General features: G+C 43.0%; 1 protein-coding gene and 1 long non-coding RNA gene across 4 annotated transcripts; one reads left to right on the forward strand and one right to left on the reverse strand.

Annotated features, from left to right (window-relative positions):
* Positions 1-5,341: 5,341 nt before the first annotated feature.
* On the forward strand, positions 5,342-6,867 carry LOC110347233 (uncharacterized). The gene is made up of 2 exons (XR_002391700.2): positions 5,342-5,479; positions 5,821-6,867. It is a non-coding gene; the product is annotated as an uncharacterized LOC110347233 (long non-coding RNA).
* A 39,009-nt stretch (positions 6,868-45,876) lies between these two features.
* On the reverse strand, positions 45,877-119,911 carry Tmem174 (transmembrane protein 174). 3 transcript variants are annotated; one of them, XR_015448061.1, is made up of 5 exons: positions 119,160-119,910; positions 60,981-61,087; positions 59,404-59,470; positions 53,474-54,391; positions 45,877-51,062 (listed from the first exon to the last, which is right to left on the reverse strand). XR_015448061.1 is itself a non-coding variant. In XM_004872871.3 (2 exons), the coding sequence occupies exons 1-2, from the start codon at positions 119,783-119,785 to the stop codon at positions 97,234-97,236; spliced, it is 669 nt and encodes a 222-aa protein (XP_004872928.1). In that variant the 5' UTR covers positions 119,786-119,911; the 3' UTR covers positions 95,713-97,233. The 3 variants fall into 3 exon arrangements, 2 of the variants coding, with proteins under 2 accessions (XP_004872928.1, XP_004872927.1); XM_004872871.3 differs by lacking the exons at positions 45,877-51,062; positions 53,474-54,391; positions 59,404-59,470; positions 60,981-61,087 and adding an exon at positions 95,713-97,276 and having other exon boundaries at positions 119,160-119,911; XM_004872870.3 differs by lacking the exons at positions 45,877-51,062; positions 53,474-54,391; positions 59,404-59,470; positions 60,981-61,087 and adding an exon at positions 118,180-118,971 and having other exon boundaries at positions 119,160-119,905.
* Between the last annotated feature and the right edge of the window lie 1,985 nt (positions 119,912-121,896).

Genomic DNA, 121,896 nt, shown 5'->3' on the forward strand with positions numbered 1-121,896 from the left:
ATCTAGGAAACTTTTTTTTTTTTAAACATGTCTTGGTCTTGTCCCTAGAAATGATGATTTTATTACTCTGGGCATCATATTTTTTAATTCCCCTAACAATCCCCATGTGCAGCCAAGATGGAAAAACATCTATAAAGAGCTCAGCATAGCACCAGGCAAGGAGTCAGCATTCAGGTAATTAGCTTCTCTAGGAGTAGAGTAACAATAAAGCTCCCTTCCCCACTGTAGCCTGGAAGCTTTGTAGGGGTCCTTTTGCCTTTTGGATTTTCAGGAAAGACCTTCCTGCCCCTTACCCTGCTCTTCCTCAGTTCTGCCTGGAGCTCCCACCCTGGGCTTTTCTGAAATACTGGGCTCTGAGAGGTCTGCAGAAAAACGAAAGTTTTCCTTGCTGGCTGGCAACTGCTGCACAAGCATTCTAGTGGAGACCTGGGCCGATACTGGCCAAGTCTTCCAGGGTGGTTACCCTCTCGACGCCTTCCTCCTGTGAGATGGGAGCAAAGGGGTGCTGTGACTCCCCTAGAGATGCCCGGCACTGTGCTATGTGACCTGGACAATGTCTCCTCAAAGTAGGACGGTCACCTCTGCCTTGCCACTTTCCAGCTACTAAGAGGAAATGAGACAAAGCACTCATTCCAAGAGCCTGGACCTGCCCGCAGGAGGCTCCAACTAATAGGAAGGCTTAGTGGCGTCAGACAGTTGTATACAACCACAACTTCCAAACTGCTCCCTCGGGCCAACTCCTGGGACCTTTCCCCTGCCTAGCCCTCCTCAGCTTGGTCCCGATTGGAGTTGAACGCATCGCGGAGAAGCGCCCAGGCCATGCCCGGCGCCGGGTTCCAGAGCCTCCCGGAGAAGCCAGAAGTGCTGCGTCCTGGAGAGGAGCGCGCAGCCAGCATAGACGCCCTCTGGGCAAAGCGCGGTCGGGCGCGAGGAGGAGTGCGGGCTGAGCCCCTCCCCACCAGTCTCTTCAGCCTCTCCCCTCAGTCTGGCAGGCCCTGCGATCCTCAGTCCCCTGCGCCTCCTTGCGCTCCAGAGAGCCAAGTGGAGGCGTCCGGCAGATGCCCCGCCTTGGTGTTTCCTCCGATGTATCTGCGAAAACAACTGCTGCCCAGGACCCTGGGGGTACGCGGTGGAGGAAGCAGCCCAGTGCCCTCTGGACTCTTCCACCGTTGACCCTGACACTTAGGCGCAGTGCTCTGTCCTTGCTCTTGGCCTCAAGGACAACTCCTGGATCTCAGTGCATTTCGGGTGGCTCTGTGGACCTCGGCCATGCTCCACAGCCCCTACTCACTATGACTTGGAATCCGATCCTGGCGGGTCACGGGAACTTCCTGTAAGCCCCAAATTCTCCCAGTCTGCATTTCTTTGGAGGGTATTGTGTCCTGGCCAAGATCTCAAAGTGTAGATTCTGACCCATCTTGTCATTTATGGTCAGGTGATCTGGGGCACACTAAGTTATCGTCTCCCTGTGCCTCAATTGCTCATCTGTAAAACTGGGAAAAGAATTCTCTTACCTACATGAGGTTGTTATGAGGAAGAAATGAATGCAAAACACCACAGTGCTAGAGTATGTAATAAACACTGTGTAAGTACTTGATATTATTCATAAAGTACCTGCTACATTGCTGTAGCACCAAATAAGGTACTGTAGGTAAATTGTATTGTGAAAGATGGTAAGTAATACTTTTTAGTATTATTGTGACTCCTGACGAGTCTGATTTCCCCTCCTATCTGTTTTCTAAATCTTGGCCCTTTTACTCTTATCCCAGGAAAGAACCATATTTGCATGTTGCACTTCAGGCCCTCAGTTGTGATTTCCTCAGCGGTTTTGAAAGCAGCCTGTCAACATTGCCAGGTGAGGGCAGGACTTTTGTTTTCAAAGAGCAGTGAATAAATTATATCCTAGGCTTAGAAAAGCAAAATATAAACATGCTCACAGTAGGACTCTCTGGATGAACTGTTTTATTTCTCTTGTATTTTTTCTTGGTCTTTGATGGTCTGCTGCAGACGAATGCGGTGCTGATATGTCTTAACATTAAGGGTTCAGAGCTGAAGAAGGTCTTTGGCTTAACGCTGCAGGGGACTGGGCAAAGTTAGGAGCGACCATGGTGCCCAACTCTCTCCCAGCATCTCTAGTCTAAGCTCCTGGAGAAACATCTTTTCATTTGAGCATGAATTTGAAGGTCGTTGTTTCTTCAATTATAATTTTCTGCTTGAGCAAAAAGCTGGAGTGGCCACTTCACTGAAGTGCCCTCTCCCCTGTGGCTGGCAAGGTGGCAGTGAACACTATATGTGTAAAATGTGGCTGGGCCAGGCGCCCACATTCCAAACCACAGGCACCCAAGGTGCTTGCTATGAGATATTAAAGGCGATCTGAGGTTATCAAATGCTGGTGATGGCAGTTTCCTAAACACATGCGGTCTGGATTCTATATCAGAACCTAGAACCTTCATCCCAGGGCCTCTAGTGTATCGCCTGAAAGCAGGATCTGAAGATGAGCAGGGACAGCACCATGCCCAGTTTCTGTGCCTGGCTCTGCAGAAGTTCTAGGTGCTCTTGGAAGCTGAAGGAAGAGAGACACATGTTGATACCACCTGGCCAGAGCCAAGTTTCTATATTTTAGGGAAAAAGGCTGTGCCTGCCCTTGGCCTCACCGGAAATGCAAACACAGAAGCAAATTTAAGAGGTGAGGCAGGCAGCTTTCGGGAAAGGGGCCTGAGGCCAGAAAGCTGGAGCCAGGCGGAGAGTGTGCATGCACCTTGGATTATGGAAAGTTGTGCTGAGAGGTTGTTTACAAACTCCTAGTGGGCAGCTGGGCACCCGCTAAGATTTCCTGTTGGATGCCTTTGTTCCTGGAAGAGAAGGGCAAAAGAAAAAGAAAAAAAGAAACAGTCTTTGGCAACTCTCAGCCTCCCTGTGGCACTCCTGATGAATGACAGTTTTTGATATAAATGCATTTCATAAAGGCCAAAGCAACTTTATTTTTGTGTAGAAAGGTTAGCAGACGCACGCGGAGTCATCTTTTTTCACAGAATCCTTTGATTCTGTCTCAGATTTACTGGTTTTTAGCTCAGCTACTCAACTCAGGCCACCTCTCGCCCTGGCCCTTAGCCCAGGCAGAGAGCCCCAGGCTCCCATCCCCACCAGTCAGAAGGCCACGGTAGGATTTATCCTCCCCAGGACCTCGAATTTCATCTTTTTCTTTTCCCCTGCATGTTCAGTTTGTTTTCTCAAGACCTAAGCAATTTTTAATGTACTCTATACTTCCCACTTAATCCTCATCGTTTATTGTATAATTATAGTTTCAAAGTGATTATGTAATTAAAATCATGTTTCTTTGCAGCAGGACTTCAAAAGGGCTGCAGACCCCCGCTCTGGCATTATTTTCTGGTGATGTAATAATTTCCCTGTGATATTTAAAATAAACACATTAGTTCAAGAATTCTAAACATGTCTCAAAGTATATAGTAGGCTTGATTGGCACGAGTCTGGGTTGTAAAGAAATGGTAAAACCTATCACTAGTTTAATATATTTCTATGCTCCCATGCGGGGTAAATTATAGGATAATGGGGCGCAGGCGATCGTAAGCTCTGTTTATATAATCCATTTCTTCACACGAGTTCCCATTGCATTCCCTTCCCTTTGCTGTGTGTGGTGGTTCTCTGATCCCCTGACCTCGGCCATGTGTTTTCACTTTTTCTTCTGATCTCAATTCCATGACCAGCGGGGAATAAAATACAAATTGAATAGTAACCATTCACAGGCCGCTCTTTTCAAACTGTTGTTAAAACCTCTTTGTCTTGTCTAGCGGTTGATAGATAAATGTGTTGTGTTTCGCCTGATTTTTTTCTTCTCTCCCCACCCCTTCGACCAAGGGAAAAAATAACCCTTCTCCAATTATGCTCTTTAAAAATTAAAACCCACACCTCCTTTCAAAGCATCTCCCGAGCCCCACTGTCCCCCGTCGGCCCATTGGTTGGGCTGCCTTAGGAGCGGGGGATTCACCACGTGCAATAAAGGATCGGCTGGGGCCGAGCGCGTCTAGGGAAGGCGCGGTGCCCCCGTGTGAGGTCCGCGCCATTGTCCCGAGGCCTGAAGGTTCATTTAACACCGAACCTGTGTTGCCTCTGATCTCCTAGTGGATCGCCCAGAATCGGCTCCGACGGCCGGGGCCGCCCCTCCTAGAAATCCTAGGGGACAGGGGGCGAGGAGCCCCGGGAGAAGGAAGTTAGAGTGGTCTGGAAAATCAACCCACTCTTTGGCCCCCTTTTTTCTTTTCATGGCTGGACCTGGGCAGGGCAGAGAGGGAGGCTGTTCTCACCGCTTGAATCTGAAACGGGAAAAACAATGGCTCCTAATTTCTGGACCTAGCCTTTCCACTTCTCTCTCCTTTCTACCTCCTAGGACTGTATAGGCAAAAGGAAGCCAGTTGTAGAAACCTCTGTCCACCCACCTGCCTTCCACTTCATCAGAGCTGCTTGGGGAGTCAATTGGCTTTGTTACTCCACAGCCAGAGCCCATGGGCGCGAAGGGAGGGAGGGGCAAGAGCTGCGGGAACCAGGACCCCCCTATTTCTGCCTTTCCAGAGCACAATGTCCCCAAGTCGGGGCTCTCGGTGAGGGAGAGAGGGCTGCCTTCCCGGTGGGGAAGACTCCGCCGCAGGATGGCGGGTCGCGCCCGTCCCTCGGCGCACGCTACAGGCCCCCGGGCACAGGGCTGCAGCTGCCGGGCGCAGGGCTGCACTGCGCGGGGTGCAGGGCTGCGGGGCCCGGGGGCACGCGGAGCGCTGGGGGCTCCCACTTTGGAAAGCGCCGCCAGGCCGCTCTCAGCTCCGGGTAGGGTTTCCCGGGCGGGCCGCGCAGACCCACCCGCATCGGCGAGGTCGCCCGACTGCGCTCTTCGCCGCCGGCCCTCGTACCTGTAAACTGAGCCCCGCTCACATGCTTCACATTAAACCTCCCTGCCCGGTGCCTTTCTCTCTCTCTCTTACTCTTTTTTTTTCTCTCTCTCCGAAAGGGTTCTTATAAACTTCCCTTCGTTTATTTAGCCTGGTTTTCATTGCTCCAGTTTTGCATGGGTTGCCTTTGTTTAGTTTATTAACCCACGGGGTTACTTTAACCAAACATTTGGGCTGAATACTTTGGGGTTGGATTTCAACGTTTTCTAACGAAATTATCGAGTTTTTTGAAGCCGCACAGAGAACGCTGTGTTGAGTTTATTAGTCAATTTAACAGACTATAAGGAGGGAAAGATGCGTTTAGGACAGTTCGGATTTGTACCCACTGGGCGGAAGCAGCGCTCGAACCCTGCGGAGCGCGAGCCCTACCGGTCCCCGCCCCACTGGAACTGCCAGCCCACGAGGGACCCAGGCGAGCCAGACAGGAAGCGGCTGGGAGGCTCGGCTGCACGACCCTGCCAGCCCACTCCGGCTCTCTTCCCCCAGCGGCAGAAGGGCTCCCTGGTCTACCGGGCTGGACGGTACAGGATAAAGGGATTGTGATGGGAGATGCCAGAAAGATTGGAGAGGAATGGGTAGCTTCTGAGGCGCGTGGGGAGCAGGCCTGGCCACTGCATCCCAGGTCAGGATGTGTGGCTGACCCACCTTGAGGCAGTGGGACCATCCTTCAAGCTCAAGGAAGAGCCCCGGGAGCCGTGGTGTTGGCCTCAACTGGGGACTGTGGCCTGCCAGAACCAGGCCACCTCTTAGGCTTTTTCTAAGTAGCAGGAACGTTGACAACAATCAGTACTGGCTCTGGGGAGTGACAGGAACCTTTCTCCACCGCTGCTGCTCCTAACAAGCCTTTCCCTTCCTTTCTCAGGCATGCTCTCCTCTCACCAGATTCTGACGCTGATGCCCAGCTAAGAGTTGACCTAGCTAATATGTCCACGATCCCTAGGCATCTCAAAGGAAACTGAGAACTTGGCGGAAATGAAATAGAAGCCCTAACATAGGAAGAAAACCTTCAGTTTGCTGGGCTCGGGGATAGCGGGTGGGAGGGAGTGAAACATTGAGCATCCTCAACACCTCTCCCAGGCTGGACTTTCACACTAGCAAAAACAAAGTTGACCCTGGGTCCCAACATTGCAGATTTTTGTTATAATAGGCAATATATGCAAGAAGGTCAAAACTCAAAATATCCAAAATGGTAGAACTGGAAAAATCTGTCTCACTCCCCTCCCTACTGGCAATAGCTGCTAGTAGGTGTTTTGTTTTAGTTGTTCTGGAGAAAATGAGCTTTTGTGAAAAGCCTGCTCACTTCTGCCCCCAGCCCCTCTCTGTTTGCCTGTTGACTCCTCTTGACTCCAAGAGGACCACCCAACTCACATCATTGCTTGAGTATGCCCCGCTCCCAGCTTTCCTCTGCCGCTGAGTCACCAGGCTGCAGACTGCTGATGGATCAAGGACCCTCCAGAGCCACCGTGGATGCTGGTGGGCTGACTGGTTAGTGGGTTGGTGGCTTGGCTGTGGCCCTCTGCCTGTCTGACTCACCTCTCCTTGAGATGACCTCAACCCCCACCCCACCCCCTTCCCCATGGTCCTCTGTCTCATGATCATTACCCCTCTGGCTCTCATGCCCCCAGAACTTTCTCAAATCTTTCAATGCCTGGCATACCCTTTTCCCATCTCCCTGGTCAGCCTCCACGATCTTGTCTACACCTACTCAGTGCCCTGTCTCCCGCACCTACCACTTTGGTAGATGTGCTCAAGAGTCCTTTGGCATTTGTCCTATTTCCTCTTCTGGGTTGTAAACTTAATTTCTAGCACATAGAAAGCAAGCAGTGATTTTTGAGTTAATATCCCCCTTACTGTCTTCTTTTCTCACCCTCCCCCCAAAAGAGAAAAGAATAATAAACATAAAAGTACATTTTTCTTTCTTAAATGCGCATTGGTATTAGCTGTTAGATTCTTACTGAGTCTCCCTGAGGTCTGATTAGTGCACAGATTAACCCCTTCAGCACCCCAACACATTTTATGAGAGAGAGCTGGTAGTCCATGGAACCTCGACATCCGTCAGGGAGGAGGAGTGAGCCACCTTGACTGTTGCTCACAGTGGCAGAGCAGTGAATGTTAATTTAGGGCTCCACTTGCAATGGGTTTCAGATGCTTGAAGAAGATGCTCCCACTTTGGGACATATACATATCATCACTGAAGTTGCAGGTCAAGGTGACAACCAGATTTAACTTCATAGACCTCCCCCTTTACACTCTGCTCCTAACACAATTCCCTCCAGCCAGAGTGCTGTATGTAGTCCTTTTAGAACAGCTGCTAGTCTGACTAGTTTGAACACTTGACAACCCTGCTTCACATATAGATTCTATGAAATATGCCTGTCCTTTCTTCCAACCCCACCACTGTAGGGAGTGGGTGGCAAAGGCTGATCCATCATTCGACAAGGATTTGCTACTCATCAACTGCAATGCCAGACATGGAGCAGGTGCTGGGGCAACAGCGGGGGACAGGATAGACAAAGGCCCTGTTCTCATGGAACTTCCAGTCCTGTTCCTGGGACTGCAGTACATGCTCTTGGCGCTAACTACAGTTGGCACTCTGCTGATGGAGAGAAGACTGTGCCTTGGGCTTTCCGAGTCCCTCTGTGCTCCTTATGTCCCTTAGAATGACTTGCTCAAACCTCATGGGTCAGCTCCTGGCTTTCAAACTTGGGAGGTTTTATGAGATCCACCAATCCAGTGCGCATTCAGATAATCTAAATGTGAAATATTCATATGATCAGGTCTGGAAGTTTAATTGTGATTATAAAAGGAAATCCAATCAGTTCTGTGTAATAGCAAAAACAGGCACTCCTCTCTCCCAATGCCCGCCCCCAAGGGAAAAAAAACACCCTGGAAAGAATCTAAAGTAAAAATAAGAAGCAGCTGGCAATAGGCCCATCATGTATGATGATAATTAGACAAAGTTTTCCAAGTATGAGATGATCTTGGAAAGACAGTATTCCAGGGGAGAGGTGCAGGAAAGTGAGGTTAGTAAAGCAGCGATCCTGCCTGCCTCCAGCGGGTTTAAGTGACACACGCTGTCACACAATCCCCGATTCGGTGCCTTTTATTTATTTATTTTTCCATGCATCTTAGGAAACATGTCCTTAGCTAAGAAAGTGAAGAAAAACTGGAGGCTTTGATTTACAAAAAAATTCAAGCCACAAGTAGACTTTGGATCAAGGTTATGTACTGGGCCTGGAATGCCTCATCCTTCTTTGTCTCCAACCTTTCCTGCCCTGAGGAAAGAGTTAAGAGTCTTAAGCTAAAGCAGCTCCTCTGCCATCTGGGGCTCTGACTTGGTTGACCCCTCCCAAATTATTGTAATCCTGAGTCTGGAATGGATATAGAACTGGCCTGAATGGCATGACTACCTTCTGCTTCTGGGTAGCTTGGGATCTCCTAAACAGGTCTGATGGGATTGAGGGTGGGAACAAAGGTACCTCAGCAAGCTGCCCAGATTTCCGCCTCTCTTTCTCCATCCATGTCCACCTCCTCAGAAATCACATTAGACATTTACACCTTAATGTGAATATTAAGGCCATGTGTCGAGTCACCCAGGGTTATTTACATTTTAAGCTTGGGCTTTGATTTAGAATCACCCATTAAAAGAATTTCGAGTATGTGGACCCATGGAAGAGGCTCTTGGTGGGAAAGGATGATGAGGGAGAAATGGGAAATTCTCTGCTAAGCCAGAATGCAGGGCTGGGGATAATCAGGTGGAATTCTCTCCACCTGAGCCTGAGAGGTAGCATGTAGGGGGAATTTGGAGTAGAGGAGGAAGAAAGAGAAACAATAGGGAGAGTACTTTTGTTTCATAAAAGGACCCATCTGCTTCCTGATTCCAAGGAAGGAAGTACAGATAGCCTAAAATGTTGTGGCAGTACCTTTAGTTCTCGGAGACAAAGGCCTCTCCCCTTCATCTGCCCGAAGATTCTACCTTAGGTGTATGGCTTCTGTGGATGTGAAGGGTGCTGGCTTGGGAAGATTTAGGAACCCGGGCAATTGCAAAGTGTGTTCAGTGCACACAATGCACGTTATGTCCCTTGTTGATAGATTTGTGGTACCTACTGATTTGTTTCTAGGGAAAGTCTTTGGCCCATGCTGGTCTCCAACTCCTAGATTCAAGTGGTCCTTCTGCATCAGGTCCCCCCAAGTAGCTGGTATAGAGGCACATGCTCCTGTGTCTGGATAAGGTGGATGTTATTTCTTTTTAATAAAGGAGGAATTTTAAAACATAACCATTTTTTGAATATGAAATTATATATATGTTGTATACAAATATAAACAGATACAAAGAAAACAAACTTCAAATCTTACTCAGGGGTAAATGTTGCTAACATCCATGAGAACTGTTGTCCTGGGATCACTTTCTTTTTTTTTTTAAGAATAATCTGCTGTTTTATTAACTTTGGAGTGACAGTGACCTTGTGTCTTCCAAGGAACAATAGTAAGCTTTTAATAAAGGTGTGTTACAGTTCTTCAGAGAGATCTTTCTGGGATCACTTTCTATACACATAGGCACTTATAGTTGGAGGTCTGCAGCTCAACAGAAATGGAATATAGTTAACATCAATGAGCTTTCCTCTTCCATGTCAGTACACATGGAGCTGCATCATCCCTTCTCTTCCTCTTCTTCCTCCTCTGCCTCCTCCTTTTATTCTTTTGGATGTGAAACACCCAGAAAAGTGCACAAGTTGTATGTGTGCAGCACAGTGAATTTTTATAAAGTGAAAACGACCAGGTGACCTGTAGCAAGCACCTTTCTGACACCCAGGAAGCTTTTCTTGCCTCCTCCCAGCCCCCATCCCTTTCCAAAAAAACACTCTTGAATTCCACCAGCCTGGAATTAGCTGTGTCTGCTTTTGAATTTTATATAAATAGAATCATAGAGAATATACTTTCTTGCTCTTTCCTTCTCCCAACATTCTGCTTATGGAAGTTGAGTCATGCACACTGTTAGATATATTGCTTATCCACCTTGATGGCTATGTGGCATTCTATTCTGTGACTTCTAACTATATTCTATCTAGTCTACTATTGGTGGGCATGTGTGCATCATTTCCAGTTAGGAACTACTATGACTAAGCTGCTATGAACATTGTTGTACGTGTTTTTGGTGACTAGATAAACATATTCCTTATGGGTATAGATACACATACACAGAGGGCTAGATCTGCTAGATCATTTGGTATGTGATCAATTGTAGCATCTTTTTTATTTTTATTTTTTTAAGTTCTTTTATTGGTACATTTTATGTATACAATTCGTTTACATTTATCATTGGGTGTTTGTACCTGAACATGATGTATCTTGGTTCTTATTTTTTCCCCATTACCTGTGCGCCCTTCACCCCTTCCACCCTTCCCTATTTACATAGACATCATTTCCATTTTTTTTTTCTTTTCTCATAGTTTTTCCTTTCCGTCTTTTCCTTTCCCCTTCCCCTCCCTTCACCCCTTCATCTTTGGACCTTTTTTCCTATTTCAAATTATCAATTATTCATTTTAATCATTGTAACCCTTGTTTACACTATCAGTTTCTCATACTAGAGAAACTATTCAGTATTTACACGTGTGTCCTATTTATTTCACTTAAGAGTATGGCCTCGATATGCATCCATTTAGCTACAAATGACTAGTATTTGTTCTTTATGGCTGAGTAGTACTCCATTTTATAAAAAAAACCACATTTTCTTTATCCAGTTTCCAGTTGATGGGCACTTGGGCTGCTTCCAAGCTTTAGCTATTACAAACTGTGCCGCTATGAACATGGGTGCATATATATTGCTGTGTTATGATTCTTTTAATTCTTTTGGGAAGATACCCAGTAGGGGAATAACTGGGTCAAGTGGGACCTCCAGTCCTAGTTCTTTGAGGCATCTTCATACTGACTTACACAGTGGTTGCACCAGTCTGAACTCCCACCAGCAATGGAGAAGGGTTCCTTTCTCCCCACACCCCCACCAGCATTTGTTATTGGTTGATTTTTTGATAGCAGCCATTCTTTGTGGGGTGAGGTGGAATCTCAGTGTTATTTTCATCTGCATCTCTCAAATGACCAGTGATGTTGAACATTTTTTCATATATTTGTTTGCTGCTTTTACTTTTTTGTCTAAGAAATGTCTGTTCATTTCAGATGCCCATTTTTGAATTAGGTCTTTGAGTTTGGGGGGTCTGATTTTTTTCAGTTCTTTATATATTCTAGATAGCAGTCCTTTCTTTGTCTGAGGTACAGCTGCTAAATTTTTTTTCCCATATTGTAGGTTGTCTCTTAGCTCTGTTGGTTTCTTTTGCAGTGCAGAAGCTTTTTAATAAGATGAGATCCCAGTTGTTGATTCTTTATGCTAGTTCTCATGCTACTGAGGTTTTGTTCATGAAGTCCTTTCATACGCCAATGTCTTCAAGAGTTCTACCTAACTTATCTTCCAGCAAGTTTAGTGTTTCTGTCTTAATATTTATATCTTTAATCCACTTCGATCTTAGTTTAGTGCCTGGTGATAGGTATGGGTCTAGTTTCAATCTTTGGCAGGTTGAAATCCAGTTTTTCCAACACCATTTATTAAATAGGTTATCTTTCCTCCAATGAGAGTGGTTGGCTCCTTTGTCAAAGATGAGGTGGCTGAGTATGTCTGGAGTTTTTTCTGCATCCTCTAATCTATTCCACTGATCCTCAGGTCTGTTCCTTTGCCAGTACCATTCTGATTTTATCACAGTAGCTTTGTAGTATAGTTTCATGTTGGGGATTGTGATACCCCCAGCCATGTCTCTGTTGCTTAGAATTTGTAGCGTAGCATCTTTTTTAATGGCCACATGGGGTATCACTTATTCATGAACTACATTTATTTAATTCTTGAATTAAACACCTATTGATGGACATATACTTTGTTTTTCATGTTTTTCTACTAAGAAACAAATAAGAGAACTGAGTGGACAGGAGGCTGAGAGATAACCTGCTGTCTCCCTGCTTACATCAGGATGCAGATATACTCAACCTCAGGTAGCTTAGGTAGCTTTCTACTGTCCTGTTGTTATTCATAAGAGGAAGAATAATTAGTCTTTATCATTCTCTGTGCAGTATTTTTTATGATTCCTAAGAAGAAAACCAAATCAGGAGCCCACCTCCAGAGTTATAAACATTGTTCAGTCTCCAATCCTGTTAGTCTGTCAAGATATGAGGAAAATGTGGCCTTTCTCATTCATGTGCTTTACTCTAAGATGCTGACAGAAGCCCTCCTGGCCCGAATCTTCAATATTACCTGACCCAAATCTTGATGAGGTAGTCACTGAGCCACAAGGCTTCATTTACAATCAGTTATATGCAAGAATCATTAAATTTTTGGGGTTAATTTTTTAAAAATTGCTCATATGTTTACATGGTTTGAGAGGCAAACAATATGGAAAGGTGAGAATTGAGAAGTCTGACTCCCACCCTGGTACCTGTTCTCCACTTCACTTGCCTTGAATGTATAAACACTCTGATTAGCTGCTTCTGTATCCCTCCAGGTTCAAACATAAGTGTATTCTTTATTCCATCCACCTCATTAATGCAAAAGGTAGCATATGACTTCCATTGCTCTGACTTCTGTCTTGACTTTATATCCCAGAGCTCCCTTTCTATCAGTACACAGGGACCAACAAGTATGTTGTTAGTCCTCTTATTGAAGGTCTGGGGCAGCTGGTACCTGGGGGAGAGCTTAAAGATATTTGAGAACACCTTCATGAACGTTTTTTTTTGGTACTGGGGATCAAACTCAGAACCTTGCACTTGCAAGGCAGGTGGCAGAACCACTGAGCTAAATCCCTGGCCCTACCTTCATGAACTTTTAGTTGTTCTCTTCATTCCTGTTTTTCCAGTTTTACACATGTACACAATCTTATAGGAGGCAACCGAAGCTGTACCAACTTTCCTCAAAGAAAAGACAATGAAACACTTCAGCAATTTCTTCTAGGAAAATACTTTTTAGGGGAGCATTTTTCTACACTAGCTTGAGCTCACTATCAAAAATTGGTCATAAGGAGAGCATTCGTTCCTGCCATTTGACCTCCATGGTTATATACCAGCCTCTGTCTTCACAGCCTTCCCTGAGGTGAAGACCCACACTTTCCTCTATCAGCAGATTTTGGCCACCTGTGGTCTCCAACAGTGCCTTCTCTGTAGCTAGCACTGACCCAGGTTCTGAGAATTCAGATACCCTGATAAATAAACAAAGAAACTCAGGTTATGTGGAGTAGATGCAGGAGACCAGGTGTACCTCACACTGAGTGGTAAGGAAGGGCTTTCTGAAGAGGTCACATGGAATCTGAACTAAGGGAAGATCTGAGAGTAGAAAATTCCAGAAAGAAGAGACAAAGGAGATGTGGTTTGGAAACAAACTGAAGGTGACTGTTGTGGCTGGAACATAAGGGGCTTCTATAAACATGGGGTCCATCACCTCCCTCCCAGTAGAACTGGCCCCTTGAGCCCCTCTGACCCCCTGAGTGAGGCAGCCCAAGGAAACTTGGCAGCCCTTATGCCTTCTCTCATCCTTCCATCCCCACATTCAGCTCATCTCTTTGCATCAGCTCATTCCTGTTTCTACTGTCACCACCCAGGAAGCCTTTATTATCTCCAACTCCTGGAAGGTGATACTGAATTTTAAACAGCAGCAAAATCTTCAAAGTGATTGGAGAAAATGATGATTTAACAGTAATTAGGGCCCTAAAGTATGGATTTTTGGGAGGGAAGGTCCTGGGGATCGAACTCAGGACCTTGCACTTGCGAGGCAGGTGGTGGAATCACTGAGCTAAGTCCCTGGCCCTAAGTTTGGATTTTTATATGATGATGCCCTGGTCCTACTCCCTCCCAAATTAAGACAATTTCAAATAATCATGCTTTGTTTACTGATTGATTGCTTTACTTATTTGTTTTCATTGTTACATTATGTGTGCTCTTTATCTTGCTTAGCTTGAACAATTACTTGTCAGGAAGTTGATTACATTTATTGTTAACACAGGTAATACATGCGTAGGATGTGTGAGACAGAAAACAACTCATTTTTCTTTTGTCTCTAGGTCAAAGATAATGTGTCCACATGTATAATAAAAAACGATCCACATTATTTAAAACATTCTTTGGTTTTGATCTGAGCTATTTGCACAAATAAAGACTTTTAAGGATAAATTACAGTAACAACCTTCAGAGCAGCATGCGCTCATGCACACACACACACACACACCTGTGGGTGTGCCTGTGTTATTTGAATACCTAGAGTGTGAACCTACAATCCTCAGCCCTGGTTCCTCTCTTTAGCTCCAGAAGAGTCTCTGCTGATGCTGTGAGCCAGCCCTGCTCTTGGGGCTTGGCACAGCTCTCCATTTTTCTGGGCTGTGGTAGCTGATTGCTCTAAAAGGCAAAAGATTCAATCTGAAGAGAAATCAAGGAGCAATGGCTGGCTGAGGGCTCCAATGGAAGGGACCACAGGAAAGGAATGGGCAGGGCATAGAAAACCCCCCAGTACTCCCAAGTCTAAAATGACAGATTTGCCCTCAAGCCAGGGACCCAGGCTTTCTCTTTCTGGACAGTCCTTTGCTAGCATCTATACTCAGTATCCACTGGAGACTGGTTCCTGGGCCTGCTCGCAGACACCAAAATCCACTAATGCTCAAGTTTCATATTAAAAACCAGCCCTCACACACCTCCCATGTACTTTCAATCATCTCTAGGTTGCTTACGTAATACATAGCACAGTGTAGACCTGTGTTGCTCAGGAAACGGTGACCCAAACCAGAAGTCTGTGCATGTTAGGTACAGATGCAATAATCATGAGCCTAACTACCCAGCACACACCAGCAACAACACAACATTTTGGGAATATTTATGATCTCTGATTGGTAGAGTCCGTGGATGCAGAATCTGCAGACACAGAGAGAAGACCTGGAGCATAGTATGTGAGGTCTAGTCAAGCAAACTTCCCTCATCTTTGACATTGTTTTTCTCATTGTATGAGCAGTATGAGCAGTTCCTTATACCTAGTGGGCACACACAATAGATTTATTGATTACATTCACTTGTTCATTCAGCAAATATTTTTTTTGAGCACTTGCTTTGAGTCAGGCTCAGTTCTGAGAGCTGGAGACATACCAGTAAACAAAACAGATTAACTTTGGAGAGCTAATTCTACAGTGGAACTTATGGGGTTTTGTTTTTAGAGATTGAAAGTAGTCCTACTTTACTAATAGAACAGTAGTAAAGGGATGATCTCAGGAAATTATTTTCCTTCCATTTTCTTGTATTTGTCAAAAAGTTTTATTAAAGCCTTTGAGGCCCACAGGCCGGAACTGTCCCACCCTTACCAGCTTTGAGACCACTTTATTCTCTCTGAACTTTGGTTTTTCTTATCTGAAAAGCAGACATACTATCCCCCCCTAAAGATACTGAGAGTATTAAATAGATAACGTATGTAAAGTACCATGTCTGGTAAACACTAAGTTCTTAATAAATGGTCCCCACTAATATTACTGTGGGTTCTGTAGGTATAATGAAAATGTATAAACTCTGAATTCTGCCATGCTGGGGTTCACTATCTACCCAGGAGGCCAGACTCAAATGCAGGATCTAATCACTGAGCAATACCCCAGAGCATATAATTAAGTGGTTTGAGAAATTGTAGGGTTCTCACTATAAATGCCATAGGAACTCAGAGGAGGAAAAGATGGATTTTGGCTGGTGGAGGATTGGACCTGCGCCTGGCTTTGCAGGGGCAACATAAGGGAGGACTCGGGAAGTAGGCACGGTACACCAGTGGGTGGGGAAAAGAGAGCTGGAGGGATAGGTAGAGGGAAATTACAATGTAGGATTAGCCCTAAAACCCTTCTCAGGTCAATCTAGGCCAAGAGAGGAGAGGACACTCCTTCTCTTCATTCTCTCTGCCCTAAAGAGGGAAAGCTAGTGGGTAGGTAAGTGGGAGGCATTTAATTAGGGCCTGTATGAGGAGATGGAAGACCCCATGGACAACTCCTTGAAGCTCTAGTCAGGGAATAAGTTAGCTGGCTTATGAAAAGCACTTTAAAACTAAGCAGATGTTGGTTTCAGGGTGTAATGTAGCCTACAGAGTGAGCCTAGGAGGATGGCATGTACTGTTTGGTTTGCCAGTTTGGAGCCGAATGTTATAAGATATTTGGCAGGGGCATGGAGAGGACAAACCACAGCTTCTTGTGTGTGCATATTTACCACCTCCGTGCCACTTTTCTTATAGAGCTGGGGGGTTGGTGGGAGGCTCAGTACACTAATTGGCTGCTTCACAGCAGGACTAATATCACCATTTGGCCAGCATGATCTGAGATCTCTGCCTTCTACTTCTCTGCTTTGTGTAAGAGTAAGCATCATAGGCAGCGTTCAGAGACCTGCAGGCAGGCGTGCCCAGTGATTAAAAGGATCCTATCTACTTCACCTTATTTACACGAAGGGGGTCAAAGCATTTCCCAAATAACATCTCAGTAGGCTTCTTTAAAACCTGGGTTGGGGGAAGTTCACCAAATGAAATTAGACAATTCCTGGGGGTTGATATTATCATAAGGGCTGGGAGCCTGAGTGGAGGAACATCAATACTCAATAATGAAATTAAAGTATCAGGACTGGAAAATCATACTTCTATTTTTCAGATTAAAAAACAAAAGCAGAGAGCAATCAGATAATCTGCCTTGCTAAAGCTGACAGAAAGACCAGGCAGAGCAGAGCCCTAAAGTCCTCTAACACAGCAGTCCCCTACCTTTTTGGCATCAGGAATTGTTTTTTTGAAAGACAATTTTTCCACAGACCAGGATAGGAAGAGTGGTTTCAGAATTATTACATTTATTGTACATTTTATTTCTATTATTATTACATTGCAATATATAGTGAAATGATTATACAACTCACCATAATGGAGACTCAAGTAACAAAGATAGTGGGCAGACTTAAAGTCTGCCACCAGATGCAATTTAATTGTCACTTGCTGCTCACTGATGGATTTTGATCTCAATCTGTAAGCAATTGATTTATTATGGTCTCTGCGCAGTCAAACCTCGCTGCTAATAGGAGTCTGCATTTGCAGGCACTCCCTCAGCTAGTATCACTGCCTCAGCTTCACCTCAGATCATCAGGCATTAGGTTGTTGTAAAAAACAAAAAACCTAGATCTTTCACATGCCCAGCTCACAGTAAGGTTCGTGCTCCTGTGGGAATCTAATGCTGCTGCTGATCTGACAAGAGGCAAAGCTCAGGTGGTCATGTGATTGATAGGGAGTGGCTGTAAATACAGATGAAGCCTTTCTCCCTTCCTGCCACTCACACGCTGTGTGATTCAGTTCCTAACAGGCTATGGACCAGTATCAGTCTGTGGCCCTGGGGTTTGGGGACCCTTGCTCTAACACATCCTCTAGGTGACTGCAACTAGGGTGTTCCTTGTGTAGAATGACAAAATCATTTACACTATTGTACATGTAATCTCCAAAATCCTTTAGATCTTGCAAAACTAATACTCTCTACCCATTAAATGATAACTCCTCATTCCTGCCTTCCTCAAGCCTTGGCAACCACCATTTTGCTTTGTTTCTGTAAATTTGACTCTACTAAGTATCTCATGTAAGTGAAATCATGCCTTGTTTTTCCTTTTACATCCACCTTATTTCACTTAGCATACAGTCTTCAAGGTTTATCCAAGTTGCAGCACATGTACGAATTTCATTTTTTAAAGGGATGAACACACACACATCACACACACACATACACATATACCATATTTTATTTATCTACTCATCTGTCAATTGATATGTGTCATTTATTTTTAAGGCAACTATTTTTATGGGCTATACATTCATATGATTTCAAGTTCAAGTAGTATTTAAAATTGCTGAATCTTTCTTCTGCGTCTGTCCCTCAGCCACTGAGCTTCTTTACCCACAAGCCAACAGAATTTATTTCTTGAAGATCCTTCCAGAGTTTTTCACACATATGAAAAACTTAGTAGCATACTACACATACTATTCTTCAACTTTCCTTTTTACTTAACATCTCTTGGAGATATTTGCATACATGGAACTTATGCATATATGTGTATTACAGAATTCTTCAGAAAAACAAAGAGGATATGCGTAGATATGGTACATAGGAAGAGGTTTATTATGAAAGATTGGTTCGTGTGATTATGGAGGCCAACAAGTGCCACCACCTGCCATCTGTGAGCTAGAGGCCCAGGAAGGGCTCTGAAATTTTTAGGGGGTGCTGATGTGATACCACAAGCAGAACACTCCATGCCTCACCTCATAGGACAGGTCAGGCCAGGTGTAGTTACCCTGAAAATATTGTATAAAGTTACATTCAGGCTGGATGCATAAGATGTACATGAGATACAGATTCGTTTGTTTAGATTTGAGTTCTATCCGCCAAGGTATCAAATTACATATATGTAAATATTCCAAAATCTGAGAAAAAAATTCAAAATGCCTCTGATCCCAAGCATTTTAGCTAAAGGATGTTAAACCTCATACTTTATTTTTTTTATTAAAAAATTTTTTTTTTGTTACCGGGGATCAAACTCAGGACCTTACACTTGTGAGGCAGGTGGCAGAACCACTGAGCTAAATACCTGGCCCAAACCTCATACTTTAGAATGTGGCTCTCTCTGGAGATTTGCCCTATAAAGAGGGACTTCCTTTAAAATGAAGCCATTAGAGTGAGCTTTAATCCAAAATGACAACTGCCCTGAGAAAAAGAGGAGTTGAGGACACAGGCACACAGAGGGAAGAGCAAGTGTGGACACAGGGAGAAGACCCACATCTGCAAGCCCAGGTGAGGAGTCTCAGAAGACAACTCGATCTTAGATTCCAGCCTACAGAACTGCGAGAGAATATGTTGCTTAAACAAAGAAACAAAAAAAGAGCTGTACTTCCAGTCCACATCTGGCACTTTCAGTCCAGTTCCAAAGGCCCGAGAATGTCTAAGGGCAAGATAAGAAGTGTATCCCAGCTAAAGCAAAGGAAATTTGTCCTTCATCTATCTTTTTGTTCTATTCAGGCCCTCAGTAGTTTGAATGTGCCTGCCCACACTGGTGAGGACAGATGTTCCTACTCAGTCCATCAGTTCAAATGCAATTTTCTCCCAGAAACACTCTCTGAGACAAATCCAGAAGTAACATTTTACTAGCCACTTGGACATCCCTTGGATATATCAACCAAAATAACATATAAAACTAACTGTCAAATGTGTGCATACACATACCTATGCATCTGCATATATTCTACTCCATAATACATTGGTCGAGGCCCCTATTGATGGAGATTTATGTTGTGTATAATCTTTTGCAAATAATCCTATTAAAAAAGTAATATGCACATGTCATTTTCTACAGGTGAGACAGCTGGGGTTTTGAGTTCATGCTGGAAGTGTGTGTACTGTCACCTGGAAGCAGGTCGAAGCTTTCTACTGTCAGGAAGGCAGATATCGAGGTTCTCAATTAGCCTTCGCTGCTGGGCTTGGCACCATCACGCCTGCACACAAGCGATTTATGCTGAGTTGGAAGGAAAGCAGGCTGAGTTCAGTTATTGCATAACCTGTGCCTCCTGCTGAGAGCCAGTTGGGGAGACACCCATGTGGGCTGCTCAGGTTTGCATATTGATTTGCAAAGTCTCCCACTGATCTGAATGTCATGGCTGGTCTGGTATTCAAAATTTAAATTCCTTGATGCAGGTCAACTATTTTGTGCAGACCAAACCTGATGACAGTCTGCAGAGTGTGAATAAGGAGGAAGGCTGAGCCTAAGATGACATGACAGATCTTCAAACAAAGAAATCAAAACTTGCACATTTGCAGAAATCACCTGTGAGGTCAACAAAGGTATTTTTCCTGCTCAGAAAAAGGGAGTTTGGGAACCTCCCTTAGGAACACCAGAACTTACAAGACCTTTTTTTCATGCCTGAGAAATAGCAAGATTTGTGTGAGGTTTTTTGGTTTTGTTTTGTTTTGTTTTTAAGGTGGATTTAATTCCTGGAAACTGTTAAAAATAATTCAGAGCCAAGTCTAGTGAACCAGGCCAGTAATCAAGTTGGTTGATACCATTTGGGACTTGAAACCAAAAAGCTAAATTATCAAGTAATGTATCTAATTTTCCTCCTATTCCAGCTCTGAAGACCTCCATCAAGAATAATAGAGCTGTTTTAGGCAACTGATGTTTCCCACCACACTAATACTGACTTTGAAGAACCAGCATTTACTTGGCTAAAAAGGTTGTAGATTATTTGTTGTCTTTTCTTTTTTAAATCAACCTTGTTACATAAAGCCATACGCATTCATGTTAAAACTCCTCCCCCTATTAAATAGTATGTGATTTTGTTGGCGCATAAGTGTATTAACTAACACTGTTTTTCCTATATTTATCATAGGCTACTCATTTATTTCAATAGTCCACCACTGCCCCTGTGTTTTCCTTGGCGGCTGTCCAGTTCCTGAATGTACTGCTGAACAAGGAGCAAGTAGTTTATCATAACACGGGCCTGGGATTAGTGTTGAGAAAAGTAGAGGGAGGTCAAATCTGAGCTGCAGGCCAGGGCTGGAATTTGCTCTGGGCTTCTTTTCCCTCCACGCCAGCGTCCTGCCAGAGAGGTCATCGTGTGCAGCTCAGCTCACTCCATTGTGATCAACAGAGCTGCACTGTGCTGGGCACCAGGCTTGGCACTGGAGGAGGCTAAAGAGGAGAACATGATTATCACCCTTTGATAATGGTATGGGAACGAAAAGCAAGTAAGAGGCACAAATAAAGAAAGAGGTACAAATGAAATGCCATGGGTGGGGGTTGTACAGAGGGAAAGATCCAGTGGCAGGTAAAAGTGTGCCAAAGGAGGTGGCATTTGAGAAGCAGCCCACAGAGGGTGGTTCCAGCAGGGTGCCTGGAGCCTGGGTCTACACAGAGGCTACGCTGCCCACTCAGCCTTTGGAGAGCTGAGATATCTGCCAAGTGCCGACAGCCAGGCTGGTTCTGCATATGGGATTACAGCATTAGGTGAGAAGTTAATCACAAACATGAATCAGCCTTGTTTTTCCCTTCTAAGCTTGCCAGGGAGTGGGCCAGGCCCCTCGCTGTATGTACAGGAAGTCATACTGGGGGGAAACATGAAGCCAGCCATTTCTCACCAGGGCCAAGCTGTTACGTGCATCTTGAGATTACAGGGGAATTTATCATGTTACAAAAGAAGAGAATCCCTGTGCATGGCAGGCAGGAAGAACGGTTTCATGGGCCAAGTGCTTCTTCAGTTCCACTCAAGCTGTGACCGTAGGCAGTGTCTCCTTTCAGGGAGCCCCACCCCCACCCCAGCTCTGCAGCTCCTTGAAGACTGACCTGCATCTTGGTCAGAAACCCTTTCTGAGTCAGGAATGATGGGTGATCCCAGTGCTCTGGGAGGTTGAGACAGGTGGATCTCAGGTTTGAGGCCAGCCCTATACAAAATTTTAAAAATACCTGGGGATGAAGTTCAATGCAAAGGTCCTGGGTTCAATCTTCAGTACTGAAAAAAAAAAAAATTAACTCTTTTTGGCAAAGGTTTCTGTTCTCCCTCCTTTCTCTCAGCCAGAAGAGCCAGCTAATACATAAAACCCACTTATCCAAACCGGGAGGGCTGGGGTTGTGCTCTATGGTTCTATCAAAAACCCTTCTCTCTCCAGTCTTCTTCTGGAATGTCCCACACTCTCAATTACCCATATGTTCCCTCACAGTCTCACTATTTCAGTTCTAGAGAGGTCCACCTGTCACCTAATATATGCTTAGTAATTGTCACTTTCAAAGATGGGATGGTGTCTGTCTCTCAGTGCTTTGGGGAACCCCATTGGCCTCTTTTCAAATTGCATCAATAGTACTCCTTTATCTTGATGCTGTCCCAGCCAGGCAGCCTTTTTAAAAATGCTGTGCCTGGCTCAAAGACACACCATCACACACTACACATTTCCCTACTTTCTAACTGCTGGTTGCAAAATCCTAAGTCACAGATCCTTGTAAAGAAAGGCCTCAAGATCTCACCAAAACCTTCATAAATCTCAGTAGGGAGCCAGTACTGCAGTGTTTCATTCCTTCTTTTCCTTCATTTTTCCTTAGAGCACTGAATTACTACTACTTGCAACTAATTAAACAAAACTTCAGTGACTTTGACTTCATAGGTCATCGCACAAGCCTACTAATGTTCAAGAAATTTCATTTAACTCTGGGTTTGAATGTCACATCTATTTATGTAGCAAAGAGAGTCTAGTTCTTTTTTCCTTTTTTTCTGCCCCAAAAAAGTTTCATCTGAGAAACAGGCGCTAGGGAGTGCTAGAACCAACACAGTTTGAAACTGAAAGCAAGTTAGTCTTGCAGCTGGAGTACACACAGAAGTGGGCTTTGGCAGCTTGATCTAGAAAGAATTCCCGAAGAGAGTGCACAATCCTCAGGAGGATAAAAAGAACATGTAGGAAAAGGCATAAAAATAATTCAACCAGGAATTCTGTCCTCCTAACAAATACAGGTGCTCAGGTAAAGGTCCAGACAATGTGTATGATTGGACACTGATGTGTATTGTTTTAATGAGGACACATGTACGCCAGAGGTTATGGGCACACACACACGCACATACACACGCACACACAGAGTCACCTGAGACGTGGATAAACAAGCATGCTGTCTTGGCCCTGTCCTGGTGTCTTTCAAAGCTATTTTTTTTCTTAGACCTCTGTTTTTACTTTCAACATAATTAAATGCATTAGCAGACCAGCTTGGGCAGGACTTTGAGGTACTGTGCGGTTGGTGTTCCTGAATGAACAGGAGGAAAAAAAGAAGTGCTGGGTCCAGCACCAGGCTGGGAGAGCGCTGGAGGGGAGGCGCTGAGGGAGTCAAGCATGTGCACTAATACTTCCTACTTCCACAAATGCCTGTGCCTTGCAGAGCAAGTTTGGCTTCAGGAGCCAAATCCACAGAAATCTTTGGAGCTGGCAGTGATAGCCCTGTGTCATGGTAGCCTCAGCCTAGGGCCCAGGTGGTGGATGGGGAACATTCTGTGACACAATGGCAGATGGGAAAATCCAGCAGTCACCAGAGCGTCTAGGTTTCAGGTCACACTTGAAAACAACCTCTGCTATATTGAAGTCATGCTGGATTCTTCGAAGTCCCAGTGGCTTGGTCAGCGCCAGCCCCCACCCACCTGGAAGCTGCCAGAAGTTCTGCTGAGTGAAGGCTCCAGCATAGTCACCTGGGTTCTCACCCCCACCCACTCTGGGCCCAGCCCTGTGCCCTCACCAGTGCAGGGAGCTGTGCACACTTCCCTCATAGAAACTCTAGTGCAGAAGTTAGTCCTCTGCTTCTGAAGGATGGATTTTTTTAAATGCTGAGGGGCATTTCTCTTCAGAAAATGGAAATAATTTCCATAAACTGTCAGTCATTTTTCCAGATCCTTTTCACCTAGGCAACAAAAAGGTATTCTAGTCTTTAGGCATACAGCCTACATTTAAGAGGCCCTCACTTAAAGTGACAGGACACATAGAGCTTCCAGAATAAAGGATCGGTGGTCTATGGAGCCAACATATCTAGAAGCTCAAGTTGAATGCCGCATCTGGGCAGAAAATGGCACTCTGCACACTTCCCAGCTGGCTCTGTTTGACACCATCTGTGCTGCCCACAAGCAGCTGGACACATGTCAGTAGCAAGACTTGGCTAGTATTCCACACATGAGGAATCAGGCATCTATCTGTCCAGAGACATATTGCCTCTCCACCAGGGAGGTGGCTGCAGAATGGAAAATATCTTGCAGACTTCCCATAGGGTCTCAGGGAAAGTGCAGCCACTAACATGCCTGCAAGCCCCAGAAGGCCCAGCACTTTGTTAGATATTCAGGATGAAAATCGAACAGCATGTAGCTCCCTCCTCATGCAAAATTTAAAATAGCAATCCACTGAACATGATTCCCTAATTGGAAGAAGCTTTTAGTGTGTTTAAATCCTGAAGAAACCAAGCTATTGTAGAGAAAGGCTGAAGATCCAGAAGAGGATAGGAAAGAGATCCATGAAGAGGCAGGAAGCATACTCCAGTGAGCAAATGGAAGAGTGGTCACAATGGTGCTGCTACGGTAGGAGGGGGAAAGCCAAGGCCATGGCCCTTGGGGCTATAGGTTTGGTGTTAATAGCAAAGGAGTCTGATTCTGTCCTGATTCTGTGTGCAAACAAAAGCTATTTTGTCCAAGTGATTAAGTAGTTGGAACTGGACAGGGACAAAGACAACCATGGTGAGAGGTCAAGATTCTGAATGGAGCAAAGCTGTGTGACAACAATCTCTCACATTTGTGTGAGGACATCCTCCCCATTTTTCAAAAGTTTTCCCTTTGGGGTGCTTTAGAGAAGCTGGAAAACATCCTGGGGATGCTACCTCATGGAGGCTCAGAAAATTCTGGGAGCTTCGAACATAAACTGCCCCTCAGCCAGAAGTCTCTGGGGAGGATGGAGGAGCAATGACAGCTGGGGTCCTGGGCGTAATGGCTGCTTATTTAGTAAGGACAGATTGCAGGGGGAGCTGCTGCCTAACACATTCTGTGTTTTCCTTGGAATATCTCTTCTCAAATGATGCCCTTTCTCTCTCTGTGGGAAAGTACAGTAGTGTATGCCCAGTTATTGCAAATGAAAGCTGCTTGTACCTAGTGGTAAGGGCTTTTCTTTTCACAACAGTGTATCTACAGCACCTCACACCACACTGGCACATATACAAAAACTGAATGAAAGAATGAATGACTTCACAAGAAGGTTATCTGTAGAGTAAAGGTGGGAAAATAATTTGGAAATCACTGCAAAATCCACTGTTGCAATTACTACTACCTCTTAATCCCTAGGGATTAAAGGGTTAATTTGCCACTTGAATCAAGGACTTTAAATCCTTAATTCTACCATTCATCCAGTGTTAATGTCTTCTTTATTCCTTTCAGATATATTTTTATATCTCCATTCTTCTCCTGTTTTGCCTTAAAGGGATCAAACTGCATGTGCTGCCTTGTGAGTGGCTTTTTCTATTCTTGGATGTCTTCTCCCAATGTCTATAAATAGCATTTCAAGTCTAATTCTAAGTGACCATGAACAGTTTGAGTAGATGCAAGATTGGTATATAGAGGAGTGTGCAAAACCCTATGCACATCTGCACTTAGAGGGCAGCAGAAGAAGAGGGACCCACATGAGACTAGAAAGTGGGCAGAAAAATGAGGGAAGGGCATGAGAAAAGAGTACCATGGAAGGAAGGGAAAGGGGGAAGGAGGGAGGCAGGGAGGGGAAAGTTTCAAGGAGGAAGTCATACTGGCCCAAATGCTGCAGATGAGTTCTGAGTTCCATGAGCCAAGGACTGAGAGAACCTAACCCACCAAAAGGGAAGTTCCTAACTGTATGCTTTCCCATAACTTCAATGTCTTCATGCTGTAAAATGAGAAGAGAGATTCTTATCTACCAGGTGGAAAAAAGTCTTCCTTGATTTAGAGTGATAATGTGAAGTGTGTGCTTTGAAAGGGCATTGAGTAAGATTGCATTTAGGTGCATTTAAGAGAAATCCAAATACAAAGTTGCACCAAAAGGATTTTATTTTTCTCAGCTGAGAAGAAATTTTGAGTCAAGTCGTCAAGGATTGTTATAACTGATCAAGGATCTTCACCCCTTTAAATTGCTTAATTCTACCATGCTTAGTGTGGAGCTGTACTCCTTCTGGTTGCAAGGTGGTTGTTCTGCTCTGGCCATCGTGTCCACACTCCAACCAAAAAGACAGATAAAGGGAGATGCACAGAATTCCCATATTACCTAACTGTCCATTTTCATCAGAAGCCCCATTTCACAGATTGTTGCAATATCACTGGCCAGAACTGGGTGGCATGGCTGCTCCCATATAGAGGAGTCTGGGGATAGGAGTATTTTCACCTCAGCACATCATTCTTTCTGTTAAAGAAGAAGGGAATGGATATTGGGGAAGCAACCAGCAATATCTTCCACAGGATAAATGAGAAAGCTTAGGCCTGAACATTAACAACATGCAGGCTTCTTAGATTTATTACATTTCTTTGTGAGAGACGAAAATATTAAAGCAATCCATTTGATTCTAATTCTAACAGGAAGTAGAGAATAAATCACACTCAGACCTGGCCCAGTTTTTCTCATAAAGTAAGCCAGTTCAAGGGATCAGCGTCAGCTAAAAGAACCTCTGTGTTCCAGCCCTTTCCACTTTCCTGACAAGTCTCTCGTTTTGTTTTGTTTTTATAATTAAATTCCACCTTGCAAAAATAGTTGGAAAAATCCAAGCTCAGCAAGTAGCTGAGACCTGAGGGGCCTTTTGGACCAGGCCACATGGGCCTTCGAGACTGACTTTCTCCCTCCTGGTGACAGATGTGCCTGAGACCTATTTAATCTCCAGATGGGCACAGAGCTGGTCACCTTCAGCTCCGATCCAACAGAAAGAGATCTTCCATCACCAGGAAAATGCAGCCAGTCAAAGAGGAAGCCAAACAAGGCTTCTAGAACTTTCCTCATCAGGCACTAAACTGGCTACCGAGATTCCATTTTTTCCGAGAATCCTGGCCCTTGTCGGGCTCAGGCTGTGTCCCAGGATGCTGGTCTGGAAACAGTGGGCTGCTGGGGAGGGGGCCTGTGAGGCAAGGGCCAGCCTGTGGCATGGGAGGCCGTGGATTGCCTCCTCTCCAGGCCCCGCCACTTCCACCCCTGCCCCCCCACATTGCTAGAATAACAACTTTGCTAGCTAAATGTGAGCACATGCCAGAAGCAGTTCATCTAAATGAGCAGGCGCTCTCTAGAACAGGCCTGATGAAAGGGAAGCTGAGCAGAGCTCCGACAGCATGCCAAGCCCTGGCTGCCAAAAGGGAAGCTGCATTATTTCCAGGGGACTGTGGGTGCCAGCCGGTGGTCAAAGACCCTGAGTCGCCCTGCAGGATCTTCACTGCAGCTGGCTGGCCCTCTCGCTGAGGAGCAGAGACAGCTCTGGGGAAATTCCAATCGTGATTCACTTAAGCAGGATAAATAGCTCCTGCTCTGAGAGATTCAGCCCTGACCAAAAGGAGCTTGGAATCTCCTTGGCCTTGGAAGTCCATGGGAACTGCAGACATCAAGATTAGGACACAGGAGATGCAGCCACCCATGACCCCCAAAAGCCATGGGGCTGAATAAGTGACTTCACCTCTCTCATATTGGCCTCTTGTCTGTAAAGGGACTGTTGGGCTTTGGAGAGCCCTGAGGGGCAGTCAGCATTCTTCAGAGTTATTTTATTTAAATTTTGTCCAATTTTTTTCAACAATGTATTAGAGAGAGAGAGAGAGAGAGAGAGAGAGAGAGGAGCAAAGTCAACTGTACCAAATTTTAACTCACTGAAGAATGCCACTGTGGTCATTCTAATGCCACATAAACATCCTTTTGTGGGTAAACCTTGGAATAAAGCTGTCCTGCCATCTGTGTAATAGAAAATATTCTGAGGTTGCAAAGAAAGCTATCTTACAGCAGCAATAACAATTTTTTTAAAAAAATCCTATTGCCATATGCAACTCATTACCTGAAGAATTATTCTCAATATTGTGCAAACAACCACTACAGAAATACACTGGACACAGAGGCAGACCTGATTGTTTCATGCTAACGTCTCATTGGAGAGTTATCAAAATAGCCTTATTATACTCATTGGTTAACCTATAATTTAGCTTCATTTTAACTTCAAAATGGATTAATACTAACAAAATGCTTCTTTGTCTAATTGTGTAACATTACCATGTGGTTATATAATTAAAGTGTTTGAAAGGCTTCAGGGCAGAGACTGCAAAGGGGCTTCGGCTCTGAGGTTCTGTTACTGGGCACCTGCTGTGAGTCAGGGAGTCACCAAGACAGGAATTCCTCAGGGGAACCACAGCAGTGGGCCAAGAAGGTTTCATGGGGAGGGGACAGTTAAAGAATCCTTGCAGCCAAGCACAGTGGTGCACACCTGTAATCCTAGAACTCCAAGAGGCTGAAGCAGGAGGATCACAAGTTGGACTCCAGCCTAGGCAACTTAGTAAGAGTCTGCCTCAAAATTTAATAAAAAGAGAGAAGGGATGTGGCTCAGTAAAAAAGCCCTGGGTTCAATCCCAAGTACTGAAAAAAAAGAGACTTCAACAGACCAAATGTCAATATGTTTATCGGTAGAGCCAACCCATGGAAGGAATTGAATCTGCTCTAGATTGCTGGGAAACCAGGAGTCCATGAAGGACCAAAAGCAAAGAGGAGAATATGACATCCGAAGCAGTGAGCATCAGATTGGTTGCTGCAAAAATGTTTTGGGGTACAGAGTGCAGTGGAAGAAAAGAACAGGTACTTCTCTTGGAGAGATGCCTTTCAGATGGTAAAACTTGATGCTCAATCCTGCTGTTAATCTCAGAAAATGTTCTGTTCAGGATGATGGGCAGAGTTGCTGGCTGTTCACTGAGAACCTTGTAACCTGCCATGGGTGTTTGGTTCACTAGAGCTGGAAGAAGCACAGTGTTGCTCATTGCTGCCACGTCATTCACACAACTGTGGCCTGGGCCCATGCTCCTTGTGGTGGGAAACAACCATGCAGACAACCTATTAAAATGCAGATTCCAGGGCCCTTCTTGCGACGATCCTCCCTCAGCACATTTAACGAGAACTGAGAAGATTCATTTCCAGCAGGCTCTCAAGTGGAACTAATTCTGCTGACCCCAAGAAACTCTGAGAGGCACTGACTTAAATATGGATAGGACACATGACACATCTTCGGTGCAGTGTGGGGCCTACAGGAAGAGGGACCCCTTGGTAGGATAAAGGGCATGGGTGTCCCCCTTCATGAAGCAGGTGGGCCAACAAGATGGCTCAGATCTGGACTCACAGAGAGTGCTCAGGAGGGAAGTCCCAGGAGCACAAAGAAATGGGGCCACTGACCTGGCTTCTGCCTGGCTTCCCAACAGTTGTCTACCCCAGAGAACAACGTGAAAAGGAAAAGCTAGTCGGGTTAAGAGCCAGCCCTTCCAAAATGAGCCCAAGAGTTGAAGGAGACACAGAAGGATTCTACAAAGCACTGTCAAGTTTGGGGCTGCCTGGCTGTGCTTATCTTAGAGAGCGATGAGGCACTTTCCTAAAACCTGTGTTGTGGCTTTAATGCCAAGAACAAATCTCACCCAACAGTTAGTTACAAGCAGAGCTAGGTAATTTGTCCACTCTCAGACCATCTACTCTATTTTCCCTACACTTCTCTTATTATTTTCATGACAAACATCCTTCTTTGGCAAAAGAGACACCAGAATGTCCCTTGCTTTATTATTGATTGTAAAGAGTGCCACAGTTTAACAGACTCTCCTAGACAGCTGCTCATGAAGTAGTGGTCCAAGAAGAAGGGCCAAAGACAGATCCTTTGCCAACATAATAGTGAATATAGACATGGTATTTTCAAATTTGCTGTTAAAATCCTGTACTGAACCTTTTGAAAGAAACAAACAGATGTTGTATAGTGCAGGGAGTTGTGTGTTGTGACTTCAATTGGGAAAATCATATGACTCATTCCTATAAACTGATTAAAATATTTTCTTTCTTCCATAATTTAGCCACAAGCATTAATTAAAGCATCAAAGAATATGTATTTGGACCTATAAGTCTTTCTAACAAGCCAAAGCAAAAAGAACAACTACTGAGCACTTGAAATTGTAGAAATGCTTTTTCCAATCACCGTATTAGAGTTGAACATTTTTCTTTAATAAAGTTTAGTAAAGTTAAACTACAAAAATGAAAACAAAAACTAAGACATAAACCAAATTACATTTTTTTTTTTTTACCGGGGATCAAACTTGGGTCCTTGTGCTTGCGAGGCAGGTGGCTGAACCACTGAGCTAAATCTCTGGCCCAAATTACTTTTAAGAATAATCTCTTGGCAAGAATATGTATTTTAACTTGGAAAAACCATCCTAGGCTGTATTTGTGCTGAGTAATCCATATTTACATACAGTAGAGACATTCTTCAACTTAAAAAAAAAAATGCAAGAGCTTATTTGTGAGTTGGTGTTAAAACTAAAAATGCGTTTACTCATGGAAACAAACTGCTATGTGGGGGGAAGGAGAGCCAGGATGGATGCACACAGGGTGTCACAGCCTGTAGACAAGTTGAATTACTGGGGCAAAAGGCCCCAGTAGTGGATCCTGATCATATGAACAGGAGGAAGGAAGACCAGAAAAGGAGGAGACCTCGACCCCCATCCCCACACCCTGCACTTTCCTGTCTAAGTATTGTCAATTGGTTGCTTTATTTGTTCCAGTGAACCATTTTTATTAAGCATCCTGTGTGTCAAATATAATAATGGGTCTAGAGATATGATGTACAAGACAGAAAGAGAACTATTTAACGAAGAGGACAGGCACTTTAATAAAGAATTATAAGTGGAGGCTTATAAGATTATAGAAGCCCCCGACTCCAGTCCAGGGTATGAAGGAACGCTCTCCAAAGAAGTGCCATCTAACTTCAGACCCAAATATGAATAACAGTTTATTAACCAGGAGGAAGGGGCCAGAGGGGCCAAGGAAACTGCATGTACACAGTCCCCAGCACGTGAGGCATCGGGCTACAGGGTAAGAAGAGATGGGATGGGTCCCACTTTGGAACCATTGACTGTCATGTCTCTGAGGTGAAAGTTGTCCTGTAGGCAGCTGGGTGGGGAGTGAACAGCTCAGGAGGGAGAGCTGGGCTGAGAATGCAGATTTGAGAGGCCCTGGAGTGTAAACAATGGGTGTGGACAGAGTCACTCAGGGAGGATAGACCCAAAGAAGTCAAGAAAAAGAGTCAAAAAGCAGAAAGAGGGCCGGGGATTTAGCTCAGTGGTTCTGCTGCCTGCCTCACAAACGCAAGGACCTGAGTTCAATCCCCAGTACCAAAAGAAAAGCAGAAAGGGGCAAGAGCAATCTCCCAGCAGGGGAAAGAGTACAGGAGAGAGAGAGAGGGTTGAGGAGAGTACGGGAGGTTCAAAGGGACAAGCAAGTGGTATAACTCTTCCAGGTAGATGAGGCACATTGGAGTGGGGCATGCATGTAGGGAGGCCACCTTTTGTTTGTTTGCTTAGAGGGCAGAAGCAGGAAAGGAGGCAGTCAAGAGAGAATGAAGATAGGACAGGGATCTGGGGATGAGGGAGAGAGATAAAAGAGAGAGGGGAGAGGAAGGGGAGGTAAAAAAGATAAAGATGTGATATGTATGTGCACCACTTCCCCACAATGAATGTATTTATTATGGATTGCAAACATATAGTAATAAAAAATTCAAGAGAGAGACAGAGAGGGAGAGAAAGAGAGAGAAGATACTGATGACAAAGGGGAAAGGAACTCAAGCTGAATGAGGATGGGTTGAGACCCTACATTCAGGAGAAGGACCAGGCCAAGAAGGCTGTGGATCAGGCAAGATGGCTAAATGCAGGTAGGGAGTTGCAGTTGGCACTGGGAGATGAGCACATCCCTAACAGAGGATAGAGGGAAGAAGGCAGAGTGCTCGAGAGTGAGGGGAGAAGGAAAGATGCAGGCTTCAAGGGAAGCCAGGGCCCTGGGGTCAAAGTGCTTCCTATTGCTTTGATCTTCAAGCTGCACCCTTCCCACTCCATCCACCACTCAGCTCCTTTGCTGGTCAGCAGCATGTCCATTTCCCCATGTGGCTGACTAGCTGTTAAAAGGAAACAATCTGGTTAAGCTGGTTTATGATAAGGTTGATCCACTCATTAGTTTATTACCCCATTTCAGGCACTTGCATTTCTGTGGAGATCTTGTTTACCCTAATAAAACTCTAATTTAAGAGTTTTCAAATAGAAGGGCAGAATGAATAGATGTAGGCAGTGGGCCAGGATAACTGTCCACAGTCCACCCCTGGGCTACCTTTGACCTGCGAAGTGCTCCAGAGGACCAAGGCCAAGAAGGCAGGATGTTCTACAGAGGGGACGCTGCTCGGCCAGCTGCCTGACGTGGTGGATATGAGATGCCCACAGCACATTCCTGCCTGCTCTCCCAGCTGCAGCTATCCCAGTCTAGGAATGGCTCAGAATCTAGAGTTCATGGCTCCCAAAATAACCAATGCAGTCAAAACCCACCCCGCAGATCAGCCTGGCCTCCTCTATAGCATGTGAACTTCCACTGTGCCACATTCACATTGTGCAGTTCGCACAAAGTATAAAGAAAGGCATCTTTTATGGTTAGAATTGACCTTGCACAGGGCATCTGCTGATGGTCCTGATAATCATTTGTAATAGATCAGCACTAAAGAGCACATTATCATCTGTTACTTCAGCCTCAGGCACTGGAACTGTTAAATAGATGTACAGGCTGGAAAAGTCTTTCTGTCTGTCAGCTGTGTGTAAATGTGAGAGTGTGTGAGGATGCTCCTGTACCCTTGGGCCTGAGGGTGCACCCATACGTGGGAACCCTCCCTTCAACCCTGCACCTGATCGGCTGGCCTGTGCTCAGACTCCCAGGTAAAGACCATTGCGTTTGGAACCAGAAACTGATTTTTTAACTATATTATTGATATTGGTTAAGGAACATGGTCATTGTGGAGAGTTTGGAAAACACCAAAAGGCCCCAAGACAAAGTAATCTTAATTTCTGGAGGTAATCACTGAGAGCTCTTTTATCCATTTTGTTTTAGTTGTTTACCTCTGCCTGTCTCCCCCCCCCCCCCGTATCTCTCCCCTCCTTGGGATTATATCTCTGAGTATTCTGCCTTTTTCACTGAACAAATCAGGAAATGTAAAAGTAGTAACAGACCCACTTTATTTCCACATTTTCCCCCTTTATTTCTCCCTGTATCTTCCTTCCTCCTTTGCCAGTATTCCTTTATTTTGGAGCATTTCCATTTTTATCCAAGTCCAATTCAAAACATAAAACAGTTTATGCTTTTCGAGTTTTATTTCCTCCCTACACTTGTTAAAATAGACCAGTAAAAGAAAAGTTTTCCAGATTATGATAGATCCACCTCCAACTATATAACTGTTTCAATTTAGAGTCTTAGGATAATGATCTGCCACCATATGTGGGTTATAACTTGAGGTTTTCATGAAAATGTATCTTGGATGAACTGCACCACAGTGCTGGGAGCAGACTTGCGCCTAGAAGTCACTCGCCTGACATTTGCCTCCTGAGTTGGGGCAGATGTCTGATGAAGGTCAATGAACAATGAATCTGGGATGTGACTTCAGGTGTGGTCCCCTCCCAACAGAGGAGGTGTGCTCTCCATCCCAGCTTCCCTGCAAGGCAAGCAGGGTGCCTTGGGAAGCAAGGATCTCATTTAAGCGTACACTTGTCTGGGGAGCTGAGGTCAGCCACAAAGCACTGGAGAAAAGGGATCTGCCTAAAAAGCAATTTCTTTGGGGTGGGGGTGGGGGGTGAATTTGAACAACTTGGCTTTTGAGACCTTCTGAGACCAGGAGCCTGGAAAGATGAAACACAGAGCAAACTTCAGAATGGTCCGCCCCTCTCCCTCCCTATCACTCCCATTTCACAACACAAACAAAAACAGAAATGCTTTCAACTTAGCTTTCTGAAGCCCAGGCTCTACCCCAGATCTGTCTGTTACTGCTTCTGCTTGGATTATTTTCATCTGGGTTGTGTTGTTCTGATCGAAGGCCAGGCCCTTGTCTTCGTGTATTTGTAAAGTGCCGTGTCTACTTACCAGTCTGTAGACATTACAGACAATACTAGGAATGCACGAGAACTGGCAGCAGACCCCTCACAGCTTTTTCTGCCCTAATGCTCTGCCTGAGACCAAGACTGGACTATTTTTATAAGGCAGTCTTGAAACATTCTAATCCCAAGGAACTAAATAAACTCTCCATTAGCTGTATGTAAGCCAGTGCATTGCATTGGCACAGCGTCTCTGCCATGTGCCTGGTTTGCTGGATGCCAGGCTAACGAGCCGCTGCTGTGTGGTCAGGACAAAAGCAGCCCATCCCTCCCAGGGAGCCAGGCTCACGACAGTTTCAGGACAACCACGATGGGGTTAGACTTCATGCCACCCTCTGTCCTTTTGGTGCCAACCTCCTTGAGACCCAGAAGTTTCTTGGGGTTGATTGTTTTCATCTTGTGACATGGATCTGGCTACTCTCAACTTGCAGAATTTAGGAGCCATGGGAAAGAGAGTCGAGCATTGGAGAGACGCCGACATGTGAATGTCTGGATTCTGCTGAGAGGCACAATGGGCCAGGTAAGGACAGAAAAGGCAGAAATGCCCTTCCTCCCTCCTTCCCTCCACCCCGTCTTTCCTCCACTTCTCCCTCCCTCCCTTCCTTCTTTCTTTCATTCCTTTTCCCTTCCTCCCTTCCTGCTTTTCTTTCTTCCTCCTTTCTTCCCTTCCTTCTCTCTCTCCCTCTTTCTTTCTTCCTTTCTTCCTTCCTTTCTTTCTCTTTTTCTTTCTTTCTCTCTTTCTTTCTCTTTCTTTCTTTCTTTCTTTTTCTTTCTCTTTCTTTATCTCTGTTTTCTTCCTTCCCACCCCACTTCTAACTCTTCCTCCACCTTCTTTTTTCTCCTTGTCTATTTTCCTTCCTTCCTCTCAACTGAACTCTGTAGTAAATGGTCTCCTCCTCATTTGACTATAGACATGACTCCAAAAAGATAGAAATGACTTGAAAATGGCATTTGAGATTCTAATGTTTAATGTTAGAAGGCACTTCCTATTGAGGTGTGCTTGGATAGCAGAATAGACTTGAAGGCAACTGTACCAAATGTCCCCTCCTCTGGAAGATAGCAATGGCACCAGAGCTCGGGGAAAACAGAGCAGAGCAGCCTAAGGGCTCTGAGGTGAGACTGATGCACCCCACAGGAAGTATCCCTTTCTCTCCTTACCTGACTCACACCAAAAGGGGCTGGAACCATCCTGATGTGAGCTGGAAGCTAATGCCACCAGGCTGCTAGACCAGGCCCAGTCACAGCAATGCAAGGCCAGGAAACTTTTAGTTGAAAGCAGAAGTGTACTGAATTTAATGACCTGGGCAGCTGCAGAGGTTGTCACAATAGAACTCTAAAACTAAACCATCCTGCATGGGACACTGTGGTCTTTCTCTTAAAACAACCCTGAAAAATCAAAAGCAGAGCCCAGTCAGAATATAAACTTTTACATCCTAGAGATCAATAACTGAAACATTTAATCAAATGCAACCTCACAAAAAAACAAAAAAATCAGGCTTGGAAACTTACATTTTCATCCCAGATTTGTTTCCAAATGTCCATTGTTGAGGAAAAGTAGTTAAAAATATATGTTTTAAAAAATTGTTACTGTTGTAAGAAAACTTTTTTTAATGAGAACATTGTTCAATGTAGTCACATTTTATTTCTAAAAATAGACAAAATGATTCACAGATGTTGATTTACAAGAAAAATAGTAAAGTATGTAAACTAATACGTATTTGAAGGAAGGATAGAGGCCCTCATTAGAAACCATTCCATAGTAATACTTCCTTCTCCCAGATCTTCCAGGAAACCTCACACTCTAGCTGGACTCATGGCAGAGCATGTGAAAGTCCACACCGCCTTGCTTATGGCAGCCCTGAGAACCAGAGCTCCAGGCCTGTTCTCTGACAGGAGTGGAGCACGCTAAGGCAGAGCCCAGAAATCTGCATGTTCACCTGCACTCCAGGTCATTCTGCCACAGGCTGGCCACACTTACACCACTGAAATCATTTTCCCACTTTCAGAATTCTGCCTGCAGCTGCCAGTTGGGATTTATCAGACCCATCCTATGGTTTGATTAATGCCTGAGAGAGGGCATCCTGTAATACCCAAAATTGTGAGTGCCACAAAAGGAATCATTAGAAATGATGGAGCCCACATTTTGAACTGAGGTTCAAAATTAACTTAAACATTTATGCATAGGTTAGACTCCCATAAATAGAAGATGCAGTTCTGGAAATGCAGCCTTATCTCTCCTATATTGTATTACTGTCAAAATATTCCTCCCCTTTCTGACTCAACCAAACTTAGGGGTCTGCCCCTGGGAGATTGAACTTCCTCCCTCACTGAAGTTGGGCGTGGGCATGTGACTTGTTTGGGCCAATTAAATGAGAGTAGGTAGTGGGAATGCTTCAGTGAACAGGGATTCACATTGGCTCTGCCCTCTGTATGAGAACAGTGTGTCCCAAACAGGAACTGCTCCTGGAATCTGGACCTGAGAGGGAAGGATGAATAGCGGGATGAGGAGGGTGGAACTACAGCTGAATCCACAGCAATCAGGGTTGAAGAATAATCCTGAGCTGCTGTGTGCCCTGAGACTGCAAGGTTGGCTGATATTATAGAGTGGCTTTGCAACCAGCCACTGTCACAGCTTCTCATTAGTATTGGTGAAATATTAAATAGGGTGTGGCCGGGGGAAATGCCTGGGTCCCGGCTTTGTCTGGTATTCTCTTATGTCATCTGAATTCTTTGTGTTCACCACCATTCTGTGCTGCCTTTTAGTGGCATGTTTAATATTAACTGCAGAAAATTATGAATCGTCTTGTAAATACTCAGAGTTCAGAGTTGAAATACTGAAACATCATCAGCTGTATCTCTTATAAGTCGCTTCTTAATAACACAGAACATAGGGCATTCCCTGCACTTACAATATCCTTTACAGAAAGACCTTCCACCCATGACTGATTAGCAGGGTCATAGTCTGCATCCATGATTTTGCAGCTTGCCCAATTTTCTGCTCTAACCCTGCTATAATCTCTCTAAGTTCCTCTGTGATGCTATGGTGATGAGGAAAGGTATTCATTTGCCTAGACTTTGAGGTAGTAGAACAAAAAAATTTCACCTGAGGCCATGCTTTTAGTGCACTAACATGGGCTCCATGATATTTCCTGTATAACATTATCAAAGATCTTCGTGAAGAACAGGGTTTCATTGTTTTAACTATGTCGTGCTCCCCTCCACCCAGCATGCTAAGCCAGTGACCATGCACCACTGTCAGAACACACTTCTGAGTTCAGACAGATGGGAGAGAAAGAGGTGGGCTGTGGCTATCACACTGCTAAATTTCTCTTGGGACACAGGTTGTCTTAGCTCCATGGCCACTAGTAGTGAATGGCTCACTCCTCTGTCAGTCATACTTAGACTTTCTGTGTTATTTTGGACTAACATCCTGGACCTAGTTTAAACACAAAGTACTGAGGGCTGGTCAGAACTTCAGCTACCTTTTGGAGGGAACATTGAGGAATAAAAAGACGGTGACAGTTTCCAAGATATTAAAGGGGGGACAGGGAGGAAACCTGCCTCAAGCAGACAGATTCCAATGAAACTCTGTAGTGGCCCACTTTTATTAGCCAGTGGAAAGTACAGAGAGAGGGGTAGCATGAGTTTCATGGAACAGCAACTATAGGGAATGGATGGATAAGGATTAAATTAATGATGAACCAGATTTTCTCTACACCCAAATGCCTGTATATTGACAACTGTCCTCAGCAGATACTGTCTTGCCTCAGGAGTGCCAAGTTATCAGCATTCTGCCCATAGCCAGGGAGCATCCAACCTTCCACATACTTCCCTGTTCTCAAGGCAAGATAATACTGAACTTGAGACTGTGGGATCTAAGTTAGGTAGCCTAGTCCCCAACAACAAACAAAGGAATTTATTCAAATATAGAGGTCTGCAGCTTGGTCTGTGAAAGTTCTGCTATCAGGAACAAGAGAACAAGTGAGAGTAAGCCCAAGTTCCCCTCTCCAGAATTCTCTATTTCCCTGCTGCTATAGTTTGGATCTGGAGCACGTCCCAAAGGCCAGTGTGGTAAAGGCTTGATCCCAAGTCTCCATTTGAAGTGGTGGAACTTTAAGAGGTAGACCCAAGAGGGAAGTTGTTAGGTGATTGGGGTGTGCCCTTGAACAGGATTATGGGATGCTAGCCCCTTCCTCTTCTTCTCTTGTTGCTCTCTGGTCTCAAGGTGAGTGGTTTTGCTCCACCATGAACTGCTGCCATGATGTGTTGCCTTGCCACATGTTCAAAGTAGTCATGTCACATGCTAACCAGTAATGGATGGGAGTCTCCAGAACTGTGAGCCAAAATAAAGCTTTTCTCTTTATGAGTTGATTGTCTCAGGTATTTGTTATAGTGATGGAAAGTAGACTAACACAGCTGATCCACAGTCCCCATGATGGATGCAACTGTTCACAGCCCTGGGGCCCACATATTATAATTCCACCTTCAAGCACAGGAGGAATCTCTCCATTACTCCCAATCCTCAATATCATCAATTCACCAAATATTTTTCAGCCACTCAAAATGTTCCAAGCACTGTAGTTAGTGGTTGGGATATAAAAGCCAATGAATAAGAGATCTGTAGGGTGAGAGAAGAGGGTCAGAATTATGTTCCATAAACAAAGTGACTAGGAGCCCAACTCTATAGGTCTCATTGATCAAGAGTCTCCAGTAAGGGTCATTGCCAGCTGGGCAGATACCTGAAAAGGTGACACACAACAAAAAGAAAATGCCAAATGGGAATCTTCTTTTTAATTTTACCTTCACAATGGGATGTCTCACATGGCATTTGCATACATGTTTCACCAATGCAGGGGTCCCCAGCCAGTCCTGGTTCTCAGCCTGTTAGGAATCTGGCAACATAGTGGACGATGAGCAGAGGGCACATGAGCAACTCTGTCTTGGTTACTTTTCTCATTGCTGGGACAATATATCTGACACCCAAAGTTAAAAGAGGAAAGGTTTATTTCAGCTCACAGTTTATAGAGGTTTCATTCCATAGTTAGCTGGCTCCAAGGCAGGGTGGCATGGAAAAGGGATATCACAGAAGAGAAACAGTACATGGCAAGTAAGCAGGAGACAGTGAAGCAGCAAGAAAGCAGCAGCAGCAGCAGCAGGCCTGCCTTCTTTCTATCCCTTTATATTCATCCAGACTACTCGCCTTTTGGGTGGTGCCTCTCACACCCAGGGAGGCCTTCCCATTACCTACACCGAGAGGTATGCTATACCAATCAGTGGACTAATTTAGTAATCACACCCCCTTAATCCCAGCATCACACACCCTAGATCCAACCACCTCCCAGAACTCCCACCTAGCAGCATATGAGACTTTGGGGGGAGGGGACATCTAGACATAAATCATAATGAAAGCTTCATCTGTGTTCACAGCAGCTCCTTATCACTCACAATACCAACAGAGCTCTGGCCCTGTCAGGTCAGCAGTGGCATTAGATTCTCACATAAGCATGAACCCTCTAGTGAGCTGCACATGAAAGGAATTCAGGTTGTATGCTTCTTATGAGAATCTAATGGCTGATGATCTAATGTGGAGCTGAGACAGTGATGCTAGTGCTGGGGAATGTGATTCTTGCATACCCCAAGCATATACTAATAAAATAAGAAACTGAACTTCCCCACCCTAGTCCACACAAAAATTGTCTTCCACAAAACCAGTCCCTGGTTCCAAAAAGGTTGATGCCCACAGCACCAGTGCATGATGATCTTAATGTTATTTCTCCATTAGTTCTCTTTACTCAGAGCCAGGTTGGTGGCTTATTTATGCTCTTAACTTCATTTCACATAAAACAGAGGTAAAAACAAAAATGGGCAATATAAGAGGAGTTAGATGAAGTCAGCATTCTTTACAGTTCTTTTAAAACTCATAATTCTCAAAATAAGATGGAATGACCACCAGAACTTATTTCTGGAATGAATTAGCAGTTTTTTCATAGCATTCCTGAAAGCTGTCTCACCCCAAGTTATGTTGTTCTCACAACACATTCTATTCAGGTCTGGTGGGGAAGAGAAGTGGAAATAGATAGTGTCTTAGTCTATTTTCTCCTGTTGCTGCAGAATACTTGAGACTAGGTAACTTATAAAGAAAAAAGTCTAGCCACTTTTCGTAGAGGTCTCATGATGCTTCAACTCATGGTGGAAAAACTCATTCTGGTGAGAAAGTCTTAATCCATTCATAAGGGCTCCAACCACATGGCCCAAATACTTCCCACCAGGCTTCGTCTCCCTACATTGAGGAATTAAGTTCCCAAAACATGAACTTTCAAAGGGCCTGCTTAAACCATGGCATTGCTCAATTATGCCCTGGGCCCCCATTCCAGGTAGAGATGTACAAAGCTATGGAATGGATGACTATTTGGTTAGTCAACTTTCACTTTGGTACAGTGAAGATGATCAGACACAGAGAAAGCCTGGTTCTGAATTGAGTTCCTCCAGCCCTGCTGGGGAGACAGCACAGCCAAAAAGCAAACTAGAACCAGGAGTGAGAATAGAAATTAGGTCTTTACCCGACCCTGTCACAGAAGGGTGAAATTTTACTGAAACATGATGTGCCTTTACCACATAAAGGACAGTTCTATGTAGAGAAAAAAGGAAACAGTGGCAAGTGGTAAATATTAGTCCAATAAAGAGTAAGGTTTGCTAGACTCATGTCCCCAAAGACAAACCCAGCAACCCCCAGAATACATGTGATCCTCAAAAGGTAGCAGTGTCACAGGGCACAGAATGAGTGATTTTGAAGAAAGGAATAGGGAAATTCAGGCAAATAAGGTGAGCTGAGCAAAGACCTGGAGGCCACAATGAACACAGACTCTTTGAGGGACTTCTGTTTATTTCAGATTTCTGTTGTAGGGCAGGGAGAGTGAGCCATGAGGCCAGCAGAGAGGGCAGTGCCAAGCAAGGAACTTGGCTTTATCTCACAGGTTTGGAGAGCCATTGGTGGTGACCTGCTTTGAATTTTGGCTGTTGTGGGGAGGCAGTTCTCCCTGAGTTTCTCACTTTTCTGCATGTCTTGTATGTGAGGTACTAACTGCCCTTCCTGGATTATTTCTTCAAAGATGTTCATGTAGCAAGCATTTTTAGAAAATAGAAGGCAACTCCATGAACCACAGGGCAGGCAGCTTTGCTTGCACCCCATACGAAAGATTCAGGTTCCCTAAGCTTGGGGTTTCTTGACTGAGGCAGAACTTCACTATATACAGGTGTAGCATTCATCTGGGTCACTCTATGTTCCCTCTGTGGGACTCACAGAGTAAGAGGAACTGAACAGAATGTGAAATTTGTGCAACATGGTAGGCCAGTAGTTCTAAACTCTTATCCAGGATGCTGATAGCACCCAGGCTGACTTGTCAGTTTGCAAATGGAGTAAAATCTCAGATCCTTCACAGTTCTTGGGTTAAGAGAGCTGTATGTTGAGCCAATAGTCTGGAGTCTGTTACAGTGATCCAACTAAGAGTTGCTAACTTTCATTTAAAAAGGCTGTGAAAATAAATATAGAGAAAAGACAATAGATTTCAAAGATATTCAGAAAGTTAAGTTGACAGAACTTGTGATGGTTCGGACGGGAGAGATGGTGAAGGAGAGTAAGCATACATGATCCCAAGGTCTAGCTTGGTGTTTGAGTCACTGGCGGGGCCTCTAAGATATTATTAGAGAAAGAATCTGGCTTGGAAATGGAACAAAAAGAGCAGTTTCAGATGCATTGCCCTAGAGGTGCTCCAAAAAGTGATGGCCAGAGGATATCTTAACTCTAAAGGTCTGATGCTCACAGAGTGGGGGCAAAACTGCAACCAACATGGAGGTGGGGGTCAGCAATATAGGTGGTGTGGGAGCCGGCCTCCAATACGGCCCTGAATAACCCTGGCTCCTTGGCACTCACACCCTCGAGTAGTCCCTCTTACTGAATTGAAGTTGGTTTGTATGATAATAGAATATGGTAGAAGTGATGGTGTATGACTACCAAGGTTAGGTCAAAAAAAGCATTGAGATTTCTACCTTGGTATCTCTCTTGGATGACTTGCTCTGGGGGAGCCACATAGTGAAGACACTCCAGATCAGTGATGGCAAACCTTTTAGAGCTTTGAATGATAACAAACAGCCGGCCATGGCACGAGTGCCATAGGTTTACCACCACTGCTCCAGATTTTATGGGGAGTTCTAGGTGCACGAGCTGTAGTAGGAGCAGATCATCTGACCCCAGGTAGATCTTCAAATGGTTGGATCCCTGGATGATACCTTTCTCCTCATCTCTATCTAAATGTGTTAGTGCAACCCTACACTGTATCACCCTCCATCTTAGAGCACTCCCCTCCCTGTGTTTGCAGCAAAATGATGGTTCCTCAACTTTGCATGTTAGTTTTCTAGAGGGTGCTATAACAGATTGCCACAAACTGGGTGGCTTAGAATAATAGAAATGTATCCTCTTACTGTTTAAGAGGCTAGAAGTCTGCAATTAAGGTGTCAGCAGGACCATGCTCTCTCTGAAGGAGCTAGAGAATGATCTGTTGGTCCTTTCCTTTCTTTTCCCTCCTGTGTTTGCCAACAATCCTGGTGTTCCTTGGCTTCCAGCTGCACAACTCCAACATCCTCCCCCACTGGCACGTGGAATTCCTCCCTCCTTGTCTGCCTCTTCTCCTCATCAAAGAACAGCAGCATACTGGACTAGGAGCCCACCCCTCTCCAGTATGACTTCATCCTAATTTAATGACATCTGCAGTGACCCTATTTCCAAATAAGGTCACATTCTGAGTTTCTAAAGGTGAGGACTCCCTTAGAGTAGGGTTTTTTGGAGGGTGAGGGGTTACTGAGATTTGAACCCAGGTTCTTCACACTAAGCTATGCCCCTAGCCCTTTTCATTTTTTGAGGCAAGTTCTCACTAAGTTGCTCAGGCTGGGCTCAAGCATGCCATCTTCCTGACTCAGCCTCCCAGCGTACTGGGATTATAGGCACACACCACCATGCTTGGCTTCCTATAGGTGTAATTGACACTGTTGGCTACCCTCTCCTCAGAGTCCTCCCCTCCCTGGACTTTGAGGGCACCACTCTTTCAATTCTCCCATTGACTAACCATTCCTCAGTCTCCTGACCCGGTTCCTCTTCTTTCATTCATCTCCACTGTGGGGTTCCACGGAGTTCAGAATTTGGCCACCTATGCCTCTAAAGCTATGTCGTATGATCAGGTGATCTCAGGCATATGGCTTTAGAGTGCACCCATACTCCATTTATATATGGTCCAGGCAATGACTCTGAGTCCCAGACCCAAGTATCCAAATGCCAGGGACATAGAAGGAACTCCATGTCCCCAGTTGACCAAACTCTTGATTTCCTCCCCATACCTGCTTATAATTCTCTTTATGAATCCTTCCTCTCTCCCTGGGTCCCCTAAATCCAATTTCTGGGGCTCATTTTGCACTTTTTCAGCTTAGTTACTTTTCTCATTGCTGAGACAAAAACTGAAAGTTAAAGGATGAAAGGTTTATTTAGCTCACAGTTCATAGAGGTTTTAATCCATAATTGGCTGGCTTCAAGGCAGGGTGGCATAGCACAAGGACATTACAAAGGAGAAACAGCTCATGGTGGGCAGAAGGTAGCAAACCACAACACCTCTTTCTATCCCTTATATCTTATCCAGGCTACCAAGGGCAGATAGCACTCACACCCTTAATCCTAGTGCCCTTGAGCCTACCGTTACACCATGAATCAATCCCAGCATCACACACTCTAGATCCAGCCACCTCTGAAAAAGCCCCACCTCTTACTGCGTAAGTTTTGGGAGGACACCTAAGCACAAGTCATAACACCTGTTCTACACCATATCAGCCCTACCTCCTAAAGAAATCCTGGGTCTGGGCTGGCTGCATCACTGTGTACTGATGTGGACTCTCATCATCTCTCATTAGATAAAGGCCATTTTCTCCTCTCCACACTGTCTCACCTGCCTCCGCTCCTTCTCTACTCAATCTTCCAGAATCCTCCTCCTAGAAATAAATCTAATGTAAGCTAATCTAATCCTGTCGCTCACTTGCTTAAAACTCCTCAGTAGCCTCTTCAGGATAAAATCCAAATTTTTTACCATGATCCATAAGGAACTTCCCCAGCTGCTGGCACTGGAGCTATTATCTAAGGCCTACCTCACACCAATCCCTTGTCCCTCCTGTCACTTAGCCCAGTCTATCACCAATAGACTTCCTGTTTCAAACATGCTGAGTTCTTTCACACCTGTGAAGCCCTCTGCCTCCTCCTCTCCCTCTTTCAAGACCTGGAATGGTGGCCATGGACATACATCTCTCAGACATCCCACACTCAGTCTGCACAACTGTCCAAAGGTCCCACTTGCTCTGCTCTGGAATCCACTTCCGCATTCATGCTAAGACCATGCTTTCCAAGGGAGGCATCCACCATTGACAGATCCCAGCAGGCCTTCTCCTAAGAGACACTGAACTCTCTAACAGCCATCTTGGGCTAGATGACTCCCTGACACCCCTCCCAGAGCCTAATCTTCCCTCCCTTTCTTCTTCACTCCAGCCCAGCCTTGCAGAAAGGTCTGGCCACTTCCCCAGCATTCTGAGGGAGCCTTCCTCATCTCCTTTCACAGATGTTTCTCCAAAGAAAGATGTTTCCTTCCAACTTGGTATCCATTTCTCAGAGGAGCTAGACTAGCATAGCCAGCTTAAGTGTCAAAAAGCCTCTTCTTTCAGGAAACTAGAAAAGAAGAACAGTTTAAGCCTAAAGCAAAGCAAAGCAATGAAAAGAAAGAAAAGAAAAGAAAGAAAAATTAGAGCTGTTGTCAAAATCCAAAACAGAAAAACAATAATGAAACAGCAAAACCAAAAGCTAGGGCTTTGAAAACGAATCAATTAAATTGAAAAATTCTTACTCAGACTGACCAAGGAAAAAAGAAGACACAAATTACCAATATCAAAAATGAAAAGAATGATCACAACTGACCCCATAGACATTTAAAGGACAATCAAGAGGGCCGGGGATTTAGCTCAGTGGTGCCGCCGCCTGCTCCGCAAACACAAGGACCCGAGTTCGATCCCCAGTACCAATAAAAATAAAAATAAAGGGCAGTCAAGGAATACTACAAACCACTCTAGGTCCACAAATTTGATAACTTCAATGAAAAGGACAAATTTTTGAAAGATACAAACTAACAACATTCACACAGGAGAAATAAAGAATCTGCAAAGGCCTATATCTATTAAAGACATTGAATCAATAACTAATAATGTTCCAATAAGAAAAGCACCAGGCACAGATGGTTTCACTAGTGAATTCTACCAAATAGCTATGGAGGAAAGAATATCGATGCACTATAATCTAGAAGAAGTAGAACACAGAAGCAGGGGAAATGCTTCCTAACTCATTCTATAAGGCCAGCATGATTCTAATACTCAAACCAGACAGGGGCATCACCATAAAGGAAAAATAGCATACCAGTATATCTCTCATGAATGTAGATGTAAACTCTTCAATAAAATATTAGCAAACCAGGGCTGGGAATGTAGTTTGGTGGTAAAACCTTGGGTTCAATCCCTAGCACAGCAAGTGCAAAAAAAATTAGCAAATCAAATTGAACATTTTAAAAGAATTATACACTATAATTAAGTGGGATTCATTCCAGGTGTGCAGGCTTATTCAATAAACAAAAGTCAACCAATGGTTTAACTACATCAACAGGCTAAAGAACAACAAAAAATCACATGATTATATCAATAGATGCATAAAAAACATTTGATAAAATCCAACACCCATTCATGACCAAAAAAAAAAAAAAAACCTTGGCAAACTAGGAATAGAAAGAAACTTCCCTCAACTTGATAAAGTACCTTTACAAAAAGCCTACAGCTAACATCATTTATAATGGTTAGAAAACAGAAACTTTTCCCCTAAATCAGGATGAAGACAAAGATGTTCCCTCTTACCACTGATTGTACTAGAAGTCTTCACTAATACAATAAGACAAGAAGAAGAAGAAAAAAGAAGAAGAAGAAGAAGAAGAAGAAGAAGAAGAAGAAGAAGAGGAGGAGGAGGAGGAGGAGGAGGAGGAGGAGGAGGAGGAGGAGGAGGAGGAGGAGGAGGAGGAGGAGGAGGAGGAGGAGGAAGGGGAAATAAAAGCTATACAGATTATGAAGGAAAGTATGAAACTTCTCTCTCTGTAGCTGATATGATTATGTATTAGAAAATCCTCAAAAATAATTTTTAAACTTCTGGAACTCATAAACTAATATACCATGGTTGCAGGAATGAGGGTTACAAACTTTGTCTTTCATTATTCTCTGTTCCCTCTCAGGCAGACTTAGCCACTTGTTCATGGACCTCCTGTGTATTTGCACAAACATCTGCTTCAGCAGTTTGTGACACTGGGATGTCCTAAGTCCCTTACACTATGAGGTCACGACTTGCTGACTTGTTAGTTATCCATCAGTGTCTGGGTCCTTCAGAGAAAGAACAAGCCTGGCTCAGACTTCACTCTATCCAGATGCTCAACAAATGCTCTTCTTGTTAAAGACAATTAGAAATGTGTATCATATTCTCAACTAGGTCACTTCTCTTTTAGGAAACATTATTTTATTTCAATATTCAGAAATATCTAAAACTTGTGATAGGACAATACTTTGTCATTTAGGGTATCTAATTATCTTAGGGACAACAAGAAAACCAGCAGAATTCACCCCCTGAATTTAGCTATGATAAACAGATGATATAGTATCACATCTGGTTTCTAACATTGTTTCAGTCCTTATGTCAACAAAATGGTTTTGTCTATAATCTTAGGTTGCATGATAGATTGTTGCCAAACTTCATACTGGATAAATTGCCAAATGGCCTGAAGAAGAGCAGCCTGCTGATACAAATAACAGAAACAATGACCATGTGACAGCATGGAAGGAGCCTCTCAAAGGAACCCAGAAAGATGCAGCAGTAAAGCCCTTGTGATGAGAATGGAAGTGTACAGTGTTACCTAACAATTTAGTGCACTGATCCTGTCCTGTAGGGGGCTCTGAGAAGGCAAACCTGTCTACTATCCTTCTATGAGGCTTTTCCTTTGAAATTCAAGGCCATGCTGGTGGAAAGGCCAGAGAATCCTGCAAAGAAGGTCATTCTTGTGAGAGCAAACTACTTCATAACTGCTTCCTTTCCATGGCAGTTCAGCTCTTTTCCTCTTTCCTAATTTAATCTCACTTTTGTCTAATTTATCTAGAATTGGGGTTTTTTTTCAATACTTCTATGCAATACCTATTAAGCATAGTGGGAAATGAGCTTTATCACCAAATGAATGGGTAGGTTTTTTAATGCAATAGCCTGAAACATGTTATTCTAAGACAAAATACATTGCCCTCTCCACCTGAAGCTACTGCACTGTGCTAGGCAGATTTCCTGTGGAAAAGTTAAGGGAGTCTTATTCTTTCTCACAATCACATTACATGGCAGAAGCTTAACACAAGTTTGGATTAATAGATGTTCTCCTCTTTTGCCTTATCTACAACAAAGATTCATTTTTCATGGTCAACTAGACCATATCTTAAATTCTTCCTTGCACCAGTGATTTATGAACACTCAGAGAATGGAAATTAATTTTATAAACATTTTCAAAGCACAAGAATGATAAACCTACTAAGCAAAACATGAGCATCCTCCACACTGTCTCCCAATAAAACTTTTCATCTCCATCCATCCCTCTTGTCCATCATGGATGATTTTTCAGTTTCTCTTTGCTCACTTGTTGTAGCCCTCTGCTGGCCCTGTTTACCAGTTCCCTAGGGAGCTGACTAGATCTTTTCTGTGTGAGTTTAGACAGGTCTGGTTTTAAACCTTGGAGAAAATTTGGCCCAATTTAAAAATTGATCATAATAACATAAATGAGTTGGATTTGTTTTTTCATTGTGCTGTTTGGAGTGTGGGTTGCTTTGTTCTTATTTGTTTGGGGGGTTTTGTTGGTTTGGGGGATGCTGGATTGATCCTAGGGCCTTATACATGCTAAAATCACGCTCTACCACTGAGCTACACCCCCAGCCGAACAAATGGGCTTTCAGACAGCTTACTTTCTCTTAAAATCCTAATCCATTGCTTTAGAATGTGAAAAGGACCTCACATCAAGAAGTCGTAGAGGTTCCTCAAACCCCCATTGAAACTTTCTGTTAGCTTCAGTTAGGAGGGGTGGCTAATGGCCTATACAACACGATTTATTTAGAGAGTGTCATATGTTTGAGAGCTGCTTTGGCAAGGATCTGTGCTAAACATGGAGATACACACTCCATGCCCACTGGGCTCACATAAAAGGGAAAAATACGCAATAGGGGTTTACCTCAGTGGGCGAGGCCTGATACTTTCCAGATGGTGACACCACAAGTGAGTTCAATAGAAATATCTTTAGAAAAAGATGCTCAAATATTAAATAAGCAATGAATATACATCAAGCCACAATCTGCTGCATTTCTTTACATCTGGGCTGGGAGTGTCCCTTGTCCCTCGCTGCAGATGGGGTGGTCTTCTCTGTCAGTGGGAGGCCCAGTTAGATTTCCCATTAGGAACACTCTTCTGGCAGCATAAGTTCTAGAACCTGAATGTTGTCCATAAATAGATTCAGAGCTTCTCTTGGGATGAGAAAGGGAGAAAGAAAAGAACAGCAAAGGAGAGCTTTTCTTGAATTTAGTCTGTGTGAATTGCATGTGGAAGAGAGGCATTTCCTTCTGAATCTTGAGAAAGGTCAGTAAACACAGCAGTTAAGAAGCATGAAACAGGGCTGATCAAATGATGACCATAAAATCACTCAGAAACCAGCTGGCCAGATTTCAGAGAGCCAGTGATAAGGCTCCTCAAAAGGAGCCCAGAGTCAACCCTTTGGGAGGCAGGGACAGGCAAAGGACCAGCCTTCCATCAGACACTCAGTGAATCTGCTGAAGGAGATGGAGGCAGTGACAGGAGTCTGGCTTCATTAACTGCTTCATCATAGGGGCTGCAGTGGGGCAAAGCTCAGGAAGCCCCAAGGGAGGAGGTGGGGGAGGCCTCAGCCAGAGCTTACCTGGTGCCTGTCTGCATTGTCCCCTTCTACACTTAAGAAGCCACAAGGCTGCTCCTCTAGTTTGTTGCCACAGTATGTAGAATGCTCAAGACAAGTCCTGGTGAAATGTTGGGGTTAGGCACTATCAAGAAACAAATTACAGCTATATGCTTCTATGGTGCTGTCAGCTATTCCAGCTTAGTGTCCCTGAAGCAGTGGGACTCACTGTGCTGCTCATGGTCTGAAAGTTCATCCACATGAGCACACAGCCCCAGATCTTCCCAGTGTCTCCATACCATCACTGATAGGCAAGGTAGGAGGTATCATGAAAATGTGTACTGAATATTTAAATTTTAGAAAAATGTATTAAAATAAAAGATACATCACTGAAACATTTCCTCTTGCTTCAAATACATTTATTGTTCTTGCCACTTTCTGAAACAGTTCTGGAATTCCTCTTTTGTGAGTATCTTTATGAGGAATGCTGCTGCTCAGTGTCACCCAATGGAAAGGCAGGCTCCTGAAAATATTACAGTGTACCCTCATCCACCTTATTCACTGGATCCGGCAGTGTGCGACTTCTGGCTCTTCCCCAAAGTCAAAATAATTATGAAAGGTAAACATTCTGAATCCATTCAGGACATCAAGGCAGCCACAAGTACCATTAAAGACACTCACAAAAGAGGACTTCCAGAACTGCTTCAGAAAGTAGCAAGAATGGTGGGATAAGTGTGTTCAAAGTGTGTGGGGGGGGGCAGTATTTCTGAGGGCAGTTAGTAGCAATGTGTTTTCTACTATGATAAAATATCTTTAATTTAAACATTTGCTATATTTTTCAATCAGACCCTGAAGGTTAATGTCTAAAGCCCTACTTAAATGACTTTCAATCCTGCTCTTTAGCAGTATTACCAAACTTCCTTTAAGATGAGAATCACAAGTCAGGTGTGATGGTGCAGTTCTATAATCCCAGCACTCTGGGAGACTGGTGCAGGAGGATCACAGGTTCAAACCTATCCTGGGCAACTTGGTGACTTAGTAAGACCCTGTCTCAAAACAAAAATAAAATAAAATTTTAAAAAACTGAAGATATAGCTGGGTGTGAAGGCCCCACAAATAAAAGGAATAAAACAATGAGAATCACCAAGAGTTAAACCACAAATCTCTAGGCTTCAGTGCTAATCTATGGAAACCGCATGTTCTGGAAGAGAAGTGCAGTGATCCATCTACTTAACAAATAATCCAGGTGATGCTTCTTTCTCACCAGAGTTCTCAGCCCTGGGGGGTCTTGATTTATGTCTATGGCCCAGGTCATTACCTCAGTGGCCCAGCTGTTCTGGAATGAGGCTCAGACACCAGAGGTTCTTCACAGCTCCTTGGGCATTCCAGTAGGCAGTCAGGACTGAGTCTGGAGTGTTACATGTGTTATGGTTCTACTACCTGTGCAACTCCAGGCAAAGCATTTAACTTCTCTGAGCCTCAGTTTCCTCAGTTGTAAAATAAGAACCATACTATGACCTACCTCTGAGAATTATTTTGAGGATGAAAGAGGTGGCAGTGTTAAATATCTGGCACATTGCATGCAGTCAGTAGATTTTACCTCTCATTACAAATTTCACACATGCTTCCATGTTAACAACTGGGGAATCAAAGATAAATGAATAAGATGTAGCTCATGTGACCTCGGGGTGTCAAGGGAGAGACCATCTCTCCAGAGAGACAGACATAGGCCAACTAATAGGTAATACATGGGGTGGGCCTCAGAAGCAATATGAACAAGGTGTGCTGAGCTCAGTTGGAATGGTTCTTGCCTTAACAAGAGAAGGTCACATGAGAGGGTGATATTTGAGCTAGGGTTTGAAGAATGGGGAACATCTGGCCTGACCAGCAGGGTGGCAGGTGGGCAATCCCAAAGGGACAGCAAAAGGAGCTCTTGATATCACCAGGAGATGGTATTTCTAAGTGACTGCATTTAGCATTCAGGAGATGAGCCACAATGGCAGATCGGGATCAAATTCTAAAGACCTGTAAAGACTATTTTGAGGGTCTTGACTTTTTGGCAGTGGAGATCAATCACCAGAGGATTTGTAGGTTGTTGATACAATTGGATTCTGTTTTCACGCAATAATCCCGACAGTAGCCTGCAAAATGGGGATGCGAGAGGTGGAGCGAAAAGTGGACTGAACATTTTATTCATGCATTCGCAAATATATCCTGATGAATGATGCCAGACACTAGATGGTGAACTACAGCAGCACACAGAACAGAATTGCTGCCCACATAGAAAGTGGCCACAATAGTCTGGATGGTGATGGAGAGGACCAGCAACTGTAGGACAGAAGAGAGGAAGAGTTAGAAGGGGAGAGAAATTGTGGATCTCCAACCAAAAGATTTAGGCACAAATCATTAGATAAGACTGATACTTCCAAAAAGAGGAAAATCATCTGGGACAGCAGGCACCAAGGGGTGCATGTGGGAGATGCCATCTACTCCATAGACTGTGCCTTTTTTCAATCCTTAGATCGCTCCACATTCTCTATCCTGAAAGGGTTTTGGGAATGCCATTTCCTGTTTTTCTTTGGAGAGGTCTTCCTTGAGCAGCCCATTGAGGCTGATCCTCAGTCAGCCCTACCATCACGAGTTGTTCTCCAGGACTGTCCTGCTTATTCAGTGCTCATCATGAGTGCCTCCCACCCAAGACATGATTCCATGCAGGTAAGAGATTCACTGTTTAGCTTGCTGCTGTATTCCTAGCACCTTGCACAGAGCCTCACCATAGCAAGCTGCCAAAAAAATTTACCAAATGAATAAACTTCTAGTTCAGGCATCCTTAGAAAGTTCTGCCATCACCTGTCATGACTTGGAAGTGACTATGTTGAGAAGGCTGAGCCCTGATCTTGGCAGAACAGACTCACTGGCTTTCAAGGTTTCAGGTGAAAAAGAATGGGAAATGCTGTCAGCAAATGTCACACTGGATATCAGGCATTTATAAACTATAATACATGGACAAGCTTCTAACATATTCACTTTCTCTAACTTGCCTGTCCCTAAAGCCATCCTTATGTTGGCCTATAGACCACTGAAGTCTGGGTGACTTGGTGTGATGCTGAAGAGTAGCAAACTATTTTGTAGCCTGTACTTGACATGTGGTGTAGAATTGTCTTAGTCTGCAATCAGTTGTGTTGGGAGAGAAACCCATCTAGGAAGCTTTGTAAAATGAATAACAAGTGACCTATCAAGCATCAAGGGTCAGAAAGCCAGTGTCATCTGACCATAAAGGTCTGGAGTGGGAAATAAGGAACTGGGCTCCACTACTCCCCTCACATCCTGGATCTTTCTGAGCCTTGACTCTGTTCTCCCATTTCTCTCCACTGAGCAGCTTCTGCTGCTTCCTATGATCTCATGACTTCAATTTGCACACAGACTGACTCCCACCCTGACTCTGTATGACCTTGAGTTCTTCATGATTCATCTACAGGTTGTCTTAGTTTCTCTTTCTCCCAAGGTAAATGCTCTCAGGAGGGGGACTGGCCCAGGTAGTCCAGAAACTGACTTCCCTTTGGCCAGGTGTCTGTACATGGTCCAATCATCTCAGACCAGATCTCTGGATAAAAGAGATAGTTGGGTATAGAGGAGATTCCAGGAGGAGAGAGGAAAGTGGACCAAATAAAATAAAATGAATACAATTCTTGCACCAGCCCACCTCCAGTTGTACTATTTTAAAAGTCTCAATGATTTGAGAGGAAGAAAATCAAAATAGCATTATTATCATTTAATGATAGTCCCTAATATTGCTCAGACCTTAATAAAACCAATGAAGTCTTAGTTGAAAATAGTAACTGATGTCTAAAGCAATACAATCAATATTCTTTATGATTCAAGCAAGTCTCATTCTAACTTTCTATTGTTTCATTAAGATTATTTATCCTAAAATATCTTTAAACTTCATGAATGACTCAAATGGAAACAGAGTAAGTAGCACTTCATTTGCCTTGAAATATTATATGAACTGTAAATGATTTTTATGCTTGGGATTTTTAAATGAAATACCTTGTATTTTTATATACATTTATTCAATATGCATGCAGATTGTACAGTTTTATAGAGTTAACCAAAACCCTAATGGTTAATTCTAGTGTTGAGCTTTTAAAGACTGTTTCTTTAAAATTGCTTTGGAAAGAATTGAAGTTATGCATCAAATTAAATCACAAAGACACCACAGAGTTCAATCAAGATACAAAGTTTAAGGATGTCATAATTTCTTCTTCCTTAATAATATACCCAAGGAAAAAGAATAAAGAAAATTATTATTAGGAAGGAAATTATGGTTTGGAGGGATGGTAAAATGGCAGTCTGGTATGCCGGACTTTATGTGAAACCCCTGGAGTCTGCAGAGTGGGGCCTGTCCCGTTCTTGTGAGCTTCCATGAGCACAGACAGACCATCCTGAGCAGCAAACAACAGCCCAATCTCATCCCTAGTCAAGTCTTGGACATTCACCATCAATCACTGTTCCAATCTCTTGAAACAGATCTAGCCAGTAACCCATGCTCCAGGAAGGAGGAGGTAAATGAAATAGAGAGAACAGCATGGCTGAATAAGTCACTTGACCTCTATGTTTAATATCTGTAAATGGGGATAACAATACACATGCTGTAGGTCTGTGTATTAGCTTTCTAGTTGCTGAACACAATACCAGATACCTACAATTTAAAGGAGGAAAGGTTTAATTTGGCTCACATTTTCAGGAGGTTCAGTCCATGGTCAGCTGGCTCCGAGGCCGAAACTTCATGGTAGAAGGATATGGCAGAGCAAAGTTGCATAGTTTATGGTTCCTGGAAAGTAAAGCAGGGGAACAGTGCCAAGAGGAAGCAGACCCATGACCATGTCTAGTACCCAAGGTCACACCTCCATGACACACCTAAAAGTGAGCTCCACTAGTCCCCCCAGCCAATCAAGTTGACACCTCACCCTAAACAGTCTGTGAAGATTGGATGGAATTATATACATTAAAAACATGCATAAACAAGAGGTGCTCAATAAATGGTAGTTATTACTACTATAAAAGGGAAAAAAACAAAAGTAAGTCCAGCAAGACCCCAGTTCTACTTAAATTAAAGCCTTTTGGAGAATGGCTTCTGTCAGGTTCCCAAGGACTTGCGTGTCTGTCGTGCCTCTTTTACCTAAATCCATGTCCTCCAAACACACCACACCCACTCCTGCCCCCAGCTTTTACCTGCACCCCGTGAGCCTCTTGATTCAAAGGCCCTTCCACCTGTCCACTCTCATCTCTTGGGAATCCACACATTCAAGGTGGGCCAGAAAACCTCCTCTCCAGAAGAGCCCAGATTTGTAGAGTTGTCTTATTTCCAAGAGACAAAATCCCGCCATGGCAAATTTCAAGCTACCAAAGGGTTAACAACAGGCTAATAAAATTCCGGATTATTTTCCCTAAGTGTGGGCTATGCTTAATGACTTGCTTTGAAAGAGTGCAGCGTGGGGAAAATGAGTAACTTCACCGTGAGGAAAGCTGACAAGTGCTGCCTCTGCCAGGTCTCCGCAGTGACAGGTCACATTGGTACGTGTTCCCTTGACACAAGGTGATAGTGCTGGCCCCTCGCCTCTGGAGTCTTCATCCCCAAAACACATAACTCAGGTCTAATGATGAGAAAAACATAAATCTCAATTGACAGACTCCTATAAAATACTGACTAGCACTCCTCAAAATTGTCAAGGTCACCAAAAACAAGTAAACCTAAAATGCTGTTGCAGCCTAAGGAAAAACAATAACTAAATGTATTGTGATATCCAGGATGGAGTGCTGGATCAGAAAAAGGGACTAGGTAAAAAAACTAGTGAGACTGAATAAAGCATGGATTTTCTTTAACGTAATAACAATGTAACACTATGGGTTTATTAATTATAAAACTATCACACTAATGTTAGATGTTGATAGCAGAAGAAACTGCATGCAGAACCACATGGGAACTGTTTGTACTACCTTTGTAATTTTTCTGTAGATCTAAAACTATTCCAAGGTGAAAAGATTATGTTTAAAATATTCCTGAAAATTTAACAGTAGGTTCTTCACGGGCCAGTCTGACAGATCCAGCACTCCATCCTGCCTTGAGTGCAGCTGAGCCTATCTGTCTCCGAAAGGCCCTGAGGGAGGGCTGGAGGGCCCAGGGATGAGTCTAAGCTTTACTCAGCTGTGCAGCCCACAGCTCCTTCCTTCAGTGTGAATCCCCGCTCTGCACGGCAAGACACCTGGGAGTGATTCACCAAGAGCAGTCAGCTTAATTGTCTTGTCCTCTCTTCCCATCTGGTTTCCAATCAAGTATTTGGCACTTGACTAGAGCATAGGAACTTACAGGGTGGCTTCTAACTAGAATGCCTGGTAAGAGTCCAGCTCTGTTACTTCCTAGCTGTGTGGTCTTGAGCAAGTAATGGAATCTCTCTGGGCCTTTGTCTTTCGGGCTGTAATGTGGGAGTGGGGCTGCTGTCTCATCTTAAATGTTTGGGAAGACTGAATCCATGGAAAGTCCTTAGAACAGCACTGGGTATGTGGGGCAGCCTCTAGTGGCGTTGGCTCAGGTTTGTTCCCATGGTGCCCTTGCCTGAGCCAAACTGGCTTCAGATAAGTAAAGCAAGCACTTGCCCTGAGCTCATGTTTCAGCCCACCTGAGCTCCAGAGGACTCCTTCTTACCTTCTGGTGTGTTAGGTCCTCCCCCAACCTTTTTTTTCTTTTTCTCCCTACTCCCACACTCCCCCCCACACACACACACTAAATCACTAGATTCTGGGCATTCTCTTAAACATCTTTGAACCTGCAAACTGCCAATTTCCCTTTTATTTTAGTTTGAAGTCACCACTAGGCATGAATTGGTGCGAACTGTCACACAAACACATCTCTGTTTACTCCTGAACTCAAATATTTACATTCTGAAAGGAAGTACAACATTTTCTTTACTGTCTCTCTTCTTAGCCACCACGGAGGAGCTGGGGGTGGGGCGGGGAGGTAGGAGAAGTGGGGGTGAATAAAAAGGCTCATAGACTGGAGTCTGAAAGAAACAGCTTTAGGAACTGAGGAGAGCCAGAAATTCAATATATTTAAGAGTCCCTTGTGAAAACACAAAAATAAAAAATGCCTCCCACTGCTTCAACATCTCTAGTCCACTGATGCCCCCCACCATTCTCTTTACAAACAAATGGAAAAGGCCAAGTGTTTATGACAGCTGCTGGGGGTTCCGGTCCATCCCTGGCGTATGGAAAGCGGGTTCGCTCACAAAAGACAAACCCCTGTCTTAACTGACAAGCTCTTAAAAACAAAAACCACAAGTGAACTCTGGGGGGGGGGTCACACGTGCTTGTGTGTGTGTGTGCGTGTGTGCGTGTGTGTGTTTTTCCACACACTGATTGGTGAACTGGAGATGGGAGGTGGATCTCAACAAAGGTCTGGATTTGATTTGGAGGATTATGAATCGACTTGAATGTTCTAACCAAAGCCTGAGGATTTGGTTGCTATTTGAGAATTAGGAGTTTTATTTGAGGAACATTTAAGGATTAAGAGTTAGTTATTTGGGAAACATTTAGGGTGAGACACTCCTTAGCTACTTTCACAAGTCTATATCTGGAAGTTTGATGTTCTTTAAAAGAAAAATCTCCCCTGAGATTCAAGTCATGGTGTGTGAGGACTTAACTGTGAAGAGACGAAAAGGACAAGCGAAGAATCCCCTATTGTTTGATGTTCTTGCAATAGATGGCCATGCGTTCTCCTCTGAAAATGTAAGATTCCCTATGCCACATAAGTTCTTTTCACCAATTTTTATTACAGGTGATTGATTAGTGTTTCATTTTAATCTTAACTTCTCTGACTGCTAAGGAAGCTATGCATCTTTTTATATATGTATTTCTTCTCCTCTGAATTGTTTGTGTTGTTTTCACATATATATATATTTATTATATCATTTTTATTAGCAATTTATAAGTATTCTTTAAAGTATAGAATATTTTGGGCATACAGAAAAATAACACATTTAAAGCTCCTTTAGAACTTTTCCAGCTCCTACTCCCCACTCCTCATTTACAGTTCCCTTCCACATTTTTCATATTTTTGGTCATCACACACATCTGTACACAGAGTAATGACTTTTGAGTTTCTAAATTTTATACTACAAATAATAGTCTAAACTTAGCATTCTGCATCTTGGTCTTTTTAGACTCAGTATTATACATTTTGGCATAGCATAGATCCAATTCATTCGTTTTAATGGCTAAATTGAATTCCACCATATGAATATACCACAAGTTATTTTTCCACTCTGAGGCAGCCCTTTATATGGTTATATGTATTAACTCTATTTCTAGTTGGGGGATGAGTATGCCCGCTCTTACTACAAATATATTTCCCCATGTCTCCTCATTTTAATTAATTTTGTAGAAAGTATAAACTGTTTAGCTAGGGGTAAATCTCAGTGTTTCTCTGTGGCTCCTTCTGTCCCTTCAAATCAGCCAATGTTATCCCCTTCCAAGGAGTATGAAATACTCGTTCATACTTAGGGGTTTTTTCCGTGATTTTTTTTTTTGTTCTGTTTTTAGCTCAATTCTTTAGTTATACTTAACCAGGAGAGGTGCAGGGGTGAATGCATGCCTAAATTCCCCCACAATACAGTAATCAGCTATCCCAAGAGGATTTATTCCATTATACTACTCTTTGGTTATAACTTTTATATCACATATTACATTCTGATGTATGGCAAGATTTATTCCTCAGATTTCTGCTCTATTTAATTGATAGCTATGTTTAGTATTTCTTCAGTACTTGGATGCTATTAATTATTGTTGTTTTCAACAGTATATTTTCAAAGCTGACAATCCCCATAACTCCTTTTTCAAAATATCATTTGATATTCCTACCCATTTAAATTTTTTTTCTTGGTACTGAGGATTGACCTCAGGATCTTGCACTTGCCAGGCAGGTGTGGTGCCACTGAGCTACATCCCCGGCCCTACTCATTTAGATTTTTTATCAATCTTATTAAAAATCTCAGAACAAGGGCCAGGGATGTAGCTCAATGGCGCAGCACCTGCCTGGCAAGTGCGAAGTGCTGAGTTCAATCCCTGGTACAAAAAAAAAAAAAAATCTCAGAGCTTTGAGGAAAATTGTATTGGATTTTAAAGTGCAATTTGTTAAAATTACACATTAATTTTAGGATAATTAACATTTACTCTTCACTTCAAAGCAGATTCTAGTTATTTCCTTTGTCTTTTCTTAATCATCTATCAAAAGTATTTTGACTGATTATTTGATATATTTATTTATCTCATCTTCTATTGTCCAAAAATTTTTTAAATGATAATATTTTTGAGGCCAACACTGTTCTGAATTTTCAAGTGAGTGTATCAAATGTATCTATATAACTTTGGATACTGGCTTAAGGAAGTATCCTTCTTTAATTGTCCTTTAGTGCTGTTACTTGAGTATTTATTAATATGATCATAATCTCTCTTAGTGATTCTTGTTAATAATACAATTATGGGAGTGTAGCTCAATCATAGAGTACATGCTTAGCATGCATAGTGTCCTGGATTCAATCTGCAGCATCAAAAACAAGACAAAATTATACATATATACATATATATACACCATATTTAGTATATTTCTTTAAAATTATAATACTCCTGAATTTTTGGATAACTATATTTCTTGTAGTTGTTTTTTATAGTCAATATATAATGTTCAGTTCTGTTCTCCCAGTTTTATCATTGCTGTTTTTGTGTGGTTTTGCTTTTATTTTCAGTGGCAGGAATGGAACCCAGGGTCTCACATGTTAAGACACTAAGCCACACACCCAGCCCTGTTTCCACAAATTTCTGTATTTCAAAATGTGTGCAGTTTTTGTTTGTTTACTTTTGATGGGTTTGGCAGCAGAATTGTGTTTGCTTCATAAAAATATTCTGGGTAGGTCTGCCCGCATGTAGAGAGACACCGTCACTGTAACTTCCTTCTGCCAACTGCCTTCTCTTATCTGTGAGTTGGGGTGCAGTGGGACCCTGTCTCCTGCCCCTTTCCTGGGACCCAGTCCACCCAAAGGGAATGTGCTTTCTGGTCTAGAGCTCTGGGCCATACTTGCCACAGGGGCAACCTCCATGTGGGGAGAACATGGTTATTCCATGCTGCCTTCAGCAGAGGGCATGGGTAATTCTAATCTAGGATTTACTCTTGAGAGATCTGTAGTTGCCACCCATCTAAACCACATTCTTAAATCCAGCATTTATTAGCAAGAAAGCTGTTCTTTTTACTTTCATCTAATTTCTTTAAATTAAAATTTTAATTTACTTTAATTTTCCTTTAACTCTCAATTAATTTTGACTCTCATTAAAGAAAAAAGGTGTTAAATGTTAGGCTTCTGCAAACTTCAACAGCCCAATATATGTTTAAAAGGATTGGCAGAAAGAGAGAACAAAATTAATGATAGAAAACAATATTCAAAAGATAATGCCAGGGCATAGTGGTGCATGCCTATAATCCCAGCACTTGGGAGGCTGAGTCAGGCAGATGCCCACAAGTTCAAGGCCAGCATGGGCTACATAATGAGTTTAAGATCAGCCTGCACTACATAGTGAGACCCTGTCTAAAAATAAAAAATAAAAAAAATAATGAATGGACCTGCTGTGTAGCTCCATGGTAGAGCACTTGCCAATTGTACATAAGGCCCTGGGCTCCATCACCAGTGCTGCAAAACAAAGAAAAACATAATTAATGGCAATAGTTGTATAACTTTGTGAACATTCTAAAACCATTAGAGAGAGCACTTTGAATAGTTGAACTTTATGGTATGTGGAATATATCTCAATAAAAATGTTTGGGTTTTTTTTTTGGTATGGGGATCAAACTCAGGACCTTGGGCTTCAAGGCAGGCAGCAGAACCACTGAGCTAAATCCCTGGCCCCATAAAAAGGTTTTTTGTCAAAAAAAAAAAAAAGAAACCTGAAAAGTTTTCAGAAGTAATGAAAATCACTAATTATTTCAGAAATTACAACATAAATCAAAAGGAAAGCATCCCTAGGTATAGCATAGTAAGAGAGGAAAATCTTGAGACAGAAAAAAATCTATTAAAAGAATCTCTATTTTATTTATTTATTTATTTATTTATTTATTTATTTATTTATTGGTAGTGGGGCTCAAACTCAGGACCTTGCGCTTGTGAGACAGGCACAGTGCCACTGAGCTAAATCCCTGGCCCAAGAATCTTTATTTTAAAAAATGGTAATTTTGTTAACAGACTTTGCAATAACATAAGAGAAGAAAACAATGGAATAGTATCTTCAATGTATTGACTACTGAAATCCTACACCCAGCTAAACTATTGGGTCAAAAGTTAGATGAAATAAAGACATTCTCAAAGTTTGAGATAATTTACTATTATTATAATACCCTCACTGAATAAATACAAAGAAGGTGGAAAGATGGAAATAATAGCACAATGCAGAGATCAACAAAAGAAATAGATTGAAAGTCAAATTTAAAGAGAATCATCAAAACTAAAAATAGTTTCTTTGAAAAAAGCCAATAGACAATTTCAAGAGAAATGCACAAATAAAAATTTGAGAATAAAAATAAGAGACTTAAAGAAAGAAAATATTTTTGCAATTATAACATTTAACAAGTTTATGTCACTAAATTTGAAAATTACAACAAAATGGTCATTAATCCCAGGAAAATATAGATTATCTAAGCTAAAGATGAATGCTTTTAAAATTTAAATAGCTTATTAACCTTTAAAAATGAAATTGTTCATTTGGAATCTTCTCATCGTTAAAGGAACTAGCAATCCAAGTACCACACAAACTGTTCCAAAGAAAGAGGGGGAACCCCAAGTCATTTAACTTTTGGCTCCTCTCACACTCATTTTTGGCTATTCTGGCTCCTGCTTCACTATCTCTCTTTCCATCCTATATCTCAGGGCCTAAAGTGTGCATTAGGAAACCCACCCTATAATCTAGCCTCTCAGTTCCCAAGCTGCTCTCCTCAGTGATCCTGTTGTTCACCCTCTTTCAGTGATTCACCCCAACTTGAATCCTCCACCACCTCAATTCACATGTCTGATTCACCTCTTCATGCCTTTCCAACTCATTCTTCCTAGTATACTGAATTCAACACATCCATGGCCTGTAGAACCCCCATTTCATTCACAAACCACATCCCCTTCACCACCCTCAAGCCCTGGTGTTCTTGTTTCTCACCTTTCCCAGCCAAAACTCCTCAAAGCCCTGGCCCCTTTTTCCTTTTCTCATGCTGGCTTGGCCAATCCACGATCCTATTTATATCCAACTTTCCATCTACTCAGAACCTGCAGAAGGAAAACATGCAAATCAGTCTGACTGCTCCATTTTATTAAATTCAGGATCACAAGCCTCAACTGAGCCCTTAGTGCTAGGTGGCAGACATACTGTATTTCCGGCTCCATTCATGTTTTACTCTCCTGCATGTCTATCGCACCTTTTCCTTTATTCTCACATTTTGAATACTTTCTTCACATCCTCACTACTGAAAGCCTTGCTTCCCACCCTATTGAGAAAATTAAAACAATCAGAAGAGAATTTCACAGGTACCCACTACTCCTTCTGCTCTCTTCCTAATGCATAGGCCCACAAATTGTCCAATTCAGAGTTACTATAAATTGATGAACTACCCATGTTCTTTTCCAAGGTCAATCTCTCCATTTCAGAATTAGTACTTCCACTTATTTATCTAAGGGCTGGTTAAAAAAAAAAAATCTCTCCAGTCTCTCTCTCTCTCTCTCTCTCTCTCCCTCCCCTTCACTCCCTCCCCCTCCCCCCTCCCTCTCTCATTGACCTTCCCAATCTGGGTTCTTTCCATTGGCATATAAACATCGTTTTTTTCTTTCTTAAAAGAAACTTTCTCTTTTTAACAGTATTTTATTTTTAGAGCTGGGGATTTAGCTCAATGGGTCCATTGCCTGTCTTGCAAGTGCAAGGTCCTGAGTTTGATCCCCATTCCAAAAATAATTTTATTTGTAAAGTTTTTGTTTGACATCTAGTGATTGTACATGTTTGTGGAGTACAATGTGATGCTTCAATCCGTGTATACAATGTGTACTGATCAGATCAGGGTAATTGGCATATCCATTACCTCAAACATCATTTCTCTGCTTTGGGAACATTCAAATCTCCTCTACCACCTATTTTGAAATAATTAGTTGTTGTTAACTGTAGTTAGCCCACTGTGCTATAGAGCATCGGAAGTTATCCCTCATCCAGCTGCACCCTGTGCCCAACCCCAACTAACTGTCCTCTCTACACCCCATCTTCACACCCTTAGCTTCTGATAATCAATATTCTACCCACTACTTCTATGAAATCAACTTTCTAGTTTCCATGTCAGTGGGAATGATACCAGTCTTTCTGTGCCTGACTTACTTCACTTATTGATCACATTTCTCTCCACCCAGTTTCTCTGCACATTTTTATAGCAAAATTCCTTGGGGAAAAAATTGTCTAGACTCACCCACTCCCTTTCCTCCCAGTTCTCTTTGAAACAGAAATTTCCATCAAGCTTTTGCCTGCACCACTCCACTGGCAACCTCTCTTCCAGTCCTCCAAGTTGCTCATTTCAATGGACCTGTTCTTGCTTTCTCAGTAGCATTTAAACAGGCTGCCACTCCCTCCTCGTTGATACTCTTTCTTCACTTGGCTTCTAGGACACGGAACCCTCTTGATTTCCATCTTCATCGCCCTAGTCTTCTCATCTGGTTCATCCTCCCCTCCTGACATCTCAATTTTGGAGAGTGCTCCACTCTTCAATATGTAGTAATTGCCAAATTTCTACGTCCAGGCCACATTTCTTCCCTCTGGCCCAGACTCCTGTACTCAGCTGCCTAATAGTCCTTTCCATGTGGACAGCCTGTAAAAACCTTCAACTGAACATATCCCAACCTTTGCTCACTCACTGGTTTCCCCATCCTAATCAACAGCAATATCATCTTTCTAAGCCTTATAGTCTGGAACTCTTTTTCTCCTACACTCCACGTGCTTTTTGTCAGGAAGATTCTGTTAGCTGGACTCTCAAACTACACCTAATATCTGACCACTCATCACTAGTTCCCCTGCTGCTGCCTGCTCTAAATTTCTGCCTCTTGCCTTGACCCTGTAACAACCTCTGAATCACTTAGCCTTTAAGTAAACCAGGCATTTTTTCCTCTATGTTAACCTCACAGGCCCCCAGGGCAGAGGACTCCCCAACACTGGTACCTCTCATCTTTTTGATAATAGCCAATCTAATAGTGATGAGGTAGCTCTGTTGCTTTAATTTTCTTTTCTCTCAAATATCTGTATGTCTTCTTTGGGAAAATGTCTGTTCGGGTCCTTTGCCCATTTTTAATTGGAATATTTGTTTTCTTATTTTTGAGCACTTTGCATTCCTTGTATATTTTTGATATTAGCCCCTTATCTGATGCATGGTTGCAAATATTTTCTCACAATCAATTTGTCATCCCTCCACTGTTATTTGTTTCCTTTGCTGTGCAGAAGCTTTTCTTTCCATTGAATGTGATCTTATTTATCTATTTTTCCCCTACCTATGAAACTCAAAAAGTTTTATAAAATACCACCAATGAGATAGATTAAGATTACCAAAAAAAAATCCATGTGTCCCTTAGACATAATATAAACAAGGAGAAGAAGAAGGAGGAGGAGAAGAGGGAGAATTAGAAGAAGCTGTTGTTACTTGTTAGCCAGCTACTAGGAGATACAGGGCCAAAGATATCACAGCAATGTAAAACAGGAAGTCATAACTGATTTTGCATCCTATGAGGCCAATCATGTCTCATTAACTACTAAAAAAAAAAAAGCAGAAAAAACATCAAGGGACCAGAATATCCTTTAGGATGCCAGTATCAACTTGGCAGTGAGTTTTGTTGTTACTTGGGCAGATTCTCCAGCCTGCAATCTGGGTTTTAGCAAGGCTAGACTGGGAAGGAAGGCACTTATAGCCTAGAGGCCTTAGCGACACAGTATTGCAGTGAACCTAGGCAGAAGACGGTGGCCCATGGACCCAGTTAGAGTTAGGCAGTCAGCTCTCCCAATAACCAGTCCATTCCCAGCAAGGCCCCAGCCATTGGCCAAAGAACAGGATACCATTGCGCATCTGTGCCAACTCCCCAAGAAGATGGCGGAAACCAGGCAGGATGCCAGACCAGCTAGATGACAGGGCTAGGTTCCAGTCTTGCAGCTGAGGAGTGGCAAAGGGGGAGGGGGCATGAAGATCTGGATAGCCAAGAAGTCTAGCTGTGGAAGCTGACCAATACAGTGTGGTATGATCCTATGGGACATATGTTGGGGAGTAGAGCAGAAGAGGACAGGAACAATGCTATGATTAGTTTCACATAATCACAATTTTTAATACTTTGGTCTATCTAATCCCTGTAGGACGTTTTTTAGGCCCTGTAGAACTTTTTTTTAGCCTGTTGTCAGATTTTGCATTTCCCACTCCACTCAAGCAGGGCCCTGCAGACTGTCCAATAATCTTTTGTAATTTATAAAACTGGACCTAATTCCCAGCATCAAAAAACAAAAACAAAAAATTAAAAACTTCCACAATCTAAAATCTACATTCAAGCAAATCTTCCTAACACTTACTGTCATTGGAGAGCCCCTAATCACCCCCAGCGCAAAGCCCTGAGATTCCTAGGACATCTGAACTCTGCCCACAACACTGTTTAACCCTAGGGCTCCCACTCTGACTCCCCTGACCTTTGCGGGATGGAGGAGGTAAGAAAATCATTCTTCCTTTCTCCTAGTTATCCCAACCCATCACCTCCATTTTCTACCAAACACGAGTGTGAGGGGCTATAAAGGCTTTCACCTGGGACCTGTTTTCTTACCAGAGGAGGGGTGTGTGTGTGTGTGTGTTTGTGTGTGTGTGTGTGTGTGTGTGAGAGAGAGAGAGAGAGAGAGAGAGAGAGAGAGAGAGAGAGAGAGAGAGAGACAGGGCGGGGGAAGGGGTACCAAGGTGCCCAGAAACGGGAGAGCCTACAAAACCAGTCCTGGGCTGGGGCACAGGGGGAGATCTGGCGAAGGAAAGTGATTTGCAGCTCCGGGGAGGCCGGGCGGCTAGCGGAGGGCAGTCTTGGGTGATCCGGGGATGAAGGGAAAAGAGACGGAGATGGGGGAAGGGCGGGGGAGGGGGAGGGGTGGTCCCCAGCAATTCAATGGCGCTTTGATTTAACAACTCCAAGCCCTTTGAAAACATTTTGCCAAGAAAAGCTTGCCATCAACACGTATAATCTCTTATCAGAGGCCCTTGAAAGCCCGGGCCTCGGGGTTAATTCCCCCATCGCAATGAGTTTGAATCAGCTCTAAACCCGCAATGACATGAAAGGGCCCGAGCCTCCGGCCTCACAGAGCCCACTGAGATCCGCCGACCGGGGAGGATTACGGGGCCTGTTCCTCGGCGGGCTCGCCGGCGGGACGGGCAGGCTCAAAAGAAAAAGAATAATTAGGGATAATTGCTTGTGTCCAAACACAAGCATTAAGGCCCCCTGTCCCCCTTTGGGACTTTGTGAGCCAGAATGAAAAAGACACCCCCTATTTTGACAGCTGGACCAGCGGCCTGGATCGGTGACAGAGGGAGGAAGCGCTCCTGGCTGCTGGGAACGCGGCCGAGCCGGGCCGCGAGTGGACAAGGGCCGGCGGGGTCCACGGCGGCCCCGCGCTCTCCGGAGAGAAGCGCGCGCTGCGTCCCCGCCCGCGGCCCGGGAAGGCGGCTGCAGCCGGGGCCGCGCCCAGGCCAAGCGCTGACGTAGCCAGAACCCTGGCCCCCCACGAGCCAAGCCATGGAAAGCCTGGGGTCCCGCAGAGATCCGGTCCTTACACTACACAATTCCACACACCCAGCCGCGTGCGGTCGCTTCGGGAATATCGGGTCCCACCTCGCTCGGGGCCTGGGACGGCCTGCGCCACATCTAGAGACACCCGAGTCCCAGGGCGGGCCCAGGCGCCCGTGAAGTGGAGGCCCGTGTAGGAAGCTTCCCTTCGCGGCCCCGAAGGGACTGGCGCGTTGAGCCCAACTAGGGAACGGAGCTTAATGTCCCCCACTGGTTCTGGTCTTGCTACGAAGCCTGAAATCCCGAGCCTGGCTCACTGTTGGGCTAGGGGGCCCGGGGCGCTCTGGAGAGGAGGCTGCACAGGACTCCAGCTCGGCCGCACTGTCCGAGAGCTCGGCTCCTTGGCCCTGCCTGGTCCAGGAAGCCAGAGTGTGGGGCGAGGCCAAGCCAGGCCTGGAGAGACTTGAGGGGGACAGCGGAGAGAAAGAGGGGCCAAAGGTGTCTCCTGCCAGCGAGATGCCAGCTCCTGAGGTGGGCGGGGCGGAGAAGGGAGGAAACAGGTCTTCAGGACCACCCCGAACACCTGGACCACCCAGGCCGCGGCCTGGGACTGCGGGACCTCGTGGCCAGCGCGGCCGCCCGGCCAGAGCGTCTGGAAGGAGGCAGTGGGTCTCCCAGAGGCATCGCCGCCTGTGTCTCCCGGTGCCATTCTGCAGTCCCGCGCTGCCGGTGGAGTCCGCACCCGCGCCATCCCCTGCTGCTCAGCCAGCACTCCGGCTTCCAAATACAGATCATATGTGGAACTGGAGGATGAGTGGGGAAGCAGCGCGGCGGACACGTGGGCATGAGTGATTAATTAAAGGGAAACCACATCCGACAAGAAATGAGTTTTCTGAAAGGAGCCAAGTCCGAGAGGAGTTCCCGACCCTGCAGCTGCAGTGCAGACGCCAGGCCCTCCCCATGCAGCCGAGGGCGCGGGCCGGGCCTGCTGGCCTGGGGCCGGGGAGACCGAGTTTCCAACCTTAGATGAAGCTCGTGGTGGAGAGTTCTCCCCACGGGTCCAGTCGGGGCAGAGCAATGTCAGAGAGGACTCTAGGCCCCCGCTGGCTGGCTAGCCAGGTCCTGCCGACTGCAGCGCTGTGGCCTTACTTAAAGCGCTCGCCAGGTTTGGGAGTCGCCTAAACTCAGCTCGGGGTTCTGAGTTGATACTGAGCAGAAACCCGGGTTAGCAAATCAAGCAAAACCACCTTGGGTCTACTAGACTTGTCTATGGTAGAGACAAGGATTTGAGATTGAAATCTTGGACCCTGGCAAAAGGACACATTTCTCTCTCCTTGGTTTCCACCCTTGTGATTTTGGGGGGAAATCAGTGAACACAATATTGCCAGAAATAGCTAAAAAGAATTATTTGCTGATATTTCTTTTCATATTATTCCAATAGCCAGAGACTATTCAAATACCCTCGACTTACTAGGATTAGAATTCAAAATAATGTGTATAATTTTAGGTGATTTTAAAATGTTTTTGTTTCTTTTTTAATTGCAGACTACAACTGATTTCTTTATTAGAGAATAGTTGGGAAGATTCTAGATGAGAGAAAAATATTATTTCTCTCCCATAATAACAATGATCTCTTCCATCTCCCTCCTGGGGGTATAAATTTCAGGAAATTAGAAAGTGTGGATTTTCAAGTCAGGAACTGTTTCCTGGTAGAGAAATGGGCGGTGCTCTCCGAATCTGTGGATTGCATCACACTTCTCGGGTTCTGCCTGAGGTTTGGAGGAAATCAAGACTTTATTTATTTGTTCTAAAAGGCATGGGGTGGGGAAGAGAATATTCTGATGACAGCGAGGGAGACCTTCGCTCTCAGTTCCCTGGATTCCCTATCGTCCAGCTGTGTTAATCAGGCTGCCCTAAAGAGAAGGCTTTGGTTTGGGGTTTTGGCTTTGTTTTGTTTCTGAGATTTAATGCTGCTTATATTTCATCACAGCGCACTGGTTTCAACAACATATAAAAGCTATGAAATTTAACATTCAACTCCAGACCCTTGGCCAAGAGATGCAAATATAGCATTCATTTTCAAGGCCTTTGCCAAGAGATGAAATTATCAGACCAAGGTTGGGAGATATGCTTAAGAAAGTGAGAGCTTCCGTTGACTCCGTGCTGCAGCAGGATTGTAGCATTTTCGCTGGAGCGGCTGGGTGGGCCTGTTCCCATGACGGGCTCAGAATAGGTGAGATAAAACCAAAAACGAGGTGTGGACGTGGAGGAAGCAGTCTGATATCTGTGCCCCGCAAAAGCAAGTTCTGTGCCTTGCCCAGTAGGTAGGCCTCCCGGGTGCTCCCCACAGTCACTGGGGACCAGGGAGGCCCCGCAAGAGGACTGCAGCTCGGCGGGCAGAGGACGGGCCTCCGGGGCTGCTCCGAGAGAGTGCAGGCCTGGGCGAGGTTTTCAAATGCTGATCACACAGTCAGGAATCCGAAATCGCTAGCGCCTCTCCTGGGGTTTTGGAAAAGGTAGTGCCAGTCAGGGACCCGGAAACACATGCTTCGAGAGTTTCACAATAAATTCATCTTGAGGTTTAAAATAAAAAACACGGATTTTGCTCCACGAGTCGGTGCTACAGCAGCCACCAAACCTCTCCGGTCGGCCGTGGAAGCGGCTGGGTCTCCGAGGCGTGGTCTGCTTGGACTCGGCTCTTGAGAACCGAGGAACACTCGGAATAATTACGACTGTTGCTGAGCAGTGTAGGGCTTTTTAAGAAGCACTCCGTTAGACGTGCTGGGAAGATCCGAGCGTGAGGGGCTCCAGACCGGAGCTCCGGGGTGCGCCAGGTCCCCAAAGCGTTCCAGCCCCGTCTCCAGGACAGCTGGGCCGCCTTCCCCGGGGGGGGCTGAGCGGAAGGCCCGGCGTGGTTCTGATCCCGCTCTGGAGGCCTTCGTGCCCCCTCGAGTCGCAAAGACAAGGGCGCAACTCCGAGACGGCCCCTCCCGCGAGTGTATGCGGCGGGCCCGCTCTGGCCGCCCCTGGCGCTGCCGCCCACAAACAGGCCAGCACCCCCAGCCCAAGACGTGTGTCTCCGGGTTCCTGCACCTGGTGTGGCCTCAGGGTTGTGCGGGAGAAAGCTGCAAACAAGACCGTCCTAGACGTGGGAGGCCTCCTCCCCACCGACCCAAGCCAGATACGCTGGTAACGCAAACTCTGCTAGGAACGGCTGGCCAGGGGCATCGTTGGCAGTCGCCTGAAGGGACTAAATGGAGCGAGTTCAGTTTTAGAACAAATCGAAAGATACATTGTTTACCTGATAAGGGCTCAGCTTTTACTTTTGAAAAGCTATTCAAACTTCAGATGGAAAAAGTTAAAAGATGCCCCTTACCTGGAGTCTCCCTTTCTCCAAAGACCCCACATCCCTTCCCTGGCCCCATCCTTCACAGCTGCTGGCATCGCTACAGCAGCGAAAATTTCAAAACGCTACACTAAATGGCAGTAAAAGCTATGACACATATTTCACGGGTGTCCCTAAGCAGGTATACAAAATAAGCGCAGTGTAAGCATAGAAAGTTGCTATTTATTTGTGGAGTATATATTGTAGATTTAAATTTGCATTCTAAAACTGTCAAAGTAGAGTTTTGTATCACAATCACTAAAATGCTATTTTTATTTTTATTTAGAACTTCCAAAACAGGAACCCTTTACTTTTAGAATGAAGCTACTCTACCTGTGAAAAGATGACATGCATAAATTGTATTTGCAATGGAATGTTTAATATTCATTTCTTTCTCTCATGGATCCTGACTTCAGGGAATGAGACTTTCCACTTCTCAAAGGAGCCTCTAGGCAAAATTAGTTCTTGGCACTGTGGCTTCATGCTGTAAAACCCTAAATCTGGACAGATTTACACAGAACAGAAGCTTTCATTCCATCCTTTGAATCCCAGCCAAGCAGTTTTGGGGACTTTTTTAGGTTCCAGGCTCTCTGAATGGTTTTCCAGCTTGTACGGTTGAGCCCCAGCCCATAACAGTTCAGCTGAAATCATGGCATTATCAGATATACTAATGAGAATTGTGTCATTGTGCATTTTTTTATTGTGTCCACATTGTGGGGCAAAGACACTGCATTTTAAAGATGCAACTATTATGACATTGTTGAAACAGTGCACATTTGTATGATAGAATAAAAAAAATTTGGAAAAATTTGGAAACAGGTTTTACATGTCAGAAAGATATATTGTTTTCTTTGCAGTCCTTTACTTGAAACTGTCTTCACAGTGGTTTTACTTCTTTCTGAACAATGTTTTTGTAAGGACAAATGTTAATAAGGAAGACTTTCAAGACTTTTTTTTTTTCAGATACCACATGAATGAAACTAACTTCTTCCCATTGAGAAAGGTGTGGATTTTCCTCTAACTTTAAAATATACAACTGCTACTTGATTGGTGGAGATATCACTCAGAAAGTTTCTTTGTTCTACTTTAATCCCTAAGTAAAATTTGGGAGTTCTTTAACTGGACTGCCAGGTGATACACCTGGCATTTGAATGTGGTGAGGGTTGGTTTATTTGTTTGTTTGTTTGTTTGTGGGGAATTTCCTGTTAGTCCCTGGATGTGCTGCTACAGTGTTACACTTTCATAATGGTTATAACTTAACACAAATGCAATTCAGGATATACGTTGTGAGAAAAGATGCAAATCAAATGCACATTTACTTTCTGTAAAAGCAAGGCATTTGCATTATCAATTAAGATAGAAAATACATTGAGAACGATTCTCCCTGGTACTAAATCTATGCATAACTGAAAAGATAATTAAGAACTTTTTTCCCACATAAATTTAGTCACACACGTTTGAAGCTTGGTGCAACCATGACATGTAACTGAAACTTTCACACCGCCTCCACAGCACCCCCAAAAACCTGAAATAGTAAAGGCATTCTCTTTAGCTTCCTTCTCCTATAGGGCCTTCTTGTGGAGAATTGTACTTTAGTACAATGTACTGAGTTAAACAAATATTTAACTTGTTCCATGTCCAAGACAAATCAGCTTTCAGGACAACATATGGGCTCCAGTTCAGGGCTGAAGCACATGGCTCGAGCCAGGTCTGGGAGTGAATGATGTGTATGGTCATAGTCAAAGGCTCTGGCTGGGCCAGGTAGCCTCTGGGTCACCCATTTTCCCAAGGACGGTGGAGAGACTGGAGTTTGCTTTATCCCAGGAACCACCCCAGGTTAGAGCTCCCCAAAGTGAGTCCCGCATGGCTAAAATCTGAAGATTCTGTTCTGTTAATCTGAAGATTAAGTTCAGTTAGTGCAGGCACTGAGATCTACAGATTTTGAGTTCCCCATCTTGAACACCGTGCCTGGTATGTGGTTAGCACATGGTGTATCTGATAAATCATTTAATCATTTAGGGTCCTAGTGAAGAAGACCCCTTTAGTTGGGGTTTTTGGGTCTTCAGGTGGCTGTGAGATGTCTAGATGTGTGCTGTGCTGTAGTAGCCACTAGCCAGATGTGGTATTGATGCTCAGAATGTGGCTAGTCCAAGTCCACATGTGTTACAAGTATAAAACACATACTGGAATCTGAAGCTTGTGATCATCTGGGCTGCTATAACAAGTACCATAGACTGGGTGACTTAAGCAATAAACATTTATTTCTTATAGTTGTAGAGTCAGAAGTCCAAAATCAGAGTGCCAGCATGGTCTTGGTGAGAGCCCCTTTCTTGATTATGTCCCCACAACGCCTGTCCCTGGTGTTTGTAAGCAGTGAGGGGTACATGACAAGTGTCTCTTCCTCTTTTCATAAGATCATTAATCCCAAGATCGAGGCTCCTCCCTTGTGACTCATGTAAACCCAAATGCCTCCAAAAGCTCCACCTCCAAATACCATCACACTGGGGATTAGGACTTCAACATATGAATTTAGAGGTGGGGAAAACATTTAGTACATAGCAAAGACAATATGAAAAATGTAAAGTATGTAATAATTTTTATGCTGTTTATATATTAAGTAATCCTTTGGATATATTAGGTTAAATAAGATATATTTGTGATAAATAGCCTCTAAGGTGGCCCCCACCAATCTCGACTTCCTGGCATTCATGAGCATATGTAATTCCCTCCTCTAGAATACAGGCTGGACTTAATGGTTCAATTCTAATAAATATAATATGGCAGAAGTGCTGAGCTACAGCTTCCAAGGTTAGGTGACATAAAGATGCAGCTTCTATCTTAGGTGCTCCCTCTTTCACTTATTAGCTTACTTACTCGCCGTCCCTCTTTTTGTCTTGGAGCTTTGACATGACAAAAGAACAGCTTGCTATGTTGAAGACATCAGCTGGAAAGGAGAGACTATTATAGTCTGGAAATGTCTTGTCCCTCAAAGATTCATATGCTTAACCCCAATACATGGTACTGAATTTGTAGACCTTAAGAGAAATACGTAGGTCATGGAACACACCCTCAGAAGTATTAATGCCTGTCAAAGGGTGTGGGTTAGTTCTCAAGGAACTGGGTTGGTTACCAAGAGAGCAGGTTGTTGGTCAGTGAGATTACCTGTCTCAGCTCAACTCACAGGCTTCCTCTCTTGCTCTGTGATTCTTCTCTTCACTCCTCTCATACCATCCCATGTTGTAGGAGAGCCAGCAGGCCCTTGTCAAATATTGGTGCCATGCAAATGCTGCTTAGATTTTCCAGCCCTCAGAACTGTAAGACAAATAAACTCCTTTCCTTCTATATTATTTAGGGTCTGGTATTTTGTTGCAGTAATGCAAAACAGGTGAACATAGAGACTGAGAGGCCACATGGAACAGAACTGAGGCATCTGGGCCAACAGTCAATACCAACTGTGAGCCATAGTGCAAAGGTTCACAAGAGCAAGGCTTTTTGGAAGTAGACCATCCTACCCCCAGTCAGTGACCTGGCTCACAGCTTGACTGAAGACTCAAGAGAGAATAGAGCCAGAACTGTCCAGTTAAGCTACTCATTCATACACACACTCAGGAACCTGTGAAATTATAAATGTCTGATAAGCTAGGTTTGGGGATAATTTGTTACACGGCAAAAAATAACTAATGCACTATTACTAAAATTAAGTTAACCTATTTCTTTTTGGTTTTCCAAATGTGGCTACTAGAAAAATTTAAAGTATATGCATGGCTCACAGAATTGGACAACACCGGTCTCTGTGATGCAGATGACACCAAAGTGATCGAGATGAATTTGGGACTCAAGGGAGCCAGACTCAAATTTATGACGTGTAAAATGAAATGTTTAGATAATGGCCTTGCAGAATGAGATACTGCTCAGATAATCCTAAATCCTCAAGAGCTCAGGGCACATCTCAGAAGAGGATATGTGAGACTGCAAGAGCCGTTTCCAAGGGATAGAAGCATGGATTCCACTTGATGTGACTGAGGCCATTTTGAGGCGTAACTGCCATTATTGTCCCAGAGTAAACCTGGTTGGTTTTTCCTGCTTTCTTTACCAGCAAACTATAAATAAACAAAACCCTTAGAATGTCTGAACCAAGTTGTGGGGACTGAACTGGTCTTTCTGCCACCCAGGACCATGTCCCTATCAGCATGGCCCCCAATAAATTTCATTTCGTACAGTTCCCAAAAAAGCAAATAAACAAAATATATTATAATCTATAATCTTTTGGCTAAACCGGTTTCTGATATTTACATTTAAGCAGCTGTGGATTGAGAATTAAGTTACTCTATTCCCAGGGTAACCCTAGAAAGACTTCCTGTTTTTTGTTTATACTGGGGATCAAATCCAGGGACTCCCACTTGCTCTACCATTGAGCTATACTCCAGCCCCTTTTATTTAATTACTTATTTTACTTTGAGAGAAGGTCTTGCTAAACTGCCCAAGTTGGGTTTGAACTAGCAATCCTCCTGCACAGATCCCCAAGTAGCTGGGATTATAGGCTTTCACCACTGTGCTCAGTTGCCAATGTCCTCTCTCAATGTCCCTTCCATTCTTACATTTAGTGATTCAACAATAGCTCATTTCAGCATTCACTTGCTACAAAGTAGTAACAGCCACACTGGTAGGGGTTGGCTCAGTGCTTAACAATTAACCCAACATTAGCAGCTTTGATTCTCCAAAATGGTCCTTTGCTAGCAGTGGTGAATACATCAGGTGAGGACAGACACCTTAGCACAGAGGAGAACTCTCCAGCACACCCCAGATAACTCTCCAAACCCACTTCCATCCCCTACAGTTGCTCTTGAAGTTCTTGCATCGCCCTTCTTCACCACAGCTGACATCTCAGAACTCCAGAAAACTATGTTCTCATTTAGGAGTGTTTGAAGCTATATTTGAAGTTGGGCAGAAATGAAGGACTTAGCTTTCTATTTATTTATATTTGCAGAACCACAGAAAGCTGAGGTGATAATTAGAAAAGTATTGTAGAAAACCATATTTTTGATTGGATTTTATTTTTCTTGTGCAGTGACAAGTTCTCTTAAGTTTTGAATAGCTAAACATATCTCAGAGTCTCTGTAATTTGTCCAGAGAGCCGATGAGTTGAGTCTTCTTTGTTCTGGTATTTATTTATACTATGTTACAAGAATGAACACTGTCTTCCATGCTCTTTTTCTGTATTTAAGAAATTGTCTTCTTTACATGTCTTAAATGCATTTTAATTTGACACTGTAATGGCAGATGTAATAAGTGCACTTCAGAAGGGGACAACATTGATGGCAACATTTCGCCAAAAGTAGATAGTCCATTAAAAGGTTACCATTGATAGTTTCAATCCTTTAAAAATGACCCTTGATAAACTTTTCTCAAAACATCCCAGCTTTGCACATATGAGAGAGGTGAGGATTGTGACACAGGTCATCATTCCATAAAGGTTAGTGGATAGTGGCTACTCTGAAATTTTTGTATTAAAAAGGCTAAATATAAATTAGCATTTATATTAATATAAATTAGCATTATTTTGGCACAGAACATTTGTTTCATTACAATTTTTCTATTAATTTTAAAATTTCAGCCATTATAACAAAGTTTTAGAAGATTTCAGATTTTTCATGAGATACGAGGTTTAGAAAACTCCTGTGAGAGGTGTGTGGGGAGAATAAAAAGAATTACGATCTGTTATGTACATGTACCAGTTCCACATGGTGAATATAGTCATTTCATATTGCAAACATGTAATAATAAAAAGGAGTTTTTTTAAAAAAGAAAACTCTTGTGAAACTATAGGAGCAACCCTGTGAGAGAATGAATGGTAAAGGCTGTATCACTTATATTGATTGAGGCAACAATTACAAATTAGAGCTTAGTATTAAGTGATGATTTTTAACTCTGAATTTTGATTTTCAATGATATGAATCAAAATAATTTTTCCTCAATCAAGTCATTAGGTTTTTTTATTACACAAAATAAGTTCATGAATCCATCTATATGACAGCAAAGCTTTGCCACATTTTCAAAATCATGGCAGTAAAACAGTAGTGTGCTAGCTCTTCTGTTTTCTACAGGTACTAACACCAGACATTGCTTGAGAGTTAAGCAAGCTGGATTTCAAAAATACCCTCAGTTTATGCTTCTGATGCCTTCCTGGAATAAGTATGGAATGGCACCATGTGTTAGAACATTCTTATTTAAATTAATGGCCAAGAAGAGATGGTTCTAATTGTTAGTCTCATTCTAAAGCCAGCTTTCTTTCCTTTAGCATTTAACATTAAACAATATTCATCCTAACTTTGGAGAGCTTTTCTACCCCCACATTTGCAGGTACAATATAAAATTTTTTCTTTTTGGTACCGGAGATCGAACTCAGGCCTTTGCGCTTGCGTAGCAGGCGGGGAAACCACTGAGCTAAATCCCCGGCCCAAATATAAAAATTTTTAAATAAAGAAAGCCATCATTTTACCAGTGAAATTCTATTAGTTTCTTCAGGAAATGGTGATTTATATCATAAAGGTTTGGAACATAGAATTTTACAGCTTCAGCCCTTGGAATGCAAGCAAACCATTCTCAGCCCTTTGTCTCCTCTTTAATCCTCCTTCTTCTTCTTTCTCTTTATCCTATTCCCCCTCTTAATGGATTGTAATCTTGCCCCCTTCCTCAACCCCACAGTTTCATTATTCTTAGCCCTGAAAGTCACTGTCCATAGCTCTCTCTCCCAGTGGGGCCCCCAAACTTCAGGGGTCCTCAAGCATCAACAGACCCTTTCTGGTTCCTCAGCCTTCAACTAATCCAGTCACTGGTGTGTAATTCTGTTCTTTCTTCTACTGGTTCCTCTCCTCCTCCACAGCCTCTGCACACATGCAGCAAAAGACAGAATGTGTGCATCCTCTTCTCTCTGCTGACCCAAGAATTCCCTGAAAGCTCATCAGATAGATGAGCTTCAGCAAAGGAAAGCATTCACGGGGCGCTACCAGGACACATATTAGCAGGAACATCTGCCACTCCCCACCCTCTTCGAGCATGCCCCCATAACCCACTGTTACCAGCCATGCAAATATTTTTCTAATCCACAATCCAAACTCCTCCTCACAAACAGGTGCCTTTTCATGCAGCCAGGATAAACTACACATGTGGCTATTATTTTGTGGCTTTGAAAAGGTGATGGAGGGCATAAAGGACCATCAGGCCAGGCCCTCCCTGGGTAATTTACCCTGAGCCTCTGTATGCACCCAGACCCTCCCTTTGTTTGCAGTTCAGCTTGTGACTCCCAAGGATGACTGACAAGGACAGACTTGGAACAACATTATTTCAGGAGAATAATAACCAGCCATCATAAATTCCTTTTTTAATAGTTTATTGCAGGTTGTAATCTATTGACAATGACTTTATTTTACAGCATGAAGGAAAATAGTTCCTTGTTGCTGCTAGTCTCTAAAAACCACTTTAGGACTTTTTAGTACCCTCAGAGAAAGCCTATCTTTTCACAAAATGAATCATAAATAGTTAAGTTCAAGCCACTGTTAAATAGGAAGAGAGAAGAAGGAGCAAGAGGAAGAAATATCTGTCTCAGATGCAAAAGAGATATCATGGGAGTATTTTCTATGTGAATAAAATTTTAATGCAACTTTCAAGACTGTTCTTCTATGTCTTTCTTTCCTCAGTAATCAAAGAAATTGAATGAATATTTTAAAAGCATTTAGGATAACCACATAGAGAAAGGAAAATTACTTAGGAAGTAGCTCACCCTGAGACTTGACACAGGAACTCTGAATTTCATTTTATTACTTACTCTGCTTAGAGCACATCACTTCATAACTAATTCCTGTCTGTGAAGCAGAAACACTACCATTTTCATCAAAATTCATATTTTGTTAGGATTTCTACATCTTGACTTCAAATTATGAAGCAAGAGATTTTTACCATTGTCAGTTCTTATAATTTTATACCACATGCCAGTACTATGCTGAAAATAGCCATCATGAAATAGAAACTACTTTTATGACTACTTAGAGAAGAGAGTTTAGAAGAGTATATCTTTTTTTCTTTAAAAACTAGCTGTCTTTCATTGGAAAATATATATGCCCCAAAATATCTTTTTAAACAGCAATTCCTATAACACAAGTAGAGTTAAACCATATAAGCCAAATACACATGCGACTAATCATATTTCTGATATATTTCTCTGCCTAATCATTAACTTTAAATGCCATATAAGAATTTGTAATCCACCATAAATTATTGCACAGAAATAATTTAAGAAGGCTGCTGACTAATGTGAAACATCCTAGTTTCCACCAGCAGTTGGCTGCCAAACATTGTAGGGGGGGAAAAAAGTCCCCAGATATAAGTTGATATAAATTATAGTGAATATAAATCTCTAATGATCAAGTGGTGGTTAGAGATTATTGTGCTTAGAAGACAAGGAATAAATGTATTAAACACCATGAAGTTGGTCCAGGTCCCACTCTTGGTATTAGGAAACTGGAACTTTAAAAATCTCCTCAAAGCCTTTAACTTCTTTGTTTAATGCCCTAGTCTAAGTCTTACATTTCACAATATATTGTAATAGTTAGAGTTTATTGAGCATAGAAAAATAGAGGGGAAATCATATTTTAATTATGAGATGCTGCCTTAGTGCTATTTTAAAATATAAATTAGAAAATTAGCTTTTAAAGTAAGACTCCTAACATTTTTCAAATGTTCTTCTGGGAGTATACATTTTGCAGAAAATCAGAATAACTCCATGCAAAAATTATCAAAACAGTAGTTATTAAGAGGTCCCCCACTTCAAATTCCTGTTTTGTGCAAAGCTGGAAACATTGGAGTGGAAATAATGTTCAGATTCGAAACAGCGACAGCACATGAGTGAAATCACCAGAATTGTCTTGACAGAGTCATAAACAAGATACAGCGACATGCGGTCACTCAAACACCAGCATTATTCAGGTAGAGTCTATAATTAGCTTTTTTTTTTAAAAAAAGATTACCATAAAGTATAGGAGAAAATAGTAAGTCTGGTTGAGAAAATTAATTCCCTTTTCAAATCTTCATCCTTCCTTCAAGATGTGTCTCCGAAGAAAGACAATTACGTCAAAGAAGGTTAGGGGTCTCATTCTGAACGATGCCTTTTAAGCACATTCTGGAGGCCTATTAGACATCATGTAAACTGTAGACAGCATCATTTCCACCACTCCAATATTTCACATCTGCACACCAGCTTCTAAGGAGCAGAAACGGAGACATGTGCATTTTAACGTATTCCAAGAATAAAGTCTCAGGGGAAAATCTACCTTTCACCATATATTGCTATTGTGCAATTTTATCCAAGAACTCAGTGCAGATATTTATATAATATCACCATTCCTCACCCCCAGCTCCAGGCTGGCAGAGGTTTAAGGAAATACTTTGGGAGGCCTCTACAACATGGGTATTCTACAATGTGAATGGTGCTGATGGAAAAGGCTGAAATGTTTTTTTGAGCATGGATTGGACTATCAGCATGTGGGATATGTCAGAGCATTTTTAAAAATCAATCTTTCTAAAAATATCGATGGAGATACAATTTGCAGTTATTACATAAACTAGACATTGTATTTATGGTTGGGGTTCATTTATTAAGCTGTGGTCTTGATGTGTATCTTTGGGGAATATTTCAGTATCCACTCAGATTCTAGTAATAGAAAAGAAAGTCCATGGGATACAGTGATGTTTTGTAAGTGACTGTAAGAAACTGTCCAACACAGATTAAAACCCTGCCGATTATTAGGAGAGGAATACAACTAATAAGTAGAATTGCAATAATGGAATTCCAAAGAAAAAAGCAGTAAATTTTTTTTCATGAATATGATCTACACAATTACACCAGTGTAAGATTAGCTTTTTCAAGTGTAATAGTTACTTATAGAATATATAGCTGGCACAATAATGTAGTCAAATAAGAAACTATGATGTAACAGGATTCTAATGGCTATGGAGGAGATGGTCTGAAGGCCTGCTTTCTAATTCTGCTCTGTACTTACTAGCTTTCTAACTGGTGCTAAGTCTCCTCAGCAGAAGGAAATAGAGATGAGAATTTTTGTCTTCCTATCCCATAGCCACTATGAAGATCAAATAAGGGAACAAATATAAAATTGCTTTGGAAACTGTTGCATACTACAGAAGCACCACTTAGTTTATCCCTTCCTAAAAAATATGTCATATTTCAAATGTATTCAAAGAACAGTTACCTAGGAGTGTCTGTAGCCCAAGGGGTGGGGTGGAGGGTGGAAAAGGCTCTAAAAATGTTAATTATCTGGAGCATACAGCTTACCATTCTGGGCTCCAAGATGGTATTTAAGCCTATTTAGATTTTCTGTAAATTCTTTGAGACTAATGTGACTTCTGAATGTGACTAGTAACCTCTAATTACTTGTGGAAATGGTAGATGTGAGACCAGATTAAACCCTCCAATAATCCCCAAATCTCATTGTAGCCAACAGCACTGCTCTTTTCCCACCAAACTCAGCCCTCGAAGTAGCAACTACTAAGAACCACAAGGCCAATTTGAGTTCCAAGCTTTTCTTTCTCCTGCCCTCCCTCTGGTGGAGATGTTAATGAATTGCCAAACTTCCAAGGAGGGAAAAAAAGCCAGCAGAAAGGAAAATGGAAAATTGGTGGCTTGGGCTACTGCCCAGCTAGACAAGCAGATGCTGAGTAACAGGAGGCCCAGAGTCCTGGCGTAAAGAAGCAAACCACAAGTCAAAGCCTTAGGCAGTCTCAGTGACAGTTTCCAGAAGGAGCAGTGCTGTGCCCTTTTTTTTCTGACGTTGATGCACTTAGATGATCCCTCTCTGCCCATTTGGACCAGCTTCCAAGGGCACAGCGGAGTTGTAGCTTGGAACCTCCTCTCCTGGCTCTTCACACTAGACAAGACCAGGCCTGAAGTGGTCTGGCTGCTCTCTTCTGTTAAGAATCGATATACAAGCCTAGCATGGTGCCACAAGCCTACAATCCCGGCACCCTGGGAGACTGAAACAGGAGGGTTGACAAGTTTGAGCCCAGTCTGGATAAAATAGCACCTTAGTGAGACTTTGTCTCAAAACAAAAAAATAAAAGTGGAGCTAGGAATGTAGCTCAGTGTAAAGGCCCTGGGTTCAACCCCCTACACTATTAAAAAAAAAAAGAATTAATATACTAATAAGACAAAGAAAGGAAAGGACTTGTTTTTAGAACTACTCTTGGTTTCCACTAGCCTGGCGTCAGTATTGTCCCCTCTAAAGGCATTTTATTTTTTCTAATTTGACCATTTATTAACATTAGAACAGCAGTTTCACAATCCTTTTGAGCCCAAGTCTAGTTTGACGGAACATAAACACTTTATATTGTCTGTAAGGTTATTTGAAATTTCAAAATAAATATCATCAGTGAAACAAATCATGCAAATCATTTCAGAGCAAGGGTCTCCCCCGCCAAGACTGAGGAATATTTTATTAAACAATTACATGTCACTCTTGATAACACACCAAGATGTGATTGATTTTTGATGGGTGTGTTTCTATGTTTATGTCCCTCTGGCCAGAACCTTTTGCTAGCACTGGTTCACATGCATCAGAATTAAATTTGGGAGCCAGGTGAGTCCTTCACCCTGGAAGGAATGACAGAGATGTGCAAAAGTCAATACCAAGAGGGAAAGGGGAGAAACCAGAAAAAGGGAAGGTGTCTACCTAATTAGATATCAAAGACTGGCTCCTGAATTTAAATTTCTGCTTTTTCCAGAGATGTCAGGATCAGCACAATTACTTTATGCTCTTGTTGATGTCTTTTAGGCTCACAGTATCTCAGGGTCCCAGTATCTGCAAAATGGGGAGGAGGTGACAGGAGGTCGCTAGCTGCTGGGAAGGTAGGCTGAGGATGGCCAGAAGCCAAGCGAGAAGAGCTCGCCGCCCTTCTTACCAGGGTGCAAGGCCCACCTGAGGGTTGAAGCAATTTTCCTTAAGGCGCAGTCACGGCCACCTGTGGGCCCTGTCCCCCGGTGCTGCGGGGGGCTGAACACGGGGGGGGGGGGCAGCGGTGCTGCGGGTGGCTGAACACGGGGGGGGGGGGGGCGGACAGCGGGGCCGCCATCCGCCCTGGTCGTCGAGCGGCCCTTCGTTGCACAGAAGGGGGCTGATTCTGCGGGACCGAGGCCTCCTGAGATCCTCCAGATGGTTCAGACGATCTGCACCACCCTGCCACCCCCTTTCCCCCAACACTGGCCATCTAAGGCTGTTTAGAAGCTACGGAAACCCTCTCCCAGCCCCGCTAGCCGCTTCCGGACCCAGCTGTTGCTGCCTCTGCAGGGAGGCGCAGGACCCGCAGCATAGTCTGGGGCTCCGGGCTTAGGTGATTATTCATCTTGAGTCCCCCTTTCTGCTAGCCTAGAGGGACTTCAAGTGACTTCTGCACGCTGGCCCTATGTGGGTGCATGGCCTCTCCCTGAGCCAACCCAGCTGGCAAGGTTTCAGCTGGCAGAAAATGTGTTTTCTATCCAGTATTTCTCACACAAGGACAAAATATAATGCGTCTGAAAATGATGTGCTTCCTGTCTCAGCTTCCCTCTCCCATCCTGGTTCTCCCCACTTAGGAATAAGGCTCAGGGAACAAAGATGAGTTGGAAACCTGTTTTCCTTTGGCCATCCCAGATTTCTGCTGGTTGAGGGTTGCATGTCAGGTGAAAAATTATTCATGAGGCTCTGAGCAGAGCTGATAAGTTTTACTCCTTCTCCCTAGAAATTCCAACTGGATTTAAATCATTCCCTGGTTGTTGCAGAGGGTCTGTGTTTTATGGGAGTTCTCTGGTGGGCTTTGAAGTAATAAGCTTTCCAAATCTGTTCCTCAGCTTCCTGAATAAATTCCAGCTCCTGAATAAATTACCCACCCCCTCTCTGCTTCCACTCCCCAGACACCCTCAAGTGTGAACAGTGGAGAAGTTTCTCTGACAATATCTGGTACTAGCGCTGTGGGACTTATCAGTCATTGCCAGTCCTGGGACACCCATTTGCTGTGTAGCTGACTGAGATATTTTGAAGCTGAATGGAATAAACAGTGAATTGGAAACCTTGGACCTTATTCTGGTCACAGATTTATCCCTTGATCGCAGGATCACTTCTAGGTGTCACTTCTTTCTTTCTTTTTCTTTCTCTCCCTCTCTCTCTCTTTCTCTCTCTTTTCTCTTTCTTTCTTTCTTTCTTTCTTTTTCTTCTCTACTGGAATTGAACTCAGGGCCTTCTCACCAAGCTACATATCCAGCCCTTTTCTTATCTTTTCCTTTTTTTAAAATTTTGAACCAGGGTCTTACTAACTTGCCCAAGCTGAGCTTGAACTTCCTATCCTCCTGTCTCAGCCTTCCAGAGTGCAGGGATTACAAGGCATGTGCCAGCCACCTTACCTGGCTGCCATTTACTATCCTGAGTCTGTCTTGTCAGGAAAATGGCTATTAGAATACTCATTTAGAGAACACAGTACTGTAATAACCTCAGGCTGAAAACATGGTGGAGCATTTTTAAGGCTTGCCACTTGTCAGAGGCTAGCGCTAATTGATGACAGATCTGTTGTGAAGAATATAGATACATTTTTATTCATTTTGTTCTTTGCCCTTATATTTATATTTGTTCTATGTATTTTGTATAAGGGCTAGTGAGTGTAAAAGAGAAATGGGCAGCCAAGCCCCTCCTCTGAGCCAAGAGGCATTTTTGGTTACCTGCTAAGCTGCATAAACAGTACTGCAGTCCAGCCTCTGTGTGAGCAGGGCCGGGTGTGTTCAAATTGTCTGTTCTGAGGCCTAAGTGGAAGGCTCTTCTCTTTCCATCCCTGGTGTTTAAAACACTGTTAGCATCACCATTTCCCTGGCATGTACAATGTACTGAAGTCATTAAAGACTCCTCAAGGGGCTCAAGAGCAGCCACTCGTGGGGTCCTGATTCATCACACTTCCATGATTCACCTCACCAGGGGCCTGAGCTGCATCGGGACTCCTTCATTCTCCAGCTGGAACTTCCCAGGCAAGGACAAGGGCCCTGTTTAATTATTTAAAGTTTTACTAAAACATTGACAACAAGAAAAAGTAAAACAAACCAAAAAAAATGAAAAGATGCGAAAACGAAGGCAGCTAGCATGTTTACATAGCACAGACCTCTTACCCTAGAGCAATTAAAGCCTCCCATGGGCTTGGGTGATCCTGCCTCTGGCTGGGCTTATGGATTCCTGGTCGACCTCATCACTGCTGCTTCACTGCACCATTCTGCTCCTTGGTCTTCTTTTTAGGGAGCTTCTGGCTTGGCTGGACTCCTACTTTTGTGGGTTCCCCAAGCTGTGGCCTCTGAGCTGAGCAATGGTTCTCTGGCGAAGAAAATCCTTTCCCCATGGGGTCTCCAGTTTCCTCCCTGGGCCTCCTGGTGGTCCCAGTCTATCCCCCAGCAGCACGCAGGGGGTCCCTGAGCCTCAGTTGTCAGCTCACCCTCAGGTGGCAGCCCAGGCAGCAGACACCAGCCCCATCCCCATCTGCCGAGAGCCTGTATACTCTGTATTACTCCTCCCTCCACACCTCCTCCCCCTCCAGCCAGCACCACTGAAAACCACCTGTTTTGTGTTTTGAAAGACTGAAAGCAATCCCATCCTCCACCCTCAAAGACCTCCCACTGAGTTCCAGTTTCCATCCAAAGTCCAGATTGGAGTTCTTGACTCATTTGAAGAACATTTAAAAAGTCACATACTCTGAACTCACTTGCATAGTCCAATGTTTTCTTCCTGTCTCGGGTTTCCCATGCAGGACACATGGTCTTGTAAAGTCCTAAGCCTGGCAGCTCCCAGAGGTGATCATCAGACTTGTCAGATCAGAGTGTCTGCAAAGTCAGAGCTATTTCTGCAGAATTAAGCATAACCACTCAGTCCCTACGAACATGCTTGAAACAATTTTACAAGCAAAAACTGTGACACTGTTATGTCACATACTATAAAATCACAACCACAAGTAAACAGGTTCACACATCCATACATGCATGAAGGAAACTACCTGACTGGCAGTTTCTAAATATTTTGGTGATGTTAATCTGTTCAGTATTTTTTTAAGCCTTCTGCCAGCATTTGCTACTAGGCAAGCAGGAACAGGTGTCAAAGGTTGGAGAAAACCTTTTGGAAGATTAAAAAGTTTAAAGCCACTAAGCTCTCCCAAAGCAGGAAGCAGAATAATGGCTTCTCAAAAATGTGCACTTCCTAATAGTGAGGACCTGTGAATATGTTCCTTTAGGTGGCGAGGAGGTCTCTACAGATGTGGTGAAGTTGATCCTGAGAGGGAGAGATTTTTTTCCTGGAATATCTGAAGGGACCCAGTGAATTACAAGGATCTTTGTAAGTGAAAGGGTCAGGAGAGTTCGAGACAGAGAAAGATGTGAAGACGCCAAATGGCTTGTTTTGAAGATGAAGGGAGAGGCTGTCCACTAAAGAATTCAGGAAAACTCTAGAAACTGGAAAAGTCAAAAGAATGAATTCTCCCAGAGCCTCCAGCAGGAATGAGGCCCTTCCAACAACTTGATTTTAATCCTGTGAGACCCATTTCAGACTTCTGACCTCTAGTACTCTGATATAATAAATTTGCATTGTTTTAAGCCACTACATTTGTGATAATTTATTATAACAATAGAAATCAGCACTCTCCATGAACTTAATTGTTTGAGGAAAGAACACCTTTTGGCTTTGATGGGAACATTCCAGAAGAACATGAAGAATAAAACAGTGTTCCCATTTATTTTTTTCAAGAGCTGTCATTTGTCATTTACTCACTACCTTCACTAAGCCAGGACCTGTGCCATTAGATAGACCAGCAAGAATGTTTTGAGAGAGGTATTATTTGCACGTGCTGGTTTAGAAGGAGAAAATAGAGGCTCGGAATTATTCCATAAGTTCCTCAAAGCCACAAATTTGTAGCCGATAAGTGAAGAAAAAAGATACAAATCTGATTTTAGCTGATTCCAAAGCCCTTACTGTCTCCTCCAACACAGCTCCACACCCTTCTTACATGTTCTTCAGTCACACCCTGCCCACCAGAGGAGCTCTCTGACTCATACAAGACTGCCTTTCCCTAGGGATTCCTCCATTGGAGGTGGCTGGTCACAGTCACCACTGCTGTTCAGAAAGCTCCTTTTGGTGGCAGAAACGGGTTTGTGTTGAAAGTTCCTAAGCCAGTAGCATCATCAGAAATCCTCTATTTCCTAACTGGATTTAGGTGCACCTGTCAGAGGCCAGTCCCAGAAGAGGCCATTGAAGCCACCCTCTGTGTGGATGGGGCCTGGGGACCAAGCACTGTGCAGTGTCCCCCATGGCTGCTGTGGGGTGCTTGTCTGTGTGTGCCTGGAAGGCTGACCCAGAAACAGCGGGGACCTGTCACAGTGCCTGAGAGCCCCTCCCCAAAGAGCTTGTAAAAACCTCACTCGTGATACTGTATGTTGATAAAGACTTCAGGGATCTTCTTGGATGGCTGGATTTCAGGGTGACCAATATCCCAGTTTGCCCAGGACTCTGCAGGGGAGGTTTCCGAGGAGGTGAGACTTTGACACACTAAAATCGAGAAAGTCCCAAGCATCTTGATAGGAAACTGGGGTCCATGGAAATAAACTCATGGCTGAGTGGCAGTGGCCCAGCATCAGAGGACAGGTGTGCATGGGGTGGGGGGCTGAATCTGTGCGTGTATGTGTGAGTTGTATAAATATGTGCTTACATAAGTGTGAGAGAGTACTTGGTAAGTTCATGGGTTTGTGTGCATGAAAGTGAGTGCAAGGTGCACGAATGTGTGTGTGTGTGTGAGAGACAGTGAGTGCTGAGTGAATGGGTGTGAGAGTTGTGCATTACAGTGTGGGAGTGTATGCATGTGTGTGTACATGTATGCCACTGGTATGTGTGTGTAGGCATTCTGGGGACAGCAAGCCTTCAAATCCCAGAATCACCCTAAGTAGTCTCTAGGTATCAGTGGCACGTGCCACCCAGGCTGGCCCTGAGCCCTGCCAAAGAGCAGCCCTGAAGAAAGTTTACCCTGCTAGTTCACTGAACTCGAGGGTAGAAATTGTAAATTTATTTTGCTCTATGACAGTATAATTAGCTTCCCCTCCAGTGAGGAATGAAAGGGCAGTGTGCTCCTGACAGCTGTGGGAGCTGCCTTCCTGCCTCAATAAATTTAGTCTTCGCGATATCATTACACCTGTTTAAACAAGGAACAAGATAGGTATTTATTTGAAGTTCAAGAGGCCATAGGAACTCTGGTCTAAACCTAGGCCTGGATATAATTATAAAGATACTTAATTCTTTGTTCTGAAAGATTTTGCAGCCCATGGTTTCCTCCAAGCTTGGACAGTTTGCTTAAATTCTCAGAATGTGTCCCTCCCAGAACAAGTAAAGGCAGGGCAAGAATGAGTCCTCAAGGGTAGGTGAGAGCCCTGCCAGAACTGAAGGTCCCCAGGGTGGCAACTCCCAGACCTTGCTAATCACAGAAGCCTGAGCGGAAGGAGGATTCCTTGGTCCTCTGGCCAGGCCTTCCCAGACTAGGACAAGGACCTTGTTACCCTTTCTTCATTTAAAGTTTTCTAAAACAACAACACAGCAATTATATAGCTAATAAAAATACTAATGTCTAGCCCTGCATAAGCAATGTGGTCTGGTGATGATACCCATGATAAAGGTGCACAGGAACATCTGTCAGTTTATCTTTAGGGCTGCAGCTAATCTCACCCCCAGACTGCGTTAGAAGCTCTTTGTGAAAGTGGGGTTGGGGCAAATACCCTCCGGGAACTGCGCTGGGGCTGGACGGACTGTCCCACTGCCATTCTCTGCGGGTCCAGAGTGGAGAGGACCTGGGCCCCGCGGAGATGTCCTCCTCTGTCCTGTAGGGGGAGCCGCTGCGTTCTGTTTTCCCGCGGGGCGCTGGGAGCAGGCCTTGGGAGCGGGAGAAACTGGAAGCCCAGACCAGCCAGCAAAGGACTGCAGATGGCCACATTCGAGGAGAGTCTGGACGAGGGCCAGGGAGCGCAGATACCGAGGAAGGAGGATTCTCCAGCCCTAGGGGCCTGGGCGAGAGAGACAGGGCCAAGCAGGAGGCAGGGAGGCTCAGCTCCCGGGGCATCTCGACAGAGCTGGTGGCTGTGTGTCCTGGGATAAAGGACAAACGTCACGGGCAGGGCACGCTATCATTCTCTGATCTGAGGGGTATTCATATTTTGGGGAGCCCCCGCTCCCCTCCTTTTGCTCTGCCCAGGATATGACACCCTAATGGGACACTTGGGCTCTTGGAATAGACAAGGAGTTCCAGCAACTCCAGGGCAAGGCTCCTGGCAGTTAGATATGCAGATGTAAAGATGATTTTACCTAAACGTCTAAACATGTGAAAGTTGATAATAAAAAGTTAAGCCAAAAGTGAATCTGTATTGTCACGTCTCGGTGGAAATAGAGAAATAGGCTGGTTGGAAATGAACTTTGGTTTTCCAGACTAGTAGGACTTAACATACTAGAAAGAAGCTGAAGTGGAAGAAGAGAGCCTGCAGGCTCAGTTACTTTCCACTGTGGTCCTGCTTGCTGTGTGTCTCAGAAGTGCACATTTACCACGGTCTGAGAGTGACATGATTTCTTAGGCAAATAAAGTAGTTTCCTATTTCTGAATGTAATTTCTTTGCATAACAATGAATTTACTAAACAGACCCAGAAATTATTACAAGATCCTATAACCCATTTTTAAAACAATTGAAAACATACTGCAAATCTACATGGAACCACTTTTAAGAACAATAGCATCATAAAGGTACATTTAGCTCTATTCTCGTATAAAAGGAAGTTGTTATTTTAATTAATGGGAAACTTCATTACTGGACTTCATTCTGTGCTTTGCATGAAGTCCCTTAATCCACAGAAGGATGACATTTTAATTATATGCTTTTGTATTCACCATGAAAAGAACCAAACTTCATCCTGTCTCTAAAGCAACTAAAAAAAAAAAAGATACATTGTAAGTTTTGTTCAGAAATGAAAGGTATGCCGGCGTCTGCCATGATCATCGTGATGAAGACACTAAACACTTCTGGCATGTCTAGCCCCACTCTGAACTGCGTACAGTCATAGGCCACTTAACGACAGGGATAGTTCTGAGAGATGTGTCACTGGGCAATTGGATCACTGTGAAAACATCACAGGGCACACTTATGTGCCCTAGATGGCATGGGGCAGTCACGCAAGTCACGTGACATGGCCTCTTGGTACAATCAGGAGACATGGTAAGCAGAAAATGGGTATGGCTGCTGGCAGCATAACATGGCCCATGTTTCACAGCTTTGTTTTTCCAAGGTAGGAGCACACTCCAGAATAACAGTGAAAAGTAGATCGTATACTGGTATACATAAACCAATAACTCAGTTGTTAATCACTATGAAGTATTATGTACTTTACATAATTACATGTATAATACTTTTATACAACATGGCAGCACAGTAAGATTATTGCATCAGAATCACTCCAAACTTGTGAATAATGCATTGCACCACAACACTGCGATGGCTTCAGTGTCACTGGGTGATAGAAATTTCCAGCTCCATTATAACCTTATGGGACGACCATACTGTAGTCATGTGGTCTGCTATTGACTAGAACATTGTTATGTGGTATGTGATTGTGTATTAATTCATCTAATCCTCAAAACAACACTTTAAGGTGGATATATTATTATACTTTTTATAGATGAGGAAACTGAGGCAAGAGTATAGCACCTAAAATCACCGAACCAGGAAATGGGAGTGCAGGCAGCCTAACTCCCAAGCCCACATTCTTAACCACTGTGCTGGTTTCATCATCTATACATCCTAGTAAAAAGATCCACACTCCACCCTGTCTCCTCTGGACCAACTCAAATAAATGGTCATCATCAGGTTATCTTCAGTGGCAAGTTTTGCTCAGAAATGAGAGATGTGCAAGAGTCTGCTGAAATTGTGACAGATATGTTGGGCTCCTTGAAATTGTCCCTATTACTCCAGAACCCAGGAAACATCCTTTGTGGAGTGGAGCACACGGAGCTCTGAGCTGTAAGAATTTCACCTGATTAAATCTCTACATCTGCCCAAATGTTAACAGATTTTCTTTGTAATGCGTGAGAGCTTTGAAGCAAATAAAGCCATCACCTGGTAATAAGTGACAATCACATCAAGGCATATGTAACTCTGGTAGGTCTCAGCTGTGTTTCTAAGAAAGGAGTCAGATGATTTTTTTCATTAAATGTCCTTGAATATCATACTTTGTATCAAATACAGGAATAATTGTTCATTTTAAGCGTGAGAACAGTCATTTTAGAACAAGAAAGTCAAGATGAAGCTTTTCTAGGGGGCAAAGGCGAAGGAAGTGGGCTAGGGGAAAGGATAGAAGGGAATGGGATTAATATGGGAAAATGGAAAAATAGGAACAAAATCTTTGTAAATAGGGAGGACTGGAGGGGTTGAAGGGAGGGCTGGGCAAGGGTGAAAAATAAGAACCAAGAGAGATTATGTAAAGGTGCAAATTTCCAATGATGAATGTCATTATATTGTATACCTAAAATGTACCAATGATTAGAATGAATAATCGATAATGCAAAATAGGAAGAAAAGGTCCAAAGGGGTAGGGGTAGTGGGAGGGGAAGGAGAAAGGAAAGAAGGGAAAGGAAAAATGATGAAAAATGGAAAAAATGGAAATAAAGTCTTTGTAAATAGGGAAGGGTGGAGGGGGTGAAGGGAGGGCTAGGAATGGGGAAAAAATAAGAACCAAGATGCATTATGTAAAGGTCCAATTCCCAATGAGAAATGTAATTGTGTTGTATACCGAAAATGTACCAATAAAAGAATTTAACAACAACAAAAAAGAAGATGAAGCTTTTCTGATTGAAGGTGACAAGAGCCTCCCAAAGCCTAGGGCCTACCTAGTCTCACAAGAGCAATTTACTCAGGTGGCCTTAGCTTCCTTCCTACAATGCTTACCTATATCCTTACCCGCTCTCTTTCCTGGGTACACTGTAGCTTCCAATTCTCAGACTCTTGAACTTGACACAGGTATGAGAACAATTTTGTCCAATAAAATGTGGGTGGAAATGGTGCACACTACTTCTGGGATGAGGCAGTGAAAACCTACATCTGATTTCCCAGCTTCTCTCCACTCCTGTTGCAGCTAATGTGGAGGCCTTGAGCTAAGAAAGTGGACTCACAGAGTGAATATGGTCTTAATCACCATATGAAGGACAGCTGCTGGACTTAGGGTGAATGAAAAAAATAAACATTGGTTGTATTAAGACACTGAAATTCAGGTCTTGTTTGTTATTGTAGCAAAACCTAGCCGAACTTAACTAACATACTCACCTTTCCTGGTCTTCTAGGTTTCCTTTTCTTATACAGGCAATTTATCAACCCCTATAGTTTTTAATATAGAATTTTAAAAATCACTTTCCCCACATCCCTATCATGAATTTTTCTTTTGGACCTAACAGACATGTGGATATATGATTGCATATGACCAGCACATACATATTATTTGCCAAAACTTTTCTAGTCTTCCCTCTGCCACTTCTTTCTTTTTAAGAAAGTATACAAAAAGATCCAAATAAAGACAGATACCCCAGCTCCCACCTATCCCAGATTCACAAGTGTTGAAACTTTTTCACATTTGCTTCAGAACTTTTTCTATATATTAAATAAAATGTTTTGGCCACAGTTGGAGTATTCGCCCAGAAACCACCACCCTCCTCAGTGCTGTTTGTGTCATATATGGGCCCAGGTCCTCATTCCCTCGGGTAACTGAAATAGGACTGTGGGGTGTTCTCATGGAGTACTTTTGGGCACGTATGCATGTGTGTGCATGTGCACACACACATACACACACACACACCATGGTCCATATTTTAATGTTTGTACAGAATATCCAAACTTGAATGACTCAGAATAAAACATTGAGATTTGTCACAGGGAAATAGAACAAGAAATAGAACAAGAAATAAAACTGGCACAAAGTAAATCCATTTTCAGTTCTCCCTCATATCACCAAATGATTCTTGATGAGATGACGGAGGGCAGGTATTTCTAAAGCTTTTATTTTGCACTCACATCATTGCCCTGTGGCCTAATACAGAGTGAATTGTATATTTGACTTCAGGAAGTCTTCCTAGTAACTACTTTTACTCTAGATGGTTGTGTTTGTTTTAAAACACATACTTGTTGTAAAAAATATTAAACAACTCATAAAGGCTTAAAGAATAAGGTAGTGATTGCCAGAAATCTAACCATCCAAGAAAAGCCATTAACATTTTGGTAAATAGCCTAAATAGCCTCACAAACATTTCTAGCAGCGGTGGCTAAGGGTGTACCATCAAGTGGGTAGAATCAGGCGATGTTCATCTATTGCCTGCCTTTTTGCCCAGCAGTAAATGTTAGGGATACCGTGAGATGGTTTTCCAAAACCTCAAAACCTATCTTATTTTCTTTGGCTTGGAGTAGTGTCTGGGGTTAAAATTGAGAGGCAGGGAAAAGAGGAGGGTACACAGAGGTGGGTACATGCTCTGCATGATTCCTCCTGGGAGGAAAGTGCTGCTGCTTTCACAGCAAGAGAGGGCTGGGGAGTCAGAATTCAGTAAGGTTTCTGGGGTACTCTACATCAGTCACGTCTCTGTCACCACCCATCTTCTGCAGAGCTGCCCTCCCCGCATCCTCCCTGGGATGGAAAGAATGAAGAAAATCTGAAGGCAGAGGAGATATGAGGCCCCAGCCTCACTACCAACAGTGGCAAGAACATGAAATATCTGCTGATGTGAACAATTGCTTTTCTACCTCCCACGTCAGGGAAGAGGGCAGCGGTGTCTTTCTGAAGGCCCTCTGACTGGGTGTTGCTGTTATAGTGTCTCAGGTGCTCGTAGGTGGGGATGTGAAAGGTGATTGGACTATGAGGGCACCATGGCTGAACTGCTGTTACCCTAGGAGGTGGGGTCTGGTCAGAAAGAGCAGGCTGCTGGGGTGTGACCTGGAAGTGGGTATTTCCCTCCCTGGCTCCTCCCTTCTCTCTCTGTTTCCTGGCTACCATGAGGTGAGCAGCTTTCCTCCTCTCAGGCCCTTCTATTATGCCACCTCTGCCTGGGGCCAACTGAGCATGCAAGGACTGAAACCTCTGAAACATAAGCCAAAATCAACTTTTCCGCCTTTAAATTGAGTGTGTTGACACTTCTGAATAACCAATGGGTCACAGAGGAAATTAAAGAAGAAATCAGACAGTTCCTTCAATTAAATGACAATGCCAATACAACATATTGGAATCTATGGAACACAATGAAAGCAGCCTTACTAGGGAAATACATAGCAGTGAATACGCATATTAGGAAAACAGAGCGAGCCCAATTAAACAACCTGATGCTGAACCTCAAGCTTCTAGAAAAAGAACAGGACAAACCCAAAGCTCATACAAGGGAGGAAATTATAAAGATCAGGGCAGGTATCAATGCAATGGAGACTAAGAGAACGATACAAAAAATCAATGAAGCCAAGAGTTGGTTCCTCAAAAGAATAAACAAAATTGACAACCCCTTAGCCAACCTTATCAGAAAAAGGAAAGAAAAAGAAAGAAAAGGCCCAAATCCATGCAGTTAGGAATGAAAAGCGTGAAATGACAACAGACCCAGCAGACTTCCAGAGGATCATCAATACCTACTTCCAGAACCTATAAGCCAATAAGATGGACAACACAGAAGAAACGGACAGATTCCTAGATACGTATGAATTACCAAACTTGAGCGAAGAATACCTAAAAATTCTAAACGATCCAATATCAACCAATGAAATTGAAAATGTAATTAAAAACTTACCAACTAAGAAAAGCCCAGGTCCTGATGGCTTCACTGCTGAATTCTACAAGACATTTAGAGAGGAACTGCTGCCACTACTGTTGAAACTCTTCAATGAAATTGAAAGGGAAGCAATACTCCCAAATTCATTCCTGGAAGCAAGCATCACCTTGATCCCCAAAGCAGAGAAAGACCCAACCGAAAAAGAGAACTATAGGCCAATCTCACTAATGAACATAGATGCAAAAATCCTTAATAAGATACTGGCAAATAGAATGCAGAAGATCATCAAGAAGATCATACATCCTGATCAAGTGGGATTCATCCCAGGGATGCAGGGATGGTTCAACATACACAAATCAATCAATGTAATACATATATCAATAGAGCCAAGGACAAAAACCATATGATTATTTCCATAGATGCAGAAAAAGCATTTGACAAAATCCAACATGCATTTATGATAAAAACCCTACAAAAAATTGGAATAGATGGTCTCTACCTCAATCTGATAAAACCATCTACGAAGAACCAACAGCCAATATCATACTAAATGGTCAAAAACTGAAATCCTTCCCACTAAAATCAGGAACAAGACAAGGATCTCCACTAACACCACTCTTGTTCAATATAGTTTTGGAAACATTAGTTATGGCAATTAGACAAGAAAAAGAAATAGAAGGAATAAAGATAGGTAATGAAGAAGTCAAATTGTCATTATTTGCAGATGACATGATACTCTATATAGAAGACCCCAAGAACTCCACCAAAAGTCTTCTAGACTTAATAACCAAATTCAGTAAAGTAGCTGGTTACAAGGTCAACACGCAAAACTCGATAGTTTTTCTCTACACAAATAATAGACTCACTGAGAGAGAAATAGGGCAAATAATTCCTTTCACAATAGCATCCAAAAAACTGAAATAACTGGGACTCAACCTAATGAAAGAAATCAAAGACCTCTTCTCTGAAAACTACAGCACTCTGAAAAGAGAGATTGAAGATGATATCAGAAAATGGACAGACATCCCCTGCTCCTGGGTAGGAAGGATTAATAGAGTGAAAATGGCCATACTTCCAAAACTACTATATAGATTCAATGCAATTCCAATTGAGATCCCAGCAGCATACTTCACGGGCCTTGAGAAAACAATCCAAAAATTCATTTGGAACAAGAAGAGACCCAGAATAGCAAAAGCAATTCTAGGTAACAGAGACATGGCAGGGGGTATCATAATCCCCAACTTGAAATTATACTACAAAGCTACTGTGATAAAAACAGCATGGTACTGGCAAAGAAACAGACCTGAGGACCAGTGGAACAGATTAGAAGATGCAGAAACATTGCCAGACACACCCAGCCATCTCATCTTCGATAAAGGAGCCAAACACCTTCACTGGAGAAAACATAGCCTCTTTAATAAATGGTGCTGGAAAAATTGGGTTTCAACTTGCCAAAGATTAAAACTAGACCTATATCTCATGCACTAAACTAAAATCAAAATGGATTAAAGATCTAAATATTAAAACAGAAACACTGAACCGGCTGGTACAGAGGTTAGGTAGAACTCTTGAAGACATTGGTGTAGGAAAAGATTTTACGAACAAAACCTCAGTTGCCCCTGAACTAGCACAAACTATCAACGAGTGGGATCTCTTCTTACTAAAAATCTTTAGCACAGCAAGAGAAACCACCAGCAGTGTGAAGAGACAACCCACAATGTGGGGAAAAATCTTCACCTGGTGTTCCTCAGACAAAGGTCTACTATCTCAAATCTATAAAGAACTTAAAAAGATCAGACCTCCCAAATTTAAAGACCCAATCCCAAAATGGGCATCTGAAATGAACAGACATTTCTCACACAAAGAAGTAGAAATAGCAAATAAATACATGAAGAAATGCTCAGCATCACTGGTCATTCGAGAGATGCAAATGCAAACAACGCTGAGATTCCACTTCACTCCAGAAAGAATGGCTGCTATCATGAAATCAACCAATAACAAATGCTGGCGGGGCTGTGGGGAAAGAGGGACCCTGCTCCACTGCTGGTAGGAGTGTCGACTGGTGCAACCACTGTGGAAATCAGTATGGACATACCTCAAAGAACTAGGACTGGAAGTCCCATTTGACCCCGCTTTTCCTCTGCTGGGGATCTTCCCCAAAGAATTAAAAGAATCATACCACAGTGATATATGTGCACCCATGTTCATAGCAGCACAATTTGTAATAGCTAAAACTTGGAAACAGCCCAAATGCCCATCAACTGGAGACTGGATAAAGAAAATATGGGGTTTTTAAATAAAATAGAGTACTACTCAGCCATAAAAAATGAGAAATTAGAGACATTTATAGCTAAATGGATGCACATTGAGGTGATACTCTTAAGTGAAATAAATAGGACACACATGTGTAAATACCGAATAGTTTCTCTGGTGTGAGAAACTGAAAGTGTAAATAAGGGCTAAATGTATAATAGATAATGTGAAATAGGAAGAAAAGGGGCAAAGAGGAAGGGGAAGTGGGAGGGGTAGGAGAAAGGAAAGAAGGGAATGGAATTAATATGAGAAAATGGACAAATGGAAACAAAATCTTTGTAAATAGGGAGGACTGGAGGGGTTGAAGGGAGGGCAGGGGAAGTGGGAAAAATAAGAACCAAGACAGATTATGTAAAGGTACAAATTTCCAATGATGAAGGTCATTATATTGTATATCTAAAATGTACCAATGATTAGAATGAATAATCGATAATGCAAAATAGGAAGAAAAGGTCCAAAGGGGTAGGGGTAGTGGGAGGGGAAGGGGAAAGGAAAGAAGGGAAAGGAAAAATGATGAAAAATGGAAAAAATGGAAATAAAGTCTTTGTAAATAGGGAAGGGTGGAGGGGGTGAAGGGAGGGCTAGGAATGGGGAAAAAATAAGAACCAAGATGCATCATGTAAAGGTACAAGTTCCCAATGAGAAATGTAAGTGTGTTGTATACCTAAAATGTACCAATAAAAGGATTTAAGTAATAAAAAATAAATAAATACATAAGTTGAGTGTGTTGAGTATTGTGTCTCGGCTATGAGGAAAGTGAGTAAGACATGACCAAGCCTTCCAGCACATAAACCTTCAGGGAATAAACCACAGCAATAGTAAAGAAGGCATTCCCCAGGCCAAAGACATGGGCTCTCTTCACTCCTGAGATTGACTTGCCCAGAAGGGATCCCAGGATTGAGGGAGGAAACATCCTATTTTTTTGGAAGCTAAAATTTTGTTTTCCAGAAATAAAATGACATGAAATTTCTTGAATTTGATGTTGCAGCCTCAAGTGAAGAGTTGGTTACATGGTCAGGAGACCTAGGCAGTCACGAAGCATCAGGGCCTAAGCAGAACTCTCACTGGTTTGACATTCTGATGGTGCCATCTTGAAACTCTTCATAATTTCTAAACAAGGAGCCCCACATTTTTATTTTGCACTTATGTGCAAATCCTGTAGCCCATCCTACTACCATGCATGCCTGCTGTATCCCCTCATGGCATAAGTTTGAAGACTTTTCTATCTTTGGGGAAATCTTCACCAAGAGAGCTTGAGCAGTTCATGAGAACATTACCCATTGGCCAAGCCACACGAACCATGACCACCTTGGTTCACTTATGCTATTATATTTGCATGATGCTCCTTCACCAAGGGGGCTGTCACATACATCATTTTTTTTTATGAAAATAGAGCTAAATATAAATTTAATATGGTTTATGATTAAATGAAACACGAAACCCATAGTGGCACATAGTAAAATTGGCTGAGATGAAAAGGAGGCTCCTCGTGGAGCCATGTTTAGGTGGATTTCAGTGGAGAAGGCTCAGAAACTTCTGGGAGCTCTGTGGGTCACAGCCTTCCCAGCCTCCTCTCAGTGACATGTCCTTGCCCAGCACGGGCAGCCTGGAGCATTTCTCCTACAGAGTCAGCCCCTGCTTGTTCCTTGGCCTTTCATTTGGACAGGTCTTCAGAAGTCAACAATCAGTGTGGCATCTTTGTATATATTTGGAACTGAACAGTTTGCTTTCAAAGTTGTCAAATCCTGACATTTGTGATGTCTCTGCAGTTTGTTCCTGGGATCTTGGGGGTCATAAAGACTCCTTTATACAGGAAGGACACTTTTTTCCAAGGTTCTGAAACTTGCTTGGCTCCAGGGTGAGGCTTCCACAGGCATAGTTCATACAGGCCGTACCCATACCAAGGATGGCGAAGGTACAAGTGTGACCAGGAGCCAGGAGACTGAGGCACATCCTCCCTCCTACTTGGTCTTCTCTGTGCCCACAGCCTCTTCTGTGCTGTTAACTGCAGTCTTCCTTCTCTGTCACCTCACAGGGTACAGTCATCACACACCCAGAGTCTGTGTCCAGACACAGGGCAGAGGGCCTACTGAGCAAGACAAGCCAGCCGCCCTTGCTCCTTCAAGGAACTGCAACAAATAACAGTAGCAAGATTTGATTAAGTGCTTCTGGGCATGCTTTCTGATTATCCTACAGTAAGTGTGCATTCCTTCTGTAACCTTGTTTTAAAAGATAAGGAATAACAATTCTCATAAGTGCTATAAATGTGTAAGATGCTCTGTGTACGAAGCCATACCTGTTAGAATTCCTTCAAGATATTAAAGAAATAGCAATCTTCACTAGATTGCGCCTCCTAGTACACAGGTAGCAAACATGCTCTCTGTAGGTTTGACTCCATCTCCCCTACTTACCAACTGGTAGAATAGTACAATAGTTCCTGCCTCTTAGGAGTGTGTGTGTGTGTGTGTGTGTGTGTTCTCAGTACTGGGGGTTGAACCAAGGCCCTTCATCCTGAGCTATATCCCCAATCCTTTTAATCTTTAGACAGGGTCTCACCAAGTTGCTAAATTGCCCAGGCTTCAGCCTCTCAGAATGCTGGGATTACAGGCAGTGCCACTGCAGCTGGCTCTTCTGAGGCACTTTCAGAAGATTCAGTGAGATAGTGAAGAGGAAGCACCTGCCATGGGTACACATTCATCAAGTGTTAGCTATGATTGTGGGTCCCTCTCTTTCTCTTTCCTCACCCTCTCCTTTCCCCTTCCTCTTCATCAACACCACCCCTCAGTAAGTCCCAGCTTACTAACATTTGAGTTTCGAACTTTCACAGGTGTACAGTGTAAGACTCACTTTGGCAGCTTACAAATGAATCTGACTTGCGAACAATTCTCCTGGAACCCAGCTCATTCATAAGTCAGGGATTTACTGTATCTGAACACTGCTGTCAGCCACCCAGGCTGAGACCAGTCAGGGTTTCTCAAACTTTAAGTGACTCAGGGAGCTTATCAAAATGCAGACCATGCTTCAGAAGTCTGAGGTGGAGACTGAAATTCCGAATTTCTAACAAGGTCCTGGACCACACTTTGAGATATGAGAGTGGAGCTGAATTAATGTCCTTTTAGAATTTCTGGGAACAAAATGCCCTTAGATGTATTCAGGTATTACTTTTCGTAAGGATTCTCTTCTTTCTTGGGTAGAATTATGTTATCAGTAAGCATAATCACCTATTTCAACATGGAAGACCCTGTGCTGCTTCTGGAACATCAGGCATTTGTCACAATACCTCTACCCGTAAGGAGTTTCTATTTGACATATCAATTTACAAATACAGACGACCACACAGACCCTATTCTTGGTGCTAAAGAGGGCTACAGACAACAAATGAGAGCAAGACTCCAGGCTCTATTTTAAATTCTGTAAAGAACTAAAGCTCAAATACTTACTTTGAAATGCTGAGGATGAACATGTGCTCCAGATGCAGGATTGCATTAATTAGCCTTAACTTTTAATGTGAGAGTCATGTCTGTTTACATAAATATACACTCCCACAGGATATGTGATGTCCCAGGGTATTGTCAAGTGTTCATAGTTATAAGTTTTTCTCATTCCTTATTAGGGGAGGAAGTATGGGTTGAGATACAGAAGTCATCTGGAACATAAATACACAGGCTGGCAGCTGCACCACACCATTGTATTCATTGTTTAGGGAACATGTTCATCTCATTTGACTGGATTTTGTGGGGCTTTCAACTCCTGCTTTACTCCATTTGAAGATTATTATTTGCTATGGAAACAGTGATGTCAAATTGATGTGGGTGGGGTGCAGGGCCATGCATAAACACAAAATAGTTCATCCCAAAGAGTGCAAGTTATTATTAGGTTGAGGAGATGCCAACTGAGGGGGTCACCCCTCCCAAGCCCTGTGTTTCAGATGAAACAGTCTGGCAGGCTATGGGGCGGCACACTTAGGAAACAGTGTCTGTTTTAAATAGTGTGAGTGTCTCAGGATAGGTGTATTGGCCCTGCCAAAACAGGAGGTGATTTGATGGAGGTGGTGAAGGAGCGAACTGCATTAGTGATCAAGTGTTAATTTCAGGAATGACTATTGCGCTAGGAAGCAAGAACTCCTTAGGAGAGAATAAGGAATTCTTATGAAGTGGAGACACTTTGGAATGGGCATACCTGGGAAATGGGGCTTTCTGGAGATTGTTAGGTTTCAGTTGAAGTTGACCAAACTTCCATGGAAAGCCATGGGGGCAAAATGAGACCTTTCAGCTGGTGAGGTGTAAATAGGACTGCCCAATACTATCAGCTTGCCTGATTAGCACTATCAGGTGCTAATTCCATTCCAGTCATCCTATCTTTTGAACCTCCAATAAACTGTCAGTCCTCTCTCGTGGATGTAGAAAAAGACTTGAAGGTTGGTGAGCCCTGGCTCAAGGCCATCATAAAGTGACAGAGCAAGAACTTGAGCCCATTTTGACTCCAGAATCTACTTTCTGAGCTAGCACACTATGTCCTTAAGGAAAAATATTGAACTGGAACTTTATGGTTCAAATCTATGGGGCTAAAAGTACTTGATATCACTAGATCCATGAAACACATCATGGCTTGGTGGTAGAGGGCGCCCTGGGGCAGGAGAGAGGTCAGGCTCCCTCTGCTGGTTTTCACTAGCAACAGCAGTCAAATCAGTGTATGCAATGATTCCATTGCTATCATTTACAAGGCATCTCCTCAGGTTCTGGGCCTCTCCCAGACACCGAGCTGGACCATAACTTCACTAAGATGCTGAGACTACTGACTCCACTAGCAGATCAAGAGGACAGAGACATGACAGCTTCCAAGGATGTACTCCAAGTCACCCAGCTGGTAAGAGGCCAAGTTCTTTGGCCACCAGAAGTTAGGTCTTGCCTACTCTGCTCCAATTCATGTGAGCAGAGACCTGGTGACAGCAGGTGAGTGTAAGGCCAAGGACCAGGCCTACCAGGACAATATCAGGAGGTCCTTGAACATTGCTCTTGGAGAAGGTTGAGGCAGGCTCCATTCTTCTCCCTGGCCATAGTCTTCCTCTCAGCACACAGGACCTCCCTTCTGTGATTTGCCGATGAATACATCATTTGCCTCTGCATTTGTTCTCCAAAGCATTATGGAGTGTCTCCTTTGTATGGAACTTGGGACCTTTAGTGAGGGTCAGTAGGACCCGAGTACCCCTTAAGGGCAAGGTCTGGAAAGGAAGACATCACATCACAAATGCTGGCTTCATCCAAATCTTTCTGTAGAAGTGAAAAATTCAAATAAGGAAAAAATAATTCAGAACAGACACCATAGATGGAAAACCTCCATGTAGAAGTTCATGATCTTGCAGTTCTAATGGCATCTGGATCCAAGAGGGAAAGGGAAGTGGAGCCCACAGCTGCAAACCCAAGTGATGCTTGGTTGCTATTTAAATTACATAAAGTACCTATATTAGAAAATATCCAAGAAATAAAACTCAAGAACTGGAGCAAAGTAAGGGGAGAAATTTAATTTTTCAGCCAGTCTTTAGTCACAGAATGTTGGTTTGAGCACAACTGCAGGGGGCACCATTCACATCAAAGGCCTCGTGAATTTAACCTGGGTACATCTTGGAAACATTTAGGGAGACTTTAAACATTGTTAATGTTTTAAAATCTCTTCCAGATAGTCTATTTTAATTGGTCTAAACAGCAGCCTGGGTTGAAATTTTTAAACTGCCTAGATGATTCTAATCATCTAAGCAGCCATGTTTGAGAACCATTGAGTCAGATTATTCTGTGAATGGTCCTCCTGGGGACATGTGGAATATAATCTACCTAATCCTTCAATTAGCCCTGCCCACCCCAGTTGGCCCTATACAATCTCCAGTGACCCAAACAAGCTGGTAGAAATCTAAATACATAGTGTTTTGCCTTTGATATTATGTTTTCTCTTGGATTGGGATTGGAATTTATGAGAATGTAGAGACTGACCCTTTGAAAGATCTCATACTTCCTGCTTCTTTCTAAGGAATGAGGGAGTGGTGAGGATCTAATCCTATGGAAAATTGGGAATCTTTTCAACCTCAGCCTTGGAGGCTGCCCAACTCTGGTGCTGTGCCTGGGGTGAGCATGCTGTTTTGATCGCCTGACTGAGAGAGTGATTTAGGCTCTTGGAAGAATCTGGCTCATTTCCCTCGCTACCTAGGTCATTCCCTGGTTGTAAATCAGCCACCTTTAGCAGTTGCATTTTCCTTTCTCAGCCCAAAAGGGAACTGTGTCCTTTTTACTGAATTAGCAACTTAATTGCACCAAACATAGCTCTAATGCCCCAAAGATGTTGGGCAGCTCCCCAAGGTGTCTGGCTCCCCCTCTTCCTCTCCATCTAATCCTCCCAAAACCAAGGAGCAAGTTAAACTCTGGAAAATTCAACCTTATTAAATCACAGCCCTTGGAATGAACTTAACTTTATTTTGCATATGTCAATACCATCAAATCCTGCCATATGAATTCAATGTCACCAATCCTATAACAACTAATGGCCTTCAAAAGGTTGGCAGTGACCAAAAATGCCACAAAAATCCAGCGAAATGAGATCAAAATGTGACATAAACAAGTCCTTGGTGTCATGGTTTAGTCAAGAGCTTGCCTATTTTACAACTTAGATGCTCTGTAACTCATTGCTGCTGTCCTGCTGATAAGTACATCTGTCTTTCTAAAAGTACAAGTCAACTTTTTTGGCTAAAGCCTTACATCTGGCATGAATATTTATACTTGGCATTTCAAAGTTAGTATTTTTGCTTCAGCAGAGGGATTCAAAACAAATACTTAAGTTCCAAATTCTTGAGCAGATATTTAAATCCAGACTGAAGTAAGAGGAAAAAGAAGAGAGGAAGAGACAGAGAGACAGAGAGCTAAGTAATGAGCAGGCTGTTAGCTGCCTGCCCAATTCCTCGTCTATCCTGTGCCCTTTGAAACAGCTGTAACAGAAAATATTTTCCAGACTCCTTTGCAGCTTGATATGGCTAGAAAATATTCTGCCCAGTGAGGCAGAAGTAGAAATAGTCATGTCTTAATATCCATGCAGGAATGGCTCCATGAGTCCCAATAGTTACCCAAACACATGACCCTCAAACCCCTTTTATTTCTTGTGCTCAACAAGGTTAAGCAACTTGCTTAAAGTCACCCAGTTAATAGGTGGCAGAGCTAATATCCCAATTCAGCTTATACTTTTGTTTGAGTCTTCTTTTGCTATCAAAAGAGCATGAATTAATAACTGCAGTTGGCAAGCATATAGCTCTGCAGAATTTCCAGTTTTGGATTAACATGCTGTGTTTAATCCTATTGAGGCTGTGTAATAGTCAGGTCTAGCCTGAATTCACCCTAGATCCAAGGCATCTGGTAGACAATTGTCTGGTAGACCATCCAAATACATTGCCCCTTCCAGAACTGGCTTGACCTTTGTGAATGAGGCTTTTTGGTAATTCTCCTTCATCCATCCCTCTGCTATGATGTTCTGAGTAAGCAGTAATAGATTCTCAGGTTCTGCAGAATCTTACTTCTGCTTAGAGGATTGTAGTTACAGGGTGGCTCCATGGACAAGGTCTGCTGACTTTCTACAACTATACTTTCAAAAGCAGCCAGGTACTGCATACAGTACTGGTAATGGTAGCATAAAAGATGTGACAGAGAAACCAACAATTTATGTGGCTAAGCAGAGAAATCATCTATGCTGACCCTCCCAAATTCAGGAGAGAAGCCTTTTCATTTGTTTAAGCCATTCTGGTTTATGGACTGTGGGTAACAATGAAACTTACTCAAGAGAACTGCGGGGGGCGGGGGGAGAAATGCTGTGATTGAAACTAGGGCCTCCTTCATGCTAAGCATATGCCCTGCCACTGAGCTATGCCCCCAGCCCAAGAGAACTTTAGATTCTAACCCAGAAACACCAGTTAAGTGACAAAGCTGTCTGTCCCTACTGAAGATAGTCCAGTCCAGTGGTAGAGCCTACAGCAGAGCTGTGAGGACCACACTGGACCTGAGAGAGAGGCAGTTTCCTTCACAGACACATGAAGGGCACGTGTGCCCAGAGCCCACCTGCCCTCACTGAATATTTGCTTTTCCAAGTAGTGGAACAAATTTCTGAGCATCTCTAATGCTAATCCTGAAAAATAATGGTTTTTATCTGTTGTTATTTTTAACATAACACATTAAGACAATGATTGCCATGGAATAAAATCCAATCTTAAAAATACATAAGAAGTAATTGTGTAATCTATATAAAGCTAGGTCCTTGGGGATTGGTCTTATCACACTGTCACATTTAAGGGAAAGAATAAAACTAAGTTCTGCTACATGGAACAGAAAAAGCAAAGTAATAGTGGCTTAAACAAGACTTAAAAGTTTATCTCTCTTTCATTTGAAAGAAGCCTAGAGAAGATAATCAAGTAGCATGACAGTTATTGGGGGGTGTAGCCTCCCCTCACTTTAAAAAAAAAATTTTGTTCCATCTTGATAACAACTATCGTCTATCTTCAAGATCATTTCATGGTTCAAGGTGGCTGTGATCACATACAAATTGTACTCTTCAAAAATGAGTTAAAGCAGAAAGAAAGCAAAAACTTCTGAATGCTTAGGCATTCAGAAATCTCTGAAACTTCTGTTTATATCTGATTTCCCCAGAACTAATCACCTGGCCAAACTTAGCTGCAAAGGCAGCTGGGAAATGTAGTCTTTTAACTGCCCCCCTCCATGAGATGGGCCAACAGCTCTCTTAGAAGACCCTTAATATCTTTCAAAAGTATTGAAGACCCCATGGAGCTTTTATTTATGTAATATCTATTAGTACTTATCATATTGAAATTTAAACCCACCAAATTAGGAAATGTTTTTTATTTATTTAGAAATTACACTTACAAGCCATTTACGTATTTTCATTAGAGATTTTTTTTTTCTTTTTTGGGGGTGCCAGGGATCAAACTCAGGTCCTTGTGCTTGCAAGGCAGGCTGCGAAACCATTGAGCTAAATCCCTGGCCCATAAGCCATTTACATATTAAATAAGGTATATTTTCCAAAGCAAAAATAAAAAGGTAAGAATGAGGGCCGGGGATTTAGCTCAGTGGTGCCGCTGCCTGCCTCACAAATGTGAGGTCCCAAGTTTGATTCCCAGTACGGCCCCCCAAAAAACCCATGAGAATGATATACTTTTGCACTTTTGCAATTTTTTAAATGTTTGATTTGAAAAAATATGGCCTCATTCTTACATCTCCATTTAATATGTTGTGATACATTGCTTTTGAATTACACGAAGAGAATCTGACCTCATACAAATATGTAGTTGGAACATACAAGAGCTTTCCAGATAATTGTGTATATTCTTCTTCAATTTGAAATTAATATTCGTGTGGCAGCTTTTATAAGCTTAGTTACAACGTGGAACCACATTAATAAATATTTTTACTGTGTTACATTGATATTCATTGGTCTTATACATTAAATGAATTTTTTATCCTTGCATGTTATTATAATAGTCATGTAGAAAAAATTTGTGCACTGATTTATGCAGATCTCTCAAATGTTGATACATTTCATGATATCATTTTTTAAAATATCACTACGCATCTTAAAAAGAAAATTCTAGGGCCAGGGATTTAGCTCAGTGGTTCCGCCACCTGCCACACAAGTGAAAGGTCCCAAGTTCAATCCCCAGTATCAAAAAAAAAAAAAGAAAGAAAGAAAATTTTACATTTGGGAGGTTGTCAAGCTCACTATGACAAATACGAATTTTCAAACCTTTTTATTTTCACTTGAAAGGTTGAATGTTATCGTTGGCAGCTAACACCCCCAGTTATTTCCCATGAAGGGGAGGCTCATTTGTCCAGTTCTGAGGAGATGTCTGCCAGACACACAAGTTTGAATAACAGTGGTACATCTGCCAGTCATTCTTTTAAGTAAAAATGGTGTTCATGAAAAATGCAAGTCGTTCTGGTTGCCACACAATTGCAGAAGTGGCCTCCTTCTGAACAACCATCATGTAAGCAAAGCACTATGTGTATTACCAATTTCCCAGACTATGAAAAAGACATACACTCAGGGATTGAGATTTAGTATATTCATGATTTTTACTGCCTCAATAAGTATTTTAAGGGGAAACTGGCAATTTTTATTTTTATGTTTTTACTGTAAGTGGTGGTGAAAAATAAAATTACTTTTAGACTGTGTGGCCTTTGTATTGGTTTTCCATGGCCCCTGTAACACTTTGGCACAAACTGGGTAACTTAAAAACAACAGAAATGTATTCTCCCACAGTCTGGAGGCTGGAAGCCTCAAATCAGAAGGATGGCAGGGCCACACTCCCTCTGGTGGCTGCTGACATTCCATAGCTGGTGGCTGCCAATGCTGCAATCTCTGCCTTCACATGGCCTTCTGTCTTTGGTGTATAAAATATCCCTCTGCCTCTTTTCTACTAAGATATATGTGGTGTCCTTTACAGCCCACAGGGACTATCCTGGTTAATCTCCACATCTCAAGATCCTTTAATTAATCACATCTGTAAAGCCCTTTTTCCCAAATAAGGTAATTAACAGGTTCCAGGATTAGGATCTGGTGCCCATGGGAGCAGGGCATTGTACTATTGCTTGCTGCAAGCCATCAGCAGATCGGTGCAGTATTCCTTTTGCACCATCCGTACAAATGTACACAGAATTTAAAAGGTGAATAATGTTTTGGAATTATTATTGCGTTAGTTTTGATCTTGCAGACCCTCCCTCCCCCTGGACACGTGGACCATACTTTGGCAACTACTAATACCAGTGAGTAAATGTGGGCTTTACAAATAGAATTCTCTGCCACAATAACCCAGGAAGAGAAGCTAGTCTTGTAAGCCCAGGGAATGGGTTCTCTTTGGAGCGAGGGAAACGGAGATGTGAGGCCCCCACCAGACTGCATCATCCTTTGGAGTGGAGGTTTCCACGAGAATCTGCCTTAGACCCACAGAGCCCCCGAAATCATGGAGTGTGCAGAGTTCTGGGGAGGAATCAGATTCTTTTAAGTCCCCTGGTCCTTCCAGGAAGAAAGAACCAATCACCAGAGAGGAAGCACCGGGCCCAACAGAACTGAGAGAACTGATCCAATTGGAGACCTGAAGCCAGCCAAGGAGCGAGGGAACACTTGCGGTGGGTAAGAGAGGGGACAGGCAATAGGCTAGCGTGTTTCTGTGATTTCTGCTCAGGCAGTGGAGGGATCAGAGACCCGGGAGGAGTCCAAGCCAGAGTAGAGGGAGGACCGGATTCAAAGGGGCGGTGGATTCCCGGGAGCCGACGCCCCCTTTCGGCGGTGCCCGGTACGTCCCCGTCCCCGTGGCTGCTCTGGCTGCGGAGGATCCGGTCACTTAGGCTCCTCTGGGCTGCTCCGCCCAGGGTGCAAAGGTGGTGACTCTTGTGACTGTGAATTACCGTGAACAGCTTTCCAGGGCGTGGCCGTGGGGCAGGGCTGGATTGGGAAACTGTCAAAGCAAGGCCCCAGATGGTAACCTGACCCCGGACTTGGAGCGTGTAGGCTGTCATCCTGGACTTTGTCCCCGAGAATTTGAACAACAGCACACGAGACAGCTTTGTTCCTGCTCCAGAGACTTCGTGCGTCTGTAACCGTGTGAGGTGTCCTTCCTGTTACGGGCACAGTGTTTGCGCACACGGACACGGCCCTTTGGTGTCTGTGTGTCTTGTGTGTTCCTCTGTGCACATACAACAGCAGAGGCAATGAAAATTATTTACTCCGGAACTCAAGATGAGGTTGCTCCGAGAAAATGAGCTTAACAGAAGTAAAGGGAGAAAGATCATTTCCTTCTCTTCCTCTTCTATTTAAAAATAATATTATGATTAGGTAATATATACATCAGGTATAAAAATTCATTAATCATCATGAATTAAAATGAGAGATGAGTCTCCCATCCTCCACCTCAGAAATAATTATTACCACTTTTGTGCATTCTTTAAGAGATTTTTCATGCACAAAATGAATACATACACGAATATTGTGTGTATATCCACTTTTTAAATTATGTCCTTTTAAACTAATGAATGTGAGGGTTACAACAGGACAATCTGCATCTTCTTACACCTAAGTATAAAACAGACTCCAGAACACATTTTTTGTGTCTATGATTTACACACGTGTAAGTTTTTCGACACTGGGCAAATTCTTTGTTATAAGAAAACTTCTGGACCCTAGGAAATGGATTTCCTTACCAGTTCATCTTGTAATTCATCTTCTTAAAAGCTCAAAGCAAACAAAATTCCCTATCTGAGACCTTTTTGGCTTTCCGGAAGTGTGTGAGAATTATTTCTGAGGAGTTGTCTTCACTTTCAGAATGTCATCAATTCTTTAAGAGCAATCCAGTAAAGGTTTATTTAGTACAGCTTTCTGTTGATTTTATAACCAACTGCTGACTGCTTGGAACATAAAAATCTTGATGATTTACAAGTACTAAGTGGGGAAGAAATCCATGAATCATATTCTATAATAAGAGCATGTAGGTGAATACACATGTGTGCACACACTTACACATTTCCAACTTCAAAGGAAGAGTGGTGGGCATGTCCAGAAAATATATTCTTTTCTAATTTGAGAAGGGTTGAGAATTCATTGCTAAGAGCCCCAGAGTCAATAACCTCTGAGAGTTAAATTGTACCAGGTAATATTTTAATGCAGAGCAAGAGGCTTTGCTTTTTTCTTCCTTAAGAATGAGATCTGGTTCTTGCTTTTGAAAAATTTAAAGGAGTTTTTATAGTTCCTGAAGAAAAAAAAGTTTTCCTATTGAAAGTTTTACCAACCAAGCCAACAGTGCTGAAGATTATCAAGGTATTCTGATATTCTTGAAGCTATTCTATGACAGAAAATTCTCAACTAAACAATCAAAATTCTCTTTATTTTTTCATGTATTTTTTAAGGCCTGTGTTTAGAAAAAATACCCTAATAATATGCTAATAGTGAGAACAAAATCTAATCCTAGGGGTGGGTTAATTCTAGTGGGGACCTAGACTTTCATAGATCTGACAGAAGAAATATAAAGTGGAAAAATCTTGAAGAACACTTCTCTTTGAAATTTAATAAATATGAATCTACTGTCATGAATTTACAAACTGCCTCCTCAAATAGAGTATAAAACAGCTAGAAATTTAGGATGCATTTAGCAAAAATCTTATCTTGTTTGGATCTTGATCCAAGCCAAACAAAGAGGAAAATATAAGAGACAGAAAGATTGGAGAAATTGAATACTGGCTAAATATCTGATGACATTAAAGTTATTGTAAATTTTTAGGTGTGATAATTGTGTTGTAATTGTTTTTTGAGACTTCATCTTTTAAAGATAAACTATGAAATATTAGGATAAAATAACTTGATGGCTTGGGTTTGCTTTTTAAAATATAACTGATGGTCAACGTGTCACAACTCCCAGCACAGAGGAGCCTTCCAGATTGTCATGCTGCAGCTCCCAGTACAGAGTAGGAGGCTTCCAGGCCAATCTACCACCACTCCCAGCACAGAGGAGGTGAGCTGAGGGCACCAGCAGCAACCCTCCTCCCCCCACCACCTTGAAATGAGAAGACACAGAAACAAGTCTCAGAACCAGACTTTCAGATCACCTACAGCAACCCCAAAGGGAAACGAGATGGAACACTCTGATTTGCAGCCACCTGGGCTCCGTGAACTAGCAATGAAAGAGGACCTGGAAAAAATGAAATCAGAAATAATTTCTCACATAACAGCAGAGATTGTGCCCATAGTGCAAGACATGATTAATAAATCTAGAGAGGACACAGATAAAAACATAGAGGAGCTGAGAAACATGATGGAATCCCAAAATAGGAAACAAATGGAATCCATAAAACAGATGCAAACAGATTTCCAGGAGATTAAAAACTCCACTGAAAGTCTATGCAGCAGAATGAGCCAATGTGGGGATAGAATTTCAGATACAGAAGAAAAGATTGCAATTAGTGACCAGGAAAAGAAAAATTTCTTTAAAATTGTAAGATACCACAAGAAATCAGTCCAGCAGCTGCTAGACGATGCAAAGAAGAATAACATAACATTGATTGGAGTCAATGAAGAAACAGGAGAGAGTGCACATGACATAAAAAAACTGTTCACAGAAGAGATGGCAGAAAACTTCCCAAGGATGGGAAAAGAACTTGACATACAGATAAGTGAGGCATATAGGACTCCAACTATCCTGATCAAAAAAAAATCTACACATAGGCATATAATTGTTAAGATTCCAGAAACCCAACAGAAGAACAAAGTTCTACAAGCAGTTAGAGAAAAGAAACCAATCACATACAAAGGAAAGCCCATCAGAATCACAGCAGACTTCTCAACACAAACCCTCAAGGCAAGAAGAGATTGGAGTGATGTATTTCAAGCTCTAAAGGAAAACAAACTCCAACCCAGATTGATGTACCCTGCAAAACTATATTTCAAAATTGATGGAGAAATAAGATACTTTCATGACAAAGAATACCTTAGGAACTTCATGAATACCAAACCAGCACTGCAAAAAATGTTAGATAATATCATAGGAACAGACAATGAGGATCACAACCCCAGGAAGCACAGCAGAATGAATCCACTGGACATGACAAGAATTAAAAGCAAGGGGGAGAATTCAACAAAAAGAAAAAGTCATGACAATGATAAGTCAATAGGTATCAGTTATAACTATCAATGTTAGTGGTCTCAACTCACCAATCAAAAGAAATAGACTGGCAGAATGGGTCAAGAAGCAAGATCCAACAATATGTTGCATACAAGAAACACACTTCATTCATAGACTGAAACTCATAGACTGAAAGTTAGAGGGTGAAAAACAATACTCTATGTGATAGGAACCCGAAAAAAGGCAGCAGAAGCTATCCTCTTTGCAGATCAAGTGGATTTCAAACCAACACTGATTAAGAGAGACAAAGAAGGACACTACATCTTGTAAAGGGAACAATACAACAGGAAGAGATGACAGTCATAAATATCTATGCACCAAACACTAGTGTGCCCAACTATATAAAACAAATACTAACGGTCATGAAAAGTCATATATGCACTAATACAATAGTAGTAGGGACCTCAATATCCCACTGTCACAAAAAGATAGATCAACTAGACAAAAAATAAGTAATGAAATACTAGAACTCAATTGAACTCTTGAACAAATGAATTTAACAGATGTTTACAGAGTGTTTCACCCTACAAAATCAGAATACACATTCTTCTCAGCTGCACATGGGGTGTTCTCCAAGATAGACCACATACTCACTCATAGAACGTATTTAGGTAAGTGCAAAGGAATTATAATTATCCCCTGTATATTATCAGACCATAGTGAAATGAAATTGGAGATAATAGAAAAAGAAACCACAAAAATTTCATAAACACATGGAAATTGAACAATACACTTCTGGATGACCAATGGGTCACAGAGGAAATTAAAGAAGAAATCAGACAGTTCCTTCAATTAAATGACAATGACAATACAACATATCAGAATCTACGGGACACAGTGAAAGCAGTCTTACAAGGGAAATTCATAGCAGTGAATACTCATATTAGAAAAACAGATTGAGCCCAATTAAACAACCTGATGATGAACCTCAAGCTTCTAGAAAAAGAAGAGCAGGACAACCCCAAAGCTCATACAAGGGAGGAAATTATAAAGATCAGGGCAGAAATCAATACAATGGAGACTAAAAGAACAATACAAAAAATCAATGAAGCCAAGAGTTGGTTCCTCAAAAGAATAAACAAAATTGACAAACCCTTAGCCAACCTTATTAGAAAAAGGAAAGAAAAGGCTCAAATCCATGCAATTAGGAATGAAAAGGATGAAATTACAATGGACCCAGCAGAAATCCAGAGGATCATCAATACCTACTTCCAGAACCTATATGCCAATAAGATGGAAAACAGAAGAAATGGACAGATTCCTAGATACATATGAATTACCAAAGTTGAACGAAGAAGACCTAAAAATTCTAAACAACCCAATATCAACCAATGAAATGGAAAATGTAATTAAAAACTTACCAACTAAGAAAAGCCCAGGTCCTGATGGATTCACTGCTGAATTCTACAAGACATTTAGAGAGGAACTACTGCCGCTACTGTTTAAACTCTTCAATGAAATTGAAAGGGAAGCAATACTCCCAAATTCATTCCTGGAAGCAAGCATTACCTTCATCCCAAAGCAGAGAGAGACCCAACCAAAAAAGATAACTATAGGCCAATCTCACTCATGGGTATAGATGCAAAAATCCTGAATAAGATACTGGCAAATAGAATCCAGAAGATCATCAAGAAGATCATATACCCTAACCAAGTGGGATTCATCCCAGGGAGGCAGGGATAGTTCAACATATGCAAATCAATAAATGTTGATACACTGTATCAATAGAGCCAAGGACAAAAACCATATGATTATTTCCATAGATGCAGAAAAAGCATTTGACAAAATCCAACATGCATTTATGATAAAAACCCTACAAAAAATTGGAATAGACAGTCTCTACCTCAATCTGATAAAACCATCTATGAAGAACCAACAGCCAATATCATACTAAATGGTCAAAAACTGAAATCCTTCCCACTAAAATCAGGAACAAGACAAGGATCTCCACTATCACCACTCCTGTTCAATATAGTTTTGGAAACATTAGTCATGGCAATTAGACAAGAGAAAGAAATTAAAGGAATAAAGATAGGAAATGAAGAAGTCAAATTGTCATTATTTGCAGATGACATGATACTCTATATAGAAGACCCCAAGAACTCCACCAAAAGTCTTCTAGACTTAATAACCAAATTCAGCAGAGTAGCTGGATACAAGGTGAACACACAAAAATCAATAGCTTTCCTCTACACAAACAATAGACTCACTGAGACAGAAATAGGGCAAACAATTCCTTTCACAATAGCATCCAAAAAACTGAAATAACTGGGACTCAACCTAATGAAAGAAATCAAAGACCTGTTCTCTGAAAACTATGGCACTCTGAAAAGAGAGATTGAAGAGGGTATCAGAAAATGGAAAGACATCCTCTGCTCCTGGGTAGGAAGGATCAACATAGTGAAAATGGCCATACTTCCAAAACAGCTATATACGTTTAATGCAATCCCTATTGAAATCCCATCAGCGTACTTCATAGACCTTGAGAAAACAATCCAAAAATTCATTTGGAACAAGAAGAGACTCAGAACAGCAAAAGCAACTCTAGGTAACAGAAACATGGCAGGGGGTATCACAATCCCCAACTTGAAACTATACTACAAAGCTACTGTGATAAAAACAGCATGGTACTGGCAAAGAAACAGACCTGAGCAACACAGATTAGAAGATGCAGAAACAACTCCAGACACACTCAGCCACCTCATCTTTGACAAAGGAACCAAACACCCTCACTGGAGGAAAGATAGCCTCTTTAATAAATGGTGCTGGAAAAATTGGGTTTCAACTTGCCAAAGATTAAAACTAGACCTATATCTCATGCACTAAACTAAAATCAAAATGGATTAAAGATCTAAATATTAAAACAGAAACACTGAACCGGCTGGTACAGAGGTTAGGTAGAACTCTTGAAGACATTGGTGTAGGAAAAGATTTTACGAACAAAACCTCAGTTGCCCCTGAACTAGCACAAACTATCAACGAGTGGGATCTCTTCTTACTAAAAATCTTTAGCACAGCAAGAGAAACCACCAGCAGTGTGAAGAGACAACCCACAATGTGGGGAAAAATCTTCACCTGGTGTTCCTCAGACAAAGGTCTACTATCTTGAATCTATAAAGAACTTAAAAACATCAGACCTCCCAAATTGAAAAACCCAATCCCAAAATGGGCATCTGAAATGAACAGACATTTCTCACACAAAGAAGTAGAAATGGCAAATAAACATATGAAAAAGTGTTCAACATCACTGGTCATTAGAGAGATGCAAATGAAAACAATGCTGAGATTTCACCTCACTCCAGAAAGAATGGCTGCTATCCAGAAATCAACCAATAACAAATGCTGGCAGGGCTGTGGGGAAAGAGGAACGCTGCTTCACTGCTGGTGGGAGTGTAGACTGGTGCAACCACTGTGGAAATCAGTATGGAGATACCTCAAAGAACTAGGACTGGAAGTCCCATTTGACCCCGCTTTTCCTCTGCTGGGGATCTTCCCCAAAGAATTAAAAGAATCATACCACAGTGATATATGTGCACCCATGTTCATAGCAGCACAGTTTGTGATAGTTCAAACTGGGAAACAGCCCAAATGCCCATCAGCTGGAGACTTGATCAAGAAAATGTGTTTTTTTAATAAAATAGAGTACCACTCAGCCATAAAAAATGAGAAATTAGAGATATTTATTGCTGAATGGATGTACATTGAGGTGATACTCTTAAGTGAAATAGACAGGTCACACGTGTAAATACCGAATAGTTTCTCTGGTGTGAGAAACTGAATGTGTAAATAAGGACTAAAAGGTATAATAGGTAAGGTGAAATAGGAAGAAAAGGGGCAAAAGGGAAGAGGAAGTGGGAAGGGTAGGGGAAAGGAAAGAAGGGAATGGAATTAGTTTGAGAAAATGAGAAAAAGGAAACATAGTCTCTGTAAATAGGGAGGGATGGAGGGCTTGAAGAGAGGGCAGGGGAAGGGGGAAAAAATAAGAACCTGAGAGATTATATAAAGGTGCAAATTTCCAATGACGAATGTCTTTATATTATATACCTAAAATATACCAATAAAAGGATATACACTTTAAAAATATAACAATAAAATGTAACTGATTGTGAGTGGGGCTGTAAGTTGATAGTCATTTAAGTTGGATGATGGCTAGATAGGGTTCTATTTCTGTATTTGAAATTTTTCATCACATTAAAAACAATAAAGTGGCTAACAAGCTGAAAGAGTCATTTATTATCTTTTAGAAAGTTCTTCATGTATTCATTTCACATTTCTTGTTCAGCAGGAATGGAGTACAGTTATGCCCAGGGCTTCGAATGATTCACTGTGCTGATTTGATGTTGTGAGCCACAGTCACTCAGCACCCAGGTGACAGGCAGGGACACTGCTGAACTCTAGACCATACGGGCCTCTGTGACATGTTAGGGAACCTCGCTTTGTTGGTAAGAAGATGTCTACCCTTGGTTATTGCAGGGGTTTCTGTTTGGGACAGAGCCAATCCACAAAAATTTGACTTCAGCAAAATCTCACCCCACTGATCTAACAGTAAACAAGACCAAAGGGAGCCCCAGAGGTCTGAACTTGGAAACAGACCCTCAAGATCAGTTTCCAGAAACAAGAGGCTTATTTTATGCTGCACTCAGAGAGAGAGAGAGAGAGAGAGAGAGTACTGAAAGGGCTGGTTTTGTAGTAGAGAACCACGTGGTGAATTGAAACTCAAACCCATCCTGGCTCAGTGGGATGAAAAGGAAAGAGTCTCTGGGGAGCTGCTACCTGGGAAGTGCAGGCCCCGGCCCAGGTTGCAGAGGAGATCAGCACCTCCAATGGCCCCAAAGGGAAAAAGAAATGTCCAAAGCACTCTGTGAAAGTATCTTCCCATTGACACTGGGCCTTCATTTCTCAAATCTGGATGATCTCTTTCATGCCCCTTCAAAATCATTGGCTGTTACCAGTCTTGCCAGCCAAAAGGCCTGCCCCTGTCAGCTCCTGGAAGATGTTTCCAGACATGTGAAGTTCTTTAAAAAGTCATTTCCTTTGATTAACAAGCCTTTTAGCATCATTTTGAATTCTCTGTAGATTGCTCACCCTCACGGTCACATTGGAGGCCGAGGGTGCAGGGGAGGGAGGGATGGCTCCCGGGGCATGTTCTAGTCACGTAGTTCTGAATTCAGCTAGCAAGGTCATTGTTCCCTTCATATATACCTTCTGGGTCATGCTCTGACCAGTAAGTATCCAGACTCTCATCATAGCTGCTTTTTCATCTAACACGCCTATGGCTTCCCAGCTGCTCTTCACACAAAGCCTAAAAAGTCTGCTAAGGCAGACAAGGTCTGTCAGACCCCACAGATTCAGGCATCTGCCCCAGGCCAGCACCACTCCCCCTGGATCATCTAAGCTTGGATCGCAGACCCGGAGGCTGGCTGCAGCTCACTATCTGCCCACAATCTCACACTCTGCACCCCATAAGACATTGAAAGAATGATCAGAGGCAGCTATCTGGAGGACAAGACAGAAACGGTTGGGAATGTGATCTGGCCAGTCAGACACCAAGTCAGGACACCAAGTGGGAACCTGGTGGCCACAGGCCAGGAGCTCTGCAGTGGGTTTCCATGTCAGTCACTAAAGCCCCCAAATAAATGCACAATGGCAGGGTTGAAAGCTGGTGGATGTAATTTTTGGGTGCTTGATGCATTCTATGTGAGGGCTGTGGCAGCTTATACAATCCACAAGGTGCCTTCTACTACTGCTTCATATGGTGCTCTGCCAGACTGCTTCTACCATGAGTGCTGACCTCTCCTCCTTGTCTAGCAGGCAGCCACTAGTCCTCAAGGTCCCAGCATGGTCTTCATAGGCCTACAGACCTCAGCCACTTGCCTTTCCCTGTGAACTGCCCTCCCTGGGGTTACCAAGGCAATGGCCCTGAGCTCACATCCCCAGGCAAGCTTTATGACCCTTTGGTGTGTCAAAATTCCCCTTAGAGCTCCAGGACCCCTCATGGGTATCAGAGGCTAATTGATAGATAATACAGATAATTAATCAGTATCTGCTTCCCATGCTAGAAACTCTATGGGCAGAGCCATTATCTGCTGTTTTGTTAGTTTGGTTTGTCATGGCTATATTCCTGAAACAGACTAGATGGTCCCAGTCCCGACAGATGATGCTCAGTGAATAGATGTGAAATGAATGAACAAAGCCCATTTTCTGATCCCCTGACTGTTGCAGGCCTCACTTCCGCGATGAGCTAAGGAGCCCTGCAGCTCTGTCTTTAGGAGCATAAATGACCTCTGTGGTGGCACCAGGGACAGGAACAGTGGAGCCCACACCCCCAGGGCCACTTCCCTGCATAGTTGATTCTGTCCCAGCCCATTCTCCCAGCATCACCCAGATAAATTGACTACCTGCTCTCCCCAGCTCCCACACATGGTATCCTTTATGAATAGATTCTTCTCGAAAATGTTCAAATGAGAAGGGAAACAAGGGAGGAAGGAGGCAGAAAGGAAAGAATGGACAAGAAAAAAAAGAATGGAAGAAAAAAATGGAAACAAGCCTTTTGTAGATAAAGAGTGGAAGGGATAGGGGAAAGGAAAGAAGGGAAAAGAAAAAATATGAGAAAAGAAAAAAATGGAAGTAAGGTCTTTGTAAATAGGGAGGGGTGGAGGGGGTGAAGGGAGGGCAGGGGAATGGGGAAAAAATAAGAACCAAGATACATCATGTAAAGGTACAAGATCCTAATGCTGAATGTAACTGTATTATATACCTAAAATGTACCAATAAACAATGAAAATAAAAAAAGGGGGGGGGACATTTAAAGGAGGGAAGGAGAATTGGAAAAAAAGAAGGAAGATATATTATGCATGGGAAGAAATTCCCTATGATGAATGGTATCATTATGTATATCTCCAATGTACCAGTAAAATAAAAAATTTTTAAAACGAGTATATTCTTCTTTGAGCTTCTTTTGATGTTCATTGTGTCTCAAGTCTATAAGCACAAGGGTGATCAAAAGATATAGTGAATGTTTAAAATTTTTAAAAACTTATAACAATAAAAGACACATTGCCAATAATTATGGGATAAGTATATTCAAAGTGAGGGGAAGAATTTGGCATACTTTGAGGACATTCAATGACAATGTATAATAAATGCTTTAATTTAAACATTCACCATATTGTTTGACCACTCCTCACTGATCCATAATTTATGACAATATCTGTCAAATCAAAATATTATAATGTGTTCTCATCCCCCTCATTCTCCAGATATGGCACCATGAAACTTTTTGCTCTTCCTCAAAGTCAAAATGACTCTCAAGGTAAATGTTTTTAATCGATTTAGGACATCAAGGCAGCCACAACTGTGGAACTAAAGACATGAAAGCCTTTCAGAACTGCTTCAGAAGGTGGCAAGAATGATGGGATAAGTGTGTTTGAAATGAGGGGGAGGATTTTGAGGGGGATTAATTGCAATGTGTCTTTTACTGTAATTTTAAAGAAATTAAACATTGACCATATTTTTTATCGCACTATATATAAAAATTGTGGGGTAGGTGAAGATGAGAGGAAATGGCGAGTGAGACAGGCCTGTAGGACCCAAGTCATTTATTTACCTGTCAGAATGTCACTGGTGATGCTCAATCATGTCCTTGTCACCTAACTTCCTAGAACCTTCAGCTCGGTACTCAATATCTCAAGCACATGTGGAGTGTAAAGCTAATAAACTGAATCTGTAAGTGGAATAATATTTTTCCATCATCTGTCAAACATGAAAGTGTCCGTAAAAAGGTTTGTCACTAATACATAAAATAAATCGAAACAATAATGTACCAAGCCCATATTATTCATATCTTGACAACTTGCATAATTCCCATAGAAAGTAAAAATCACTCCATATATAAACGCAGTACCAAAACTTTAAAGAATTGCTAAACCTTGTGTCTTTCTTTGGGGTGAGCCACCCTTCAGTGAGTGGCCTTATCTTTGTAGCCTAAGGAAAATGTTTTATTTTGAAACTGAATGATTTAAAACTATCTCTTCTAAAGTCAGTGAGTCTGTTACGGTTGTTTATTATACAGTTCCGATTCAGGGAGATTAAGGACATCAGTCTTTTTACGAAGAAGGTGAGCTCATCTTAGCCACTAAGATTGTTTCCGTAATGCATAACTTTCCCATGTTGACACAGCAGCTCTACTCTAACTTCACAGATCTCCGGGCACTTGGGGAAGTACATGTATCTGTTCACCCCTGGGCCAAGTTCGTGCCTCGCACAGACCCTGTACTGGGGTAGATCAAGAGTCCATTTATGTGGATCACACATAAAGCTTCAGCCTTGCAGAAGAAAACATCAGTGATTTTATTCATGGATCCAGAACATTTATCCAGAATACATTAGTTTCATTCACATCATTATTCTATTACCACTTCCTTCGTAGGTTTAGTCAGCTAGCCAATTCTATTCCAGCAGGAAATATTATCTTTTTCTATTATATTTATTCACTTATTTTGCAGCCTTTAAGATACCAAGAGTCCTCATGGAGACCACTTGGCCACCAGCTGTTTGGGATATGCAAGCTCACTTTGGGGCCAGGATAGGCACCGGGAAATCCCTGGTTCTGCCTGCTTTCTCTTCCCTGCTTCCTTCCCACCCTCACTTCCACCTGGAAGCTCACTAGGTCTCAGAAGTCAGAATTTTCTCCTTGACTGCTGGAGTTAAAACTGAGACACCATTGCCTTACCATATGTAGAAGGTGGGTGCTGGGGAAAGGCAAAATTCTTGCTCTTGGACCTTACCCAGGGGATTTACCTGAGAGAATTTGTCACTGTGTCTGAAGAAACTCTTCCAACCCAGCCTAATCTTTACCAGTCTGAGACATTTTACCTGCTGCTTCCTTTCCCTTTCCCCCCTTGGACAATGTCTGTGCTGCCCTGCCCTGACTTCTAAAGATAATACTATAGGACATTCCAGTTGCCAGGTCAACAACAGCAATTACTTCAGTGCTCTTTCTCTTATAGACTCTAGTGAGGGAGGGCATATATTTCCTCATAGGGAGGAGGAGAGAAGCAGGCACAATCCTCCTCTTGAAGCTGCATCTCTCCTAGCCGGACAGCATCAGGGCTGAGCCTGAAACATGAGCAGAAAAACCAGATATATCACAGCCCAAAGCACAGTTGGCAGAACAAGTGTCTCCACCCTGAGCAGCAGGCTGCATGGAGATCTATACTTCCCACCACCTGCCCCAGAGACCAAACACAGACACAGACCATGACTGGGGAGCAGGGAGGGGAGTAGCCCCAGTATGCACACCATACCTGCCATTCCCACCATCCATGAGAGAAGAGTAGTCCTCGCCCTCCACAAATGCAGCATTATCTTGGGGGTAGATGGTGTAGTACTGAGGGGGACTTGGCATGGCGCTGGCTGCTCCTCCAGAGGGCAAGAGACCACAAGGGTTCACCATGGACTGCAGGTAGGTGGTGTGCATCCCCATCGGCTCTTGAGACCCATAAGGAGGAGGGATGTACTGCACCACGGTGGCTCCGTGAAAAGTGATGGGTTGGTTGATACCAGTAAAAACGAACGATTGTCCTCCTGATATCGGCTCGGAGTCCGGGACCCTTTCCTCACTGTCTTTGCACAGCTGGCAGGAGAGCATTTTGAACTTGCACACAGCAATCAGGATGAACGTCACCCCAACTGATAGCAGGATGGGTCCAAGAAGCTGGGTCCACTCAAAGTGGGAGACACCTTGGTATTTGATCCAGCCCATGACTGTGAACGTGATCCCCACCAGTCCCAGAAAGATGCCTGAGAAGAGCAAGGTGGCTCCTGCCTTGTCGTCATCAGACACCTGGATGTCAGCGGTACTGGGAGTGTAAGGAGTGAGCGAAAACACATTAAGAGGGAAGTCATCTATGTGGCTGCTGCTGGGCTCCATGGCTCCTCGAGCAGCCCCTGTGTCTCAGAGGGGAAAGGGATGGTGAGAGGCCAGGAATTGCAGGCTCAGTCTAGTTATAAAAGAACTTTAGGCTCCTGTGCTTAACAGAGTATAACAGGCAGAGGGCTGAACTTTGCATAGCCGAATAAAGGTCTGAGAACTGAAGCTTGAAATTTGGTCAGATTGCCAGCAAGTGAGGTCTCTGCATTGCAAGCAACCTATTATTGATAGGCTGTTTCTCTAAATCACATTTATTCATTCACTCATTCAAAAGACACTTCTCAAGCTGCTTTAATGCAAGGAGCTGTTATGCTAGAGCCATGTGTGGCACTGTCGTGTGACCCTATTTTGCCCTACCAAAGGCAGGTTTATAGAAATGGCAGAGCCATCTCCAGCAGCAGAGGAGAACATTGATGTATCTACCATGTTCTTGTGAGTGTAACCTATAACTTTGCTACTGCATCAGCCCATTAGAAATAGGTGGAAACCTACTACATAATTATATGTATATTCCTATCCACTTTAGGACCGTGGGAGCTTGTTGGGAGGCTCTAGCAGAGGAGCACAGTTACTTATATACCCTTGACCAAGGGAATGGTCCTCCTCTATTGCAGGTGGTTGTCCTCTTGGACCTAGTGAGCAGCTTTGGGAGGGAGTGACGTGGAGCAGTGAGGGAGGAAGAGGACATGCACCTAGCCAGCCATATCAGCCAAATCAACCCTGGTGATCAATGAGGTGAGAGATGTTGCAGCCAGATGGCCCTCATATCCCCTATCCACTTTAGGAATCTCTAGTTAAGATGATACTTGTCTTAGTCTTTTTTCTGTTGCTATAACAGAACATCACAAAGTGAGTAATTAATAAAGAATAGGGGTTTATTTCTCATAGTTCTAAAGGCCGGCAAGTCTAATATCAAGGTGTCAAAATTTTGCTAGCATCTTTTGCTGCATCTAACATGATAGCAAGCTTCACAGGGTGACGGCAGGGGGATGTGTCAGCTCAGGTCTCTCTTCTGCTTCTTATGAGGCCACTAATCCCATCATGGAGCCCCACTCTGTTGACCTCGTTTATCCACAATTATCCTGCAAAGGCCATACCTCCAAATGCCATCAACATATGAATTTAGGAATTATGAATTGGGGGTGGGAGAGACACATTCAAATCACACCAATACCTAAGCTTTAATAACAGTTCTCACCACACTCTGAGGTTCCATTCTCTTCTGGCCAGCCCCATGTGCCTTTTGCTTTCTACATGTGGAGAGTAACTCCAGCTGTGGGAGAGGAAAGATGCCATAGGAAACCTTCCTATACCCCACATTACATAAGCATCAAGTGTGACATGACATTCCTGGGACACATGCTCAGACCCTCCCTCCATGGTGACTGCACAGTTCTGGTCCCCAAGGTGAAGCAAACAGCTGCATTTTTTAGCCTGCTGTGTTTTGCAACCAAACCCCAGCTGATTTAGCAGAAGACAGCTTGATCTCTAATGACATGTTCTGTCATTCATGACTATAAAACTTCCAAAGAACCCATAAATTTCCTCCTCCACATAATAGTAACTGTAGGCTTCTTCCTTTCTTGGACAGATTTTATCCAAGCGGGTATCTCTCTTCCACGGTTAAATATTATTCCAGCTCCCTTTCCCAGAAGGCAAGAGTTATATTCTTGTCCAAGGAAGGGCTTTTTAAATGTCTTTCTGATAGTGAAAATCAGCAGAGCCATTCCCACCCACCTATCCCCACTCCATACTCAGCAGGGTAATCAGTATTATGGAGGAAAAAAAAATACAAGGGCTCCTGGAACCTTGTATTTCCCATCTTGGGAAGAGGAAAGATAATCTTAATTTGTGCCACAGTTTCATCTTTTTATGCAAAAGCATGAAGTTGTTTTTGTTCTTGTATATAAGTACACCTATAGGAGGGTATGGATAGATGCTGAATGGCCAAAGGGGTGGACTGTAGAGGCTATTAAGCTATGGTTCCTCACATTCAAGCTGACCTATTTGTATACTGTGCTTTTTAGGGGTGGGACTAAGACTCTCAGAGCCACATTTCTGCTGACAGCTGGCTTGCCATTAAGCATTGCCATAGGTGATATTTCAGTGAG

This window comes from Heterocephalus glaber, unplaced genomic scaffold (genome assembly GCF_053883595.1).
Source record: "Heterocephalus glaber isolate CG9 unplaced genomic scaffold, H.glaber_assembly_v1.0 deba00001788, whole genome shotgun sequence".
NCBI lineage: Eukaryota > Metazoa > Chordata > Mammalia > Rodentia > Bathyergidae > Heterocephalus > Heterocephalus glaber.

Coding starts and splice junctions, on each gene's coding strand:
- Tmem174 (XM_004872870.3), bottom strand. CDS start 119,785: ATGGAGCCCAGCAGCAGCCACATAGATGACTTCCCTCTTAATGTGTTT. Junction 118,972..119,159: donor ATGGATGGTGGGAATGGCAG/GTATGGTGTGCA, acceptor CTCATGTTTCAG/GCTCAGCCCTGATGCTGTCC.